At 34.0% G+C, this 113,991-nt stretch overlaps 5 protein-coding genes across 13 annotated transcripts; 4 read left to right on the plus strand and 1 right to left on the minus strand.

The window, feature by feature from the left end:
* Window positions 1-5,055: 5,055 nt before the first annotated feature.
* LOC128157101 (putative methyltransferase NSUN7) lies at window positions 5,056-19,481 on the plus strand. Of its 4 annotated transcripts, XM_052819476.1 has the most exons (12): window positions 5,056-5,208; window positions 6,666-7,342; window positions 10,392-10,450; window positions 11,932-12,215; window positions 13,555-13,738; window positions 14,038-14,242; window positions 16,400-16,543; window positions 16,661-16,762; window positions 16,851-17,101; window positions 17,223-17,623; window positions 18,157-18,179; window positions 18,490-19,481. In XM_052819476.1, exons 2-11 carry the CDS (start codon window positions 6,898-6,900, stop codon window positions 18,164-18,166), a joined length of 2,085 nt encoding a protein of 694 aa, XP_052675436.1. In that variant the 5' UTR covers window positions 5,056-5,208; window positions 6,666-6,897; the 3' UTR covers window positions 18,167-18,179; window positions 18,490-19,481. The 4 variants fall into 4 exon arrangements, with proteins under 4 accessions (XP_052675436.1, XP_052675435.1, XP_052675433.1 ...); XM_052819475.1 differs by having other exon boundaries at window positions 18,157-19,481; XM_052819473.1 differs by lacking the exon at window positions 18,157-18,179.
* Window positions 19,482-20,697: 1,216 nt separating this feature from the next.
* LOC128157100 (protein Fe65 homolog) lies at window positions 20,698-71,795 on the minus strand. Of its 5 annotated transcripts, XM_052819470.1 has the most exons (17): window positions 71,721-71,795; window positions 65,752-65,809; window positions 52,969-53,017; window positions 31,636-32,131; window positions 30,597-30,747; window positions 29,247-29,417; window positions 28,628-28,755; window positions 28,110-28,317; window positions 27,702-27,829; window positions 26,964-27,211; window positions 26,342-26,428; window positions 26,106-26,221; window positions 25,926-25,999; window positions 25,734-25,842; window positions 25,468-25,533; window positions 24,198-24,351; window positions 20,698-23,876 (listed from the first exon to the last, which is right to left on the minus strand). In XM_052819470.1, exons 3-16 carry the CDS (start codon window positions 52,985-52,987, stop codon window positions 24,211-24,213), a joined length of 2,142 nt encoding a protein of 713 aa, XP_052675430.1. In that variant the 5' UTR covers window positions 52,988-53,017; window positions 65,752-65,809; window positions 71,721-71,795; the 3' UTR covers window positions 20,698-23,876; window positions 24,198-24,210. The 5 variants fall into 5 exon arrangements, with proteins under 5 accessions (XP_052675430.1, XP_052675431.1, XP_052675432.1 ...); XM_052819471.1 differs by lacking the exon at window positions 52,969-53,017 and having other exon boundaries at window positions 71,721-71,789; XM_052819472.1 differs by lacking the exons at window positions 52,969-53,017; window positions 65,752-65,809 and having other exon boundaries at window positions 71,721-71,772.
* Window positions 71,796-71,871: 76 nt separating this feature from the next.
* On the plus strand, window positions 71,872-83,330 carry LOC128157099 (germ cell nuclear acidic protein-like). Its single transcript, XM_052819467.1, has 14 exons — window positions 71,872-72,011; window positions 73,151-73,328; window positions 73,680-73,749; window positions 74,473-76,339; window positions 76,509-76,564; window positions 76,811-76,874; window positions 77,026-77,124; window positions 77,712-77,764; window positions 77,977-78,154; window positions 78,938-79,022; window positions 79,606-79,744; window positions 80,380-80,476; window positions 80,621-80,728; window positions 82,795-83,330. Exons 2-14 carry the CDS (start codon window positions 73,161-73,163, stop codon window positions 83,054-83,056), a joined length of 3,246 nt encoding a protein of 1,081 aa, XP_052675427.1. The 5' UTR covers window positions 71,872-72,011; window positions 73,151-73,160; the 3' UTR covers window positions 83,057-83,330.
* A 1,265-nt stretch (window positions 83,331-84,595) lies between these two features.
* On the plus strand, window positions 84,596-96,420 carry LOC128192015 (ubinuclein-1-like). 2 transcript variants are annotated; one of them, XM_052864406.1, is made up of 17 exons: window positions 84,596-84,869; window positions 86,364-86,474; window positions 87,673-87,783; window positions 88,215-88,352; window positions 88,462-88,512; window positions 88,730-88,854; window positions 89,112-89,457; window positions 89,664-89,731; window positions 90,024-90,196; window positions 90,421-90,487; window positions 90,938-91,087; window positions 91,481-91,624; window positions 91,736-91,783; window positions 92,077-93,626; window positions 93,971-94,045; window positions 94,731-94,799; window positions 95,498-96,420. In XM_052864406.1, the coding sequence occupies exons 1-17, from the start codon at window positions 84,705-84,707 to the stop codon at window positions 95,524-95,526; spliced, it is 3,420 nt and encodes a 1,139-aa protein (XP_052720366.1). In that variant the 5' UTR covers window positions 84,596-84,704; the 3' UTR covers window positions 95,527-96,420. The 2 variants fall into 2 exon arrangements, with proteins under 2 accessions (XP_052720366.1, XP_052720367.1); XM_052864407.1 differs by lacking the exon at window positions 94,731-94,799.
* A 13,258-nt stretch (window positions 96,421-109,678) lies between these two features.
* LOC128191387 (diacylglycerol kinase iota-like) lies at window positions 109,679-112,895 on the plus strand (the record flags this gene model as incomplete). The annotated part of the gene is made up of 1 exon (XM_052863448.1): window positions 109,679-112,895. A coding segment is annotated over one exon (1,770 nt), but the record flags the coding sequence as incomplete, so codon positions are not given.
* Window positions 112,896-113,991: the final 1,096 nt, after the last annotated feature.

Raw genomic sequence — 113,991 nt, forward strand, 5'->3', positions numbered from 1 at the left:
CCTCTTCATATTTTTTTCAGATTTTTAAATCTTCAAAATAAGTCTGTAGCTGCACAGTTCAACAGCTGTTTTAAGCTATTAAAAAGGCATTGTCTTGTTCTTGTATGCATAATTTGCATACGAAACAACATGCAGAATCTCATATTTATTGCTTTTGTATCTTTTGGCAACAGTTTTGGTGAGTTTTGGACAGAGACTATTTATCATCACATTTACCAACTACTGGTTTATATGCCAAAATTTTGCCCTTACTTTAAATAAATTTTGAAAATTTTGAGCTCAAATTGTGTCCAAGTCCCCTTTAAGGGCCAAATGGCCAAATTTTTCATCTTTTTATATCTCGTAGAGGAGAAATATATTTAATAGAATTTAACAGAATTCTTTCTAAAATATTTTAGAATAAAAACTTTTTTAATCCATAGTTCTAATTCATTCAATTTTAGGTAAAAAAAAAAAATTACGATTGACAATAACATTATATTAGTCTGAGACTTATAATGTATATTCTATTTAATGACATGTTCATCAAATTTGTACATGTAATGGAATTTAATTAGTTTTGATTATTTTTTCCTATACCTAACAAAATTAATATATATTTGTAGGTTATTCAGTAAATCGGTTAAGCTGAGTTCTATTTTTATTGCATGGCCACATTTAACGGTTTATGAGCATGAAATATTTTTATTAACTTGTATTTAGAAAACACAGATTATCTAATATAGAATCAAAAATAGGAAATTAAACAGTCTCAAAAACTTTTCAATATAAATGAAATCAAAAATTCAAACTGTCTCTTTAACTTTGTCAATGAGTACTTTTGATGGGAATTTCTAAGAACAGGAGACACATCTAAATGCATATATATGTTAATGATCATTCCTACTGCAAGAATTTATAAACGCATACCGGTATAATACGTTAAGTCTTCAATGAAAGTTGATTGGCATTCTTAACTAATTTAAAAAACTTATATATGCATGTAATCAATTTTTTAGGGAAAAGGGAACAAATTGTCATCGTTTGATTGTCTCTTAACTCTATCATTATATTTATCTATATGTGATAACACATTTTCATAATTGTGTCTTAATTTTTCAAAAAAGTTTATGAAACACAAATATCAGGACATGTAGGTAAGGGGAATATGTTTCATTTCAGTTCCTCTTCATCTTCCGGTAAGGGGTTGACCTCATTAACTGAGTGATGATTAAACCCTGGGTGGATTTAAAACAGGAGGCTTTCACTTTTAAAGTTTCAGTTAATCATTTCTATAATACATGTATATGTATATAGTAAAATTTGATTAAAGCGAAGTTCTAGGGACTGATGAATTTACTTCGTCATATCCGTAATTTGTTATATGCGTATAACGAATTTGTAATTATAACTATAGTGAATTCACTATATACGTGTTTACAACAGACTACAATTTTGGCTAATTGAGGCTTAGAATGAAAAAACATTCCTTTGAACAGGTCGTTTTCCTTTATCTGTAATTGTATTTACTAGAATTGTATCATACTGGTGTAAATTAATTTCTAGTACTAATACTAGCATTACAAATATATTATACCGGTACTTGTTGAATCAGACTGAAAATACAACCAGTACTAACCCTTGGATTGATTGTATTCGTCATGTTTTTAACTCATGTGGTTTATCAAATGTTTGGCATAGTCAGTTTTTAAATATTGTTAACCAAAAATGGGTTTCAACGGCAGTTAAACAGAGATTACAAGATCAATTTATTCAAAAGTGGCATGCTGATATAAATAATTCATCAAAAGGAGTAATATATATAAATTTTAAAACAAATTTTGGATATGAAAAATATTTAGATATTTTACCCCTGAAATTCAGAAAAATTCTTGGTAAATTTCGTACTTCAAATCGCCATCTACCAGTTGAACTGGGAAGATGGGAGGGTATCCCATTAAATGAAAGATTTTGTCCTCTCTGTAATAAAAAACGTATAGCCGATGAATTTCATTATATTTTAGAATGTGATGCAATATCACAAGTCCGGAACAAGTTTATGGACAAAAAATTTTCAGCTAAACCTAATGTGTTAAAATTTTGGTATCTTATGACAACATGTAACATGAAATTGCTGAGAAAATTGTGTATTTTTATAACAAAGATATACGAGGTAGTCTGTCCTCCATGAGTTTCACTTTGTATAACTTTTCCTAACTCTATAACCTTTATATTAATATATGTTTACCTCTGACCAATTTATATGTATATTTGTCCCCGCCGCAACGCGGAGCGGGGACATAGAAATGCCGGGCGTCCGTCCGTCCATGGGTCCGTCCGTCCGTGTGTCCGTCCGTCCGTCACACTTTTTTGTAAGCGCTCTCATGCCTACAAATTTTGACGGATTTTCATTAAATTTATACCAAATGTTTATACCACTATTACCTTGGTCAAGTTCGAAAATCAGCATTGGTCGATACTTTTTGTTGGAGTTATGGGACTTTGACCGCAATAATGACTCCGTTTTACCCAAAAATTGACCTTGTAAGCGCTCTCATGCCTACAAATTTTGACGGATTTTCAATAAATTTATACCAAATGTTTATACCCCTATTAACTTGGTCAAGTTCGAAAATCAGCATTAGTCGATACTTTTTGTTGGCGTTATGGGACTTTGACCACAATCATGACTCCGTTTTATCCAAAAATTGACCTTGTAAGCGCTCTCATGCCTACAAATTTTGACAGATTTTCATTAAATTTATACCAAATGTTTATACCACTAATACTTTGGTCAAGTTCGAAAATCAGCATTGGTCGATACTTTTTGTTGGAGTTATGGGACTTTGACCACAATAATGACTCCGTTTTTTTCCAAAAATTGACCTTGTAAGCGCGCTCAAGCATGCCTACAAATTTTGATGGATTTTCATTAAATTTATACCAAATGTTTATACCACTAATACCTTGGTCAAGTTCCTAAATCAGACTTGGTCAATAGACTCGATACTAGTAAACTGCTTGACCGGCGGGGAACCCTGGAATTCTATTCTTGTTTAATGTTATTTTTGTCCTGATGTACCATATGTTTGAAATGGTTTTGAGCGAATAAATGAACTTGAACTTGAACTTGATACCTTCAGTAATTGGATTGTGAATGGAAGAATTTATCTGAAAATAACATCATTCAAACTATTATGTTAAATGGTAGTGGATAATTTTTATCTGTAAAGAAATTCATTATGATAAAAGTGTTAAATTTTACATAGGAATATATGAGTAAATTTTTAAAAATCTTCAGTTCTTCTCAAAAACTAAGCAGCCAAGAAAGCTGAAACTTGTGTGGAAGCATCCTCAGGTAGTGTAGATTCAAAGTTGTGAAAATCATGACCCTGGGGGCAGGGTGGGGCCACAATGGAGGGTCAAAGTTTTACAAAGGAATATATAGAGTAAATCTTTAAAAATCTTCTTCTCAAAAACTAATCAGCCAGGAAAGCTGAAACTTGTGTGGTAGCTTCCTCAGGTAGTGTAGGAAATTAATATTTCTCACGCCTCCAGTGATTTGGCAAAAAAGTGGTCAGATTTATAGTGAAAACCCCGTCCCCTCCTCTTCCATCAGACACATGTAAATACAAAAATGAGACAGTAGGTGGTTATAACAACATCTAATCATGGAGTAGCTACTTACTTTTAATCCCCCAACATTTTCAGTTTATCCTGTTAGATACTTGAAAGTTTTGACTTTCTATTAGTTTGTTTGAATTGGCCATGACCTAAGTCAAAGTTTATACAACCACACCTTCTCAACATCATAAACAAGCTTATCTGAGTCTGCTCAAGAAAATTTATATTCTTTCCAAAAAAAAACCCCAAACAATATTTAAATGAACTACAACTATCATATTTGTCCTTGTGAGCAATGAGTACCAAGTCCCCTTATTGGGTACCCTTTTGGACTAACATCAAATCATTGTGACTTAATTTCAGTCGTTTATTAATATCAAATTTTAAGTTTTTGTAGACATAAGTGATCTTGACACTGTAAAAACATGAGATCACGAACATCAGAATTTCAAATTTCATAAGCACCTTCAGGCACGTCAGGAGAGCTCTCTTATGTCAAGGTCAGTCCAAGGTCATATGTAAGTTAATCAAATACAGTGCATTCACCTGACTGTTCAATTCCACGACCTATGAAGGGTTTTGTTTGGATGTTTTAACTTCCCTGTCACTGGGCAAGAAGCATGCATTTCATCAATCTCTTTAATAAGTTGTCATATCTTTACAGTGGCTATTGTTATGAATATTTTGGTTGCTAGACCCGCATATGACCTGATGTAAAGTAATACACACAATATAGTTAAATGTAATTGATACTTGTCTCTTGAATCTCTCCTAGATCATGAAATGAAATTTTAAAGAGTGTATAAAGAATTATTTCTTATTAGCCTTCTTGTCTGTTTTTTTCCAGCTATTATGAATGCATTTATGTGTGTTTACTTTGATGTATTGAAATGAGTTTAAAAGTCAAACTTTGTAATTTTTTATCTTCAGTTTCTCTGCACTAAGCATTATTTAACTTCCTCTTTTCAACAATTAAGACTCAAGTTTGCAAATTGATTTCCTATCGAAATTTTAAGAATTATAGAGCTGGGTTTGGGTATACTAGTGTAACAAATGAAGATTATAAGAATTCACTATATATAGGAATAGTTGGTGAAACATGTTTTAATTTATGGATACCATCACTAATCATATTAGAGCATGATTTACACTCTGAGGTTTTTCCTCATCAACAAAACTCTAAGAGGAAACGTTAGTCTTGTAAATAAATAAATGTCATACTTTAAAACCCACAAGAATTAAGAGGGGATCCCCTGGTTATTCTAAGGTTAGCTGTCATGCTGTAACTACACACAATAGTCTTAGTTCCGGAGAAAAACGGTGTCTTGTGAATCACCCTTGTGTCTCAAGTCACAAAAGATGGTCTCTAGTCCATTGGCCCAGAGGGCAAACATAGGAGGAAAGATTAGCCTCCAATTAAATCTACTGCAAACAACTTCTTTGCAGAGTGAATGACCGCCGATAGTAAGGGAGGCTACATGACCAGTCCTCAAATTTATATCAGTCTATTTTGTCAAGAAAGTTTGACTTGTGGGTGTGGATAAGAGTCAAGTTGATTGTCACTGGATGTGAGCATCTGTGCAGTGTGACCATAATATCTTAAAAGTAAGAGATACTAGTGGTAAATAATTTATTTTCATTTTACATTGATCAATGATACTGCATTTTTGAGCTAAAGATATATTTCAGCCTCCAATAGAGTGTGCGTCAAGTCAAGAAAAAAGCACTTGACCACTTTTTAAAGGCATGCTCACATGAATATTAATGAAGCCATAATGGCTTTCTGAAATTGCCATTCATTAAAAGTGTTTCTGTTAATAGTGAATGTTTGCAAAGTCTGTAAAGGTTTGCTTGACGCAAAGGAGTGTGGTCCTAATTTAATTTTCTTGTGAGTTAGCGGACCAACTGCTGTCAAAGCAAAGGAACCATATTGATTGAAAGAGAGAGAATAGTTTCTTTGAATACTTACTTATACATGTACCAACATTTTCAGGAGGAAAACTTTTGGTTTTTTTTATTTGGATGTAAGTATAACTGTCATGCATTTTTCTTATAAATTGTTTAACTTTATATATAACTGTGTTCCAAGTTTAAACTGATTCAAAGATGACATTGACAGAAATTATGAATAATGATATTCATTTTTTAAAAATTGATATGATAAAAGATATGTAAAAAACATGATGGAATTTATAAATATTTTTAAAATCTATAAAAGCAAATTGAGTAGTGATTTAATTTGTAGAAGAACAAAATATGAATGAGGCAAAAATACTTTAAACTGCTTACGAAATTTCCGAATATTTAATGATGTAAAAACGATAATGAGATTTTAATTTACTTGTTTTGATATTTACAAATATTACCCTTAAAAAAAAACACTGAAAAAAGCATGATGAGTTTGTGGTAAAAATAAGTATTCAATAATGGAAAATATTGATTTCATTTATTGTTCCTGTTGTAGAACTATAAAAAACGAGTCTGCCTTTTATTAGTTGTTATGAATCTCGTTCAGCTGTTGGCATTTTTATGAATTCTATATTCCATACGCAATTTTAATTGAAGCAATCTTCTGTGAAAATGCGTCATTGAACTTTTGGAGTTCCATTTTAATTTACTTATTCATCCTATTAAGTGTTTTCATTTCATCCTTTTTAACCCTCCTTAATAGGTTTTTGTACACACCTATAAATAGAGCATCAATTCACACAAAGCTCCGATATTCATGTATGTACAGCTATTTTGATGACTTTTAATTTTATTTGTCCAACCCCTGTTTTCAGCTTGATCTGTAAAATCGGTCATTAAAGCTCCCGATAGGAGTCACTGGTTTTCCTTCTAAACAACTTTGTATTCAGAACAATTATAGAAAGATTACTGATCTCGGACAATTTTATAAAAACGTGTCATCCCTACTCAGGAAATTTAAAGTGAATCACTATTAAGGCTTTATTTCATTCATGGAGTATGTACTTAGAAGCCAGTGGAAATTCAATATTTACCAATACACTGGGCTGTCTGATTCAGAGAACTTTACATAATACTATTTATTTTACTTTCAGGTAAACAAAGATTAAACGTCAAAACAGAATCCCGTTTCTAGAGTTGCTATATATAAATTTGATAACAATTGGGTTTTCCGCCTCTTGGTATTAAATCTCCTTTGAAAGTGTTTGATTGACACCTGTTACCTGCCATATATACCTGACCAGGTAAACGATTGGATAACTTTTGCTCCGTGATCAATTAGTTGATGTTACATTTTTGCCTGTGCTATTTAATATTATAACCACAATGCCGCCTACCGCTGAATCTGTGTTACTGCAACGAAGACCCGTGTCAGGGCAGAGCAGGGCACACTCACCGTTCCTGCCCCACGCACCCACTGGTCTGGGTCGGCCAGCTAGTTCTCACTACAACAGACACCTGATGAGAGAGACTGCAAATATGCGCACAAAGATGGCTTCTGAGGGACATTTGGTGAACGGCTCCGATTTGGACGTGAAATTTCAGTATTTCTACAAAGAACCTTGCCTCTACAGTCATCAGATCTTCATTAATGCCAGTAAAATCTTTTCTACGCTGAAACATGAAAGTCTGGAGGAAAGGGAGAATCCTTACCTTAGAAAGAAGAATAAGACCGGCCTGGCAGAGAAAGTGCAAGAAATCCCTCAGCTTCACTTTGTGAATGACCAGGATAAAAGACTGGCTTTTGAACTGGCTTTTTCTACCCTCAAATGTAAGTAAATCTCTCTTTTTTTATTTAAAAGATGATTAGCACAGCGTCTGTATTTAATGATGTTTTAAAGCTTTAAATTCACACGTACAGAACATTTCCATGTTGATATTATCATTCGTCTTTATTGAAAAATATTTATTAGTTGTAAGGGAAATTTAATTTTAAGTATTCTTCTAACTCAATCTTTCACTTTCAATCAAATCTTGAGAGACAAGATTACAGCATATTTTGTTTTAAAAAATTTAAAGATATTTGTAGTCATTGAAAAAAAGAGCCCATTTATGATTTTTTTTAAAATCCTGAAATTTGTTTTGATAGATAATGACAATGAAGCTTATTCTCATTTGTTGGTATCTAAGATACATACGTAGATGAAAACATATCTATCTTTGCTTATATATTTCCTATGACAACTGGTTGATTCTGTCGAGCTAAGCGAAAGTTGATTGAGTTCATAGGGAGTGTTTAATTACTCATCCACTGATTAATTAATACCCAGCATTAATGAGGATAAGAATTAATCTTTGACAGCAAATAAAACCCCTTTTTGCCCACGCTGGTAGGCTTGAGTATAAAGTCGGTATCCCTCAGATTACTAACAAAATACACACTTGAACTTATATTACAATTAACGGATCAAGCGACTGATAGCAAATACCGTATTAGGATACATACAAATCCCTCTTTATTAAGTTTAGGCCGCTGTCAAATAAACGCGGGGCTTTCAATATATCAGTGTCTTTGAACAATGAGACAGATTATCTGACCGGAAAGTGGACCACCATACTCTGTTTCTTCAGGCTGATTACAGAACTTATCATGTCGTATGAAAAATGGACAGAAATGAAACCCGAATTCTATTTGCACCAATGTGTGTTTCAATATTTGCTTTTAATTGCGGGGATTAATTCTGTAATTTATTTCAATTTCATCATTTAAAAAAAATAAATTTGGTGACTTAATAGTGTTGATAGTCAAATTTTGGTTGGGACTTAAATAAATTTTGGTATATTTTTGGATTTTCGCAAGTTGTCACAATACGGTAGCTAAGAATTTACTATAATCACCATCACACCTGTTTTAAAATCCTCCATGTCCTTATGATAGAAATTTCATAATACTCAGTAAGTACAATCCATTTGTGTTGGGTTTGAAAAGTTTTCTTTGACACTAACAGAGATTGACATTTAATTGAAAAGATTGACATAAGTGCTTATATACCGGTACATATAATGTGGAAATAAGTGTTTGTTAAATGAAGTGTGTTATAAAATCTATGAATGATTTATGTTAGGGTATATGACCTGGGTGTAAGAAACTGGAACAGTGTCAGTCTTATTAAGAAACGGGGATGATGTATGCATACAGCTTATTTGTTGGGCATCACCCACCATATCTAACCATCTATCATCTAAAATATTCATAAAAACATCATGAATTTTGTAGTTTCCTGCACTGTACAACTTACAGTATAGCCTGGTGCATCGGAATGTTCCGCGCTTCTTTGTGTGTTCTTGCAAAAGAAGCAAAATTGTTCTTTTGATCATCCTTTCACCAAAGAACCTCATATATTTGTGAAGTCTCTGGAGACTGTTAAAGGTAGAACTCATTGTTGCTGATAACAATGGATCCAAGTCTACAATGCTAGTGGTCTTTTGTGGTCTTCTCTCTTTATTATCAATAATCGACATCGTTCATGCTTGCTCATTAGGCTGGTATCCACAGATATTTCACACCTTCTTCATTGATTTCCATCACAATTTGTGTCTTGTTTTCTCATCAACAGAGAAGATTAACACTCCCAAACTCAATGAAAGGCAAATCTCTGGTTTTATTTATTTAATTAGAAAATTCATCTCTTTTTATGCATATACTAATCCTGCACACATTATAAATCAATTGTAGTAACTTCACAGTAGTTTTACATATCAAATCTAATTCAAATTTTAAAAATGAAGGGAATTGTCAGTCAAATTTGTGAAAACTCATTAAAGTTCCCTTTTACAATAACTAAAGAATTGGAGGAGAGGTAACAAATAAAACACCTCAATCTTATCATGTGACGTCACGGGATGGAACACCTTCCTCACTGTAAACCAACAATTCCATTCTGTTCCACAAACACAATATGTCAGGAAGTTTGTTTATCATGGAGTGGTCACTTTTAATTGAAAATAGGGAGATTGTTTATTTACAAACAGAATGGACTTTCACAAAAATGAGGTGTGCGTCACAATAAAGACTTGGACGGACTTATCGCGGTGCCCCCGTATCTCCAGATAAAGCCCTGCACACCCTCAATGTTTAGACCTGTGTCTCGATCTGCAACCTAACATATATTTAAATTGTTCAGAAGCCAAATATTTGTCCCCCTGCTTGCTCTCTGGGGCTAGTTTATCCCCTCCAGCTTTACGAGTGTGCGACCCAGCGCAAGCCCTTTGTTGACAGATATTGCAAACTTGATTAACTTCAATAAAAATTCCTATAGTTGTTAAAATATCGGAGAGGGGCGAGCATTTTGATCATTATAAACCCTTATGTCACCAAGTTGACTGGACTTTTACAAGGGTTTGAAGCGGAGGTTTTGATAATATGACACAGAGTAAAACAAGTGCTTGAATTTTATCAACTTCAGTCAATAGTCATGTTTATTTTATAAGTCAGAAAATTTATGATTTGTAATGAAGGCCAACAACATCCCTCAAACTGAAGGCAATATCATTTTGAGGTTAACAACATTCTATTTCTTTCATCATGTTTATTTGCCATAGAAAGGTTATCATGGCACTAATAAATTTTGATGAATTTCATTCAAAAAGGGATTTTGAGAGACATTTGGGCAATATCCTTTGCAGAACACTAATTTGAGCTAAAAATAAAAAAAGAAGAAAAATTAACGTTTTAGATAAACTGGTACTGGGACATTGATTTAATTTAGCAGAAAAATCTTACAACTTTTGCAACCATGCCAAAATTACTCAGACAGTATGTGTTCTAATTTGAATGAAATGAAAAATTGATTTAATAAATGCATATTTGTACTTTACAGACCAGCTGTTATTTGAAGAAATTCTACAAGACTGTGCCTTTTACGCCACATATCCGGAGGTAAGTCTTGTTTGTTTAAAAAGTGTATGTGTGTGTTGGGGAGAGGGGTATTAAATATGAATATCCCAGACTCATGGACCAAATATTCAGTTGTATACCAACTATACCATCATCTACAAGTAAACACTATATCCTCTTTGTCTCAGACCTGCTATATATTAAATGACTTGACTGATTTCATAAAGAAGACTGCCCTTGTTGTAATGGCCCAAAATTCTTGTTCTATTCATTTCGTCCTTAAAACACTACATTGTGGCTGATGTTTGTGGATGAATGCTTGAGCACAAACTCATTTCACACATGAAAGCTAGAAATTACCAAGCAATATGAGATGTTTGTGGCCAGTGAACTTGGCTTTTAAACAAAGTATGATGTAATGGGCTATTTTCTATGAGTTCATCAGCCATTTTAACCATAATGTTTCAGTTATTCATGGTTCTTTTGTCTGAATGTTTTTAGCCTTTCAAGACCATTGACAAATTAATGACATTAGAAATTGAGTGGATTGATTGGCTATTAAGGGTGGATTCTGAAATAGAGAGTCCTATAAACGAGCCCTTGTTTGAGTATTTGTGTTTACAAATAGTTTTTCCAATACAAGATAAAGATCATTGCTGATGCAAAATAAGGCAAAAACAAACACCAAAAAAATGTCCACTTTGTAATAATTAATGAAAGACTGTGTACATATTGGGACTTTTCCCCTATACAAAGCTTCTTCAATTACAGGAATGAAATTCAAGCCGCAATTCTGAAGAAAAAAAATTGTTGATAGATTAAATTCAAAGAGCTTGAAAAATATCAATATAACAATACATGAATAGTTGAAATCAATGAGGAGTTTTATTAGATCAGGTAGCATTGGTTGATAAGACCGGAGCATTCATATCTCCGGGCAGCCCTAACAGCAACGGCAGAGAGATGAAAAAACAATCCCAATCAAAAACTCAGCTCGCTGAAATGTCAAGTGAAAAATGGGATATTGAACACCTTGTTTTTATGGCTACGCTTTTGTAGATATTTGCGGTATTATAATTTGACTGATATAAAAAAGAGATCAATTAGATGTCCCTGAAATATCACTGATTTATTGCGGAAAGGTTGTGTTATCGTTGAAATGATACGGGTCCCTCCTTTGGGCACCAACTGCCATTGAACCGTTTTCTGACTTTATTTAATGATAAGAGCATTTGTCATGCATGTTTTCAATAATATTTTATGGAAGTTAGCATAATCTTTGCATAATCCTTTTTCGGTACGTAAAAGTTGACAGGACATTTATTTTTTTCAATAATTCATATAGATATATCCTCTAGGAATGAAATTCGGTAGATAAGAGGATTAGGAATTATTCATAACATAAAAAGGTTTACAAGTACACTTTTGATGTTTTATCTGCTCTTCAGTCCGTCGTCCACTCGAAAGCTTACAACTCATTATACAGTCAGTGAACTTGTGATATATTTTGTAAATGTTTACAGTTTGTGGAAGACAGTGGCCTTGTTATGGTGATGCTGTGCGATTTTCAAGGCCGTAAATTTCAACAGAGACACGCCCTTCCAGGAGAAACGGTGCTTCCAGACCTGTTAGAAATAGAGCAAGCCATCTTGGAATGCAAGACCCACCTAAATGCGGCCTTAGCCCGGCGCAGAATCAAGGCCGAGGCCCCCTCTCTGGACCATCTCCTCCCTGACACGGTCAGGAGTAAAGAGGAACTCAGGTCCAGCATGCCAGTGTATGGCTGGATTAACCACAGAAAGTCCAAGTAAGCAACTCAGACCCACCTCCACTCCGCTCCCCCACCCCTTGCCAGTAAATGGGTGCAGTTTACTTTTTCTGTACTTTTTCAAAAAATTCTTTTAAAAAGTATGTACTGTACTAAAAGCATAAAAAAGCATACTTTTTTGTATTTTTATTTTTTTGGTATGGGTGAACTAACTTCAGAAAGTCCAATCAGACCACCCCCAACACCACTCACTTACCCTCCCAATGTACAGCTAGATCAACCATACAAAGTCCAAATAAGCAACTCAGATTCATCCCCTACCTGTTTCCTCACCCACTCTAAAAAACCTTGTTAAAACATGGGAGTTGGCTTATTTATGGCATTCTTGAAATCAATTTAAAGTTGTAATCCCTCCAAGTTGTAAATTTTCATTAATAATATAACATAATTTACCAGTATTTCGGGGTTTTTTTTAATGTCTCTGCATGTTGGTTTTCCAAACTGTTTTGCTGTTACTTTTTGTTAATCTACATGTACATGTAAATGCAATCAAATACATGATCTGTAACAATTAGTGTTATGGTATTAATCATTAAAAGGTTGCTGCTCCAAAAGGGTAAATGGATTTTGGAAATATGGAAAGAAAATATTTGAAGTAATAACAGCCCAAAAATAAATTCTTTGTAAACAATTTTTGTTTCATGTTACATTTAAACTTTAACCATGTTTATATAAGTTCCAGAAGTAGTTTAGAATTTCAATATTTTCTAATAATTTCTTTACTTTAGAAATGTTCCTAATATTTGACTAAGGAAAAGTGTCTTGGTTCAAGTTAATTAGCATAGGTAAATGGAAATCTCAAGTTTCCTCTAATGCTTTGAACACATAAGAAGCTTAACCTTTTGACACTAGAAAAATACTCTCAAGTTTTGGTACCTTAATTTTGTTATACACCTACAGATAGATGCTTAATCTTTAGTTTAAATGTTGCAATCAATCCTCATTAATATTTTTGTGCACGTACCAGTGATATCGAGGGTATAATTACCATATATCTGGGGGGTTTTTTGTGTCGCAAAATTTGCGAAAAAGGGGACAATGTGTTGCATTTTTAATTAACATCAGTCATTTATTACAATTTAAAAGTATCTTATAAAAATAATACAGAATATAATTTCTGCATATTCAATAATTTGCGATATAAAAGGGCTTGCAAAAAAAAGCAAAAATTAGATCATCGCAAATATCACCAGACATGCTGTATCTTCCAGTAAAGCAACTTCGATGGGTTTTTTTTTTGTTTTCTGGACAATTGTTTCTTGTTTGTATTTTTCACCAGACACATTTATAGTAATTTGTTTCATTTAAAATTTTCCAGCATGTCCGAGGTGTTGGATGCGTTGAAGGATGAACACTTCCGATTGGTCAGTCCAGAGGAGGCCCTGGAGGGCAAGAGATTCTGTGTGGACTCCCTGTGTCACGATGTCCTGATGTTCTCCCCGGAGTGTGCCAACGACTTGGTCAAAAATCACCTTGTTACTGCAGGAAAACTAGTTCTCCAGGTACATTGTCTCCAAATCAAAGCTTTTTAATGACAATCCTGTGATTGATTATGATTGAAAAGTAAAAGTAACCGAGTATGCATTGAAGTTTAAACACCCTACACAGGCATGTCTTATTCGGAAGTGATAACTTTTAACAAAAATTCATGGTATTTTAAATTTTTGAAAATTCTAAGCATGGCATATGTGTAAATTTCAGTGTCTACCACAACGGAAGATTTGTTTATAGAACTGGAACCTGATGGTTTAAAAAGCATCAGTTATTCTCAACATATGACATCTTTTTCTTTATTTTGCAGGACAAGTCTAGTAGTATAGCCCCCCACTCAGTGAAGTACTTAGTTGGAGAGGACGCAGACATCATCCATGTCAATGTGGGCTCAGGGATGACCACCGCACACATTGCCAGTCTCCTGGAGGCGGACAGCCGCAGCCATATCTGGGCATTCGGTGCTAGAAACCAGGCAGAAGTCAGAGAAAATATGGAGAAACTTGGAGTGAAAGGTATAGTTCTTTGACCAGTTAGTGCTACCTATAGAACATTTTGACTTGCGCAAGTTTATACTGGTATGTGTCAGCACTGGTACCGATATTTGCATTGAAGTTTTCAATACACTGACAAAAATTCCCTTGAAAATTAATGATAAATAAGGAACTAATGCTCAACCCACATATATTTATTTTATTCCTCTGGTGTTGATATTTGAATATTTTTACATAATACATGTACATGTATTCTTTAATAGATTACGTTCCCCCCCATCACATTTCAAGCGTATTTTCTTCTTATGTTTTTGAAATTCTGAATTTACAGTTTGCAATTGATTCCAATATGAAAAATTAATGGTACATAAAAAGTAAAAAAATCTCGGAGAGGATTTATTGGAAAATCATTCTGAACAAACTGAAAGTTTAGTGGAGTAATTGCCAGCATGAAATGAGAGCAAAGAAATTGGTTAAATAATTGATGAACTTCCTCAGCTTTAAATTTCTTCAGGGTCTAAGCAGTGTCCGCATCACTGATGTACAATGTTTACCTAATTAGTTGATGTTTGTCATGGGAGCCAGAAAATGGGGCCCATAAATGTAGTGTTATTAATGTGTTAGTATGGTTACAGTAATGATGGCTATAAACGTAGTGCTATTAGTGGGTTAGTATGGACGTAACAATTCTGTGGTACTGTCAGCACAGAAAGAGAGTTGATAAACGAGGCTAAAACAAATCAAAGACTTCCATCCCGCCACCCTTATCAGTGGTAGCGGTCCTAATTGATTGTCAGGTTTATTAGCCAACAGAGACAAAATGCAACTGATTGATTATGTAAAAGCACACTGAATGATTGGTATTGAGCTGCGGAATCATATATATATCACTCCTTGTTGAGTCAATACAGACACCAGGAGAAGAGTTAATTGCTATTGTCATCTGGCTTGGTTCCCACTCTATTCCTATGCTTATGGAGTCACTTAAGATCAAACGCTTCTGTAATAGTTTGTCCATATTTAGCAATGCATGTCTTTAGCCCTGACCCTCGAAATGGCCTCTTCAATGCAACTGTTGACAATGCACTTGAGTTTTCAATAAATTATCTTTCAAGCTGTTGAGAATTGAAGATGTGTAATTTTCTGATCAACACTCACGACAGAATCGACAGAATCGGTTTATTCCCCCTCTATAAATCGGTTTCATCAATTTTTATTTGCTCATTGAAGTGCACTAAGTTCTTCACTGTTGTAAATGCTGAGTGTATGCAATGTCAATTTTCCATCTGAAATAGTGTTAACAATCGTGAAAGGTACTCATAAATTTTATATGAAAATATTTTAGAAATTTATTTCTAGTTTGAGTAAATGTTTGAATCATGCTCAATGCCCCAGTAAAAAGTATTATACTCTAAGTAAAAAACTCTGAATTACAATTCGATGAAGCTTTTTTATCCTTTTAAGCAGAGGTTTTTGGAAGTATTGAAATTTGTAGAAGAAGCAGATTATTTAGCTTTTGTTTGGCCAGTGTCAACAAACCTGCAAAGCAACTGGGAAATCGTCAGTCATTTGTGTATACGTCTAATAGATCTAAATAAATTCAACACAAAAATTTCATTTGTTAGCAATGCATTATTTGTTTGCCAAGACTTATTTCCCACCGAATATAATGGGACCACTTCCATGTCAACTAACTAGCAAACAGCGGAGAACAAGACACAGGCTGGAGTTATATTGTACTTTAAGTTGAATTGTTATCTCCAACATGCTGTTCCAATAATTATATATAAAATCTAGAATGGCCTACATTCAATATTGTGCTGGGGTATTTGTTTACTGATGAAAGTCACCAAAGCGCAATACAATATGGCACAAAAATCTGAGCATGATCGATTGATTTTTTATTACCCGGTAAATCCGATGCTGTATGTTAATTTTAGGTGTGAAATTGATTTATAAAAACTTACTGAACATGGTCAATTTTCTGATGCTGTAGGTGTAAAATGGGTGTCAAAGATCTACTATATTTCATATATATATATATACATATCTATTTAATAAATCGGATGTGGTAATGTTAATATTGTAGGTTTGAACCATACATGTATTTATCAAAAACTTTCCAAATATGATTGATTTTTCAATACTAGTAAATCAGATGTTGTATGTTAATTGTAGGTGTGAAATTGATGTCTGAAAACTTTCTGGATGTAGAACCGGATGACAATCGATTCAAGAATGCAAAGGTCATCCTCATTACAGCCGACTGTAGCAAGTCAGGGGTGGCCAACCCTATAGACTTCATTGTCAACGAGGGGGAAGGTGGGCACATTGAATGAAAAAATACACAATAATCTCAAAAGGAAAAATTTATATTTCTTGTATTATAGAACTATTAATCAGGTGAAAAATCATTTATTCCCCTATTTTTTCTTCTAGATATGAAAATATTGAAGGATTTGTCCATAGGAGAAACGGACATGAGCAAACTTGGTGATCTCACAGCAAAACACACAGAACTCCTGAAGCATGCCCTCAAATGTAGGTAGTCTACATCCAACACTGAATGTATATCTGAACCTTATCTTGGAATTGCATGTTGTCCTAACCAGAATTATAATTCTTGCAGTTACCAAGGTGCAGGCGGTTGTGTACACCACACGGTCAATCCATGAGGTGGAGAACGAGAATGTGGTTTCGAAGGCTGTGGAGTACACTAACCTGGTACAGCAGAGGAGGTACCCCTACAGAGTAGCTCCCCCTGTCATCCCTTTCTCGAGTGAAGCTATAGACAATAAAATAGGAATTCATGGAAAGTTTATAAAATTTCGACCAACAGAGAAAACCAGTGGATGTTTTATTGCTGTTGTAACAAGAGAGGTATGTTGTAATTAGAGTTCTGTTTTGGATTAAATCCTGCTTTTGAAATATTTAACATACTGGTATATAAAATTTCACAAATGAATTGTAATGCAAAAAATGTAATAATTTTTATGAACAGCCTGAGGATTCCAAAGAAGCAGCCAAAGATGTTCTTGCCAGAGCACAAGCTAAAGGATTGCTGAGTGGGAAGAAGAGGAACAAGAACCACGAGGGCCACGAGAATGAGGATGAGGACAGCCTGGTCAACGGCCACAAGTCTGAGAAGCTGCTGAGTCGACGCCTCAGGAGACAGGACCAGAGGCTGCCCCCACGCAGTGCTATATCAGCCCCCCACGCCTCCAGTCCCGTCCACAGCTACATCCACAGCCCGATCCAGGGACGCCGCATACCGCGGCCCAATGGGGTCGCGGTGGGAGCCAGACTGTACAAGGATGCCGCAAAGAGAGAGCCGGCACAGAAGAAGGACAAGGTCACAGTGCCGGAGCACGTCAAAGTGGTAAAACATCCAGCACCCTTCAGGTGAATATTCTATGTGTTGGATGATTGAGTTTCATGTGGTTGTCCCACAAAGGAAATCACAATCACTTTGTGCTTAATTTGCATGAGCATCGCAATATTTCACAGTTATTTTAAGTTTGTATGTAAATGTATATGTTTTTGTATTTGTCTCAATGCCTCTCAAGAGGTCTTTATTTAAAAACTAAAGTTCTTGTCTCAGTAACAGAATGTTTTTTTCTTGTTTATATGTTTCTATGTACCATATATAACACTGTCAGACACACTAAAATGGATTTTTTTGCAATAGTTGTAACTAGTCAGTATTATGATATTTCTACCTGTGTCACTGGTGCTATTGGAGTACATGTTCAGCAACCATCACCATTTCAATGTTTCATATGTCTGCTGTCTCACTGTTTTACATGTACAAATACATCTTTGTTTTTGAGAGACTTGTCATTTCGTGCTAAATCTTTTGTCCATTGAGAGAGTGTATGTGTATAACATGAGAATTCACTATGTTCACTAACTTAATTTTTGTGTGATTTTCACAGCCGCAAGTAAAAAGCATGTTCAGGTAAAAAAAAGAACTTTGTGTAAATGCGCATGATCTCAATAAGCTTCCTCTACTGGCTTGCAACAATAAATGTATTTTTATATGCAGATTTCTTAAATTTCATGAAATATTGGTATGTATTTTTTATAAATCTTATAAAAGTAAAGAAGCATTACATTACAGCAGTAATCTATGGCATGTGTATCTGCTTTTGGTATATCTGGAATTCAAGCTTGAATCAGCCCTACTTTATCTTAGTATCGTTTCATTGTACCTTGTTGATCGAGTGATGAATAATTTTTCTGTATGGTCTTTTTTCCTTTCACGGCAGACGCAAAAAGCACAAACTGAACAAGAAGACCAAGTAAGTTATGTAACACCTGGAGGCCACTTAGGCAGTGCATGTTCTTAATCAATTTGTGGGGTATGCCCATTAACTTGTCTAAGTTGGAACATGCACCCACTTAATCTGTGTGAGATGTTATTGTAAGAATGAAGACACTGAAGTATTGTAATGCATTATCAGAACTGCATGTTGACGTGATTCATCATGTGCATACAATGCAGGAGGCCTCGCTCTTGATGTAGGAGCTAGCACCTGTCATTTCATAATTATCAGACACAATCAGCTTGGACAAACAACTTTATCTAGGGTACTTTAAATTAATGTTGCCTTAACACATGCCTTTTCCTCTGTTTCGGAACTTTAAAAATTGACTGGAATGCTTCTCGCTTTCCCTGAATTTGCATTGTTAATTTATTTCATTGAAATCTACAGTTACACATACCCCTTCTGGTTTCTAAACAATGTCTTTTTCATTTGATTTTTAATCGAAGAAGCATCTCTCGTGTAGTTCAAATATTTAATAATCATAAGGTGCCTAGCAATTGGGTAGGTTTAAGCAATCCGTTTTGTTTTGTGACCTTAATAAGGATACTAAATCAATACATCTGTTCATATTTCCATTAACTACACCACTGCGTTGGGACTAAAAACTTTCAAAGTCCCACCCAGTACAACAGAAAATCAATTGTGCAATGTAAATGTATGATGCAGTGACAGTTTGAGTGCCATATTAAGTGTTGCTGTTTTTGATGAATGTATAAACTGAGATTAGCCAATATTTGAGTAGAGTGCACCATCTTCTCAGCAGTAGCTCTATTAGTGCAATGTATCGGATCCGTCCAGCCTTCTGGGGATCACCAGAGTTATTTCCCTTTGTTGTAAATAAATGAATATTTAAACACATCTGTGATACCTTTGTCTGTATATATTGTTCACTGTTACAGATAGAAATAAATGTTAACTTATTTATTGTAAAATGTTTTGTGTTGTGTTTTTCCTTTCAATCAGAGTAAAATATGATTATCTCTGCAACATATAGCCCATTGTTAATGTTAATGAGGCTCCATGTAAGAGGTCATCAAAATTTTCTACCTTCAGACAAAGGAGAGTTTTAAATATGAAATAATGCTAGTAACTATAACAAAACCAAGATAACAAGATACTGGGGTTTTATTAATATTCAAGGGTATCAATTTTTGTGGTTAAAGTGAAAACCACAGTTTCTAGGATATGTAAATTCGTGGCCAATGATCCTATCCATACAAATGTTAGTAGAAATTGCACTTCAATGAACATTTATTTTCATGGATAAACTTAACAACAAAATCCACGAAAATTGGTATTCAACAAATATTGATGAAACCACAGTATCATTTATTTATAAAGGTATATTGAGTTAGTTTGAGATGATTTCAATGATCATTGTTGACCACCAGCCTCCTCTTAGTGCTCCAAGCTCAAATTTTCGACTATAAATCTTTTCTATTTTGAAAGATTAAACACAGGTGCTCTAAAATGACACTTTTAACCCCAGTTGAAATGCGGATTACACAGCAGCATGCACTGTTACCAGTAATCATTGAAATGGAGTATGTATCAATTTGTGTCCTCTTCACCCAATTGTCATTTCATTTTTCTAGCGATCGGTTTGAATTTCAGTTGCAATATACATGTATCAACAGAACACTCTTGTCCTTTGAATCAGCATGTAATGTACATTAATGGATTATGATTTTCTAACATTTTACCCGTATATGTGCTCACTGGGTTCTTACATTAAAATGCAGCAGAGAAAGAAAATTGCAGATTACTAACATTGATTAAGGTGGCTCACTTACTGCACCTTAAAATGTTTCTCAAATCAGCAGAAACTGACTAGATCGTGAAAGATAGTATGATGCATAATATATCAAATCGGCAAAAACAAACAATTTCTGGGAGAAAAACCAAGACTTTCTGAAATTTAATTCAATAAATATGAACAAATGCCTGAGGCGGATTTGAACTCGGGATCTGTGGTTAACAAGTCCGATACTTTAACCACTATACAATGGTGATATTCAATCAAATTGTTCAATACATGTACAAACAATTTCACTTATTATAAACTGCATCTTTTGACGTAGTGTCCTAAAAAGTATATGCATTGATGTAGTGAGCTACCTTTTTATATTGATGAAAATCACAAAACCAAGCTTTTATGACAGCAAATTTTTGCCTTTATTGCAATATCATAAAATACAGTAACAACTGAAATCAACAGCTCAGAAGTGTTATTTGTTTAAAGCATAATTATGGTTTAATGGCCATTAATGAAAAACCCAAGTGTCAAAAGTTCATAAAATGCAATCTGTTAAATTTCTTAAAACAAGGTTGTACATCAGCTTAAAAAAAGCATGATAGCATACTTTCCCGAAATTTTGTAATCTAAACTGGACAACTTGTCTTTATGGTTTTTTTTAATCACTCCCACGCTAATAAATTACATGTTTTAATTAACACACTGCTTTTTAAAGCTGGTTAGTTATAATGACAACATGAAACTAACATATACATACACAAATCAGCAAAGACAATACAAGATGATGAACCCTTAGAATTTCACATATCTTATACAAGCCATCATATGGCAAATGTTGCAGTGTGTTTAGATCTGTCATATAAAATTCAAGAATGTTTACATATACATAACAATGTACAAACAATCACAGAATATGCATTTTGAGAGATTCTCTGTACCAATCTTGTCTAATTGATGACATTACACTTCTAGAAAGATAAAAATTTGTAGCATGTGGTCAGAGATTTGCATGGTGAGCTTTGTGAGATGATTGTAGATTAATAAAATGAATATGAAATACAGTCAACTTTCTCATTTTTTCAGAAAGTTTTGATGCATTAAAATGTGATCCATTTTTTTTTTCATTTCTCTATCATTTTAAAGGCAATCTCAATTTCTTTTGTAAGCGGGTTTGAGTGAGGTGGTACAACCAATCTCTGAATACCTCTTGCTTTAATAGAATGTTTTAATGGGTCAATTAATGAGGAAATCTGTGTATATCAATTACAAACTCAATTGATTTTTAAACTTTTTAACAATAGGTCTCATCAACCTTCAACCTATGCCTGGTAATGAAAATCTGAATAAAATATGGAGTGTAAAGTGTCTCCATAATCACAGCTGTCAATCAAAACTCGGACAATACCTGCTAAAATTTCTTGACAAAACAATTCCTATATATTGGTATTTAATTTTTGATAGGAATTTCTTCATCAGAACTCTGTCCCAAGCTTGAATAAAAGAGACACATTAATTATGAACGATCCACTCATCCATCCGACAATTAAAGCAGTGTAGATTGGTGAGGCTATAGGACCCCCCTAGGCTAATCAAAACTGGCCACAAAGAAAACACAACCTTGGTATCCAGAAAACAACAGAGGTATAAAAGATTCTATACTGAAACCAAAACAATTGTAACACAGTCATATTTTGATTTCACAGACATCGTACACTATCACCTTCCAGTAATACGACACAACCCAGTGTCATGTGATAGTGTCACCACAGCAACAAACCGTAACAACCTAACTGCTTGGGGAACAGTTCTTTACTGGATTTAATCACAAACTTTTAGTTGTAATAATACGTAATTTTCAAGAAAAACAATTATTACAAACTTAAAATTGTATACATGGTTAGTTATTCATCAAGAAAAGCATTTCTTTACTATCTATATAAAGAAGCAACCAAATATTGGTCAAATTATTAGTTTGTGCACAACTATAAGCTACCGTAGTCATTTCATCAACCAGGGACTATAAACAAGATTTAAACTCATATCAAATAAAAATCAAAAACAAATTTTCTGAACCACTGCAGATTTGTAGACAAAAACTGGAAGACAAAACTGAAAATCAGAACGAACAAGAGGCTGTGATGATATTCATTCAAAAAGATATCGTCAAGATCTTTATAGGTTAATACAGATCTGCTGCTATACTCTGTAATCGCAGCAATTTTAAAATGCAATACTACTCATACATAGTAAAAATTTCTTTAAAAAATTATCTATTTTGAAGAGGATTGAGGATTTCGTCAGCAATAAACACTGTACTAGAATGATCAAAGATTACCTAACAGACATAATATTACATAAAACTATACACAATTATTTCATTAACACAAGAATGTCACAACTACCGGTATGCAAATGGTTTGTACACCTGAATTTATCGGATATTGCACATGTGTAGAAGTACCTCTTCGGCAAAAAAAAAAAAAAATAGTGAAACATAATGATCATATGGCAAATCATTGGAACAAGCAACAGGCATAAACAAATATATATAATGAGTATATAATCTGGCAGAAGGTTTCAATAAAACATAGCAGATTCATAATGTACTTCTGGTAAAACTACAACCATTATAAACAAGAATAAAAAAAAAAACTCTGGAAGAAAAGAGAAATGTACAATCAGCATGAAAATAAGTACAAATGCCCGTACAAATATCACAACTAGCTAGAATCTGGTCCGCACATGATCTGTCCGTTAAAAAAACAGAAATACCCTTGATATAAATGGTGGTTTTGATATTTTAAATGGCAACAAAGACAAAACACAAAACATCAGTATCTGCTTGATAACTAAAGGCAAGAATTGAAAAACAATTCAAAAGATATAGGCTATAAAAGATTTCCAGTAAAATATTTAAACCATTAACAAAACATGCCATTATCTACATGAACAAATGTATCAAATAACAAATATAGACAAAAAATTAATGCTTATTAATATAATGTATATAACAACCTTTTTTTCTCTTCTTACAAAATTGGAATGCAAAATTCTATCATATCAAAAGCTCAGCTTAAAACTGTCATAATATTTTTGTATTTATATGGGGACATTTTTCAAAGTTCTATAACTCTTACAACCCCCTTTTCATAAAACGGGCTGTGGTTAGTTTTGAATAGATTGAGGCCTTTACCATTGGTGCCAACCTTAGTATTAAACATTATATGCTGTAATAGATAAACCTTACCATATCTACAGTACTCTCACTCTAACTCCTTATTGATCAATAACAATATAAAATAATCATACATATACATGTATATTTACAGGCATGTCATAGACTGTTTGCATATCACCTTACACAGAATATATAAATTATAATGCTTGTCCTACATCAGCTAATGAACACTATCCCACACAACAGACTCTGTCATGGTCAGTAGGTTCATCAGCGGCTTCTTGCCATCTGTTGAGAGCTTCTTAAGGGTAGTGGCGTCCATGTTTATTTGACTGGAGACTTCAGATTCTCCACAAAACTCTGAACACTATGTCGAAAGCAAGCACCAAAACTCTGTAACACAAAGACATATACATTTCAATCAAAGTTGCTTTTGAAATGTAATGTAAATTGCTTAAACAAAAATTTGCCATTATCTTTTTTTTTATCCTATTTACACACTGGGAGTATAACTTAAATTTTCAGAGATTTGACAATGTTTATTAAAACCTTGCAAGTATTTAAAATATCACAACAACAAATCAAAGGAGTAGAAAAACAACAAAAACTTGAATCTCTCTAACCAAAATATCCATAAAATAAAATAAAGTTCAAAAGTATGTACATGTAATTGATAAAGCTCATTATAAACCATGATGATATGTACATGTATACCTATCAGACAAGGTCACGTCTGGTCAGACTTCACTTTATTTTTGAGTAAACTGAACACAGACTGAACTCCATGTAGGCTGGCCTTGACCCCCGACTGAACCCCCACAGCACTGGCCTTGACCCCGGCCTTGAATGTCTCCCCTATAGTCTCCAACTACAGACCACAACAAAAGACCATGCAAATCAGACAAATTAAACAAATAGTAGGACAAAGAAAGTCTATGGTGGTGTTTTCTTTAAGCTGGTTTTCTACTGATTGAAGACTACCTTTATAAGCTTATCAAACAACTATATGGTACCAAGAGTTCACAAAATTGATTCTTTCATAATAGTTTTAGTTCTTTTTTTGTCATTTAAATATTATATTCTTGCTTTCAATCAGTAGAAAACTTGGACAGGAGGACAGAACAATGATCAAATAAGCTTAAATAAATATTAGAGAATAAAAAAAATATTGACAACAAATACAAGTATAGCTAAATAAAAAAATAAGGAATTTCCATAAATTTAATAAAAATTAATAAAATACTAGTATTTGAAAAACTATTAATATGTACTGTGTATGTAAAATCTTATTAATTTCAATACTGCTAATGTTTTCAGGATACATGTAACATACCAACTACATAAAATACCCATTCATGATTGAAAAAAAATGTATCATAAAGAAATGTACAGGGTGAAGAGAGGGCCGATCAAGGAGATGGAAATTTTTAATTCACATTTACAGGCTGCTGAAAATTCTGATAATAGGTGTGTTTGAGCTTGTCTTGCTGTAAAAATATTTTGAACAAGTTTGTTGTAAATATGAAAGTGTTCCAACAACTTGGATATCTTCTAATATTGTCTGTTAATGCTCCGCATAACTTTGTGATTGCTGTGAGATTGAAAAATATGTTTTTGAAATATCAAGAGTTACTGCGAAATCCTCATTGTTTATGGGGAACCAATGTTCGTGGTTTTCATGGGTAACCCTTGCCCACGAATTAACATCCCCACGAACCTATACACAATCACTTGTTTAATATTTATTAAATTTTCCCAATTACACTCCCAACAAAATTATGTCCCCTTGAACCAGGACAATTTTGGCTACCCATGAACATTGATCCCCTCAATTAAAAAATTATTCCACGGTAATTCTTAAAAAGGATTTTTACTTGTCCAAAAGCAGTGATAATAAATAAAATTCAAAGTGTTTGAATGACCCTCTACACCTGACACAACAGATAACAGCTCACTATACAGGTAGCTCCCTCCGAAGACCTACCTTGTTTTTCTGTGTGGGGGTGGGAGTCTGAATTCCATGTGCATCCAGATATTTTTGAAATCGCAACTGAAAACACGTAGAGAATTTATAATAAACCAACTTAATAGATTTTAAGGTTATGTCCATTATCTAACTTGATAGGTAAGGAAAACTTCAAATACAATGTCAATGAATATACTTGTCTTATTAGACAAGACATTATATGAGTCTTACTTGATATACCTGTACACATGTACTTGTTTTGTTTAATAACCATAAGGTCCTACCTTACAAGCCGCCTCTATTGTTTTACAGAGTGGGCCTGCTGAGGGTTCACAGTGGAATATGTGGGCGTAAAACTGGTCCTCCGCTCCATGCATGATGAATCCTCCCAATCTGTAACAACATAAAATAAGAGTTATCTCTCTTTTCTCTCCGATCACTAACTGACGGTGATTACATGTATTACAGAAACGTACTTGGAATTCTCCATGGCGATTCCCATGAATGACAGAAAGCGAATGCGACAGTCATCTATCTTGTTTTCTGGCTTCTGAAAAAAAAGCCCAAAACAAACAGATATATTGGTGCAATTCCTAGACAAAATCTTCGAGTTACAAGTGTCACACTTTATGAAAACGAGAAGTTACAATGTTTACCCCGCGTTCTGTGATGGTGAGGGTGGAGGGAGCGATAGCCACATCCACAAACATCCACTTCTCTGGAGGAATCCGGCTGTACACCGACTCTATTGCATTATTCAGGATGTCAGTACCTAGAAAAAGAACAATATAGTAGGCAATCTTAAAATAAGAATTATATGCATACAATGATACTACATAAAACAGATATTAAAGCTCTTTATCTCTGTCTGTAATACCTGAGGAGTTTTTACCTGTAGGTTTAGAGACCCTCTCCCTCCCCAGGTAGTGACAGCGGATGACTTTTTTCGGTTCCTCCATTGGAGTTGGGAAGGAAATACCTGGAATATTCAAGCAGATAATTTTTGATATATACCAGATCTCAACATACAACCTTAATCTGTGCTTTTTACATGAAGAGAATTTAGGTATATTTCTGTAATTTAATTGTTTTTCCAAATTCAAGATGAGATAGAGTTTGTATAAAAACCATTTTAGATTTATAAGGATATTACATTTGGCATGTTAAACATTCAAAGAGTATATTTTTCTGTCGACTGTAAATGACATAAACTACATCTAAATGTATTGGAATTATCAGTTAAAATTACTGAAAGAAGAAAGTTAATTATTTGATATTACAAGAAACAATTTTCCTTTCTTTCTAAGAGAATTTTAACATCAACACTCAGTTAATGCTGTAATTAAATTTTCATTTGTGAACATTAAATTTTTGCAATTAACTATGCTGCAACTTAACCTTTTCTCTCTGGACCACAAAAACATTGAAATTGACAATACATGCTAGGTAAACTAATATTCCACCAACTATTCTGATTGACTCTCATGCTAAGAATGAAAGACTCTGTCACTTACTGTTGTACAGACTTTGGAAGGACATCTTCTGTCCATTGGCCTGTCCATTGGATTTCTCCAGGTTGGGGAGGTCGGTGGGGCGACTTAACCGCTGCACCACTGCATTCTGTTCAATGTGGCGCTCCAGCATGATCTTCTTACAGATATCCCTCAGGGTGTTGGCGATGTGGCGGGCCGGAGTGTCACAGCGGAACACGTGACACATGTGTTTTCTTGTTGTCTTGTCTCGAGCCACGTACGCAAAATCCCTGCATTAATGAATTAATGAATGGCTCATCAAATATACTTTTTAAATCTTCATGAAATATGGTGTTTTAAATTACAGAGAATAAAAGTATCACATATATTTGCAGATAATTTTTCTTTGTACCCAAAAACCATACATAAGTGTACAACAAATCAAAACAACTTCACTGTAATTAAATGTATCTATTTTATAAACATTCAAGAAAGTGTAGATAAAAAAATACTTTATAGAAAGTGTAATTTTCACCATCTACCAATAGAAACTAGAAATTGTGAATTTCAAAACACATTGCATTTACACACAATATCACACTTTACCTCTCTCTGTGTAAGCAGAAAAGGAAGAAAATTGATACATTACATTGAAAAACATCTTAATTCTCAAGAGTTTATCAATTTTACTTTATCAATTAGAGTTATCATCAGTTGATTACTTTAACAATTCAACAAGTATTAATATTTCACTGATTACATTAAATTGTGGACACTGACCTGCCATTGTCCCTGCCCACCCCCCACACCCGGATGGACTGTATGGGCTGGGAGTTGAGGGTGGTGAAGTCCTGGGTGTCCACCAGTCTCAGACTGTCACTGTCCAGGTCCATGTACAGATCCTTACCCTGCAGAGAACACACTCAACTCACAACAGGCAACAAACTCAGAACAACAAACTCAGAACACGCAACAAACTCAGAACACGATACAGAATCAACTTGATAATAAACAAGAGCTTTTATTCAGTATCCTGATTCACTAGAACTCCTTTTATCTATCTAGAAAAAAAATAGCCAAAAATAATGTTTATTACAAATTGATGAAATTTAATTCTATAGAGTTCAGATTGTAACAATACTGCTATTATGTGTCTTTCCCCCTGGAGGATACATCTGTCACACTTACATCTCCCCATCTGCCGACAACATCATTGATGTCGTTCCTGCCAAACGACAGGTCTACGATACACTTGTTGACCGCTCGACTGCTCCTCTCTGGGGTCAGGTCTTCCTCCGCTATCTTGACCCAGCCCAGAGACTGGACCGCAAACCGCACAGGCTTCTCGTGGGGTTCTGTCTTTTGTGGTTCTGATTGTGCATCTAACTTTGCAGACCTATAGCAATTAAAAATATAGAATGGGAAACTGTAGCCAATTTTCTTAAAAAAAGTCACATTCTCAAAAAAAACTATAACTCCTCATATACTATAATTCTGTGGCAAGAGAGATAACTCTCCCCAAATTTTTTATGACTAATATTCTGAAAATATTTTGTTTCATTGAAAATCTCAACATTATTTATATTATTTTTTTTACAAATTAACAAATATTACAAATATTCTTATTAATCTATATAAAGCTGATTTACAAGTTTTTTTTTAACAAATTAGCACCACACTGTAAATAATCGGAGTGGCCGACTTACATATTTTGTAGTGAATTAGCGGCATATTGTAGAGCATGCCCCTCGAACGCCTTCAATGGCTCCTCGGTGTTTGAGGACACACTAGAAGGACTGGAAGGGACGGATCCGTTAGTGGTGGACCCTGAACTCTGTCAACAATAGGTACATAATTGAAGATACTCTATAGGTATAGTATACTATTTTTAGAAATCAAAGAGAAACACATTCTAGTTGATAACATACATTACAGAATTGCACACATATCAAACTACCGGTACTGTGTTTTCATTAATGATTGAATACCAATTTCTGTTATATTATCTGATGAACAAATGAACAATCTTAACAATATTTATAGATTAATCAGCTGTTCTTTCATACATGTACTACAGTTTGAAAGTTTACTTAGATCTTACAAAGAAATGAAAGCTTTGATTTAATTAAAGAAGGAATTATTCATGACTGTATGTATTTTATCAAAGAATGACCCTTTTAGGACTTTATCATCAAATGGTTTGTTAAAATGACGTAAGCACTGTAATTTGCTGATATCAGTTAGCCATGCAAAAAATTGTTCTCGCTAGATCAGGCTGAACATCTTTTACACAGATTCAAAATCAAGAGTAGTACATGTACATACTGAAGTACTCTTGACAGAGAGTGATCTGAGTGTGGTTTGTTTGACATCAGGGGTGGTTGGGGAGGGTGGCTCCCTCTGGATGGTCCCGCTCTTGATGTGCCAGTAGTACGCTCCCTCCTCGTCTTCACACTTCTCCCAGCCAGGGGGCAGAACCACTTCCTGTGGTGGGTCCTACAAAAATAGGTCAGATAGTACCTTACAAAATAGGTCAGATAGTACTCACACTGTATGACCAGACCATAAACATAATGCATAAGCAAGCCCCTTGACAGGTTTCTCTGGTGTGGTTTCTCTATTTCAGTTCTAAAAGTGCAGCTCTTGTCAAGAAAGATATTTATGTAAAGGCGAGAAATAAAGAATAAAGATTACGGTCGGACACGAGTGGAAATCTCAGAAATATGGTTGTGACAATCGGATTGGTGAAATCCTTCATCAAAAGCAACAGTTAATCACCGTGGAATCAGAACAACCAAACGAGTTCCTCCGATCAATAAGAAAGGAGACACTGGAGAGAGTTCTAATTACTCCATATCGCAGTAAACTGTAGGCAATGCATCTTTAGTTTTCACAATCACAGTTTTACTGAAGTATCTGGCTGCGGTATCTTCGTTTTGTGCTAATGAATATTCCTCAAAAACTCAAGATCAAGAGCATCTCAAGACACAGGGTCTCCTGGCTTGCATGACACGAAGGAGCAGCATTATTTTATGCACACTTCTTTTTTCGGTTAACAAGATCTACAAGTCTGATCAGAGAAATGGGTTTAAATCAAAGGAGTCTTGCTGCACCCACTATCTGTCACAATCTTGTTACAAGGTCAGTTATGGCTGGATCCCATGACTAGCAATACATCAATTTAACATAACGGCATTCAGTGGAGAGTATAAAGAGATGTATACTGAATAAGTTAATGCAGAAAATTACTTTTGTCATAAATCGCATTCTGCATCCGTGGTGCCATGATGACATCGCTGTCTGGCATCAATGTATCTTACCGGGAGCAAGGAAGGGATGGCCTGACCAATGATACGCCAGACACATGAGAGCTTGCGTAAAAGCTATTGACCAAGATCAACATTACCAAATCTTTTATGATGCCCGATATGAAACTAGGATAAGGGTTAAATCTACATATACACTCCCACATTTTATTTCATCTCCATTCACTCTATTGGACAAATGTACAACTGAGCTTTTTCAATAGAATGTTTCACATATAAAACTAGACTTACATGATTAAGGCAAATTCAACCAAGTGCACTGTATTTGATACTAAATACACCCACTTTATATGGGAGAAGAAGCCAATATTTGTAAATATTAATGTTTGATTGTCAAGTCTTGAATTACCCCTGTTGGCGTCGTTTCCTCCGAGCCCTCCGGTTCCGAGGACTTGTTGACGACAGAGTAGATGTCCTCATTGACTGGTCCATGGACATGTGACCCATCATCCGATCTCGCATCCGAATGGATTCCACTGTCAGGTGAATTTATGTCAAACCTATGAAAATACATGTACTCTGCTAATATCTTATTTAGAGTAAAATCAATCCCACTTTTGCATGTAAAAAACTTGTCTGGAAACCATAAATCATGGATTCATAATGCATTTTTTAAAATAATGAATTTTTTATCCTATGCCTCTTAGAGGACAAACAATTCAAAACTTCCACCTGTGGATGTACAAGACAAGTTACACAGATCTGATTGAAAATAAATAAAATATTAAACCCTCATTGTTAAAGAAATATTTTTGTCCAAACAACCAGCATACTTAGTCCAGATATAACAGATTCTTTGATTTCTTACATTAGTAACAGTTTTACTATTGTGACATCTGCTCATATCTTACTTTGAAGGAACATTTTACGGTGGCTCACTACATCTTGAAAGATTTTCTCAAATCGGCAAAAATTTACTCGATTATGATAGATATCATAATCTCGATTATGATAGATATCATAATCTCGATTATGATAGATATCATAATGGACAAGAAGTATTTATAAAAGTCAAATAGGCAAACAATGTGCAATTTTGGATGAAAAATTACATTTTCGAAAAAATTTAATTCAGTAAACATGAACAAAAACTCCAGGTGGATTCGAACTAATGATCTGCGGTTCAGAAGCCCAATACTTTAGCCACTGAGCTTCGACGATATACAACCAAATCGAACGATATAAACAGTTTAAAGAAAATATTTAAATCAACATCTTGTGACGTAGTGTCTTAAAAAGTATAAGTCTGGGTGTAATGAGCAACCTAAAAGACAGTTTTGTTAGCCATTGGAGTTTAAAAAAGGTGGGAAAACGATCTTTTACAAGTGAATGGATTGTTAATTGATAAATATTCTAATTGAATAACAATGTATTGGTTTGATGCTAACTTGACTTTGGTTTGGTTGACTGGAGATGTAATTCCACTCCATTCCAATTCCAGATCCAGGTCGGATGAGACGGATTGCGACTTCTCCTTGGCTTTGCTCTCCAGCATGGAGTAATACTCCAGGAATCCTGTGGATTTCTTTCCGCTCTCCTTGCCTCCTTCCTGTGAATTCTTCTCCTCCTTCTTCATCAGATTTTTCTCATTTTTCAACATATTCTGCTTTAGCTCCTTGTTTTCACTTTCAGTTTCTTCCTCCTCTGAAGAGGATGAACTGTCCACAGACAAATCACCAAGCAGTTGCTGTTTCTCACTTTCGTTGGAGTATTTATCTGACACAGATTTATTGTCTAACAGAGACATGGAAGATGGATCAACTTCATTGTAGATGTTCGAGTCATTATGGTATGCTTCTTTGTGCAGTTTACTGGACTTCATCTTAAGCTGGTCTTCAAATCGGTAGTTGGGGTTGGAAAAACTCAAGAAAGTGTTCTCTGGATCTGCAAAGATAAAGAATTTTTTTAACTCTTGATCCATGTTTTCTCTTATAATCTCTTTCAGAAACCAGTCCAACATGACTATACATATTCTGCTACATGGTACAGGTTCATAAGCCTATTGTCATCACAATGGGACATGCTAACCACTCTAACCTCATCACATAATGACTACAGAAGTAACAGAAGTAACAAGAAACAATACATGTAGTACAATAGGATTTTTTTTTTCTCAAAGAGTTAGTCAATCCATGCTCATGCAAACATATTTTGTAATGCCATAACTGTACAGCAATTTTATCAGTGTTTCAAAAGAATAAACTTTTTTATTCTATTAATTCTGCATTAGTTTATACTATCCATGTTTCCATCGCTGGGTCAATGTCAGATTTGTCCATATACTTATCTTTGAAGTTCGAACTTACTAAATTAACTAACTAATATACTACTTTAACACTGTATTAATACACTAACACTTTGATCTTATTCTATGCCATTTAGTTGAAATTCACATAACTCTTCAACATCTGGAGGTAAAATTCTACAAAATGGCCAAGACAATCCAGCCTTATCAAAATGAAATTTTAAAAAATATTGTTAGAAAACCAGCAAACAAAGTTTACAAGATTTTGACAACATTCTGGCAAAAACAATAAAGTAACTGCACAAATCTCCAAATCAGAGCTCATATAAAGATCAATGCCTGGGGTCAAACACCTCTGTCGGCAAATGTAATTTTGCCAGGAAATCTCAAATTCTGTAGATTGGTAAATGACAGCTTACCAATATCAGAAGTAATTACACAAGAGTTATACTTGGGTTCTGAGAAGTTCTGGTGTTTACTTCAACAACCATTCCTTCATCCATTTCGATTTTGACATCCTTTTAGCATCGATTTGAATATCAAATCAAATAATAATGCTAAATGCAAATTTACATTTTCTTCAATATTTTGCACAATGGTCCATAAAATGTCAAGATGTCATGTTTCTGGGATTGGATGCATGCAGTAGTGGAAATCATTCAGAAATTGGATAAGATGTAGCAGCTACAGAACTTTCTCAGTCCCAAGATTTACAGCAAGTTCAAGACTTATCGATTACTGTTTTTCAATTTGAATTAAATTGTTCCACTAGTTTTTACCAAACTTGCAGAAGATTTGATGATCAAAAATTCAATCCTTCTTCATTTCCAATTCAAATCTCGGGTTTTTTTTGTACCGTTTTAAATTCAAACTAGATTTCCTCACAAATCATGAAACAAATTAATAAAATCACAACAATTTAAACATTATATTGAGAATGAAAAGTTTGATTATTAAGTAAGGTTAAAAAAAACTCCTGAAGTTTTGCCAGTGTTGCCAAAGAGACAAGATTGTGTGTAGGAGCTCTTCATACACAAATCTTAGGTTACAGTTATTAATTTAACTTATGGAAAAATTGAGAATTATTGTAATCTGACCAGTATTTTCCAATGCTATTTCAAGCATTCAACTTGTACGCAAATTCTAAGCCTTTTATTCATTAAATTTGATACACTGAAGTGGTCACTAATATTTTTCAAAGAAAATCATATTCTGTTATTTGTATAAACTCTGACTAAATGATCCATTCCACCCACTTAAGTACCAGAGTACTATTAGCTTGCTTAATCCATTAAAATTTCATGAAAACAAAATCAACTGCCACTGCATGTATGGTTTAAAGTCACGTCTGAATAATCTGAGGTGACATCTGATGCTGCAGAAGCAAGATACAGCATTAACTCTTTTTATCATCCTACAAATTGTACAATTGCAATTTCAGTGCAGTTATCATCCATCAACTCCCATAAGACTAAATAAACATTTTTTCTGGTTTAGATTAATTTATGGTCATAAATTGAAGAGGAAAGAAATGAAGCAGAAATGTCATCAGAGCCTCTGATCTTATGGCAGCCCTCTAGTTGTGGGACCAAAGATCATTTTGCAGTTGATACAAATCTGTGCAAAAGCCATGAGGTGAAACGCTAATATTGAATCATTGATTGGGAGTGACCTTAGAAAGCTATAGGAGAAACACTAATATTGAATCATTGATTGGGAGTGACCTTAGAAAGCTATAGGAGAAACCGCAGTCTCCTTCCATTCTCAGTCATCAAATCACAATTAGGACTGTAGCGGCCCTATGATAACCAGATGAGGCCACGAGATGAGACCTCCACATAGTATTTTGCCAGGATGATTTTGTCTTGCGCTCCAAGTGTAATTTGGTTCCGCTCAACAAGCTGGAAATCTGCGATTCCTGGAGATTTGATTTCTCAAGGATCCAATGAAATGAATCAGCCAAGTGCTGTCAAGCATAAACTTAGTGTCATTCACAAAAAAAAACCTAACATGAGAGCTCGCTAGTTGCTACAATATCTACCAGTACAAAGTTTCACATGTAAAATAAAACTCAATGAAAAGTATTTTTCATTCTCTGTTCAACAAATCAATTTGAAACAAGAAAAAAAATTTTTTTTCATGATGCAGGCAACATTCCTTTATTTTTCAAAACGAACATTAAGTACATCTGTCTCAAAGCGAATACCTTTAAATCATTAACGATTACGAACAATGCAGATGCTTTTGCATCATCGACTAAGGGCTGGGTGCAGCTCTAGAGTCCCTAAAGAGTTTGTTTGAACGAATGGCAGCTAAATATGGACCAGTGTACAAACTCAATAAAGTTACCAGGTACAATGTTTTCATAATATCTGATAACACATGCGGTGCAATTGCTTTTATTTCGGACATCTAATTATCAAACAATATCAATAGAGTTAATCACATCTTAATCTGCATAATTTCATTAATCACCCTGATTTTTATTTCCAAACCTATAGACTACATTACTGTGATGCTATCAGAGTCTGTGCCAAACATTTGTTCACTATTTTTATCCCAAATTTTGCATTGATATTTGCATTGTTGCATTTTGAATGCATTTCTTAGGAAAATTATTACACAATAGTTAAGCCATTATTCTGGATTGATTGAAAAATAATGTATCCACCTATTTATAATTTCCTTGTTTCTGTGTTGTTTGGTTTATCTTACCAAATGAACACATAATTTGTTTACATAACCATACCCTACGACAAAGTTTGCATCGGATTCAATTGTTTGTTTCAAAAGTCTGAAAATTATTATCTTTCCAGTATTTCCTTGGTTATAAAAAAAACCAACAAAATAAGACATCTAGAAGTTGTGGATATTGAGTAACTGTAGCATAACTCTAACAAACTTTGATATTATTTTCTTTTCACAATTATTTAATTGTTAGTCATTTTAGTAGACAAACAGTTCCAATGTTAGAACAGCTGACCAACGCAGAAATTGTTTGACTAGTCAAACAAACATGCACACATTTCTTTTAACCTTTATATATAAGGACCTCCTTTTTTATGTAAAGCAAAAAAAAAACTTAAAATGATTTTTTTATCCATTTAATATTTCCTGTATGAGTCTTCCAAGAAACTATCATGGGAATTTCTGATTTATCTCAATTCAAGACCAGACAAAAAGTACAGGGAAGCAAAATTCAATAATCTTCCTATAATGAAATTCAATCTGAAAAACTGTTCCTCTGATAGCCTTGGAGTTCCTTTTTTATCCTAATTACCCTTAAGAATGGGAAAACACAGTTGAACAAAGCTAGACTGTTGATAATGAATGGGTCTGTTAACGATGATTTTGACTAATTACTGCCTGGACATTAAGGGCGATTTAAATAATGATGCAATCAGGGAAAGTGTTCCAGGCATCAATTTCTTCCGCACTTAACCAGATTTGATTTATAAATCATTCAAAAACAGCTGAATATACAGGTGGGAAGTTACCTGGGCTAAAACCTGTTTTACTAATTAAAATATAAATCAAATTGTTGTTATTCATTAGGTTTTTCCCCCACTTTTCATTAAAGCACAGCTTCATAATAATATTACTGCCATAAAAAAAACTAGCATACTATCCACTGCATATTTCTTATGGGATTCTAATTTACATGCTTTTTGCACTTTTCCGGTGGTTGTTAATTTGGTACTGAACTAAAAACTTTGAATGTAGACTTTCCGCTTTATGCCATTACTTAGCTGAAGTCCACCAAACTTAAAATATTTGTATCTACATTACATTTACATGTATATATAAGTCATTCATCAAAGGTATTAATTTTCATTAGTGTGCTAGTACATGTACTATGAAGTTCAAACCTTGCAATATTGCATTAAGTATGACAATTAATGAATTCCTATTTCACAGGTAGGTACATAATTTGTTTATATATACCAGGATATTTTACTGCGATATGGAAAGCTAGTGAAAAAAACCCCAACTTTTCAGTTTATATTTTGTCGCATTTCGTATTATATCCATCATATATTCTCAAGAAAAATTATTACATCAGTTGATAAATGGAAGTGACTACCATATATCATCATATCTAATATCATAGAAAAAGGATTCCCTGACAAGACTAAGGTTTTATATAATAAAGCAAAGAAATTGCGTATAACAGTTGTGCAAGAATTTATGGCCCTCATTAACAAATCAGTTCATTTTGATGGAGACAGAGGGGTTCAATAATATTTTCTTACCAGTCAGAAATAATTATAAATATGTCCCCTGGGAGTAATAAATAGGGTGATTCATGCCGTCCTTAATTATCTCTTACTGTCTCCCTCATCTACCCTCGCTATCCTGATATAATGGCCCGTCTCACGCTACTTTTTAAATGACATGAATTCAACAACCAGTATTCATGACCACAGCAATAATATTTTGCAATCAAACAATTAATTTCATACTTTTGAAGTAAGATCTTGATTGGAAATATTGTTTGAGTAATATGCTCTCAAACTTTTGGTGGCCCCACAGTTAAATAATTTTTATTGCGTTCAGACATTTTAACGCCCAAAACTAAATCACTTTGCACTGAAGGCGACGTTTTGCCTCGACATACAATCTTTGAAACTGAGTAGCGTATCATTTATTAAAATCAAATGATATTTCAAGTAATAATATTCGGTAATTCCAGAAAGAATTTCTGTGAATCTCAACAATATCAGGTTTTAAAGTTTCCAGTTCGTGCCTTAATTGCCTTGTAAAGAGATTTTATGAGTCTCACTTAAGTATATGAATTATTCAAACATATCATATGGACGACCCTCACGGAGAGAAACAATAACTTACCATGCAATGGATTATGATGCAGAGTCCACATTTTCTGAGATCCTTTAATTCGTTTGTATAAAGTTCCATACCAAGACATATTTAAATTAAATTTTCTTGTTCGGTTTCTTCGGCGATGAGTCATGTTTGCATTGCTATACCCATGGTCTGTTGTGTAAAACATCATGGCACTCTTGCAAAGCAGCTTATTTTCTTTAAGCATTTTGATTCAATTTCAGTGAAAATATCCTCAAATTTTTTGGCATCGTTAGATTACAAACTCCCATGTATCAGAAAGGGAACCTGTTGATGCCTCCATTCTAAACCATAATTGCAGACTGAATTCTGTTTCCCATGCAATTTCCCCTCTAAGGAAGAAACCCTTTTTTTTGAGTAATCCGAATCATAAAAGGATAGATGATCAGAGGGAAGCGTCTATCTATTGCTCGCTGGATTTTGATCGGTCAATATAAAGATTCATCCATCAGCGACAAAATTTTCCTTAAGCAGCAAGAGATTGAATCTCTTAACTTCAGAAACACGTCTTAAATCAGGAATATGCCAATCAAATGTTTTCTTAATATACTTTAGATACGATCAAGGGCATGTATCACACTGCACAAGCATCACTAAGAACCACAGCTGTCGAGAAAGAAAATCACAAAAGTTCCAAATAAAGAAAGTAATGGAGAAGATACTTAGTTGGGCAGTGATTGGTTGAAACATGAGAAAGCCCCACTCTAAGATCTGTCACAATGTTAGAACGAGGACCGATTTGATTCTCAGCTTCTATACTTATGACTAGGTACAGCCCTTCATTTTGACGGTCTCCAATCGTATCGTACAATGATGATTCATGAGTAAATGAATTCCACCGATGATTTCCTTTATCAGTCTCAGTATTCCCTGAAGTAAATTCATTTTAATTGCAGGCCTAACAAAATTCTATTCCCCGATTCAAAGGAGGAATATAGCAGTCCATTTCAAGATGATCGCTTCTATTGTGGTATAGGGGAGACAATATTACAATTCTATAGAACAAGGAATAATGCACTGCTTTTGGTTCAGACAGCTTCCATTATGTACATCAACCCCTACAGTTCCCCGCCATTATATATACCCATACATAGGGTAAGCTTTGTGTCCAGTGTCTCTGAGATTCCTGTAGTGTTTTGGTTGATATCTTACATTAACCTTGGGCGACTGTCACTGATACTTAACAACATGGTTCATCCCTCCACATATATGTGGCTGACGAGATACATTACCGTCATAATTTTTTCCACATCCTCTGGGATGAAAATAATTGAATGATTTTCATTGAGATGACATTCCAAGACTCAACAACAACACCATTGATAATGCCACTCCAAAAAACTGGAAATCCTTTATAAAATCACAATTCTCAAATAAAAAATTCAATGAGTTAATTATCTGCATAGCAGCTAGCTGGGTTTTAAACAGATGCATCAAGTGACAATCAATATGTTAAACATTTAGCAACACAAATTTTTGTCACCAGCTTCCAATTCAATTTTTAATCATGACTTGCTCTGGTGAGCATTAAGGAGTTAATAAATAAAATTATCACGTTCATAAATTGTTTTTAAGTAATAACCATTACTTCCATAGTCACCATTATTCACGATAATTTGTTGAATAATTCACAAAGCAAATGAACAGTAAATTTCAGGGGGCTTATCCATGAAAACACGCGGATTGCCGTCATCTAATGATCGCAGATTTCATAATATTCAGGAAGTGCATAAAAAGGCCCAGCGAGACTCCACCAACCAATTAAGAGCAGTTTTTTTGGTGTTCAGATTTTATACAGACATGCACAATGTAATGATGCTTAAACAATGCTGTAAGGATTCAATTCCCTTTTAAGAAAACTGTTTCTTTAATTATTGATATACTGAAACTCTGGGTCTGCAGGTCAATAATTTAATACTGTATCCTTTGAGCTTCAAAGGAAGACAATGGATGTTGTGATAAACTCTTATCAAAAGTAAAAGTCGCATGGTGTTATGATCTGAAACTGCAAAAAAAACATTGAATTATGACAAACTATAAGTACTGGATTGAAGGGATGGAGTGCTTGCTCACTTGGAGCAGCAATACACAGCCATGGCATGCGGCAAGCAACAGCTGATGTAATCTCTTAAGTCCCCTTGATTCATCTTGTCATAAATCATTTACAATCACTATCAATCATACGATAATCCTCCATTGATCTTCCATGTATAATCTGCATTGACAAAGTGTCAAAAATAGATCCATCATGGCAATACTCTGTAGAGGTGAACTACGAGACTCCATTAGCAATGAACAAGCTCAATCCTAGCTCATTCTAGCACTGCTGTTTATAGCTGCAGTGTATGACAGAATAGCTCTATGACATGGCATATGAATCTATGACATATTCAATAAATGAGGTCCTAGTTCTAGAACATATATAGTATTAAAAGTATGTTTAGTGAAGTAGAGATTACTTTGCTTGCAAGTGATTGTGTATTCAATATTCTGGCTGATTTAATGTTTCATAGCAAAGAGAGTTATTTGAGCTTCAAAGTTTCGTTCAATTTGTTAGAAAAAAAAGGATGAAGATCTAAAGCCTGATGTGATAAAAAGAAGTTTCAGATCTTATCTTTAGACCACTATACAGCTTGCTAAATGATGTTAAAAAAAAAAAAAAAAAAAAAAAAAAAAAAAAAAATGGTTTATCATAAATGATTTTTTTCCAGAATACATCTAAAGGTCTTTAAAAGGAATTTAATTGCAGTTGATGCCACAAAGTAACCTCCATTACAGGTGATTACAGTATTATTGAAAAGGTCACAGTCCAGAAATTAATTCCATATAAATTCCTTAGTGCCTTTGAAAATTGCTCCATTGAGAAGGCATGTTCCAGTCTCAATGACCTTGCTTTATCCTCTTCTATTGATATACAGTAAAACAATGTCTAAATCAGCACATTCAAGGTTAAGTTCACAGAAAAAGCTCTCGAGTATTCTGGCGGCCATTAATGATGCAACTAATGTCATTTATGAAAAGAAATTGTTGAAAAAACCTTTATAAATCTGAAAATGTCCTCTTGCATTCTCTGAGGATTACTGGAGATTTCTCAATCTTCAAAAGAACACAATGAACAAATTCAGATCGCACTTATAATAAGGATCATCTAGGATAGTCATGCTTGTACAGAACTTTATCACAAATCGTGCACTGAAATCCATGTATCTGGAGGCTAGGTTGATCATCAAATGATATTTATTCAGTTTTTATTCAAATCATGTTGATGCATAGAACAAAGTAATTAATGTTAGATATTTCAAACCATCTGAGAATCTAAGGTTTTCAAGCATTTAGCTCTTTGGGAGAGGCTCATTATAGCCCATTGGTGTTGTCAGATTTCTTGAAATTTTAGTCCCCTTGAATCCACAGTAGAGTGGCTTGGTCTCAGGAGTACTCTGAGAGTAGAGTGAAAAATAAAAACAACTTAATTATCACACAAAAGGGATATCTGAACAAATTCAGAACCTGAACTCAGTTTACATATACATATCAACAATTTGCCATAATGTTCAAAATGTGGTACATAAATTGTTTTTTATGTATGTAAATAAAAGGAAAGTGTTAAGGGTCTACCTGCCATGAGTGTCTTTGCATATTGCGACAATATGTGCAGGATTGCATTAGTGTAAAAAATATGTAGAAAGAATCTGCTAAAAAAATCTTCCAAATTTCACTTACTGATCATTGAATTTTCAGTAACATCATAAGTTTTTTTAATATAAAAATTATTTTGTTAATATTTCTGTACATTTTGTATGTATACCGGAAGATGTACATATACATCCATGTGTAGAACTGTGTAAGACACAGTACAATGGCACTTTTATCTTGAGACTTTTTTCTGCCACTCTTCTAAAATCCCCCCCCCCCCCCCCAAAAAAAAATCAACAGTTGCTGGCGTGGAAGTAACATCAGTGAAATAACCTGTAAGAATGAAGGAATGGAAAAACAGCCTGATTGATTGAGAATTAATCCAGCTGAAGCATCCTAGACAATTCCAATGGCGAGATTACCAACTTCTTCATCAAAAGTTGATCTGCTTGCAATTTGCCACAGCTGATGAAGAGGATTAATGGTGCCTTATATCTGCAGACCTCTCCAAGAAGTATCCCTCCAGACAGATAATTGTTTTCCCTTGTCACTGGCAAATTGCAGTGGCTGTAATCAAGACAGCAGAGTCCATAGGGACAACAAGCAATTCCCGGAAATAATGATTGTTTATTCCCTCCACCATATAAAGTTTGTTCTCTGACTGTCAACAGTGTCATGATACATCTATCCGCTAATATATAGCCTGGTTAAGACCAACAACTAAATTTGGTTTGTGTCAATTGGATCCTCTGTTTTGTTAGTCCAATCAAAGGATCCTAATGACTATAGGAAACTCGTTTATGAAAGTTAATGAGAATTATAAGTTGGTTAAATGGCAGACTATATTCAATTTGTGGTCTTGGAAAATGATATCTGTATTAGAAACTTCCCAAGCAATAAAGCAGTGGACTGTTTAATGGAACCTGCTATGTTTACCCTAAAGACAAGCTTACTATAGGTAACAACCAGGAAGAAGCCATAGAAATCCGACTCTTCTTTGGTTTATCTGACAGCCTCAATTTCTTTCATTACTCTACCCTGAAGAATGGCAGTATTTTGTTTATGATTGTTTCTATCATGTTCATTGCTAAGCAGCCTTAGAATTTATATCTTTGAGCCCCAATTTTTACAGTAAAACTTCATCTTCCTATACCACTGAATCGCTAACATGAATGGTAATCACTTGTTTTAAATGAGCTATTTCAATTATTGACATTTTTATACATGTACAGAGATGATTTATCAATATTCAAAAATGTCTCAGCTACAGCTTCTTAAAATTGAGCCATTCCGTGTGATAGTGTTTTTGACCATTGTTTCTGTTGTTGGCACAACAATATCCATTCCAACACTTTGCCAAATCTTTAGTCCTCTTCCAGTCTTTATTTCATGACTGACTCAGAATAAAAACAGATCTGATGACTGTAGCTATGCCATTTAATAGCCACAGAAATTGTCAAACATCTATAAATTACCATAAAGATCTTGGCAATGCCAGAGAACACTAAATACGGTCCTCTGTTGAACTACTGTGGCTGTATTTGTTGTTTCCACTAATGCTTAAAGGTTAAGTTGGTTCAAAGAAACAACAAGAGGCCCATGGGCCACATCGCTCACCTGAACAGCAGTTCCTTGTAACATTACATTTCGTAGCATACGCTTTTTCTATTTTAAACATTGAACCCCTTTCTGGGGACCCAGTTATGGTCCAAGGTTTATGGTTGGCTTGAACAACATAAATAGTAACATAGGAATGAAAATGTGAAGCACTGCGGTGGGACCGCACGTACACAACCTGAAAAACTGAACATAGCAGAGTTCCACTTCAAGAGGAATAACTCTCAGACTGTACAGAACACAAGAAAGATAACTCTTGGTTCCACTACATTAGAGTTTACACAATTTGAGGATCCTTGCATAGTAATCTCACAAACTGTAGCATTATAGTTCTCGAGAAAAACTTTTTAAAAACATTTTCAATATATCCTTCTATGTTAAACTTTGAACCCCTCTTGGGGCCACATTATTAGTCCAGTGCTAAAGTTTTAATTATTTGGAATCTACATTATTTAAGGATGCTTGCCTAGTTATCTCACAAGCTGAAGCATTATAGTTCCCTAGAAAAAGATTTTTCAACATTTTCCCTCTATATTTCTATGCTAAACTTTGAACACCTCTTGGGGCCCCAGTATTAGATTGAGATCACGGCTTTTATAATTTCGAATCTACACTATTTGAGGGTGCTGACGTAGTTATCTGACAAATTGATGCATTGTACTTCTCGAAAAGAAGATTTTTAAACATTTTCCATATATACCGGTACTTCTACATTTAACTTTAAACCCATCTTGGGTCTCTAGTATTAGTCCAGGGGTCACTATTTTAAAACTGTCGAACCTTCATTATACAAGGTTGTATGCATGATAGTAATCTCACAAATTGAAGCATTGTAGTTCTCGAGAAGAAGATTTTTTAACATGTTACCTTTATATTTCTTTAATAAATTTTGACCCCATCTTGGGGCCCCAGTATTGGTCCGGGGGTCACAATTTTACCAATTAGGAATCTACATAAGCAAAGGATGCATGCATAGAAATTCCACAAACTAAAACATTGTAGTTCTTGAGAAGAAAATTTTTAAACTTTTCCTTTATGTTTTTTAAAATGTTTAAATTTTGAACCCCTCTTGGTGCCCATCAATTGTCCGGGAGTTACAATTTTTTGAATCTACATTATTTTAGGATGTACATGTATGCATAGTAATATCCCAAACAGTTGCACTATAGTTCTTGAGAAGAAGATTTTAAAACATTTTCCTACATATGTTAAAATCTAAACCCCTACTGGGGCCCCACTTTTTGTTCGGGGGTCACGATTTTTACAATCTTCACTATGTATACAACCTTTTGTGTATGTATTGGCATTTTTGGTGAAGTGGTTCTTGAGAAGAAAATTTTTAAACATTTTTCATATGTAGTTCTATGTTAAACTTTGAACCCCGCCTGGGGCCCCAGTCTTGGTCCGAGGGTCACGATTTCTACAATTTAGAATCTTCATTATACATACAAGCTTTTGTGTAAATATTGGCATTTCTGGTGCAGTGGTTCTTGAGAACAACATTTTTTAAACATTTTCCTAAGGTATTTCTATGTTAAACTTTGAACCCCGCCTGGGGCCCCAGTCTTGGTCCGAGGGGCACGATTTTTACAGTTTAGAATCTTCACTATGTATACAAGCTTTTGTGTAAATATTGGCATTTCTGGTGCAGTGGTTCTTGAGAAGAAGATTTTTAAACATTTTCCTATGTTGTTCTATGTTAAACTTTGAACCCCGCCTGGGGCCCCAGTTTTGGTCCGAGGGTCACGATTTTTACAATTTAGAATCTTCACTATGTATACAAGCTTTTGTGTAAATATTGGCATTTCTGGTGCAGTGGTTCTTGAGAAGAAGATTTTTAAAAAATTTTCCATATGTTGTTCTATGTTAAACTTTGAACCCCGCCTGGGGCCCCAGTTTTGGTCCGAGGGTCACCATTTTTACAATTTAGAATCTTCACTATATATGAAAGCTTTTGTGTAAATATTGGCATTTCTGGTGCAGTGGTTCTTGAGAAGAAGATTTTTTAAACATTTTCCTATGTATTTCTATGTTAAACTTTGAACCCCGCCTGGGGCCCCAGTTTTGGTCCGAGGGTCACGATTTTTACAATTTAGAATCTTCACTATATATACAAGCTTTTGTGCAAATATTGGCATTTCTGATGCTGTGGTTCTTAAGAAGAAGATTTTTAAAGACATGCACCCTAAACTTACTGTTTCGCAATTATCTCCCTTTTGAAAAGGGCTGTGCCCTTTATTTTAACAATTTATAACCCCCTTTCCATAAGGATGCTTTGTACCAAATTTGGTTAAATTTGGCCCAGTGGTTTTTGAGAAGAAGTTGAAAATGTGAAAAGTTTACAGACGGACGGACAGACGGACGGACGGACGGACGGACGGACGGACGACGGACAACGGGTGATCAGAAAAGCTCACTTGAACCTTCGGTTCAGGTGAGCTAAAAACTCAAGTATGATGTAAATCTTCAGTATCTAGCTATCAAAGAACTTTCATTGCCTTCCACTGCACTTTGTTTTGCCTTGCTGGACAAGAATGACACTCCTTCATCAGATAAAACATGTCCCACAAAAGCTCTACTTAAGTAGATGGCAAGTGGACAACATTTAGACAGTAGCAGGGCAAACAGATTGTCTTTTTCATTACATTTCATGTATAATAATATTCGAAAGTATTGGTTGTTGACAAAATAAAACACTTTTAATATCTGTAACTGACAGTCTACATAAAGAACTATACATGTATATGATATATGTCAAATTTGGCCGCCATAATTTGTCATTTTTTAAAGTGTTTCAGGTACATTAAATTGTTGTGTTATTTTTTAGAAGAGTTGATATCAAATATATTTTTCACCTACAATATGTATTCATTTGATTTATTTGCCCTCACTGGCAGTATATGATGTCAGAAGTGACGCTATTTTTATAATTCAATTAAAATTGGTCATTATTTGACTTTTTTTTTTTTATCTTTTTTCGAATGGGAAATATAGAGCGACGCTTTGAACAAGAACAAACTTTTTGTCTCTTTTAGTACTGGATAGATGCATTTTTGGGGAAAATATTTTGTTTGCTCATGTAATTGCTCAAAGTTTTTTAAAAGAAAAACAGCTTGAAAACAAGCCGTTTTATGCTAAAAATGCAAAAATGGCGGGAAAAGGTAAACTTTATGTATCATATTTCTTAATTGTGGGCACTTTACTCCCAATAAAAAATTATAAATAAACTTCAAATGTTTATTTGTATAAAGAAAAAAAAGAATTACATTAAAATGATGATGTTCATTTAAGGAGGCCATTTTAAGCTGAAACCATATATAGTCCTTTGTCAGGTTTTTAAAGTCCAAAAAAGGCTAGGCTTCTATGGATTCCACCAGCACAACAAATTTGGGTAAACAGTTTGTGGACCTAAATAGTATTACCGTATTATTCCATTTATAAATGTGTGACTTAATTTTCATGACTAGTACTGTTTTTCAATTCAAATGAAAACAAACTTAAACATTAATTGTACTATAATCATGCATCAGTAAATAAAGGAAAATAATGGAGATAGGAATGCAAAACTCTGACACAGTAATCGCACTTTCCTTTCATATACCAGACACTTAATTAGAGGTCTTGCATTTCATGGGTAGACACCCAGGAGGCATTGCTTTGATCGGAATAAATATAACCAATCATACTGCACTGTTGATGCCTCTGATTGCTTTCTCACCACTTGGATTTTTCTGGATGTTTACCACACCAAATATAGGCTGATGTCCGGATCAAATATAAATCTATCCTGATACACCCTGTGCATGTTTTTTTTTTTATCACAGAAAATAAGGTTATAAAAGTGCCAGGGAAGCACCATTAAAACCAGAAACTTCATCTAATACATCCCTCAAGTGCATTCTCTCAGTAATCTGTAGCCATTACGGTCTTCGACTTCCCATCAATTTGTGTAATCTTAAGACAGGCTCCATTCCTGATGACCAAAGCAGTAATATCCTCCAAAAGCTTAAGCTTTGCTATCAGACCTATGGACGCAACGCTCCACTCTCCTATTTGTCAGTATTGTTTCCTCTAAACTAATTGATGTACACAACAAATTTAAAAATCTTATTTAAAAAACAAACAGCAAACTTCATCTCATTCATTAATGTATCTTTGGCATACAATGGTCCTTATGGAAATAAAAGTTTCATTTGCAACACTTGCAGTTTAGTCAAATTTCAAGTCATTCAAAATTGCATTTAACCATATTAACCAACGTTCTGTATATACATTTGCTTACTTTCTTACACTAGGTGGTATGATTTTAAACAAATAAGAAAAGTGGTTAGAAATACTCATGTATTGGAAGACTATAGTAAAAATAAGGTTCAGAAATATCTTGCGATATATGATGTCACATTGTTTCTGAAAGAGCATACACTGCATTGTGATGTTTCTACCAAAATTTATTTAATAACAAAACAGCATCGCATATAAAAGTTCTAAAGTACTCAAACTACAGGGTAGCTCAGCTCTCTGTGTTATGGATGATGTGACTTTTTCTACCTGACCAAGCATCAGATTATCTATACACAGGTATTCCTGACTGAAGTAAATGGACAAGCATACACCTGATCAAGCTCAATCAGGGCGCTAATCAAGACAGCCACTGATACTAATGGCTGCCTGGAAATCAGCCATGGACTGCAGAAGGGGTCTTAATGCAACTCACCAAGGTAAGGTCTCCTGGTAATGAACAGCGTGACAGTTCATTGAACATAAATCATACAACCTAATTAGCACCATCAGAATTTAGGGACTTAGGGATTTCTTCAGACCATAATGTGCATTATTCTTCCAGACTTTCTATGGCAGATATATGGTAGTTTGTTGACTTCTCAAGGCTTTCAGACTGTGCTGAAACTTCCCTAATATTACATTAAGACAAATAAATAACACTCATTTATCAAAAGAGAAATTCACTCCAAAAGGACCACATGATAAATGAAGAATCAATAAATCGCAATAAATGCTGAATTATTTCCCAAATGAAGGACCATGCAGAATTATTTCAGCTGATTATACACTTGCTGTAAGAAACTGTATCTAATGATATGAAATGAAATGTGGACTTCAGAGGTTATAGTGAGAGTATGTGACCAGTGCATTGGGAGATCTTGTAGCATGTCCACTGTTACAAGCCTTTGACCATTCCTCCCACAGCAGAGCGGGCTTGTTCATGAATCAAGTCTGTAATTTGATCTAGCATGGCCAAGAAAACTCAATAAGGAGTAAGGATTCTTCTGTCACTTTCAATTTCCTACTGAAGCAAGCCAGTCATTAGCAACCGTTTCCATCTCCAAAGATACAATACCACAAAATGTGCCCATGAATAATTTTCTTGAGTATGCAAATATAATTATAACCCTAGAAATGGTGAAATAATGAATCGCTCTGTACTTCTTCCAATCCAGATTGATTTTTATTTTGCACCAGTCTAGCCAAAACCTGCTGAAACATTGATTACACAGAAAAATCAGAAACCTTAGGAAAAATACTGCTTTTTCTCTCTACGATTTTGTAGTTGTCCATTGTGGGTACAACAAATAAAGTCCTTTCTCTGATTCTCATTATTCAACAATTGTGTTTGCAATACTGCACCTCATTCTTGATTTTTAAGGATTCCCGTAATCCTAAATCTGCCTTACTTTGTCACGATTTCAATTACTCTGCAACTGTAGAAGAATTATCATATCATGAACACTATACAGTACTTCTTTAGGCCAAAAAAGAATTGCTGCATTAATGCTTAAAAACAAGGATTGGAATCTAAATCGTCGACAAACAACTAGATTTATCATAGGTACGTGAAGTCAAGAATGTACTATAAGAAAATAAAGTGAAAAAATAGTTGAGTTTGAACTGAAACAGACAGTAGTTGAGAACCTGATAGAGTTAAACTCAGAGCAAGTTCTTAAGGATTAGTGGATTTACTTCACTTTATCCAAAATTCATTATAATTATCAATATTTATCATGACCAATTTGTAATAATAAGTTTTGGGATTTTACAATTAAAATGTTTTTTCCTACATGACTATCGCTTGTGTTAATTGCGTCATTAAATAAAAATACCTTCATTAGAAACCTAAAATAATTGGACTATAAATTGAAGGATTTATGTGCTTAGAGATATGTTCAGTCAAACAATTTTGTAATTGATTTTTCTTTTATACAAAAGAAATTAAACAATTTGTTGTAAAAAAAAATGTAAATTTCATTGTTTTTATCTCTATTCACAATATATGTGTCTATTAGTTATAACCAAATTCTTTATAACCATAAAAAGTTATCAAGGGTTTGTTCAGAATTTTGCTAAGGAATTTCACTATATATCTTAGATTTCACTATATGTGTGTTCATACTAAACAAGTTTTAGTGTACAGTATTAAGCTACTGTAAACCAAGCAAAAAGTTCTGAGGGGAAACTGCCAGACTTCGTTGACACAAGGACTTATTAATGGCCCTATGAAAAAAATTCTCAATATTAACAGCCAGGATAAATGTCATGAAGTAGTTTCAAAATATCAACTACATTTTATTTATCCGTCTTTCGGTGCACTGCTATAATTTATGACCTTTGATTATATGACCAGACAAGGAATGGCCCCAAATAATTAAAATAAATGTCCATCCAAGGGGAGTAATCCAGTACATGGGCTATTGTCACTTCTGCACAAGTAATATACACCAACCAAATTTAATAGTCCTCTCGTAGAGGAATGTTACACTCAAGTGACAAATATACTAGGTACTGGTAAGATATTTCTTTTCATTTGATTAAATCATTTAAAACTAATTCTATCTTTTAAAAAAAATTCTAATGTTTTAGGTCGATATTGAAGGGAAATGGATGATTTTTAACATAAAGCAAAAAAAGCATTAACATTCTGCATTCATCAATCAAGATACTGGTATTTTCAAATTTGTTTTGAAAAAAAAAAAGTTTTCAATATCCTTCTGTAGTGTAAAAACATTTTTTTTTTTATATTTTAGGCATCTGAGTGTATCATTTTGTAACCAAAAGTATTGGTGAAAAATATAGATATTATTAAGATTTCAAATATCATTTCAAATTGATTATTTCTAGATCACTTTTTCTTCTTTCAAAAACACATATTGAACAACTTTTCAATTTTAGAAATTTAACCTCACAGAAAATTCAAAGATGTAACTGTCAATAAATAAATTTGCTTTCATACAAACTCATGTTTTGTACATGAGTTTAAAAGATCCTGAAATGTGAGACATAGCGCAATTTAAGTTTTCTGTAACTGGCATTAGTGGCAATGGTGGAGGGACCTCGATTTTCCCACGGAACAGCCACTTGAAACTTTACACAAGAGATTTAGTTCTACACCAATTAAAATCATCGATCTATTCTTAATTTGGTCATAAAGTCCAATTTTATTCCCAGGTAGAACTCTCATTAGCCATTTGTTGAAATTCCTTAAATCGAATCTAAAGGACAGACTATTTTCATGTTTTAATAGATTTTGTGGACATCAGACTCTTTACACCGTCTGTGATTTTATTAAATGTAGCGTTTCATTAGCACACGACTACGGTAGTACACAGCAAATCCTTCATTACAAAATGACATCATAATGCTGTGATGTGGTTTTGTTCAATCCCAACATATATGAAAATTGGTTTTTTAACAGGTGATAATACCACAACATCCATTCTCTGTAAAAGTCAATCAAATACATCAAACACCCCATGCATTAAGAAAACAATTATTTCTTTCAATAGTTTGCTATAGGATATATGCTAACTTATCAACACAAAAATGGTACAATGTCTGAAGTTTGACAGAGAAAAAGCCTTATAATTCTTTTTGTGCATTCTATGCCTTGAGGTATTAATCAGCTATGCGCAAATCTTTGGAGGAAGATGAAAAATAAAATTCAATCAATTTCTACCGTATATCTAAGGATTTGAAAAATCAGTGACCGATTTCATTGTCATGTCCCAAGATAGAAAACTATTTTTGCATTGACGGTGGCAAGTGATTTGAGTCGGCAAAGTGCATGGCGGGTTAAACCTTTGCTTCTCTAGACAAATGTCCTCCGGCTAGACCATTTAGTTAACATACATATCTTTATTCCTTAAAACCTCAAAAGAATACTCGAAATAAATACAACCAGAATTCCATATCGAACATTGCTATGGGATAAACCATTAACCTTTTTGGTGCTTTCCTCCCCCGAAATGTTGACTGAAATCAATTTTTAAGCCTCACTAAGCTTGACTAATGTACAAATCTTTCCATCCACTCTTGAACTAATGGTATATATGGTACTACATGTAATTGTAGTTTGTATTGATTACAAAAACTGCAAAAAAACTGTAACCATAACATCCAGAATTTTGTCACGAAAACAGAATCATTGGGATGGTCCCTGAGCATGAACTTTCCTGTTTACCAATCACTGGGTCTTGACACTTGAATCAGGCCTCAGGATCATGAAGCAATTTCAGACTTAAGTCAAAATTTCAATCAGTCATAATTCATTATCATAAATGACAATTTCAATATATGATTAACAACATTATATATTGACAATTTTTGGAGCATTTTAATTTTGTAAGTGTTTTCAACCAAAAGACATTAAGACAGTGTACATCATGCTCCACTTACCACACTATTTTGTTTGTTGTATGTAGTTTTCATTCAATGTGTAAAAGTTAGAAAAAATCATTTTTTTTTAAATCATGAGAATTGTTGGCAAAAACAAGTATTAATGGATCTCACTCAAATGTTCGGCTAGGCTGACGGATATTCGCCAGGGACAATCTGTTTTTATAAATCACTGTTATTGTACGAGATGACAGTGAAGTTATCAACAACTTGCAACAATACATGCACAATTTGCCTATTTTTGTGGAATGGGATAGACAAAATAACTTGTACTGTACTGTAAAACTTGTCTAAACTGGCTATCCTAAATGTAATCAGAACTACTCCTAGACATGCAAGGAGTTCCAATTCATCCTTAGTGGTATGTGGAAAGTAAACCGAGTTATTTTTCTTTCATTCAATGCTGCTCAAGATATTCTACTAGTGATATATACAGATACACGAACCATCATATATTCATATCTGTAATCAAACAACAAAAATATTTCATTGTTATATAGTGATCGTAAAAGTATTTATAATGCAGTAAAATTATAGAAAAATACATGTATGTTATAGCGAACACACTGATAATGAATTGATGCTTACAGCCAATTGATTTTTATTCCCTGAGACTTTATTACATATTGTAAACGTCATAGATATAATGAATTATGTCTATAATGAAGTAAAATCGCCCATCCTTGGGACTTTGTTATAAGCGTGTTTTACTTGTATACTGTGGAATCATTAGATTTCCTGGTGGCTCAATTTTCGTGGAATTCGTGGGTACCTCTCATCCACGAATTAACATCCTCCATGAATTAATAAATTAGGGTAATAAAGTCATATTTCCTTTGTAGGTTTAAGAGAATACCCAAAATTATGTCCCCACGAACCTGTAAAATTTAAGTAATCGACGAAAATTGGCCCAGACAAAATTTAATGATTCCACTGTACATGGAAAAATTTTGTAATTTTTTTTAACTGAACAAGATTAATTCTTACCATTCAAAGTTACAGTATGGGACACTGTTTACATCAGTATTAAATAAAACCATGCAAAGACATTTATGAACAGAGTTAGGTAAACAGTGTGCATAGATTGTGCATGCAATTTGCTATATTACCAGAAAGACAAAGACCATATCAAGTTAAGTGTAAAAACAAAGCACAAATGTTTTGAAGAAAAACATGTTTAAAATGGTATTTACTGTGTAATTTATCAATTTTGAAAATATATTGTTTAACAGACAGTACTAGTGTTATTTATGAAAAAAGAGGTTGTAGAAAATTATGGGTATTTGAGCTAAGAGAGATAACTCCTATGAAATCTGAGAATAATTCAAGGACAAAAATAGAGTTATTCCCCTTTAGCTTGAAATTTTTTTTCCCCATCACCACTAGCTAACAACTATTGATCAGAGAACTCTGGGTCCTATGACTCATAAGAAACTCTGGTCTTTAGAATTTAATTAAATAACATAACTACTGGCTTCCTCTTATGGCCAAGGAGTACTGCAGCTGATGTTGGTTCAGATGTTGGTTCATAACTCACACAATATTGAATATAATTCATAACTCACCAAAAGTAAAGAAAAGATAAGAGGAATATCTCAGCACTAGGAAAAACTGAGGGTAATACACTGAATTCAAAAACAAGCAGACGCTGATACACAACAGATTTTCTTTCACTCACCATTAGGAGACTGGGCCATTATGTCCTTTGTATTGTCATAACAAACAGTCTGGAATAACAATAGCAGTTTGTGTGACCTGGCTAATAAATATTGGCAATGGGATAAAAATGATCAAAATTGGACATCTAAATGAGAGAAATGACACACAACTTAATGTTGTAACATGATCCTGAAAAATCAATTCCAATGAAATTACACAAAAATTGATTACAAATATTTTTTTTCAAATCATAACTACGAGAGATAACCGTTCTGCAGGTTCGGAGAAATCAATACTTATTAATGACAAAATGTCATATGTAAATGTTAAATGCACCCGAGGAGGAAATGCCTGGTGTTTAGCTATTGAACTTTATCTGAAAGCATGAAAACTATATTCCAGTTCAAAGAAAAGTTTTTTTGCAGCCCCTGGGTATGAAAACGAAAGAGAAGAAAGCGTGGCGCAGACTTGGAGTCACCACGAAGAAAGGCCAATAATCCTTTCAAACGGTTTGACTAATTCAGATCAGAGAAATTGATGAAATACTTTGGTGGTTAAATTAATTACAACCTGTATTCTGATTATAAACAAATTATCAAACAGATGGGTTTTTCCCTTCAGTTTCTAGGTTAAATTCAACATAGGTCAAACAATTAATGTTTTACATCTTTATTATTGCTTTCCTGGGAGAGTTGAACTTATTATTTTCAATCTCATTAAGCTGTTATGCAAACATAGTGCAAGGATTTTATATTAATCATAAACACTGAATACTGTATGCTCTTTTTACTTATTTATGTGTTAAGACAATCACATGCAAGTAAATATTTATCTCATATATGTAGTGTTTACTACTCGTGTGATAAACCTTTGCTTTATTTACAGGTGATGATTTATCAAATATTTCTGGTCCAAAATAATTTTGACACAGCCCCTCGCTGCAGCCCTTCAGTCACCTATTTCCAATTATTATCTTGTATATTCCACATCATTTCTACTACCAAAATAATAAATCATAAGAATTTTGTCAAAGATTTAAATTACAAATATGAAGGAGAACACATTGTGTAGGTCTAATTAATGAAACTGCAAATCAAGTTAGCTATCAATGAGTCTATCCTGATGAAAACAGAACACTTTGGTTGTGTTTCTATAAACAAAAAACCTACCAAAATAATGACTCCCAAGACTTTTACCGTATTTCATTAAGATCCTTATTCAATATTTTCTACTTCAAATCAATAGTGTTTGTTTCATAAAACACAACAACTGTTCCTTGTTCGAGTCAATTCAAACTAATGAGCACTCACAACTTTGGGTAGCCTAGGCCTATGTCAACAAACTTGACTATTCAAGTCTTTAGCATTTTCATTTAATTAAGTGATTTAGCTTTAAGAAAACTATATTTAGAGATAAAAAATGCTTCACTTAAGGTTCATTTTAGTGAAACTTTACATTAAAACAGCTAATATATTTCTCTCCAAAATGATGTATTAAATTGTATTGTGCAAGGTTACAATGACCACATAACAATGTTCCATCATCAATTAGTCTAAAAAAAGAAGTTAATTCCTGTCATTTAAGGGGCTGTCTCAAAAGCTTCATAATATAAATCAAATTGTATGAGATAAATAAAAGTTTAAATAAAACATCTATAATTGTTTGATATTACATTTGCTTTATTCAACTTGTTAAAATGGACCAGGTTATATTCGCTCGATAGGCCTCGTGAGTATATACACTTTTTCAATCTTTTGGATAAAGCAAATATAAAATCGCACAATATAGATATCCACTGATAAAACTAAAGACCATAGGAAGTTTCATTTTCTTTTAACAGTTTGTAAAATAGTGTGTGAAATGGGAAATATTTCAAGGAATAAGAAATATTTTTCTAAAGTTTATTGGCACATAAATACAGATTGGTCACATGATCAACTATCATAAACCCTGAAAGTACTAACCTGTATTTATACCCCAACAAACATCAAAGAATGATTCCATATTTATTATTTCGAAAATAAAACTCAAGTTATAGCTAAGTCCTATTTTTCTATAATGTGTGCTTACTGAGACATTAAATAAAATACCTTCTCTAGAAACCTAAAATAGTTAGATGGTAAATATAGATAAATTTTAATACTATAAATCAATTTGTTGTAAACGAAGTAAATTTTTATTATTTTTCACCTCTACATGACTCAAAATTAATTCTCAATGTATGTCAATTTATTATAACCAATTTTGTTTTAATTGTAAAAGTTTGCAAGAATTTGTTAAGAATTTTGCCAAGGACTCCGCAAAGCTTCACTATATCCAAGATTTTGCTGTATCTGTGTTTATACTAAAGGAGTTTTACTGTATTTAGATTTGTTGCAAATATTCATATCATTATCTTGAAAAGTTTGTTATCAAAATGATGTAACAAAAAACATTTCAACAATGTTTCATTTATTCAATAAATGGTAAAAAATATGAAGACTGTTTTGTTAAGATAATTTTACGTTGAGGTAAAATTTACGTAATACTGTTGTTTACTCTTGGAAAGACAACAGAATCTCCTTTAGATGTTATAAAAGTTTTATACCTAACAGTACATCTTGTGCTATGATTATTATCTTAGATTAAAATTTAGGTTTTGATATTTAGTTATCAAAAAACCAAAGGTAAATAACATGCAATCTCTTCATACTGGTAGATCTAAGGGGATGACAATTACTGTAGATTTTTAATTAGGTAAATGCCAGGAGTTAATATCCGCGTAAAATTCGCGAGAAGCATATCTCGCAAATTTTAAGATCTCGCTTTAATTTTTCAGACATATGAAAACCACACGAAACAATGATAAAATTTCTGAGTTTTTATGTTTTCACGATTTGATGGAAAACAGCTGAATTGCGGAATTAAGTACTCGCCTAAAATAAGGAATCTACAGTATCATGGACCTAGGGGGAGCGGGTGTGTAAATATTATAACAAGCCTGCTAGTTAACTGAACTCATCTCTCAAGCAATCAAGTTGCATGTATTTAAGTAATCAAAGTAAATTGATAACTTGTCCTTTATTTAGGGTATTGATAAGTTTTTTTGAGAAAGAGAGAAGAATAATGGAGCACCACACATGCCATTCTCAGATTACAATCTTAATTGAAAAAAGAACATTTAATGATCCCAAGGTCTAGCAAATTTACAACTGGAAAAAGAGCACCAACAACAACTTCACATGAAGATCAGTATGAAACTAGTTTTAATTACCATTACAAAGCGCTCAAGAGTATCATATTATATTAAGAGCAATGATTTAACCTATCAATCTGACCCCTTTCAAATTCTTTAACTTTACTATAGATTATATAAAAGAAAAACTGTTTGTTGGATACTAATTTTTTGTTGTTGAGTTGAGTTAGTAGCTGATCCACAAAAATAATGTTCATTGAAATGCAATGTATAACAAGAAGCCCATGGGCCACATCGCTGACCTGAGGAACAATAGGTATGATAAAATCCAGGGTTGGCAAAAAAGCGGGAAATACTCATATTTCCCAGGACGGTGGGAAATACTGGTAATTCCCGGGAATTACTGGTATTTCCCGGGAAATACTGGGAAATAAAGTACAACTACATATCATAGTACTTTATACTTAAGACATTAGTCTTAATTAAATCTGTAGGGATGTAGACAATAGTACACATTGTCAGCAATGACATTTTATAATGTTCTTTGATTTTAACAAGTTTTGACTGGTCAGTAATGCATTGGTTATCTCTTATAAATACTCAAAACATGGTTCATTCATATACCATTGTAATTTGTTTTTAAGGCTTTAATCAGGTATAGGTGCATCTACACAGTTATCATGGTTATCATAAACATTATATCAAAGGTTCCATTTTCTGGTTATTTGGTGAATATGAAAATGGGGCAAGAAAATTGTGAAAAATAAAGTGTGACTGTGTCACTACCTCAGTATGCAACACACCTAAGAAGAAGCCAATTAGCCCCACTCATAGTATATATCTCACCAAAACAGGAGCACAAAACTGTCAAGTGTAATTATTTATTAAAACAACATGTGTGATTATTTAATTTTTACTTGTAATTAACACCTACACTAATTATAACAGTTTATTTTGTGCTTTGAATTATAAATCTGTAAAACACAAAACTTGAAGTTAAAAAAAACTGGACTAAAATTTGTACATTAGCAGCTATAGAAATCTTTTGGAATAGGTGATCTGGTGAATTTAAGATTTATAAACTGACAGTGAAATGGGGAAGTATAATAAATTAGTTTTTGATGCTTACTGTTAATATCTTTTATCATAAACATAAGTTTTACATTGAACAAACTAAAGAAATAAAGATTATAAATTTGTATTTCCCAGTATTTCCCAGTTTAGTGGAAAACAGTAGTATTTACCGGGACGGGAAATACCGGTATTTACCACCGGTAATTCCCAGCACTGGTATTTCCCGGCCAACCCTGATAAAATCTGCTTAATGGAGTCATAATACAAACTATCTGGACAATGTACAATAATAGGGAGTGCAGCTCGCCGGCGTGCAGCGCCGGCGAGCAAAGCGAGCTTTAAGAACCAGTGTGCGCAGGAAAAAGAACGAGCTAAACCTACAGTTCATCAAACAAAATTTTTTGTCTACGTCCCATAATGCTCTCTAATGTTTTCACCTGCTTTTTGGTGCTATGCCAAAAATGGCCGACTTTTAACTCGTAATTTTCAGTGACTTAAAGTTTGAAGACACGTTTTGAGTACCGCATATGCTTTGGCGAGACTCAAAAGATTTGTTACATGCTTCCATACCCCCGTATTGAGTCGAGAAACGTAAACAAAGACGAACAAAGTCATGGATGACGTCACAGTGCACTCGCGCTATATTTCCCGCGATAAATTTAGAGGTGGATCAAACATCTGTAATGTGTGTACTAGCTATTTCATTATAGACTGCGATACCTGCCTCATTGACGTATGATTTGTTTTTAATCTTTTTTAATAGAGAGATTTTATGTACATGTATATATATTAGCAAGAGCCATACTTTACTGTCATATCAATCCATTTTAAAGCTAATTGTGCATGCATGAGTAGGGAGGAAATAAACAATAGAACATTTTGAAATAAATAAAAAGGAATAAAACTAGAGCAGAGCTCGTGGCAAAGCCCCGAGTAGGTCTTCCGTTGTTGCTGCGAGTTGAAAATATATGTTATATGGTGTCAAACGATTATAATGACTATACTTTCAGTTCTGCTTTTGTTATAAAAACGTGTTGTGATTGAAAGCCTGTATATAAAACGTGTTTTGAAAAAAGAAAGGAAGAAAATATTTTAGGAAAACTATTTGTCGAGCAGAGTTTATGTAATCGTTTCAAAAATTCTTTAAAAAATGAGATGTTTAATGGCGAGTTAAATTTTCAAAGGGTAGCAAGCATTGTTATAAACAGTATGTACTCGTGATTCATGTCAGGAAGTGTATTTCTTTTTTAAACTAAACCCGCCTACAAAACACGTAAACTTTTCTCAAAGATAACTTCTATATTAAATTATTTCGAAATTTTTTGAAGACTATGTGCAAGTTTAGAATTGCATGCTGACAAAATTTACAGACCCTAAAACGTACTACTACACCAAAAAAGCGTGCGGCCTACGTGCGAGAAACGTTTCGTGTAAACCTTTTAGAGTTTCATGTAAACCGTTTAGCGTTTCGGGCAAAGCGTGCGAGAACCGTGTGAAATGTTCATCAGATTTCATTCGGAACTCTCTGACAAGTTAATTGTTTCAAAATGGCGCCCGTGTTTTACATTACTTTAACAAAATTGAACGAATTTTTAACAAACAAAAGAAAGGTATATGTATTAAAAGACGACTAGTTACAGAGTACATGTATATTTAACGTTTTCATGCGATGTTTCAGTACTGAAACAATTTTAAAATTCGCTATACATAAAAAATATTAAATACAGTAAGTGAAACATGATTTCTATTGGAACAAACCTTAATCAACTTTAACTTGCACGATCATGTTTTGATAGGCATGTATTTTTATTATTTATTTACATCGATAACTCCTACTGATAACTCTTACTGAGACCATTCGGCTGTGTACAAACAGCACACATAACCTCGGACATCGGGTGAGACCTGCACCGGGCTGAACCTGTCAATCAAACTCTGTGTATTTGTTTTCATTGGATGGTCAGGCGTCTCTCTTTTGTCAAAAGCCAATGGAAAATTAATGACTTCAAGGTAATCGGAATCAGTATTTGATGAAGCACACAATTTAAATGATAGAAAATTTATTAATTATTTGAACAAAATTAAATGTAAACATAGAGAGGAAATAAAAAAAATTTATTATTATGGGAATCTATACGCATGGTACTCAATTCAAATAGATTATATTATGATTTTATTATTTTATGTAGTAAAATCACCCTTCCAACTGTTACTCAATTACATAACAATTAATGACCTGGGGCTATAAATGTTCTGAGCTGTGTGCGCTGAAGTGACACAAGATTCTCGGTCGCATGCGGCAATTGAATTAACACAGACTGGCCGAATAAACAATGGGGTGGGAAAGTGAAACAAAATGTTACACATAAGAAGAATCCACCAAAAATGATTTTCGACAGATCTTGTTATCTTTTCTCCAATTAAAAAAAAAATCCAGCGCGAGCACCTGTCAGCGGGGCGGGAGGAAAGGGGGGGGGGGGGGCAGCAATGAGTTCGCTTCCACAATGAAACTACAGAAGTGATTAATATGTGACCGATAGAATATAATCTAAAGTTGTTTAAACTCATGTGAATATTTTTTAAAATAATAATCGAATGCCTCAATTCAGGGCATTCCTTTATCATGCTAGCCCCTACCGGAAACATGGAACTGTACAAGTAAAATCAATTTATATTTTCGTCTTAAACCAATATAATAGTTGAAAACATAATAAAATATAATTGTGTCCATGCAAAATATGAAACATAAATGCGTCATAAGGTACATGTAGAAGAATACGAACCGATGGCGGATCACTTATCCACTCGCGCCGGATCTCCTCAGCCATGTGCGAGGGATGATCATCATTTAAAGGTTTAATATTTGAAGGGGGGTGTTGATTTAAAACATTAATTGTACAGTTTTTAAAGTACTTTAATTACCTGAACAAACGAACCATTAGTTTATGTCTAACGATTTTTCCGATTTGGAGTAATATCGTTTATTAATATTCATTTACACTCAAATATTTAATTAAATATATATACAAGTAGGACAAACTTTTATAACATAAAATTAAAACAGTTCTTGTATATACGGCTATATTAACTCAAACATGTTCATATGCATGTAAGTGTAAGTCGCGGTGTGCGAATCTTGTGTATTAAATAACCGCTTACCGCTAGGTAATGCAGCCGTGGCTGATCTCCTCGGCCGTGGACGAAGAATATATTACGTAAAGGTACAACGCACAGAAACGCACAGCTCAGAACCAAGGAAGATTTGAAAAGTTTGCAGTATAATGACCTTACTCTATCAAATAGAAGTTATATATTTTAAACTTAAACCCCACAATTGATCTATGTCTATTATTGCTTTAGAGAATGACATTGCTTTTATTAATTAGATGAACTATTTCTTACTTGACATCCACTCGTTTAATCCACAAAAGATTTTGTGTAATCAAAACTTAAACAATTCTTGAGTTCGCGGCTAAATAAACTCATATATGAGAGACGCAACTCTCGTGTATTAGATAACCGCTGACCGCTAGGTAGTCCAGCCGCGAGCATGGTAACCGATTTTCTTGGCCGCAGGCAAGGGAGAGCTTACGTAATGGTACACACACACATGCAGCTCTAATTCAAGGTAGATTTTAAATGCATGGAGTTAATAACTAAAATGTAATGCACAGAGTTTTTTAATTCCAAATTTTGTGGTTTACTAGAAAAGAAAAAGAATGTTTTGTTTTCTAATTGCCGTTTTTAATGATTGTGCACTATAAAAACTTAACAACAATGACTTTAACTCCTAAAGGAAAAGCTTATACTCCAACAACAAAAAAAAATCTTATGAATTAATGCCTCCTGTATAAACCAGCATACTTTCTGCGGCAACTTTATGCCAGTTGTACGCACAAAGACTTTCGTTAACTTGTCAAATGAAAACAGGTACATGTCAACATGTAAAGCTTTTTACACTCATACTACACAAATCACTTACAAAATAACATTGTTACGACCTTTATGAGATCCCAACAAGCAACTTTTCCAGCGACAGCCATATCAAAATCCTAACCGTTTTTGAGTTATTTAGGAAAAACTTTTAGAGGCTATTGGCCCTTAATTTAAGGGGCCAGCCCTTTTTTATTGGTGTTAAATGAAAGCCCTATATATTCTGCACAACTTTTATTCTACACGTCTTTACAAAATATTTTTTGTTAAAAAGATATAAAGGAAAATATGTCTAAATTTTTGCACTTTTTGGAATCCTGTTTTTTGACCCCTACCTTTTCCTAAATAAAAAACGTAATCTAAAAACAAAAACTAATGTGCACCACTACAATGTCTCTGCTATTCAAATTCGTTGGATTCTCATTCCCTGCTATCATAGTCTCGGAGCCTTTGTCTGGAAACCAAAGGCCCTAAAAAAATTTAAAAGGGGAATAACTCGTTACCGGAAAGGGAATTCTAACTTTTACGAATTGATGAAGATAGTGTTTTGTAAAGTCCATTAGCCCTGAAAATTTGAGCAAAAACCGTTCAGAAATGAGCACGATATGAAGCCTCAAAGTTCGCGTCTAGGAAGAAAAAAAAAAAAAAAAGAAAAATAAGAATAATCTTAACCAGCACAATAATAGAAAGGTCTTCCGTTGGAAACGGAAGACCTTAATGAAAAAATAAAATGTTTACAAAAATATGTAGATATTGCATACAGTCAGAACATTAAATTTAAAAGTGGGAAATAACACACCTACAAACAGGTACCGGCCCGGTTTCTCTCTCTCTCTCTCTCTCTCTCTCTCTCTCTCTCTCTCTCTCTCTCTCTCTCGGAAGGGGTTGGGCTGTATGTATCATAACCATTAAAATTAGTACCTTTGGCATACTTATTGTAGAGCAATACTCTCTCAAAAATGCTTTGACGTTCGTTGATACCTTAATAAAACTATAAGTTGACAATGATGCAAGGTATGTGTAATTCTTACTGCGCTCGCCAGAACGGTAGCACCGTAAAACATATTACATGTAGATCCTGTATAAATAAAATCCATTTTTCCCCCTGGATATTCTTATATTTATTATCATTAATCCCTTTTCTAACAGGATGATTTTATATTCATATCACATGTTGAGTATTGCAGTTCTCAAAAAGATCCTGTATTTAGAGGATTTGTTAAAGGTGAATGTATCAGACAAGCAAGAAATACAAGTGATCCATCGATCTTAACAAAAATCTTAAACAAGTTTAAGACTCATTTGTCTAAGAGAGGCTACTCTGATAAGGAAACTGATCCTATTATCCGTGAAATATGTGAAACAAAAAGAACAAAGTATTTACATAAAAAAGCTTCGGATAGCAAACAGCGCCAACCAAATGTCACGATTACTAAATATAACCCTCATATTAAGGGTCTGAAAAAACGCATTCTTAAACACTGGAAGCTTCTGCAAAAAGACCCAATCTGCAAAGAAATTTTTAACATTGAACCAATAATCGCCTACAGTAAACACAAAAACATAGGCGAATTAATAACTCACTCTCGATTACAATAATGTGTGACCTATAAGGTGGACTCCTGATGAGGCGGACCTTAAGAGCAAAAACTCACTTTTCTCTTTAAAAACCGCTGAAAAACTCTACACTTCCATAATAGCTCATTTAATAAAAACTCATTAAGTGGTCAGAGTGTCGGGTCCTATCAAATTTTAAACAAACTTGGTTGACTGATGTACTTTTATCAAACTAAAATACTGGGATAACATACAACATGACGAAGTATGCAAAAAATTATTCACAACACCTCCTATGGTTGCATACAGTAAACACAAAAATATAGGTGATCATTAGATCCAAATTAAAATCAAATGAAGTTCAAAGAGATTAATTGATTTCTGCATAAGGTGAACTCCTGACGAGGCGGGCCTTAAATTACAATTTTGAAATGACATGTGCTATTAATACCGCCAAAACACTCTTAACTAGCTATGACATATAAGTAATTGACCAAATGCTTCATTAAGAGTGTCGGGCTTTAATAAGTTTAAGACATGTCTGGATGTTAGGATGCCGTCGTTTTTTGCTCAATTGTTTATATATGGGATATAAAGCTACATCAAAACTGAACCTTCTTGTGAGGCCAAAGAATTGTCCTGGAGCCAAAGTCTTAACAATTATAAAGAATCATCTGGCTGATTAGTTTCTGAGAAGAAGATTTTTTAAAGATTTACTCTAAATATTTCTATGTAAAACTTTAACACCCCCCCAATCCCCCAATGTGGCCCCACCCTACCCCCAGGGATCATGATTTTCACAACATTGAATCTACACTACCTAAGAATACTTCCACACAAGTTTCAGCTTTCCTGGCTGATAAGTTTTTGAGAAGAAAATTTTTAAAGATTTACTCTATATATTCCTATGTAAAACTTCGACCCTTCCCCCCATTGTGACCCTAACCTACCTCCGGGGGTTTTGATTTTCACAACTATGAATCTACACTACCTGAGGATGCTTCCATACAAGTTTCAGCTTTCCTGGCTGATTAGTTTTTGAGAAGAAGATTTTTAAAGATTTACTCTTTATATTCCTATGTAAAACTTCGACCCCCATTGTGGCCCAACCCTACCCCCGGGGTCATGATTTTCACAACTTTGAATCTACACTACCTGAGGATGCTTTCATACAATTCTCAGCTTTCCTGGCTTCATAAATTTCTAATTATCTCCCCTTGAAAAAGGGTGTGACCCTTAATTTTCACAAATTTGAATCCCCTTTGCCTAAGGATGATTTGTGCCAAGTTTGGTTGAAATTGGCCCAGTAGTTCTTGAGAAGATGTTGAGAATGTGAAAAGTTAACAGACCGACAGACGACAGACAAAAAGTGATCAGAAAAGCTCACTTGAGCTTTCAGCTCAGGTGAGCTAAAAACATTTTGATACCATCATTGGCTAAATATCAAGGTATTTTTGAGAATAATTTTCACTAAAACCATGAAAATTGATGCACTCAAATAAAACTGAAACCATGGTATAATCAACATAACCGCAGTATACACTAAAAAGCAAACTACAATGGCCTAGCTAGGAAACAAACAAAATGAGTCCTAATGTCGCCATTACCATCAACAATCCAGAAGGATATTACAGATCAAGGTCCTTCATCCCCATTATTTTATATACTACTGTCAACAGTCAGAGAATTACAATAAGCAATAATCAAGATGGACTATTCTCCAATATGGACTCTACAGAAAACAGTGAAAATGATTAAACCACCAGTCTTCTCTATCAGCCACAATCATAGGGACCTCATAAATGAACACAAGCTGAGTCCCCTCTACTTTCACTATTTTCTGCAGTCTCTTTCTGTCTTGTTCTCCCTCTCACCCTACCCTCCTATAACCTGAATTTGCTACATCACACTACGGGGGGAATGAAATTGACTTCCTTGTATGGGTAAATTCATTGTAAGTGTATTCCCTGTAACCATGTTCTACTGTACACGAATATAGGTTAATTATATTATAATACCGGTATGTGAGATGTGTCTGATAAAACAATTCCATTTCCTCAACCACGTATTGCAGGTGGTCACCTGTGGTTTGTCCACGATTATTAATGACAACCAGAATGTTATTACATCAAAACAGAAAAATTAAACGATCAATATCAGTATAACTTCATCTCCAAATACTAAGGTTCTTGAATTGAATGATTACATCCTGGATTGATTATAATGACATGGTGATGAAAGCAGTGTATCTAGATATACAGTATTGAATATAATATACCTGTCCACTAAATTCTGTATAATATTTCAAGAAACTACTCTGCCAAGTTTAAGCACTTTTGTCTACATCTACCTATATCTTGTTCTTAATGATCCAAGTAACTGATGCACTTAAGGTGGTATGGGACAACACTCCATGTTGTGTCCTATTTCCGATCGAAATGAACAATAACATCAAGTAAAATTTGATAAACTTTTTCTTTTGCAGAATAGTTTCCTTACGAAGTAGTGCAGTGGGTTAGAGCATTGACTACCAATCTATATGTCATGAGTTTGAATCCCGCTGAGGCTTTAATAATTATTACCCTTCCCAAAAATTTTAAAACATATTTTTGGGATGAATATTGTAGAATTTGAAAATTATAATTATTTCATATACACATTTATATCGACAGGTGTCCCATAACACCTTAATAAGGAGAACACTATGTGCTATATTGTTAGGTAATTACAACTTTCATTCTATTGGGTCTCAAAAGTTTTCAAACTCGTTTTAATGTACAAATCTTTCTAAAAATTAGTCAGAGTTTTATCTGAGGTTAGACAATGATTGGAATGTTTATTTCTGACAGATGATACATATGTATGATTCAATAAAATGTACATAAAAATTTCATAAATGTGATACACACACATATATTTGCAAGTCATTGCTACAGGAGTATAAAATGTTGAGTTTTTCTTTGAATTTTTACCACTGAATAATTTCGATATATAATTTAACGCCATTAGTCATTTCTTCGTTAATTTAACTAGAAATGGATCTCATTAATGAATCATACTCACTGTGACTTGGGAGTGTTGAGAACAATATGGCGCCTACAATTCAGTGTTGGATCAATATCTGCAAATAGAGTTCACCCATTACACCACAGTACATATATTCACTGATTGTGCCTGTAATGATTGTATTGTATTCTACAATACAGGAAAAGAAAATCTCATCCTCTTCACAAAATGAGTTATCAATATATCCCTTTCCATCCACAAATGGATTTTCTCTGAAAGACAATGGTCTATGGTACATCAAAATCACAATTCATCTGAGGTGAAATGACTTGAATATATAAACAACTGCTTACATCCAAACTGTCTTGAAAATCAATTGTAATGCAATAATGCAATTGTTATTGATTTCCTCATCAATAGTGCTAGGCATCTACCACAGAGACATTTGGACTGCTATATTACAGGAAGTTATTGATAATACATACGGGTATAAAGCATGACGTCTACCAGACAACAGAACAGTCAGGCATTCAGCAATATAACCTTGGTAAACGACCTTGACATAAAAGATCTCTCATATGACTTTTCAATCTATGGCTTGAATTGATCCCTAGATATCTAGATCTGTGCATGCCAGAGAGGCAGACATACTTACATTGTTACTCTATAAATGTGGAATGTGCAAATCAAAAGTGTAAAAACACACAAAAATCCACAATTAAGACTTTCCTTTAAAATCTAGAAATAATGAGGAAAAATTTAACTCATATCAAAGTTCCCATATTTGTTTGTGATTGATATAATCATGTAACTAATGGTTAGAGGTACACAACTTCTGTAAACCTACTCAATTGGAATGCCTATTTCTTGATTACATTATAACTTGCCCATGTCCGTGGGCATTTGTGTTTATCAAGCACATCTTGTTGCATAGTTTAAAATCATTGTCACGCTTAGAAAATCTAGTTTGTTTATTTACAAGTTTCAAAAGTTGTCTCATTTTCTCTATAGTTATTTTAGTCGTACAATCAACTATTGAAAAAAGAGACATGACCTTTGAATGTCAAGGTCATTTACTTCAATAGTGGTATCATGACAAGTTTTACCAAGGAGGCAGCAGCTGTATGCTGTACAAATTACCCACTAGATCTACCCGTGCTCTCCAGGAAATTCATGTAGTCTTACTGGCCGTGATCATCCAGTCTTTTTTACTTGATTACAGGGCCATAAAACTGACACAATGTATCACATTTCAGAGAGAATGAGTCTTTGTTTAAAAACCAGTTTAAATGACATTAAACATTGAAGTTTGCCCACAGCCTCCTACATTACATAGTTGAACAGGTACTATCTACGTACAGCAAGTGTTTGATACCAGCCAGTATAGAACTGTAATGTGAAAAATCTTTACGTTACCACTTAAAATTCAAGGTACAGGTTGTAATTTAGTAATCAAACATCTTAAATGTATATGTATATATATATATATATATAGCTCAACTGAATCTAAGACCACTTTTTGAGCATTGTGGACTTTTGACCTCACCCTATAATTATTTTGATAATTATTCCCTACACAAGGACACCTACTCCATCAGGATTGTAACCAGCTAATGGACTTTGGCTCCTCTGGATGATGACATTTCTTTGACAGCTTCGTAAGGTATCTCCATTATAAAGCCTAACAGCTTATTCTCTTCCTCACATAATTTGTTTTCCACTCTTGATACACTTTCCAGTAATGACAATCGATACACATAGTTCATTAATATCATCATGTCACTCAACCATGCTCACAAAGAACACCCTTCAACCATCAGTTCTAAAGATTCTTTAGGTTTCTTCATAAAAATACTGGTTGCATAATACATAAAATTTCAAACACCCCTGTTTCTGTCACAATATATTCAAGCTAGGTAGTTCATATTCTGTTGATATATGGTATCTTTAGATACCATAATTGTCCATTGTGGAACTCAGCTATTGAGAAAAGAATTTTAAAAGTACTGCTAGTCAACACAAACATTTTTTAGGATGGAAAGAATCATAGTGGGTACAAATCATAAAGTTTATGAGGTAGAGTATTCTCAGAGAGAATTCAAAACATGGAAAACATGAAACCGAATTTTTTGTTTTATTGGAATATTGGATACACCAAGTTCATCACAAATGAAGGAACTGAGTGGCAGTGAGTTATTGAACAATCTAAGAATGCTTTGGAATTTGTAATTCCTATCATAATTCCAGCCAAGTACCACTTTGTGCTACATTCACCAATACAAAGAGAGGTTTCTAATTCTGTTTTTTACACCTTCAAAGTGTATAGGAATGACGCATACTGAACACGGGTGAAAAAATTCACCTCTGCAGTGTAAGATGCTAGGGAATATGAATGGTGGATAAATCAAAGAATAGACCATTGTTTTAGGGGTCAAACCACTCTTTTATCCTAATAAATATTTGACGGGATAGACTCAAATACACCGGCCTATGTTTCCCTTCAGAAGGAAAAAAGTAGCTAAAAAATCAATATGCGTAACAAAAAGATACCAAGACTGCCTCTTCCCAAACGATGAGCATTTCAGCTGCACACTCGAATGTGGAAAATCAATAGGAGGCCAGAGACTAAACAGGAGACTACAGGCATGGTTGTGTTGACATATAATTGCAAAGCATTTATGCTCCAAAAAACACTGAATTGGAGCAATAACATTGGAAATATTGTAATGGCATTGATAAAGCAACTAGTCTGGCAGTGTTACTTAGTAAACAAACTACAGCCAACATGTACCGGCCGGTACATGCTGGTTGGAATTTGAGAGCAATATGTAAATGTAGACCTCTCACTGTGGCTTGTGATGATAGCACTGTTGTTATCCCATATTTTAATAGAACATATTCTTAAAAGATTAAGGCTAGTCTATTACCATGAATATCATGTGTAATAAAACAAAGGATATTATGGTGTTATCAATATCTTATCTATATATACGTCCACATTAATCAATGGCTTGCTTAGGATTAAAGGGTTTTGGGGGAAATGACTGCCATCTTTCATCCAAACAAAATATTACAAAAATCCTGCTGAATTAGAGCCCTAACTTTCACACCTGCAGTGTTCGTACAGACTGTTCTAAGTTTAGCAGATGGATCACTGATACATGTATCTATCACTGATGTTATTGATTGGAGGATTCTTTAATGTATCCAGCTATACAAAATGAATTAAACCTTTATGAGACCATAATGAATGTTTTTCTATTGATGAATGAAACTATGTATTCTTAACTTATATCACGTTGATGAGTAAAATTGTGCACAGGTGTATAAAACATAATGCATGCAAAATACAATGTAATATTGTTGACATTTGTTTATCAATTCATAAAAAAAAATTGATGTTCAATCACGTTCGAATTAATCAAATTCCTGTTTTTGAAAAAAAGAAATCATTTAAAAAATCTATTACTGAAAAAGTTTACAGCATAACAATCAATGTTATTAACAGGTGAGTATAACAATTGCATTACTGTAGAATCATTTAAATTCATGGGGGCCAATTTTCGTAGATTGTCTAAATTTTACAGGTTCGTGGGGACATAATTTTGTGTTTCATCTTATATCTCAAAAGGAAATATGACTTAATAATTTTAATTTAGTAATTTGTGGATAATGTTAATTCATGGATGAGAGATACCCACGAATTCCACGAAAATTGTGCCACCACGAAAATTAATGATTCCACAGTAATCTCTTTGTATTTTCCTAATAATGATGAAATTCAATCCATTTATAATAATATGTAACAGTAGTGGAGCTTTTAATTAAGACTTCAACATTTTGAGCACTTCACATTCCTTATGAATTTGAATATGAAAAGAATCAGTAAACAATGTAATCTAACACTAGTAACTCATTTATTGGGTGCTTCATGCAAAGTTTAGAGGATCTGGTTTAGAACAGAAGTGTATGGATTAGCAAGGTTCCACTGTATACAATGAAACCTCTGTTCATGTATCAAAATATTTTTAAGTGTTTGTTATGAATCATTGAATTCATATTCATAAGCGTTTCCATGCTATAAGCGTAAACTACATGTAGTTCAATCTACCAGTATACGTCTAATGGCAAGTGGACAAAGTACTCAAAATTGATAAACTAGCATTTATGTTTGCGTCATTCATTTATCTTTTATTAATATTACATGATTATTTATGATGCATTACATTAATTGGGCATAATTAGTAAAAATTAGTTTTAAAGAGTACCTTTACTTAATATAGGGCATGACAAGACAATTGCATGATATTAATGCAGCATCCAGAGATCTAAGTGTTCAATGCTTCATTAACTGGGCTATAAAGATAAATCAATTCATGAAAATGAATATTCATGCTACAAGGATATCTCCACGTTTGTACATATGTGAGGATTAGATAATGTTTGAGTTTATCCCCAAGAAAATCCAAGGATTGTCTGTTGCTTAAATAATCAAAATAAGCATAGAGAATATCCCATCCCACACCCACCGGCACCTCAGAACACTCCTTTATTTAAAGTTTCCAAAATTTAAGACTAAAATCAATAACATTCTATCAAAATAAATCCAAAGAATGGGAATATGCAAATTAGCAACAATGTAGTGATGTCAGCATGTCAAATCCTTGGGTTATTTTTAAAACAGTTACATGTGCAAATGGAATATTATAAATGAACAAATCTTGTTGAATGAATGATCAATCTAAATCCTCTTTAATTTTTTTAATGATTCAACATGCGAAGATCAGTAAGTACAGGCTTGAATGAATAAAAATGAATAAAAGCAGACTGCAATATAGCTGTTTATAGCATATCTAGTTTATAGTAAGATCATCTTAGACTGTTAGATGCTGCACAACGATGCCAATATTTCACTGATTTGACTTACAAGAGTATTTCACTGATTTGCTTTACAAGAGTAAACCACAATTACTATATCGTATATTCTTATTCAATTTCTCACACATTTCTTCTATCTTGTCTAATAGCGAGCGCAGCTCGCCGGCGCGCAGCGCCGGCTAGCGAAGCGAGCTCTAAGAACCAGTGTGCGCGGGAAAAAGAACGAGCTAAACCTACAGTTCATCAAACAAAATTTTTTGTCTACGTCCCATAATGCTCTCTAATGTTTACACCCGTGGTGCTATGCCAAAAATGGCCGACTTTTAACTCGTAATTTACGGTGACTTAAAGTTTGAAGACACGTTCTGAGTACCGCATATGCTTTGGCGAGACTCAAAAGATTTGTTACATGCTTCCATACCTTCGTATTGAATCGAGAAACGTAAACAAAGACGAACAAAGTCATAGATGACGTCACAGTGCACTCGCGCTATATTTCCCGCGAAAAATTTAGAGGTGGATCAAACATCTGTAATGAGTGTACTGGCTATTTCAGTATAGTCTGCGATACCTGCCTCATTGACATATGATTTGTTTTTAATCTTTTTTTAATATAGAGATTTTATATATATATAAACTAGCAAGGGCCATACTTTACTGTCATGTCGATCCATTTTTAAAGTAATTGTGCATGCATGTACCGTGCAGTAGGCAGGTAAGTATATGAGTAGGGAGGAAATAAACAATAGGACATTTTGAACTAAATAAAAAGGAATAAAATGAAAAAATAAACAGGTAAAAAAATTATGTAGATATTGCATATAGCCATACCATTAAATAAAAGTGGGAAATTACACACCTACAAACAGGTACCGGGCTCTCTCTCTCTCTCTCTCTCTCTCTCTCTCTCTCTCTCTCTCTCTCTGGGTAGGGGGTTGCGCTGTATATATCATAACCATTAAAATTAGTACATTTGGCATACTTATTGTAGAGCAATACTCTCTCAAAAATTCTTTGACGTTCGTTGATACCTAAATAAAACTATAAGTTGACAATGATGCAAGGTACAGTATGTGTAATTCTTGCTGCGCTCGCCAGAACGGTAGCACCGTAAAACATATTAAGTAGTTAAAGCATGATTAACTTACCTGAAATCTGACAGATTTTAGATTGGTTTGGGTTTGCCTCTCTAGAATTCAACACTCATCGTATTACGGCTGTCGTAAAATTCATAATTTATGAATTTCGTACATAAGTATTTTCAAAATACACCACTGAAATGAATTTTTATTTAACTCAACTTGTACGTTCTCTTAATCTAAATCTTTTATAAATTTATTATTTTGTACAGATTGATATATTTAGCGACATTTGATGTGCGCGAAATTCAATTTAACTTCCGGTTGACAGGTACTTGCACAGTGCGGCATTAGTTTCAGGTTTGTCTAAGAATGTTACTTCTATGAGCTTGTACACTTTATCAAAATCGAGAGTTCTGATGCTCTATTCATATGTATATGATAAATAATTGCTCATCCGTGCATATAAATTCTCAAAGAGGCTGCATGAACTTCATGATGAAGCCTACATTCAAGTACATTGTTTATCAGTCTGGATCTATTTAGACCGACTCACAGCCTTCATCCATGCATGAATATTCCTGACCACTTCTCTAAACAAAATGCTATACTCTGTCCCAAGTTTCAGCTTCCCCTACCTTTTGCTTAATATTTTGATAATCATAAAAAATACTTTGTTGTCCAAACTACGTTTCATCCACTACACTCTGTCCCAAGATATTTATGCAGAACACTTTCTTAAATTATTCGATTTTTATAAATACCTGAGGGTTCAAACAATTTTCATTTAATAGTATGAACAAATCCCAAGATTTCTTTTTTGAAACGCCCCTTCTTCAGTACACTGCAAAAAATAAAAAGTATATGGGGATTTTGCATTGCAACAGAAATAAAAGTACCTGGATGATAACTCTGAAAAATTGTGCAAAGTATTCTGAATTACTTCTGAATAGTGAAAAGATGTCAACATTTCACATTGTAAATCTCGTAATAAGTCTGTTTTCATTCCTTTGAATTTTTCTAAGAGAAAAAAGGTAAAGTGTTAATGAAGATATCTTGGATATTTTCACAGACTATAGAATGGAAAAAGTTCAGTTTTTCTGGATTGACACACCCCCTCTACTGCTAAAGGTTTCAATACACAATAAACAATAGAAATTCCTCGTGAATTTTACTTGGGAAACGACATGGAAAGTATCCAGATAATAACATTGAAAAATTCTGCGAGGTGTCCCGAGTACTTCTGAATGGAGAAAAGATGTAAATATATCCCAATATAAATCTCTGTAAGAAATTTGATTTCGTTCTCCAGGTAAAAATAGATAAAAGGTGAATGAACTTCAATAAAGAAATCTTGGTACTGATTCAGTAGTACTTCTTTGACATGTATATTCTTGTTAAAATTCATCAAATGTGACAGCAACAGTAACTTGAGACATACTATAGTGTCTAGTGATAATAGCAATGTATACTATAATAGGTGGCATTTTAAATTTCAGGTGTGTGACAATGGCAGGGAAAAGGGATCCAGATACACCGACTGACACAGAACCAAAACATATGACAAGTACCCCATTTTCTAGTGACTCAAAACCAGATGTTGCTGAAATGTTTAAAAAGATGGGGGATAAATTGGGGTGGTTCCAATACAATAACTTGGAAACAGCTTACAAAACTGTAAGTTTCAAATATAAAGGTCATTTCTTCATTTAAAGTAAAACAGAATCCCCTTTGTTCCCTTAAAAAAGATATTTCTGTTAAATCCTAAACAAAATGAATTAACATAGGTTTTCAATTTTGTATATCTTTGACAATTTCAGAATTTGAAATATATTTAACGGTTACCAGTATTGTTGAATCTTTTAGTTTAGTAATAATTTAAGTATATTCATTGATGAAGAGATCACAATTAAAAACCGAAACTTGAAACCATTTGAAAGATACTATCTTCACAACCAATTGATAAATGCTTAATGTTGACGCTTGGAATGATTGAGCAATATTGATGAGTATTTTTTGTTTTAACAGCTGTCCAAAAGTAGCAAGAAAAAATCCACAAAATCAAGAATAAAGAAAGAAACTCCAAACAGAAGGAAAGGTGTGAATCATTTTATATAAAAATAATGTTGTAATGTGACTACAATGTACATATATAATATTCCAGACTTTGAAAGGACTATATATGATAAGGGCCTAAAATGGCCCCCTAAAATGAACATCATCATTTTACTATCATTCTTTGTTTTCTTAGTACAGATATGTATGTGATGTGTTTACATAATAATCATTTTGGTTCAAGTGCCCACAATTTAGAAACATGACATTGTAAAGACAACCTTTTCCCGCCATTTTTGCATTTTTAGTGTAAAACAGCTTGTTTTCAAGCAGTTTTTCCTTCCGAAAACATAGAGCGCATTCTTGAACAAATAAAATATTTTAATCAGAGATGTATCTAGCCAAGACTGATAAGTGACAAAAAAATTTTCCTTGTTCAAGCATGCGCGCTATATTTCCCATTCGTAAATAGATAAGAAAAATGTCAATTTTTGGCTGATTTTGATTGAATTATAGAAATGGCCTCACTTCTGACGTCATATACTGCCAGTGAGTGCAGATAAATCAAAAAGATAGATGAAAAATATATTTTATATCAACTCTTCAAAAAAATTAGTTAACATTTTATTGTACCCGAAACACTTAAAAAATGGCGAATTATGGGGGCCAAATTGAACTCTTATCATATATAGTTCTTTGTTCATTTGGTTGATAGGTTGTTTTTCTCTTTAAAATAAACAAATATTCTGTTGTGTTCTCTTTACAGGTGAAGAATTATCAAAAGCAAAACATTTTAAAGAAAATAAAACACTGGGGAAAGACAGGGAACAACACAAACTGTCCTTTAACACATCACCACTGAAAGAAAACCAGTCACAGAATATCAGCAGTGAAGACTTCCTAGAACCAGAACCAGTTCCACCAAGAAAATCAAAGGCTTGCACTGATTTAACCAAAGAATGGAGGATAAATCAGAATAGCAAGATAAAGCTTAGTCGGATATCAATTATTCCATCTGCAGAGGCTGAGAATATTTCTCATGGTCTGATTACTCATGGAGATAAGAGATACTCTATCTCCAATGCTGATGTAGGATGTCCTGTTCAAGAATCCACCAGAATTCATAGCCGACAAAGCATTGACAACTTACTGGACGACTCAGAGGATTCCAATCAAAGTCGTGAAGGAAGAAATCAAAGCGGAGAGCTGAAACAAAACATTTCTGAGGAAGATTCCTACAGGCAGCTTCATATAATGAAAAAGCGTCCCAATTTAGGTGATGACGAAGTAATTGATGCAATGAATCTTTTAAAGATAAACAGATCAAAAGAAGAAGAGACCCAGTTTTATACCACTGCTCACTGTGATGTCTCTGAGCAGGATCTTCTTTTCCAAACAGTGATGGAAGATGGTGACAAGAGCCCCAGTAATGATGTTTCAAAAAGTGAAAGTCGAGTAGAGGAATTGGAGAACATCCAGAGTGTAGGTGATAGTTCAGTGGAGAGGTTGGATGGATGTGATAGCTCATCCTATGTAGAACTGGTGGATGCATCAGCTCAGGTTGAAAAATCTTATTTATCAAGTTCTGAAATTGTGGAAGGTAACAAAACAGCGTCCAATTCATCTCAAGGTGACTCTCATCAGGAAAACAGTGAAAGTTCAGGGAAAGATTCTTTTTGTGAGAAGATTGTGAAAGTAACAGAAATACAGAGTCAAGAAGATATAAGTGTAGATCAGGTACAGGGAAGTAGTGATTCCTCTTACATTGAGATAGCAGATGCTTCATTACAAACCAGTGTGGTTTCTCAAAGTCAGAAGAACCATAAGCAAGAGCTTGGGTCTGATTCTTCGTATGTAGAGGTGGAAGAGAGATCACTCCAAACCAGTACTACAAACTTATCTCATAAAGAGGGGGATAGGAGTAGCTTTTCTGCTTCAGAATGGGATCAGATTAGTTCTGAAAATAATGATCAAGTAAAAGGAGGAAATTTTAAGAGTGTCACAGAGAGCCCAATGAAATGTGACAGAATTTGTAGTGAGCAAAACAGCAGTGCTAGTAATACTAGATTCAGTAGTGATGAGGAAGATGGTTCAAGTGATGACTCCTTTACCTACCTTAAAAAGAGAGTGAACTCAAAGAAGAACGATGCAAGTGGTAAGAAAATGGATGAAAAGATCTCTGCCATCAAAAACCTGAACACTGACAGAATGATGGAAAAGTGTTCATCATACCTAGAAGATTCTTTACCTGATATTATTCCCACAGAAACTCACAGTGAGAAGAAAAGGGAGACAAGAAAAAAGACAGATGATTGTTATGCAGAGTTTTCTTCAGATTCTGATAACGATGTACATGATGATCAAAATTCAGGTGCACACAGGTTTGAGGAAGTGATATCATCAGACTCAGACAATGATTTACCTGAGAGAACTAGTGCAGGTGTACCAAGTATGGAAGATGTGTTATCATCTGATTCTGATGAGGATCTACAAAGAGTTACAGGTGCAAATCAACAGGGAAATACAGGTGTACTTTCTTCTGATTCCGATGACTTCTTGTCAGACATACCATACCAAAATAGGAAGAAAACATCAGTAAAAAAAGACCGAAAGACCAGCAGTGATCACTGGAGGTTGGTGTTCTCTCTCTCTCTCTCTCTCTCTCTCTCTCTCTCTCTCTCTCTCTCTCTCTCTCTCTCTCTCTCTGATTTCGTTACTATGTCATGCTGATCAGGGATTCATTGTTTAAGGAATACATTGTACATGTACCGTACATGTAATGCTATTGATTCTGTTTTACAGGACACCAAAACATTACAGAAGTGACTCCAGTACAGATGAGGAAGAGTTGGAATCATGTAAGCCAGTTTTCACTTAATGTACAATACATATCCTTACCTGCTCATAAAAACAAGAATGGTCTGATGAGCAAATGGAAAAATACTTTATATTAGATGCAAACAATGTGAGAAAATAGTGCTATTAAATGTTATGAACCAAATTTGGTTCAAATTTTACATTCAAATTTTACATTCAAAATCTTCTTTTACAACAGTTTCTGTGAGTGTATGAAAATTACTGATATCTTTGGTTTATATTTTTAGTTTTCCAAAAAATAAAATCCCAAAAGACCATCCCTCAGGAAGAAACTCCTCCAAAGAACAAAAGGTTGGTTCTTGTGTTGTTTAAGAACAGGTCGCTTCTGTATAAAAAAAAAAAAAAACTAGATATTATGTACTGCTTCTTCATTTTTTAGTGTGATAAATTATTTGAGGATTTGGTTAATTTCAAACTGATATGTTATTTTTATTTTGGACAGTCTAGACAATTTTATCGTGGATGATGATGACATGAGCAGCAGTGAGAATGAGGCTGATTTCTACATCACCACCAACACTGTGTTCACCACACCACACAGGTACTGACAGCCTGTAGTAACAGAGAGATTTCTTGATTCAAGGCTATGTCTGTATTATTATTATTAAAGACTTTTCATGATATGGCTTTTAATCAATCTATTTTTAATGTTACATTTTCAATTTTCTTTGTTTGTGATAACACTATGAATCAAAATTGTAACGTTTAGTCCAATAATTTATTAAACATGCAAATCATGCACTGTTTGGGTGCAGGCAGGGTTTTTCATACCTATATAAAATGAAGATAATGTAAAACTTACCTGTACAATATCTTAGATAATATTTATTCAAACAAACGCTGAAAATTATATCAATATTAGTACAAATGAAATGAAGAATCATCCTTTGAGTATTATAAAGTGATCTTAATCACATGTATTATGGTCGTGGTGTGATCAAATCTATCATAAAGCACTTCAACCTTTATTAGATTTGATCACAACTCGACCATGATAATCACCACATAGTAATCAAAGAATGATTCATATACATGTATTTTTTAAAAATACAAAATATATATTGATAAAACTTGCATTTTTTTATTGTTAAAACTTGAAATTAAATCTTTTTTGTTTGTAAACTTTAGAAAAATGGAACCCATTGTGCTGGATGACAGTGAAGATGATATTTTCAAATCTGGTAAGAATTTATTTTCCATGTCTTCTGTTCATGTATTTTAAGTTTTAGTGAAAGTTAGATATATTGTTGCCATTGATTTCAATTCAAGAATGCCTTTTTTTATCTAAAATATTTTAAAAATTATGGTTTTATCAATCTTATAACTTTTCTATAACAATACATGTATAATAAACAAGACAGTTTTATCAGGTGAATCTTTATCTGCCTATCAGACATTAAGCCCATCAAGAGAAAGACAAAGGAGAAATCCCAGAAGACACCAGCATCCAACAGGAAGAGAACGGAAAGATGGGAGGAGGAGAAAGAAGACAGAGGGAGGGAAAAGTACAGCTTCCTCAAGTCTCTGTCCAGTGACACTCCGTACGACCACGCTGACAGAGAGGCTCTCAGGTGAGGCCTCTGAAGGGGTGTTGGCATAGTCTGATAATACTTTTCATTCCTTAAAATAGTTCATTATCAAAAATTCTACACATAATTCTAATATTTTCAAGCTGATGTCAGCTTGTTTACATGTGTCATTGTAGAATACCTCTGCATCACAGTAGAATTCATGGCACTTTACTGTATGCAGGGAAATATTTGCCCACATTTTATTTTCGCCCTTGTTGTCAGCGTGCAAATTTAAGATTGGGCGAATTCCAGTGTCTTAAATTATTAAACAAAACTATAGGCGAATTCAAAACGGAAACTGTTTGCAAGGGAAGAAGGCGAAAATAACACGGGGCGAAAAAATAACCCTATATATAGTATTAAGACTTATTACTACTACAGTGTACTTATTCAAGTATGGTATGTAGTAGTATTTTATGAAAAATTTACCATGATAAGAATGTACTAGTATATGAATGAAAACTTAGTAGCTATATATTAAGTTTATCAGCAAAATATTTGGCCTCTTAAGTTATTACATGTATGTATATGTAATGTATTACTTGTAATGAAAAATGCCTATGATCGAAAAAAAAAACAAAAAACCTTTCATTGTTCATGTGCTTTGCACCACATTGAAATTTTAATGGTTGAGAACACTGTTTCAGTATTTGTGGTATTGATTAACATTATTACCGGCACATGTATTTAGTTTTAAGGCACTCACTATTCTATTATTTGTAGAATTGAAGTATCTTTTTTAAGAGTGCTTGTAAATTTTCTAGTTTTGTGGAACTTTTGTAGGTTCTCAAAGAATTTTAAGAAGATGAAGGAAGATTTGACCAAGAAATTGTTTAAGATCTACAATGACACAGTTTTTGATAATCAGGTTAGTAAATAAATAAATTCTTGTAATTATACTGTACACAGTAAAATTAGTTACTGTAGACTCCTAAATAAACGTGAGGAATTAATGTCCGTGTAACATCACGAGAAGCACGTCTCACGAATTTTAAAATCTCGCTTTTCTTTTTTGGCATATGTAAACTACATGAAACTATGGTAAAAATTCGGCATTTGCGATTTTATGTTCTTGCTTTTTGATGGAAAACGGTTGAATCACGGAATTAAGTACTCGCGTAAAATAAGGAATCTTCAGTACTGAATGGTAAGGTCCATAGCAAAAGAAAAAGTTTTAAGTTAAAATGTAATGTGTTTAAACACATAGGTTGTTACCCAATGCAGAAAAAAATGGTTTTGGTTCACGAACACATTTAAAATTTTTAATCTACACTTTCCAATGAAGTCATTTTACTTGATTGAAATTGTAGATGTTAAGCTTGTTGTTTTCTTCATACATCTCATTTAAGAAGACCTTTATTTTTGCCTGATTGATATGAGGTTGTTGCAAGTTATGTATGTACATGTTTATGAAAATATGGCAAATTTAAATAATAATTCATGCATTTAAGCTCCCAGAGGATCTGCAGATACTGTGGAACAACCGCCTGTTGAAGACAGCAGGCTATTGTGTGTATAGGAAGAATGCTAAGGTCCATGACAGCAAGACTGTACGAATCGAACTCTCCACCAAAGTCTGTGACTCTGCAGGTTTGTGAATAAATTAACCATATCAAATACATTTAAAAGCACAATATTTGCCTTTATATTGACATTATTAGGGTGCCCTATTGTTATCAAGTCTGGTGGTGAGTTCTTCCATCCCTCTGTTCATCATTTTCATTTATCTGGAACATATTTCCTCTCCGTTTGGTCAAGTTGGCCTCAAAATTCACTCATTCAGTGACTATGAGTAGAATGTGTGTATTGACCATGAAGTACAGGTATTATTCAGGATTAAATGTCAAGGTTGATAAACCTCTCTGTGTAAAATCCTTGTTAGAACTACTGTATACAGGGAAATATTTGAAATATTTGCCCCCGTTTTATTTTTGCCCCTTTCGCCTTCGTTGTCAGAGTGAATTTAAGACTGGGCAAACTCTACATAACAAATAATATCTCTGTTAACACATCTACATCTGGGCAAAATGGCAAATTCAAGAAGTAGCATAACCATTTGCAATTGTAAAGGACGAAAATTACTCGGGGCGAAAATAACTCTGTATACAATAGCTAATATTTTTATGTCCTTTGCTAAAATAAGGCCATTTGAGATGTTCATCATATCAACCATGTCTTGTTACTACATAAAAGGCTTTTAATTTTGAATGCTTTATTTATTACAGAGAGAGTGAGGGACACACTTATCCATGAACTTTGCCACGCTGCTGTCTGGCTCCTGCATGGCAAAAATGACGGCCATGGTCCCTATTGGAGAATCTGGTACTGTAGTTCAAATCAATCATTCCTAAAACAAATGGTAAAGACTTTAAGAACTAGATTTATAGCAGATAAATGGTGTGTTACAGTTACATAAAATGTCACAATTTTTACTTAGCTCTTTATATGATGTCTCTTTTACTTTAGGGCTAAAAAAGCAAATCTGACTCATCCTGAAATTCCTGTGATTGCACGTTGCCATAGCTACAGCATTTCCACTAAATATACCTATCAATGTAGTAAATGTGGATATAGGTAAGATGTATTTGAGATCATGAAAATGAGATGCATATGCGTAGCATTTTACTTTATTATACTTTCATGTTAAATACTCAAATCTGATTGGTTTAGACACAGTTTATAGTCCGTTCTATTACCCTCAGCTTTAGCAACACACTTGGCCAGGGTAACACTATGAATTGTTACACAGTCTGCTGTAGAATCCAGTTAAATTTTCTTTAAAATTAAGACATTCAGTATAATAAATAAATACTGCCTGTCGGTTGACAATGGTTTTCTCGGGGGTGTCAATTTGAACTGTTACCCTCCCCAACAGGTACTATTTACTGGTATATGTTGCCCAATGCTTCATTAAAATGCATTCTTTGCAAGATCAAGCAGGTTTGAAGGAAGCAAGCATTGCAGATAAAAAAAAAAAACACAACTCACAAATGCTAATCATATTTTTAGGGTCAATATTTACAAATCATATAGCTAGTATGAATCTCCCAAAAAAAGGCATTTTATGGTTTATATACATGTGTACATCTCTCTCTCTCTCTCTCTCTCTCTCTCTCTCTCTCTCTTCAATCATCCATATAAAAGGAGTAATATTACATTAATTATCATTATTGTCCCTCAATATGTTGCGAAGATGAAACAATCAATATACGGATCAACTAAGTTAAGATCAATCACACACAGTTAACATAGGATAGACAATGTGTACACAACTTATAGAGCTATTTGAATAAAGGTTAACACAAAATGAAAAATTAAACACTACAACATGTGTTATGCATTTGAAGGCTGATTTAAAAAGTACATGTAAATGAGGGTATTGATTTGTGGACAAATTGATTTTAACTGGTTTTGAGATTGTGGTTTGGTTTTTGTTAGATTGAATATGATTTCATTTTGTCATAAGTTGTATGAACACATTGGATTTCATGTTTTTTATAAAAAATAATAATATTCTGCTATACTCTGTCCCTTCTACCGCTTCAGGTATCAATACACATCCCAAAATAGAAAGTCTATGGGGATTTTGCATTGCATCAGCCATTAATAAGCCCGGATGATAACGTTAAAAAAATTGCGCTAGGTATCCCAAGAACTTCCGAATTGTGAAAAGATGTAAACATCTCCCATTATAAATCTCCGTAAGGAATTTGTTTTCGTTCCTGTGAACTTTTATGAGTGAAAAATAACAATTGTTCAATGAATATATCTTGGATATATTCCCTTTCATCGATTTCAACTGTATTTCTTTCACAGGTATGTGTATTTTTATTAAAAATCATCAAAAAGCAATGGAAGCAATAACTTGGGACAGACTATAGTAGATGTAAACATTCATGAAAATAACAGTATACATGTATGTAATTACAAATATGTATATCAACACATTTATTTTGGGGGTTAAAAATATGTGGTTAACGTTTTATCAATAAGTTGGTACTACCTTTTCATAGCAAAGTAACAACAATGGATTATTCTGAAAATATGTTTGCTATGTTTTTTCTCTTTAGTTCGTAGTTAAGGTCAAGATCTAGTTAATGATTCCAGACTGTCTTTTTGGTGCTAGAACCATTATGACGTCGATTTGATGAATTCTTTCCTGTATTTTACGGCTTTAAAGGAATTATGTAGAAAATAAAACAATGTTTTGACATTCTACATTTTATCACGGGAAAAGTAATCCTGTTACCTATATTCTATTTGACATCATTTTAAAGAGGAGGTCAAGAGCTTGTATAATGCCGTTTTTGGATAGACTGTAGGCATTCTAGATATATCTCATTAGTCAAGATTGGACAAAATTCTGATATTTGTTACTTTTATCCTTCATACATAGAAAATAATCGTTTAAAACATGATTTTTCATTGTATTTACCAAAAAATCAAGCCCCGGTACACCCTATAAAACAAAGATATTGTTATGAAGCATCATTAAAAGAGTTTTATATCTTGAATTTCATAAACCTGTAGGCACCTTTCCTTTACTAGATCTTGACCTTAAACACCAGGGATTATTTGATAAATTTTTGATTTTTTTTCTCTTTTGTGATTTTCTAAAGAAAAAAATAATTTCTTTCCAGCATTGGTCGGCATTCTAAGTCTCTGGACACTTCTCGGAAGGTGTGTGGATTTTGTCACGGAGAGTTTGTGCTGTTAAACAACCAGCAGATGTCCCGGGGGTCAGCGTCCACCCCAGCTACCCCCCGGACCCCCAACAAGTTTGCCATGTATGTGAAGGAGAACTACAGTACAGTAAAGGAGAAAGAGAAAGACCTGAAGCATGGAGATATCATGAAACTTCTGGGAAAACAATTTGCTGAAAAGAATAAAATCAGTTCCTGATACCTTTGTCTGATAAAGAGTCAATTTTTTATCCAATAGCTGGGGGAATTTTTTTTTTTTATCATGTTACAAAGGCATACTGTTTACCTATAAATGGCTATGGTGGTTTCAGTACCTTAATTCAGTTTAAATCTAAAGAATGTTTGTACTGTTTGTGATTGATATAGATTTTTAGGATTAAAGTGATAGCTGTGAGTGTCTCTATATTTCAGGGAATCCTATTTTTACTGTCTTGTGGTAGGATGTGGCAATGCATATCATGTGTTTCTCTCAGAGCAAAGAATTCTGATGTACATATTATAAATGATGTAATAAAAAGTGTTCATAAACTTTACGTTGAGTGGCATTCACATTATTTTCTTTCAATCCAAACTTCAATATAGCGTTCCTACATCATGGAATGAACATAATACATTCTTTGTAAGTTTTATACTGTACAACTTATATGGAGGTAGACAGACCTAAATAGAAACCATTTGATTGTAAAGTGTACCACTAATACAGTTCATTCCTCTCTCACCAAACTATGCAGTGCCTATCAGAATACAATATGCAAAACATGAGCAGGTTGTAAGCAAGAGGTTCTCTTGAAAGATAACACCCCCTCCTTTTTTTTGTTAAAGTAAAGTTACAGGATAATTTAAATTCCTATAAAATTTTAATAGAGATATTTTTTATCAGCATAATGAATGCATTGTTGCTTTTGAACACTAATTTTTTGGCAACTGAAATCAGAACATTTTTTTTTTTTATATTATTCCTTTAGAATTTGTAGACATGACAATACAACCCTGGAGAAGTTTGTCTGTAGGTACATTCCATTGTATAAATTGGTAAAATTTGTCAATATAAAGTGGGAGAGATTAGTATAGAAATGATATGGTAGGATGTATTTCTTCAAGTTATATTAATTTATACATACAAAATAGCAAATCTTTTTCTCTCTCTTTTTTTATAGATAGAACAATGCTTTATTTTTCAAATTAAAGATGAATCTGACTTGACACTGACTGTAAATTAGTGATTTGTTTCTTTCAATCTCATAAGAGTAATAAGCGTGGTCCAAACAAATGCACTGAAGAAAAATATTGGAGGGTTACTTTCCCCAAAACTATTTTATTCAACATTTCTATATTTATTTTTATCAAACCCATTTCAAAATAACTAAAATTTTCTTTATTTAATACTTGTCATTAAAAGAACATCTATTTGCATGTATTCTGATCGCATGCAAAATTCCTCATAGGATAGAAAGAAAAACCTTCCTTCTCTCCAGTTTAATTATAGAAAGGGGTTTTCTTGGTTTAAGACTGTTCCATTTTTTGTGGGGGTGTTTTGATTATTCTCGATGTATACGTTTTACAGTCGATCCTTTATATCTATGTAAAAAACTATAAATTTTGAACAGATTTTCTAATAGGAATTACTTTTTACACATATGTCGAGAAAAGTATCAAATACCAAAAAGAAATAAATAACCACAATACCTTTAAAACCATTTAGTAGTAGAATCGACTAAACTCTAGGTCATGGGCTCGTGACGTCACGATACAACAAAATGGCGCTATATTTGTCAGCTCCGTTTGGAAGATGAAAATATTTTACTTGAAAGTAAAACAAAAACAGATGGAGACTTCACTTGGACGGAATGGCGGAACCTAAAAGATTGTCGTTTACAACTGTTACTCAAGCGAAGGAGACGAAACCAAAGAAAAAGGACTCGAAAACTGTGAGACTACAATTGACCCTCAAGCCATCGACTGATACAACATGTCCAGAGTTTTTCTACACCGATCTCGTGAAGAACGAGTTGGTAGGTCATTTTGCATGTAAAAACCACTAAATAAATGTCTATTTGATAGTTCTTTGTAATAACAATGTGAAATATACACTTTTTCCAATTTTATTTTGCACTTTTCGTAACACCCTGAATATGGGGAATCCCTCAATTTTGATACAAATTTTGGACTTCCAACATGTTTTATAGTGGCATATGTGAGGAAAATGGCTGAACAAGCCATAGATAAACTGAGTTGCATAGAGAAAATAATCAGCCAACAAAACGCCATTTTGAGTGACTAGATTTCCCTTGACAAAGAGTACCCATGCTCCTATCCAACTCAAGCACATCACTTTATGCATTATGTTTAGTTTTGTGCAAAACGGTTTGAAAATATAGTAGAGTTTGATTCAGTGTCTAGCTCATGGTTTGGACATGATGAATAATGTTCAGCTTGCACAAATATGTGCAATCAAAGGTCACAAAGGTTAATATACTGCCATCGTGCCTGATAGTAAACTGTACGTGCTTTGCAGGGCTATAGTGAATGCTACATACGGTTTTGAGTATAAGCCGTTTTGAGTTTCGGATGATTCCGAAAGCATGCTCCTACGAAGAAATTCTGGTTAAAACTGAAAGATGAATTTTTGCCTGAATAACTTTATTTAGACTTGATAATCTATTTTTCTATGTAAATGACAAAGAGATTAACTCTAGGCGCTCTAAAAACTATTGTAAGCCCATTTTGTCGACTGCTAGAGATTGGCGATGTGTTTGGAAAGAGAATTCGAGAGGTTCGAAATATTTTGTAATCTTTGTCTTTGGGAAAATTTTACGAAGGTAAATAGTGATTATGTTTTTAAAAACATTAATATTGTGAACAATAGTGAGAGGACCATATTGGGGGTCGTATGTAGGTCATTAAATCTAAAAATAGTTAAGTACAGAAGTACATGTATGAAGTCTTTATCGATTGATCTTACATGCTGAAAATGTTTTTATCAAAATGTATGGTTTTATGTTATGCAATATAAGTAACAATTTAGAAAACTATAGAGTTCCAGACGATATTGATTTTGTGTCGATAAAAAAATTATCAGCAGGTCTCGGCGCGCAGCGGTGCGTGAAGTTTAGTGTATTGTAGAGAGCGCTTATCGCCAATACACGGTAGTCGGGGGCTCTAATCGACCGGCGCGGCGCGTTAAACTTATCGCTGCGCTGGGGTAAAAAGCGGGGGTGCGGGTCAGGGCGGGGTTGCGCGTTTACGCGCATGCGTGAACGTAAAAAAAAGAAATAAGCACATTTAGGGTTTTGCACGTGAGTTTGAGGTTCACTACGGGGTTAATATGACAGAGTGCGATGTATTCGTCAGAGTAAACGTCGATATACACAGAAAATAAAGATTGTTTTATGAACGAATTATGTTAATCTATTTCTGTGAGTGAATGACCTATTTAATGACAAAAAGAAAACCTTGGGAATTATAATAGATATTATTCATAGACTTTTTGCATATGATTTTTAAAGGGAGAGACCAAGACACCTAATGGTGATGTGCCAAACCCTGATGATCCGTTTGGAGATGACGAGGACCATGAAAAACTTGCTGCTTTGGCAAAAAGTTTTGAAGAGAAATATGTAAGTTATTTTACACGATTACAAATGGACAAATTAATGTATATACCGGTATATAAAGCTTCCGACTGGCATTTCTTTAGATTTAAAAAAAAATTAATTTATCTCTTATATAATTCATGTTGAAAGGATGACATGTAAAGAGAGTTGTTAGTTTTAATTATTGTTTTTTTATATATGAATTTTGTTTCAAGGACAGCTAGCATTACTTTTAGCTATAAAAATCGGGTGTGAAATCTGTTTTGTTTAGGCTATCAGAACTTTAATAATAGATAAATTCTATTTTGTGATTTCCAAGGATTAAATTACATGTGGTTAAGGCTACAGAGTGTGAAAATTGGTCTAGGTTTTCTAAAAATGAAACTCATTTTTTGTTGTTCATGATAGATATTAAAATCAGTTTACCGGTATAAATAGAATATAAAATATGTACTAATAGTCATTAGTATTAACCATATTTCTTTAATTTTTCATGTCTTTGTGAATTAATATTTTAGTTTTTAACATGAATATGTGATTGGTTAATTAGAGCACAGTGATTTTACCACACCAAATTTAAGTTAGAAATTTGACCCACCCCCTTGCAATATTATGACAGATTTTTTTCTCAATTGAACCTACACTCGCCCCCTGTTATTTTTAATGCCAGAAGAAAAGATGTGCATTTTTTAATTTAATAACATAAAAGAAAAGGACTCTTAAAAAAAATAGTTAATGATAACACGATGTACAACAGATGGAAAAAGAACAATTCAGTTTAATTAACTTTATAACATGCCCTGCATTCTTCAAATTGAATGTGCCCAGATGTCAACATCAGTGACCTTAATCTTTATCCCTAACCATGTGTGCAATATGTCATTGTGTTTGCACTATCAATCCATTCAATTTTCCTAGGGTAATTAATTTTTGTTGTTGTCTCCATAATTTGAGAATACTTTCAGGTTAGGATGAAAATACAGCCCTTTAGAAATAAATGTGAATATTGTATAGGACCCCAACTAACTAAATTAAAACTATAGAAACTAGAATGAATATAACTACAAAAGAATATATCAATATTTGATTCAATTGCCAGTGTATGAAGTTGGCTAGTCACACTGCCTCAATTAAAAAAAAACAATATAATGCACAACTAACACGATCATTTATTTAGATTAGAATTTATCCGTTTTGAGATGTGATTTATTTCAAATTGCAGGCGCCAAAGCCAGGAAAGAAGGGGAAGAGTCGAGCGGGGAGGATCACGGATCTTGTGGATCTGGGGGATGGATATGATCAAGAGGACCCCTTCATAGATAACTCAGAGGCGGTCTGTATTATAATTCTCACCAAAAGTGTTCAGAGAATTCAGTTAAGGTTGTATGGGACACCTTAAAATATTAATGTGCGTGAAAGAACATATTCAAATATATAATCACCCAAATAAAATTTTGAAATTGTAAGATATTTGACCATAAAATCCACTAAAATGATTTTTAGAAAGATAAAAATTGAAAACTAGGTAAAAAAAGGTTTTATATATTGCCGCTTGCTAATCATTTGCTGATGCTTTAACCTATTAGACATCAAGATTGTGAAAGATAAAATGAACAAAATCATTTTAATGTTTATTTAAAAAAAAAATAAAAGGAACGTCATGGTTATACCTTCTTAACCAATAAATCAGATATTTTTTATTTTCCTTTGCTTAAATTAGATGCATTCAATGATCTGATTTGAGGAATACACTTGATGTTACAGTATGATGAGGTGGTACCTCTTTGTCTGACCACAAAGCTTGGAGGCTTCTACATCAACTCAGGGAAACTCGACTTCAAGGACATATCTGATGACTCGGGAGATGAGTTCATCTTCCTGAAGAAGAAGAAAAAGAAGAGGGTAAAATTATAAACCCTCCTTTTTTCCATTTTCTACATTATAACTCTGATTTGGAGTTATTCATATGAGTATTTATATTATAGCATTAATTAATTGGTGATTGTTTCAGGTAATTGCATCTGACTCTGAATCAGAAAATGAAGAACACAGGAAGAAAAAGGTCAGTTTATAAACACATTCTACCGATATAAGAAAAATAATTCAATTTCAATAAAAATTCAATAATTTCAATTCTGCAATTTGATATCACCAATGTGTTTGAAACAAAATAATTAAATCATTGGTTATAATAAACATCAGCTTGTGTCTACTAAATGTTCTTATTAAACAAATGAAGAATCAATACCAATCCATATGGTTCTTTGTTTATACTACAGAAGAGGAAATTAAAGATGGGAGATGTTACATTGGAGAAGAAGAGGAATCTGTTGAATGGAGAAGCAGAGAAGTCGTTCAAGAAACCAAAGATGCCCACAGATAAAGACAAGCAACAGCAGAAAAAGTTAGGATCAAGTTTTGTGCACCTCATAGTTTATAGTCTCCAGAACACCACAAAATAACCATAGTCTAATATGTCCTGATGTTCTAGTGCTAATTTTGATACATATACTGTAAGAAATATGATGTTATCTATCAGCAGAAAAATATGTAAGTTTAGTTTTAACATTTAAAAAAAAATAGTATTTTAAATTCATGCTTTCAAAGAAGACATTCTACTCAAGTTTGTATGATTGTAAATAACACTGATTTTTGTTTCAGAAAAAAGATATCACCGCCAGTAGCAGACGTTACAAAGCAGCAAAGTAATACCTCACTGAGCCAAACCAATGGCAACACTCATGACCTTGACCTCATAAGTCCCTCCTCCAATGATGACTCATCTCAGGACGCTCAAACCTACGACGAGAGGATCGACGCCGTCATAGACTCGGTCATCGCAATGGCGGACTCGGATAAGAATATCGAGTCTATGATTGATAATCCTCTCGGATTCAAAGACGACTCCAACAGCAAGGAAGGGAAGGTGATGGATGAGGCATCCGCTCCTAAGCTTCCCGAAAATATGCCCAAAGACCTGGAAGAAACCATACAGAAACTCAAAAAGGTAACAAGATTTAGACATTTAAATTCATTACAAAAACTTTAAAAGGTGAGAGAATTTGGAAGGATATCACATTCAATAGATTAAAAAAATTTATATTTCTAAATTAATGATAAGTTGACCCCCATTATTAAGTGCTTTTTGTGATGATACATATTAATTGACAGGGAATGAATGTGAAATATTTGGCAGTGTTATGTATATTTCAGGCAGCTAAAACCTCCCAAGATGGAAAATGTAAATTTTTTACAAAGGAAGTCAACAGTATGTTATTGAAGTAAGTAGCAACTTCCTGTGGTTGTTTTCACAAACTCCCCTACATGTTTTATAATCAGAGCGAATTTTGTACATGTATATATGTACTGTTTATGCTATTTATTTATTCACCAATTCTGGAAATAAGGGGGGCACATATAAATACAATATTTCAACAAAATAGTTAATTAAGTAAGTATAAACGTTAATGAAATGATACAATGTTTGTTTTGATGTACACCCACACATTTACACTGAGTGATCTCTGTATACAACTATATATCATACATTGTAATCAATTATTTCCTCCGCAGTGTGGAGACAGGTTCCCGCCTCTGGGGGAGCTGTGGGCAGCGGTCCAGTATCTACAGTCATCTGGCGGCCTTCTTGCCTTGCTCTAAAGACACTCTGTTAAAACGGGCCAAAAAATTACAGCAATCCCTGCAGGATGACCAACTCAAGGAACCTATTCAAAAACTCAGAGAAGGTCAGTTACCATCTCAAGTGTTGGAAAAAAATGGGATCAAATCATGGTTTGATATTAATCACATGATTATACAGTAAATCTAGTTTTAAAAATGGAGTTTCCCTAAAAACAAATCTTGTAGAAAATTCCTCAAATGTCTGGTCTTAGAATTATTTTGAAAAGGAATTTTGACATGGTTGATGTAAATGCTCATTTTTATTTGGGCACTTTTTTGGGTTTTTCAGCAATAAATGGAATGATGCCTGCACTGCAAGCAAGACATGAACAGGAATATCAGGCATTCCTGCAAAAGTAAGTTTATAATCTATCCATTAAAACTGCACTCAGTTTAATCACACTCCCTCTTTCCTTTATTATTAAAAAACCAAATACAAATATCATAATTTCAACTTGAACATTTTATATTCAGACAAAATTTGATATTTTTGACATGAACCAAACTGTGAGAATGTTCTTGTTGCTTGTCATGTACTTCACATATTCTGGTACACATATTATTTATCTCAAAAGTGTTGGTTCTTTTTTCCATCCTTTAATAATAGAATAATAAAAAATCTTTCATAAAGGTTTTATGATTTTTCATAAACTTTATCACCTTTTTAAAGTAGAATATGTCAGGAAATGAAACTATGGGACTAGATTTCATATTATCAATTATTTTCAAAATATTTTTGTCACATCTCACCTTACTGATACTGTAGTAAGATGGAGACTGATGTTATTCATTAATTGTTTTATCAGACAGAAGGAAGAGAAGGGCAGTAAGGATGAGCAGGGGCCCAAGGAGGGGGTGAATGACACAGAGGACAGCGACGAGGAGAAAACCGAGGGCAGCAAGAGAGGGGCTCCCAAGGGGCCCAGGAGAAAATTCATCTGGACGGAGAGTGTCAGGTTATAAAATTTTATTGATGTCAAAGGATTTTAAGAATATTTGCAAATATGATGACGACTGATGTTTAGAAATATCAACACAATCATTTTTAAACAGAGGCACCCATACTGAACTACGAATAACGCGGTTTACAAATATTTGTACATGTAGTTTACTTCCAAAAAATAGCCTTCACTATGATACACCAAATGTTTTCATAAAAGTAATGGTGTCAACATTTTCATTGCCTATTTATTACAGAGTTATGGCACTTTCACCACAAACTTGAAAATTTTATCACCATTTTTTGATTAAACTGTTTAGAAAGATTTGTAAAATGTCTGTATAAAAGAGACAAACCCTCGTAGTGATAACACTGGCATCCGTAGTGATAACACTGGCATCCGTTGTAGGTCCTTACTGTGTGACATCGTGCGTATCAAGATGAAGAATTTTGATCTGTTGAAGACAAAGACCCAGTCAGCAGATGAGTTCCTAAAACAGTTCCTGGATAAAGACATCAAGCCTCTATGGCCCAAGGGGTGGATGCAAACCAGGCAAGGCTGTCAGCCAGTGCTGTACATTGCAGGAGTAACTTTAACAAGTGACTTGTAAGAAACGGTGTTTTATGTGGCTTCTCTTGATAACCTGTGGCTTTTTCATTTCAGAAATCTGATTAAGGAAAGCAGATCGGTTCATTCCCAATGGACAACTGTGTAAGTAATAAAAAGTTTCCCCCAATAATCCAAAGTTTATCTGGTATATAACAATCTTGCACTATATATGTAAAAAAAAAAATTCCAAATGAATTTTACAAGTGTCGCTATGTTAACATTAAGTCAAGATACTGAGACAAATTACAAATAACAGGAAAATAAAGAACATAATCACTACAGCTTAAAATGTTAAAGTACATGTTATTTCTATCAAGCCAATGAACTATTTTCTATGTATAAAACATTTATCTATCCAAAATGCTGTTAAAATTAATTCAATTTCGAATTTTCAGACAAAAAGTGAAGAAACAGACAAACTTGATAATCAACAAAACCACCCCTGGCGGAATGAACTCCACTCAGAACTCCCAGTCCTCCTCCTCTGTGCCCAAGTTTGTCCCAGGATCCTCCCCAGTACGTCTCCCGGCCGAGGACATCGTCAGCAAGGACAAAGTGGTGACGCCCCGTCAACCGGTCAAATCCGACCCTCTCGCTGTCCACAATTATGCAGGGAAACAGCCCTCAAAGCCGAGTGTTTCCCAGCAGTCCGGATCTGGGTCCAAGCTTGGTGAAGTCAAGGTGTCCGAGGCGTTAGGTCTGTCTTTGCTAGCGTCTTCAGCAGCGTCTCAGAAATATATTGACAAATCGTGGGGGCACGAGGTCAACGATATAATCAGAGCTTCGCTAACTTCACGCATGACAGACAACAAGAAGAAAGAGGATCCACCCAGTGCTAGCGCCAAATCCTTCATAGAACAGTTTCAAACCTTTGCTTCTTCTATGATACAGAAGCAGTTAACAGAAGAAGCAGCAAAACCTCAGGAAATTAGTCCCAAAAAGAAAGATTTAACATTGGAGACAAAATCATACACGCAGCAGCAGCTTCTGAATAGGCTCCAGTCTGTTGCTGCCCATCAGGCTAAACCAGAGACTCCCACTTACTCGCATCAGGCCACGGCCAAACCAGGGGTAGTGAAATCCGTGGCACCTCCAGCTCATCAAAGCAAACCTCAGTCCAACTTACCCTCTCAGACGTCGCCATCCGCCAAACGAACGTCGATCAGTGACGAGGTGTACAGGAAGTTCTTGATGGAGAGTGGAGTACAGCTTCCTCCCGCTCACTCTAACAAACCGAACACTTCTAGCAGTCTAATCCATGGTGCTAGCGGAACAATTAAAGTGTCAACAATAGATTCAAAAAGTGACAAAACAAGAGCTTCTATGTTGTATCCTACGTCTTTATCCAACAGTCGACCAGCTCAGTCCCTGTACAACACTCCGACTGTGACACGAGTTATTCAGGCACCTGCTAGTACTCATGTAGTACAAAAAGCACCTGCTAGTACTCATGTAGTACAAAAAGCACCTGCTAGTGCTCATCTAGTACAAAAAGCACCTGGAAGTACTCATGTGGGACAGAAAGCACCACAAGTGAAAGTAGCTCATGAGTCTAGGACATCACCTATGCAAGGTCAGAGGTCGATGGGTCAAAGTTCAATGTCTTCAAGTAATCCAATTCCTAAAATGGACAGTAAAACTGCTGAACTGATCCAGCAGATGATGTCTAATTCATCTTCATCACATTCCCAAGTCAAACAGATCTCGCCTACAAGCTACCAGGGAAAGTCTGTGTCGCCCTCGTCTCTGTACAAATCCTCGCCCCAGGCAACGTTGTCCCCCCAAACCTGGAGTGTGGCCTCCTTGTTGTCCAATACAGCCCCCGGAATGATTAGTCCCTCCCTGTCTAACCCCGCCCCTGGTTACCAGACCCTGAAACTGACAAACTTCACCAGAGATTCGCCGGCTTCTCCAAGTATTCATCCTCCCTCAGTTGTTTCTCCAGGTGATGTAAAAATTAAACAGATACATTTGTATGTAAATTAACAATTTATTGTGTTTGTGGATTGACCAAGTGTTCATAAAATTGAATTACTGATTGCAATGATTATGTCGAGAGCTAAATTTGGTAGAAGGATCTACTTACTTACTCTTTGAGAATAAGGTCAATTTCTCACTTGCTTTATGAAATTTCAATTCATGGAATTATCTTTTTTACTCAAATATTGTTATTGTAGTTGTATTACAATATTTATTGTTCACAAAATGTGAAGTCAATTGATATATTTGGCTTTTTATGCATATTGTCTACAAACAAGTTATACTTATGTTGTGTGAATATGTTTACAGGCATGTACCCCCCAACCAGCCCCTTACTGCCAGGGATGCAGAACCCCCTCCTTCAGGGAAGACAACCTCAGCCAGGTGCGTAATTGACCACCAGAGTGAAGTGTATATAATCACTTGTATTATGTTACATACATGTAGCTAATGCACAATCTAATACTGATAGCATATTTGGAAATTTTAACATTGCGTTTTCTATGTAGAACTTTGTGTTATGTGACTGCACAGCTTTCTGATCAGTTATCACTTATGAATATGTCAGTACATGTATATACCTACCTGTATTTTTGTATTTGTTGAACCATAATAGCACCTGTTCAGCCATTAAGTAGGCTGTAAAGTTTTTGAAGATCTATGTAGAAAAATGCAGTTAAATTGACCAAGAAATTTTGAAACATTTAGTTGTAATTGTTAACATCAGTAAAAAAAAAAATATGGGTGGATTTTTTTCATCAACAAAACATTCTTGCATTAGTAAATTTCTGAACTAAAAACTCTTGACTGATAAATATCTTTCCCTACACTCCATTACTTTACTTGATAATTAACCAGATGATTCTATTGCATCCTATTTTAAAAGCATTTCAACTATCATCACTGCATTCTAGATCTTCTTTATGTACAATTCTAACCACCAAACTGTATTCAGACACTTGCCTTTAGCCTTCAGCCAGAGACTGTAGAGCCATATTGAGCATTAGGAAGTGTTTGTTGCTGTATAATGTCTAACCCACGCTTTGCTTTTTTTCTGGCGGTGTTACAGGGCTGTATCCCCCCTATACTAGCAGCTCTCTACTACACCACCCCTACACAGGAAGTCAGTACTCAGCAGGTAATCTAATACTATCTACCGCCGCAGTCAGTTCATTCTCACGGCTAATACCTCCTTTGTCACTTACTGTGGAATCGTTTGTATACTTAGTTGCTAATTTTTGTGGATTGTCAATTTATTTTTTTTATTTTTGGGGGTTTTACTTTTATATAGAATGAAAACTGATTCATTATTTGTTTGGAATGTAAAATTTGGTTGAGGGTCACCCACTAACTTCATGAAAATTAACCCATTACAAATTGTAACAATAAATATCTGAGACAATCACAAAAAAAAGATACTTCTTATAGTTTCTTCTGATCATTTCCTCTTTTTTTATTTTTTTTTTTTTGTAACACCTAAATCTTCTTCAGCATTTTTTGTAATGAGTTATATTTTTTTTCTATAGCAAGTCACAGTTTGTACATGCACTAGATGAGATGCTTCTTACAGACAAATGTTAATGTATACTGCACTGAAACTTTAAAAATTGATCTGATACAGACTTTTTAGCATTCATATTTGCTGAGCAAACCATATGTACATTGTAGTGGCACTTTCATTCATTGACAATATTTGCACTGCATTCTATTGTGACCTTGTAGAAATGCGTTCAATTTCAAGGCTTGTTAATAAAATGTTATGGTGCTTTCCCATTGTTTCATAATATGCCTTGTATTTTAAATTTCATTTATTGATCATATGATTTTGTGTTGCAGACAAATCTAAGTCACCACATGGATATTGAGACAGAGATTCTGTGATATACGACCTTTCACCTTCCATACAGGCCAGGGAATGAGATGTATAGAAGACAATCTACATCACCAAATGAACACCGATACAAAGATTCAGCCCATGAGATTTCTTTAGATGATATTTACAGTGAAACCTTTATCAAGACCTAGCACAACATTAAATACAAAGCTATCAAATTGTTACCATAACTTGTTGTGAAGTCAATTTCAAACAATTAAAATAAATTTACAGAAATTTTTGAAATCTGAAACTGTTGAAATGTTCAGCAAAGTCATTGAAAAATTGATCATTAACTATTTTACAGAAAAAATTAACTATTTTACAGAAAAAATAAAAGTAACACACTTTCCTGTATTGAAGTGGTTAGGTCTGTGAATTACACTCTCCCTATTTATCATCGTAAGGTTTCGCTAAGATTTTTAAGAAATGCAATGACCTCTCTCTAACCCTTTTTATTTATTTTCTAAATCATCCTGATGCTCCTTGATTTGATGATCTGGAATGATATTTATTTTAGTATACATGTATGTGTTCGACATTATGTAAGTTGATTATTCTTTGATATGTAATATCAGAAATGATGAAGTTGGTTTTCATTTTGGAAGTATAATTGAATCGATGAATAAGATTCTTTTTTTTCTGAAAGAAATTGTCCATTAAAGTAAACTGTATTTTATTTTATGTTCTGAAAAATCCACAAATGTAAACACTTTATAAACCTATATCAATGCAATGGCATATATTTATGTTTAAATTTTTACTGATTTCTCTCCCTTTGTACATATGGTTTAGGATGTGATTAGATGTATACTTTGTATGAACCACACATCCGGCCGACGGCTGTAGCATGTTACTGTTACCAAATACAAGCTAATCAACAGAAGCTCCGTCTTTGTTGTCTGTACCAGCATCAGTCCACAGTCATCTTAAGGAGGCTCAACAAATTTACCCTCAGAACTACCTTAAATTTTAGAAGTGATTTCTTTAGCAATAAACTCTTATTTTGTATAGAAACATAGCTACTAATAACTTGGGATTTGAAATTTGAATATTTTCCTAATTTGTAATGCTCCTTTATTAAAAAAAAAAAAAGGTTGATACATTCTAAAAATGGCCACGCCATCCAGCCAGCAGATGGAGAACAATTGTTTAATTTCCAAACTGTGGGACAATGTATTTATATCTTTGTAAATTTTGGACAGAGAATCTGGGAAAATTAGCCAAATCATGCGCCTACCATGCTATATAATTACTGATAAAATAAATGTCAGTCAGTTGCAGAAAAAAATAGAATAGAATAGATAAATGTATATGTATGATTGGAGAACCTCTCCTATATATTTTATAAGATTGAAAAAAAAATTCAAGGATGTCTATTTTCCGTTATGAAGTTGGTAAATGCAAACATTACAGATGTTTTCTATCATAATAAAGAATAATGTATATAGACTTAGACTTTACCGCATTTCAGAGATGCTTTTAAAATTTCTAAACACATTGTCTTCATGGTTTGACTTACGGATGATTTGCATGGGTATGACTGGCGATCGGAATTAAAGTCTCATCAGGTTTGCCTGTACCTAAAACATAGCAACAGTAAACTGTGATTGAACTGTCATCATTTTTTTGTCAGAACTGAAAAATAATTGACAGGTAATTAAACCTAATGTCTAGACAACCATTGATTGTTTTGTGACATGGTGTAGTAATATTTTGGCTCATGGCCCAAATCCTCGCAAAGTTAATGTTCAGAAATAGGATGAAATCAAGTCACCAAGCTCTTTGGGGGTTTGAAAACGTTGTCACCTCATACAAACATCTAAAAATGAGTGGGAAATACAGTGATGTGGTGTAAGAGTTTTACTTTACAATTTGGCTGTGTTTTATCACCTTTGCTTGACACTTTGGCACTGATACTTTATCAAGGGAGGGAGGGATAGAAATTGTTTGTACTCGCCGCGTATAGTGCTGCCTCCCAAATATTTTAACAGGAATTTTAACTTTAATTATTGTCTCTTTAAACAAGTTGGCTTTAATTCTTTTGCAAAGTTTCTAATACAAGTTGATAACAGGTATAATTGAAAATGAACAATGATGGTTAATATCCAAGTAAAGTTAAATTTGATTGGATCCAAACCACAAATACCACAGACATACTCGCATTCCAATACATATTTTACTGAGCGGTCAATATACAAATGTATCAGAGGATTTGTCCCTTGATGCAGGGAACAGCTCACTGTATTCTATTGCCCTCGGTTGCTGGCCACGGGCAAAAGAACACACTGAGCTGTTCCCTGCACCTCGTGAAAATACCCCGGTACTCTGGTCTATTCTATTGACTGTTCTGGTTTATATTATTGTACAAATATGGTTTGTATTGTGATAACATTCGGTGAGCTGTTATATAGCATAGTAACGAATGAACATCAGCGAGTAGCGTCGCCCCAGGGACATGTTGATCAATTTTTTATAATATAGTATATATTATAATATGTCCTGTTTTTCTCCATATACTGTTTCCATTTTATTCCATAGACAGGTAAGACACACTTTCAGTTTGTGCTCCATGATCTTTAGGTCACCTGAGTCTCACTCAGGTGACCTGTTGCAAATGGTCTTGAACGTGCATTAACAATTTTACATTTTGAACTTCTTGAAAACAATTGTTACTATTTGTTTGGTTAGAGGCATCTTTGGTATGAGAGGAATGAAAATTGTGATAAAATGACTACCACCGTCGAAGCCTCATGGGTGGTGCTTAATATGTGACCAAATATGAAAAATTCTTCTTTTTACTCCCATAGATTTTGAGAAAGGCTAAATACATATGGCTATGATGTCCATGAAGGTCTCTACCATAATTGTAAAATCCATAGCCTCTGGACCTGGGGTTCAGGCCCAAGGGCGGTGCCAATATTGCCATGTAGTGGAAAATTATTTAATCTTAAAAAATCTTTTTTACTCCCAAATATATTTGAGAAAAAATAATTGTATGGCTATGGTGTTAATGGAGTCTTCTACTACATAGTGAAATGTATAAAATGTATAGTATTTTCTTATGTACTTTCACAGTCGTGTGAGATAAACAAAGTGTATTGTTTAAGTCCACAATGTCTTCTTAAATTGTTAAATTCACGGGGCAGGGGTTCAGGATTTTTTGGGGTGGTGGGGGTGAAAAATACAGCCCTATAGTGAACTTGTATTTTTAAAGGTTACTTGTGACTATTAGGTAACCTATTGCCGTTGTTCATATGTTTTCCGTTAACGATTTTACAGTTTTAACTTCATCTTTATACTTTTTCTTGTGCACTGTATGCTTGTAGCAATAAACTGTTAGCATGTTGTGTGCATTATAAATGAAAATGTGAATATTATAAAAGATTGACCATTTAGAGTTTACCAAACGTTTAGAATGTATGGCTAGAGTATAAATAAATGTATTGGCTCTCTGTTATTTCGAGCATAGCTTGTACTGGCTCTCTGCAATGTCAATCAATGCATGTACATATATAAGTGGTTCTTTTTCATATGAAGGAATTTTTTTCATATTTAATTATTTGATAAGGATTTAACAAAAAATGGTATCTTTGTTATTAAAAAAGATAATTAATAACGTAAAAAATTTTCATCAAAATATATAGTCAACAACGGACAGTGTCTGGTATTTGCCACCATTAAGTTTAAGAGTTTAGGAATAGTTAAACTTCTATTAGGTTCAATCTTAATTCATTGCTTGAAAAGGTTACATTATTACCGTTGTTTTCTTGATTTTAGGCTTAAAAAGCCAAATGCCATAATCTATTCGTTTAGACCATAGTATAGTATAGTATAGTATAGTATAGTATAGTATAGTATAGTATAGTATAGTATAGTATAGTACCAGTATAGTACCAGTATAGTATAATATAGTATCGGTATAGTACAGTACAGTATAATATATTATAGCATAGTATATAGTATGGTACTAGTATACAGTTTAGTATATAGTATATTACGTTATAGTTGTGTAGTGTGGTAAGGTTTATTGTATAATACAGTAAAGATTAGAATAGGCTAGAAAAGTGTAGGTAGTAAAGTAGCTTAGTATGATCTAGTATAGTTTAGTATAGTATAGTATAGCATAGTATAGTATGATATAGTATAGTATAGTATAGCATAGTATAGTATGATATAGTATAGTATAGTATAGTATAGTATAGTATAGTATAGTATAGTATAGTATAGTATCTCAAAATTCTTTATCATGCATCCCGCTTTGTATCACATTGTTGTCGTGTTTTTGTAGAATACTCACACAAATACAAATGACAGAACACCCACGAAATGTTCGGCCTAATAATTGATGCTGACTTTAAATGCAGATGAGGTGCGATGTATTTTTATCCATGCTTCATTTTTAAAAACACATAATATTTTTGTCCAAGGATTGTCATTGTGGCAATTTGAGTTGATTCCTGATTCCTGTCACACTATACATTATCAGCAACGCTCTCTCTCTCTCTCTCTCTCTCTCTCTCTCTCTCTCTCTCTCTCTCTCTCTCTCTCTCTCTCTCTCTCTCTCTGCAAATATCAATAGCTAGCTAACGCTAGGGGTTTTTTTTCCGTAAAACACTCCTGTATTCAAAATTCACCTTTCAGCTTTATCTAGCTCAATCGCTGGTGCCATGTCAACAGTCAAGCATTAACTCTGCCATTAAAGTAATTTGACGCAAGCCTTTACTTTATATAGCGTGCAAGTACCCAAAAAGCGTAGTAGCATTCATAATATCTTCGCTTAAGACAAAAAAATATGCAAAAACAAATTTCCCTCTTCGTATAATGTCACAAGAGACGAAACCAAAACCTCATTTTATTTCTCTTCTGTTTAAGGATGCATTGTGTGGTAGATTTGAACGGAATATATAAAGGTGTAATATTGATACATCGAAAAGATAATCATTATCGATTTTAGGCTTCGATTTAATTTACGTCAGAAGCTTAACCATTTTCCTTTTAAGATAGGACCATCCATCAGACTCTCGCGGTGACCCTTTTTTCGCGCCATTAATACGACGGAAGGAAATGGACCTCTTGTTTATTAGCTTGTTTCCGCTGTCCCCGACAAAACAGACAAATTTGTTACAGTAATGTGAGCAATCTAAAACCACTACTGTATTATAAACACCTACCACATATAATTAAAATTTCAGCTACCAATTCAGAAGACTAATTTAATTTATGCCCAAACTACCGCAAAATTAGCAAAAATGGGTAAAACTTAATTTTTAAATTCGCGTCAGTCATTTTGCGATCAAAAATGGTTTTTTTAAGCAAACAATATCGAATATAATTTATGTGTATTGAAAATCTGTGATGTAAAAGTGAGCGCAAAAAGCGAAAATTAAATCATCGCGAAAATTACCGGTCATACGTTCGTATGATAGTATGATTTGTTCGCATTATATTGACATCATTTCATTTGTGATATCATTGCTCAAATGTTTCATTTTTAATTTCTAATTTTTTCCGCGTTTGCCAAATAGAACCATTATAACAGGAGCTTGGACTTTGGGTAGTTGTGTCAAACAGCAATGTGACGTATGCCTGTCTATTTCATTGCTGCCCACTCAGTTAAAGCTAATTGAAATCAACACGATTTGTCTGGCTTTTGAGCTAAGACTACCCAATCGGTGCATATTTCACTTGAATCCAGCGTCATTTTTAACATGTTTTGACGCAAGAAATGGTAGCTACGTCCTACGGAAAGTCCAAGGCCTTGTTAAAATGGTTCTAATAGAAAGCTCCATCTTACTTCAAGATTGTATCATTTCAGTAATTTTATTTGTCTTTAGCAGTAACATAACATCAAACGAATGGATTTTTTCATTTCCTTCTATTTTTCTGATGTCTATTGTCCTCTATGTAAAATATTGAAAATTTCAGCAGAAATTGCAAGCTATAAAGACATTGCTATGAGTGCTAGTATTTTAAAGAAATTGTATTTCATAATATGTCTGTCTGCAAATCATTTTTCAAAAAAAAAGCTTTTAAATGAGAACAATAGAGCATCATTTAATCTACTTCGTGAGTTTGAGGTTGGGAGTTGCAATAACTTGGTTAGAGGACGTGACTTAATATTTTAACAGTCTAATCAGGCGTGGGCCACATATCAATAGATAAATCAATCACGAATATTGCGAACAAAAAAATTCAACACTTTTGTATCAGTACCAAAAACCATAAGAAAGCAATTCTAGGTATTTCTCTCTCATTATTTCGTAATTCGCTTAGATCGTAGCAAAGATTGATTATAGCAATATCTTGCTATTGGAATTTTGACAACATTTACCGAGATATGGACAATGTAAGTCGCGGTTGAAGGATGGAGTGCATGCTTTCTGGCGGGTTAGGGCTTCTACTGCATTTGTCTACCAGATCTACTGAAGATTAGCATGCGATGAAGTGTCTGATGCTGTAGGCTATCTTCTAGATCCAATGTATTTTCACACAGACTATCTTTTAGAATACCTGACCATATCAGATGTATTAACTATATAGAAATATATTCCTTTCTGTAACAGTTTTATGTATTCGTTATATGTCAAACACCGTCCATATTCAATGTCTAATGATAAGGGATTAAATCCAATGCAAAACGTTGGTCTTCTTTTAGAACACGTTTCAAAAAACTATAGTTTTGCATGCATTCATCCGTCGAACCAATCTTAAATATGCGATTGGTATTTGACTTGATTCATATTACTATGCAGTACTGTAATTTTAAAATAATTCCTATTCTTATAATGCTGTTGATTAAAACATCCACAGGAAAAAAAATGTTAAATACACCAATGTTAACCATAGTGTTTGATGCTTTGCTAAGTAGTTTATACACATATTAATTAGTATACATGAATATTGTAAAATGAGGAAGAGTATTTGTTTATCACACACAGCACACAAATACATATATAGCCAGTCTTCACACATATCCATTGGTGTCGCCCCGTGTAAAAAGACATTCCTGTTTTGAATAATAAATTCTATTAAATGACGCAGCGAACATGATGTTTATGACAAAAGGTAAAAACATGTAATGGACTTTCACGGTCTACTAATCGTATTGTTTTACAGAATTACAAAAAAAAAGCTCCACTTATGATTGGAAAGGATTACTTAAGATGTTGTTCTAGCCAGGTAGGAATATTTTTATACACAAAACATAACTTTATTTTGTGAATCCAACTTTTGTTTCTCCGTAGTTTGTTACACTTATATAGTGTAAATATCATTCATCAGACAGTCGGTTGGTTTGTCAGAAATCGTCAGGACATTTTACATTAATTTTCTTAATTGGTGTTTACATTGTTGGTGCTTACTTTACAAATGCACTTATGTGTTCACAAGGTTACCTGTCAACCTACAGTAGCTAGACATGATTTGAGGCACATTCAATGACGATTTTTGAAGGTTAAAAGTATTTCTTATGATTATTGTACGGCGCCTTACTCCGCATGTAATAAGCAGTTATTCTAAACTCTATCGAGAGAAAAAAAATCTTGCGAAATATTATTTATAATTATTTATGATAATCTTTGCTTTTTGTCAGGTATTCCGACTGTTAAAATGTTTCCTCGTACAAAAAAATCTAGGTTTTTTTTTTTGGTCAGGTATTCAAACTGTTAGATATTCGGACATCATTTATAGCAGCTCCCTGCACCGAAGTAGCAATGTTACACCTATCGCAGGTGCGCGCTCGGTCTGTTCCTGCCAAGCATGCACGCTAGGAAAACAATAACACTGCGATGTCTATACTAATTGTTATTAGCGTTATGTAATCATAAACACTACAGGGTTCTGGGAGGAGTGGGAGCTTTGTTAATGTCAACTTAATAGATAATTTTACATCTGCATACATTGTATATGCAGCTCAGCAATGTAATATGACTTGCCTCTACTCCTTTTTTTAATAGTACCCTCAAATGATGTTCTGATATTATAGATAGTGTGTGAAAGTGATTGGTCTGTTATCATCTGAAGTCCCCCGGGGAATTTTCTTGTTGCCACTCCAATATGACTGATATATCACATACATTCCACAAAGGAATTATTTTCAGGTGTAAAAAAAATTCTCCCACCATTTGTCTATTTCAGATGAAGTATAAGGTTTGGGATCAGCGATATTGGAGGCAACCATTGATTGTAGGCGCCGATTAGCAGCGAATGGACACTAGCAGCCACGCACTGCATTCCCAAACACTGGCAGAGATACATTGGGAAAACACTGACGCACCACCTTCTGTACGGAATAACAAAATGACCGCTTGTAACATAGCTATCTTCTGTGTATCTGTATACTAGACCTTATGTTCTTCATAATATTACTAACGACAGATAATGAATAGTTCCAACATTTCCGAGTGTAACAATTGCAGCGGACACCCGCCTCATGAGTCCCTGAGCTCGGAGACAGCGGCAGTGTGCTACGCCGTCATTTTTGTCCTGGCCCTTGTGGGCAACATTCTGGTCATCGCCACACTGGTCCAGAACAAGAGGATGCGAACAGTGACCAATGTGTTCCTCCTGAACCTGTCCTTCAGCGACCTTCTCCTGGCGGTCTTCTGTATGCCCTTCAACATCATTCCAATGCTCATGAGGAATTTTGTGTTCGGACCAACAGTTTGCTATCTATCGCGGTACTTTCAGGGTAAGTTTCAAAACATATTTAAAAAAGAGAGAGTAAAAGACGCCGGTTTTTCTTTAGAAGTTGACGAAATATTAAGAGTTTAAAAAATCTTGTAGAGGATTGCTATGGAAATTATTATAAAAATGATTTATTCACAGAAGTATCAAGAACCGCGAATTTATTAGGTTCGTTTCATTCACAACGTCCTTGCTAATGTCTAGAATACAGCTGAGACCAAATTAAAGTCATTTTTTTCTTGACTTTGGTATCATAAAGAAGGACATCTATCGTAGAAAAATAATGAACAGGTACTTCTATTTTAGACTCAGACTTTTACATAAAGGTATAACTTCCGCTGCTGATACTAGCATTTAGTTTACGATTTTCGCTTCGTTATTCTGATGAACAGTACAAACATACATGCAAAGTTACCCGGTGTCTTTGGTAAAATGCCATGTTCTTTTGACCAAGAATCTAAATTCCATAAAAGACAAGAAGTAGATTATTCATGTTCCACAGTTTCTTATAAAATCTTCTATATGCATGACATATTCCGGATTTTATTTGAAAAATAACATATGTCCGAAAAGACAATGATAAAAGGGTTTGTTGTTGTGGTTTTGGTTGTTGTTGTTGTTGACATTTTGAAATAATTTTTCTGATCTTTGCCAAAATTTTGTTTCTAGGTGTTATAGTCATGTCAAGTTAAAGATATTGGTTTTATGTTCACGAATTGAGTTCTTTGTAAAACTGAGTTCACAGAATAAGTTGGAGTCGATCGTACAGCCATTTAAAGGTTTTTCTGAAAATGGAGATAAAGATTGGATATGTTGATTGGTTTGGTGTCAGGGTTAAAGGGGCATGGTCCAATTTTGGTCAAATTTTATTTTTCTGTTTTTATCATTTGCGATGCTTTAGGAATGCATTTCTAATGATCAAATCAATTTTGGGTGTCAGTCGTTGAGTTTTAAGCAAGATACAGGGCTCACAAATCTGTGTCCTGTAAACAAGGATCGTGCCCTGTATTTGTTTACATAGGTTCAATATACCAGTAAAAAAACCTTTTTAAAGCTGGTTTGTCTATCGTATTGTTCATTTAAAGCATAAATAAACAGTTCCTAACGATTAACACATTTATTTTAGGTCTAAAACTGGAATTTTCACTTCAACATTCGAAATGTGAACAAACGCTTTTGTTTACATAGCAAAGAATTGTAAGCTCTGTAACTCGCTTATAACTCATCAAATGACACTCAAATTTTGGTTTCCTATTAAAAATGCCTTACTAAACCATTGTAAACCTTAAAATTGAAAAAAAAAATGTTTTGACCAAAATCGTGACCATGCCCCTTTAAGAAGCGCAAAAACAAATATGAGTGGAAGGTAGAGGTTTAGACAAACTGAACTCTAGACTGAAACTGTTTACTTGTAAACTGCGTGATGTTCAATGAATACAGCAAAATATGAAAATTACTAAGGGTGTCCATATTTTACCAGACATGGGTTGTTCTGGGTTCGACCAATACCAGTTATTGTGTAATATCGTATTATCGTGTAAAACAGCCGTTGTTTTATTAGCCCACTATGCCGGGGAATCAAGAGGAGACTACAAAGATTTTACTGTTGTCTTCCAGTCCGTCTGTCAGTCATCTTATCGCCACTTGATATTTCAGACTGTTTTGGTTATGGTGTGGAAAATTGAATTGAACTTTATAATGAAAAACCACAGGGGCTCGTCACGAAGTTTTTCAACCTTTTATATATACCACCTCTATACAATAAAGTATTTTATTGTATAGAGGTGGTATGTATAAAAGGTTGAAAAACTTTTATTGTATAGAGGTGGTATATATAAAAGGTTGAAAAACTTCGTGACGAGCCCCTGTGTGAAAAACTACAGATCAAGTTCAAATGCACCCTGTGTTGTTTTTGCCAACACACAACCAGAATAAAAAGAACTTCGTTCTAATCATTCCCAAACTGTTTTTTTAAACATCCGGTCTCGACCATCTCTTACAAAGTAATCCCTTGTAATGGGCGGATCCAACTTTGTTTTAGGCACTATCATTTATAAAGCCTCATTCTTTCCATGAACAATTGAATTAGGCTACTTGGCGGATCCTACAATCATGGCACTACATGTATATAACTTTCGTTCTGTCAAGGAAAAAAAATCGGCGGATCTAACTTACTGTCTGAATACCGTCACTCCTCCATCAATAAACTCTCATTTAAACCAGGAACAATACACTGGTTGAAGGCCAATGGAATTCCTTTATTGGATTTACAGAGATTACAAATTGACCTATTTATATGTGTAGCCCAAATCGAGCAAGTTAACAAATTTTATGGGATAACACCACATCTGAAATATATTAGTAAGGCAATTGCATACAGTAAATTTGGCATGATTGAAAGTGAGCTTATTGGGTTTCTGAAAGATTGGTTTTGGTATACGCCTTTGTATATAACTGTCTTGACTTGCTGAAAATGAAATTGATTTCGTCTTTAATTCTATTTTACATACTTTGCTAAACATGTGTAAAGAAAAAAAGAATACTTACATGGGTTGATGTGTCATTCAGTCATGGCATGAGAATCTGTTAGAAATGGGATTAACCCTTAATGAATTAGTCCAAATATTTATCAGTCCTAACATTGGCAAAGGTTCTGCATAAGAACATACATGTACAAATATTCAAAAATTAACGCATTAGTGAATGTAATGTCAGAGTAATAAGGATTGAAAACAGAATGTGTAAATTGCTGAAAAGTTACGCAAACTACTTGCCTCTTGATAGAACGAAAACGCATATACATATAAACTAATATTTAAGGTATGACGTCACATGTACTAGCAAGTGTATTGAAGAGTAAATTTCGGCAATATAGCAAACTTTTATTTGAGAGGAAGGAACCATTACCAATATGTAAAAGAGTGAGTTCAAAAAAAGAGGCGGGTGCAGGGTAAAAAAGAAGTCAAATTATTTTGATTGTAATTTATTTGGATCCAGGTAGAAAGGGTAGTAGTTCAATTTACTATCCTTACAGCTGATCTAGCGAGTTAGGAATGAAATTAGTAATGGAGACTAACTTGTGCGTAATCTGTAAGTATTTCCAGGATTTTTTAGTTAAAATGTTCAGTGCGAGTTACTATGTGAACAAGCAAGCTCATATTCGTTTTTTTAGAACAAATAAACAAGAAACACAGTATAATATACACACAATTATCATACTCATTAACAAAACCAACGTTACAATAACAACAACATTATCTGCATAATGAAAAATATTATCAACCACAACATTATCCTGAACAACATCATTAGAAAGTAATGGCAGCAAGAAAAACAATATCGGTAAAATCAACAATAATGGCAAACAAAACAAATTAACCAACATCATTGTCATTAGTTGCAAATTTGTAAACAGCATTTTTTTAGAGCAACACTACCAAGTACAGCAAAATTATCAACAACGTAATTGACAACTATAATGATATAAATAGACAAAATAATGTAACATAATAGACTAAAATAACACCGACATCTACAACAATAACAATAACAGCAACATCAATAACAATATAATCAATAAATATTAAAACAGCAACATCAATAACAATATAATCAATAAATATTAAAACAGCAACATCAATAACAATATAATCAATAAATATTAAAACAGCAACATCAATAACAATATAATCAATAAATATTAACACAGCAACATCAATAACAATATAATCAATAAATATTAAAACAGCAACATCAATAACAATATAATCAATAAATATTAAAACAGCAACGTCAATAACAATATAATCGATAAATATAAATAAAACAGCAACGACTTTTGAGCATAGAGTAAAGAGAGATGGATGGTCATATCTATTTTTAGACTTAATACCAATCCTTTAGGCGAAGAGATTAACTAAAAGATAGCGATAAAAATTTATTTTGATTTTTTAAATATGAATTATTTGTATTCTTCTTTGCTAAACATTAATGTGTGGTTTTAAATATCATATTTAAGGTTAATCTTTTACCTAATTTGTTGACCATCGAACTTCCTCGGCCTTAATTGAAAGATGTTTCATACAGCAAGAGCTTTAGCCATCCGGAAATCGAATCAAGGTTTTTCCTATAGATTGTAGTCCATTAATGATCTTATTCATTTCCTCATCACAGATTTTAACTTGAGATGTTTAAGCTTTGAGTTTCCGATCAAAAATAAAAGAATATTCAACCTCAATTACCGGCGTTTTTGCGAATACCGGAGAATAAATGAGCTATACATTGTATTGACTTTACTAATGCAACATTATACTATGTAGACACGTAAGTAAAATAATATATAATGTGCAAACGAACACTGTAGGTGAACTATCATTCCAATCTTGGATATGAAAATTGTGCAAATTTAAAAAAATCAGCCCTGATGTTTTTCAAAGTCGATTGATATATGATTCCAAAATATTCCAATTAAAATGGAAAATAGTGGAAAACTGGTGATGTAACAGTTATTTCTTTTATAAGGTAATTACAAATCAACGAACTGAGAGTAAAAAAGAGACATTTGGGTCTGAATATTAAATTTTTAAATTTAATTATGCCTTTTAATAAAATAAATTAAATCAGTTATTTTTTCTGATAAATAAATAAATCTCTCTCTCTCTCTCTCTCTCTCTCTCTCTCTCTCTCTCTCCCTCTCTCTCTCTCTCTCTCTCTCTCTGAAAATAAAAGAATTTGTCACAAACCAGTCAGTACTTATAATGGTTAACGATTTATACTCAAATAACTTGTGCCAAGATAAGGAAAAAATCTGTATGTCTATATTTAGAGTAGTCTACACCCATATTATTGTGTAGAGAAGGCAGATGAATACAACTTATTTTAGACACAAAGCAACAAAACAAAGATCAAACAACAAGCAACCATATTAAAGAGGGCCATTTTAATTTGTTACGTGTTATTTACAGATAAATGCATGCTTTTCACGCTGTGTAAGTGCATTTTTCATGGCCAATGGAATCAATGTGTAGATAATGGCCTTTTTGTTATAGCGATTATAGATAATAAGCGGAGAAAATGGAAAGTTGTCGGTGCTGCAAAGCAGGCCAATTACTAAATTAGTCCATCCAAGATATCACTTCCATTTATCACTGATTCTCTACGATACGCCATATTGTTCTCGCGGTTTCCCGTGGACCTAGTTGGCGCCAAATAATAAAAAGCAAAAACTTAAAAGCGACTTAATTTTCACTTGAACATAACGTTCGTGCGTGAACGTGTTCTAATTACAATCAGTATCCATAAAATGTGAATAAGAACACTTTTTATTTTCCTTTGCTGTTGTTATTTTGTGTCTTTTCATTTGTCCTCTTGCTTATTCGATTGCCTTTTTAGTATGTAGGATTTTGAAAAGTTATTAGAAGCAATATTTTTTCAAAGAGTTTTGCTTGAAATCAAAATTTGATTTGATTTCGACGAATGCGGTGACGGACACCGAGATCTGCGATGAGCCCCTGGTGACCGATCAACTCCCTCTGAATGTGTTCAACAACTATTTCAGTCTCGGAGCAGATGCTCATGTGGCCCTGGAATTTCATGAGAGCAGAGAGGCAAATCCAGAGAAATTCAACAGTCGGTTTTGGAACAAAATGTTTTATGCAGGTGCAGGAGGTAGGGACATGCTGAGGAGAAGTTGGAAGGGCCTGGCTGACCACATACAATTGATTTGTGATGGTCAAGACCTTACCACCAAAGTCCAGGAAATGAAACTCCATTGTTTGTTATTTCTAAACATTCCAAGGTATGCAAGTGGAACGTTACCCTGGGGTAATCCTAACACCCCCGGATTTGAACCTCAGCGTCATGACGACGGGTATCTGGAGGTGATTGGTTTCACCTACTCCTCTCTGGCAACCTTATACATGGGGGGTCATGGGGAGAGGCTGATACAGTGCAGTGAAATCAAACTGAAAACCCTCAAGGCTATCCCCATGCAGTTGGACGGTGAGCCGTGCAGGCTCCGACCCTCCACCATTGTGATTACGGCTCGTAACCAAGCCAACATGATCGCCAAACCAAAGAGGAGGGGCTCCGTCCCCATAGCCAATGATCCCCCCTCCATGCCCGAACGACTCCGAATACAGGTCAGCCGTATCAGTATGGCCGACTACGAACAACTAAATTACGACAAAGACCGCCTCCGGGGAGCGTCCATTCCTCTAGGTCTCATTGTAGTTGATAATAATGCCGACTTGGATCAAGTTCGGCAAATTATCAACAAACTTCAGCAGGGAAACAACGAATTAAACTCTTCTTCTCAACCACTTTCTTCAAAATGGTGCTTCTTAGATTCTACAACGGCTGAAAGGTTTTTTCGCATTGATAAAGCACAGGAGCATTTGCACTACATCACGGACATTTCTTCGGAAGACCTGTACATCCTGGATCCAGACATGGCCAGTACTCAGCATCAACATTCCATCGGAAACGGGGAGGTGGCCAAAGCGGGCCAAGACAAAGGGCTGGTCTTCACATTTACCATGCCCGACACCCCACCAAAGTCCCCAGGTATATCGGACACAAAACACAACAACAATGAGGAAAAGCACTCGTCCCTACCAGTGCCAAAGTCTCCAGGGGAGAATAGGATCATTCTACCTCGGCCGGAGAGTAAGGAAAATTTACTCAACCCACCCTCCCCCGGCTCCAATAACAGCTCTGAGCCTGGGACACCTAATTCTCCGTACGAGTACGATTCAAAACAGTACCAGTTTATGTCTGTAGCCAACGCAACAGCAGCTGGAAAAGCCAAAAAACTCACTCCTGCAGACAAAGGTTTGATTGATGCATCAAAAAGGGGAGATTTGACCAAGCTGGTGGAGCTATTCTGTAACCAAGATGCTGATCTCCTAGCAACGGATCAGTATGGCATGACCTCTCTTCATCATGCTGCACGGTTTGGGCACAAGGGCATTGTCAAGTATCTCATAGAGAATGCCCCACCAGTCATCTTAGATATGGTGGATTATGAAAAAGGACAGACAGCCCTCCATAAGGCGGCTTGTTACATGTTAGTGGAGGCGGGGGCCTCACTAACGAGGACTGATTATCAGGGAAACACGCCTCGGCTACAGGCTCTGAGGGCCGAGGACAAAGAGTTAGCCGCTTATTTAGAAAGTCAGGAGCATTTTCAATTGGTTGTGTCGGAGGACCAGGAAACAGCTGTTTGACCGTTTACAAGCTGTTACTAGTGTGGCCAACATATTGTGATAAAAAACAGTCGATGATGAACTCTCAATGTTTGGTCCAAAATTGTGATATTTCTGACAACTTTCCACTTTTTCCATTTTTTTCCTCCTTTGTGTTGTTTGTATTCAAGCCAGAAACAATGTGTAGTGAGTTTACAGAAACAATGTGTAGTGAGTTTATCGAAATGAAATTTTGTAAGATGCAAGAAAGTATTTTTTCTCTATCATTCTTATGTATACTTTTCATAGTTTTTTCCCTTGGGATTTTTTTGTCTGGTTCCCATACCAGTTGACTGTGATATATTCGCTGTATAAAATGTCATTTTCACTTGGTGTCATTTTGCGATACTAATGACATGATGTTTGAAATATTTTGAATAATTTTGTAATTTAAAATTTGGCATATTTTTTGAAATCTACTCATCATTGTAGTAGTTAAAAGAAAAACCTGTTGTTGTTTTTTCTTTACTTGTATGTAGTTCTTTTTTTTCCTTCTAAAAAATGTACATTAAGATAAATATTTGAGGAAGTTTTTTGCAGGAGAACAAAAGTCTGTGCTTTTTTCCTACTAAACTGATCTCCTCTGTTTTTGCACTGAATTATGTGGAGCAGAAGAGAAGTTTCAGTGGTATGTTCATTACTACACATATCTTTTGTTTTTGTTTTTTGATTGAAAAAGAACTTTTTTTTTATTCAATGGATGAATATTAGAGAATACAATTTCTGAGCAAGCTGGGTTTTTCTTGCTAATCAAGCAGTGCTTGAAGTTAGGTCTTTGTGATCATTTGAATCAACCATATCATGCGTGGGTATAAATATATTTTACTACCATTTTGAATGAAAATGATATCTGTTCAATATGTTGTTATGTTTGTTGTTCTTATTCAAAGTTGTTATAGCTTAATCCGAAAAAAACACCACAGAAAATCTTCCATTTTTCCCTATTTGAATGATATTGCTTAATTCTTGCACATTTTTGCATATTTAAATGGTGTAAATTGATGTTGAGTGTATCATAAGCATCTTTATATTTTAATGTGTATCTACTCGAAACAACAGATTTTTTTCTTCATTTTTTAAACTGTTTAAAAGCAATTTGTCATTGAAAGCTGGATCAGATTTTTGGTTTTTTGTGTTTATTTGTACATTGTTTAATTTCTTATTAATAGTTTTATTTAAGTACATGCAATACACCTTTTGTAGTAAAATGGTTCATTTTGTACTCATTTTATGCATATAGTTTATTTTGGAGACGGTCCCATTCCAAAGCAAACTATTGTATACCACAGCATTATGAAGTCATATAGTTGATAAGTTACTAGTATCTATTACATTCCCTATGCAAAGTTGTGTTTATTTGACATAATTTGTTTCAATGATATTTTGCAAAGCATATTTTTGAAATAAATGTCTGCAGACACTGCGTGACTGCATGTATTTACTTTCTTTCTTTTTATATTTCTTAACGTTTTTCTACCATCTGTAAGATATAGATTATTTTTTCTTAATGGTAAATTCCCGAATTTTGAAGAAAGCAGGAACTGTTGTTGCTTTTTTAACAATTATTCGTCATTCTATGATGTAGAATTTTTTTCTTTAATTAGGAATTCCATTATGTATCGTGGTAAATTGGTGAATATTTTTCAATTAGAATACGTTTTTAGTGTCCATTCAGCTTTGTATTTATAAATGTAGTAAATTGGTTGGCAAAAAATCGATTTTTCTTATAAGGGGATTCATTACAGATAAATAAAATTTTGAATTTTCCTTTTTTGTAAAATGCTGTCCAGACAAGTGATGTTAACAGAGTAAGTAGGTATTATTTATCAATATATGATGTAGTTTTCATGATTATTTCATAATTTATGTATAAGATGTAGAAACACACTTTTTTTACTTTACTTTATCTTCTGCAAATTTAATTAAAAATTGTGAATTTTCCAAAAAAAAAAAAAAAAAAAAAATTTGATTTGAGACATAATACAGAGATAACTCGGATTTACCTTCTAATTTTGGAATGAAAAAACCCCAAAAGACTGGTACTTATGTCTCTTTAGTATGAAGGATTTTGGAAAGTTATTAGAAGCAATATTTTTTCAAAGAATTTGGCTTGAAATCAAAATTTGATTTGAGATATAATACAGAGATAACTCGGATTTACCTTCTAAATTTGGAATGAAAAAACCCCAAAAGACTGGTACTTATGCCTGGTTGTGTTTTATTCTGCTTTGTTATTGAACAGACGACAGATTTCCGTCCACATGGATGTAATAACCTGACAATCTTGTTCGTCAGTGACATGGGAATCTTTAACTGAATAAGACAACAGATTGATAGCAACACGCATGGCTGAAAATATGCTGTCAGAGTTTGATTTAATATACTTCAATTATCGAGTTCTGACTTTTCCCATTGTGCATCTCCTACGTGTACGCACAGTCGTTTTATTAAGATCGATGTAATAAAACGCCATGTTCTTCACGTATAAGTATTTTCTTAGGAATAAAGTTGCTGTTGCAGGAAAA

This window comes from Crassostrea angulata, chromosome 7, assembly GCF_025612915.1.
Source record: "Crassostrea angulata isolate pt1a10 chromosome 7, ASM2561291v2, whole genome shotgun sequence".
NCBI classification, from domain to species: Eukaryota; Metazoa; Mollusca; class Bivalvia; order Ostreida; family Ostreidae; genus Magallana; species Magallana angulata.

Excerpts from the sequence above, each read along its gene's own strand:
- LOC128192015 (XM_052864406.1), top strand. The coding sequence starts at position 84,705 with ATGGCGGAACCTAAAAGATTGTCGTTTACAACTGTTACTCAAGCGAAG. Across the intron at positions 88,353-88,461 it reads AGAAGAAGAAAAAGAAGAGG|GTAATTGCATCTGACTCTGA; the intron begins GTAAAATTATAA and ends TGATTGTTTCAG. Across the intron at positions 88,855-89,111 it reads GACAAGCAACAGCAGAAAAA|AAAAAAGATATCACCGCCAG; the intron begins GTTAGGATCAAG and ends TTTTTGTTTCAG.
- LOC128157099 (XM_052819467.1), top strand. The coding sequence starts at position 73,161 with ATGGCAGGGAAAAGGGATCCAGATACACCGACTGACACAGAACCAAAA. Across the intron at positions 73,329-73,679 it reads TGGAAACAGCTTACAAAACT|CTGTCCAAAAGTAGCAAGAA; the intron begins GTAAGTTTCAAA and ends TTGTTTTAACAG. Across the intron at positions 77,125-77,711 it reads GTGTTCACCACACCACACAG|AAAAATGGAACCCATTGTGC; the intron begins GTACTGACAGCC and ends TGTAAACTTTAG.
- LOC128157101 (XM_052819473.1), top strand. The coding sequence starts at position 6,898 with ATGCCGCCTACCGCTGAATCTGTGTTACTGCAACGAAGACCCGTGTCA. Across the intron at positions 12,216-13,554 it reads ATTAACCACAGAAAGTCCAA|CATGTCCGAGGTGTTGGATG; the intron begins GTAAGCAACTCA and ends AAAATTTTCCAG. Across the intron at positions 17,102-17,222 it reads TTGCTGTTGTAACAAGAGAG|CCTGAGGATTCCAAAGAAGC; the intron begins GTATGTTGTAAT and ends TTTTATGAACAG.
- LOC128157100 (XM_052819468.1), bottom strand. The coding sequence starts at position 37,542 with ATGCTTAAAGAAAATAAGCTGCTTTGCAAGAGTGCCATGATGTTTTAC. Across the intron at positions 32,132-37,340 it reads GCATCATAATCCATTGCATG|ATCCAGAGAACACTTTCTTG; the intron begins GTAAGTTATTGT and ends TTATCTTTGCAG. Across the intron at positions 29,418-30,596 it reads AGGAAACGACGCCAACAGGG|GACCCACCACAGGAAGTGGT; the intron begins GTAATTCAAGAC and ends CTATTTTTGTAG.